Here is a 144179-nt window from a genome sequence, read left to right on the forward strand (position 1 = left end):
GGGCACCAGGTTCCAACTCAAAACGACCACAAGCCCCTCGTAAAGGTGTTGACGTCCAGCGGACATGCGAGTGCCACCCCCAGTATAGCCAAGATGACACTGAAATTGCTCGAATACAGATACGATGTGGAGTACATCCCAGGGAATAAGAACAAGGTGGCAGATTACCTTAGTAGGGCGGCCACCATGGAAGGAGCACCTGACAGTACAGGAGAGAATGAAGAAATGGTGGCCCTGATGGAGGACCCGGAGAAGGTGATCAGCAACCAAGAGTGGACCGAGGCATATGAGGAAGATCTAGACATCCGAGAAATAAAGGAGTTCATCGTCAGAGGATGGCTAGAGAAGAGACATTTGCAGGCGTCGTTAAAAAGGTTTTACGAGGTTCGAGAAGAGTTGTCTCTAGATGACAAAGGCACCTTCATGTATCGAGTAGACAAAGTGGTCCCCGCGGCCCTGTTGATCCCACGCCTGCTAGCAATATTGCACGAGGGACACCTAGGGATAGTGAAGACCAAATTGAGGACCAAACAGATGTACTGGTGGCCGGGCATGGATAATCAAATAGAGCGACATGTGAGGGAGTGTGGCCAATGCCAACAAGCAGACAAGCCCACGACTCCCCTGAGACCAGCCCTAGGGAAGTTTACCATTCAAGCTAATCCTTGGGAAGAAATATCCATAGACATCCTGGGGCCCATCCTAGACACCCTGGGCACCCCGAAATATATGTGTGTCATAGTGGACAGGTACTCGAAATGGCCACAAGTGCACATTCAAGAAGAAATGGACACGGACACGGTTCTCCGATTTCACACCTCCGTTTTCCTCAGAGAAGGCATACCGTGATCGGTCTTGAGTGACAATGGCCCCCAGGTCACCTCAGAGAAGTGGTATAAATACATGGAGAGGAATGGGATCAAAACCAAACACACCTCCATATATCACCCAGCTGGTAATAGCCAAGTGGAACATTTCAACAGGGTCCTAATGGGCTCGATCCAGGCGGCCATCATGATGGGTAAGGACTGGGAAAAAGAAGTTCAGAATATGATATGGGCCTACCGCATCACCCCCACGAGCACGGGGTACAGCCCCTTCCAGATCTTGAGAGGCAGGGACCCGTTCACCAAAGACAATGTAGCCTGGAAGGAAAAGACAGTAATGTGCAAATGGTCCCCTGCGGTAGTTCAGCGTAACCTGGAGAAAGCCCAATTGATTTACACCGAACATTACAACAAGAGAAGGAATGTGAAGACAACATCCCTGGAAAAAGGGGAATGGGTCAGAGTAAAGTTGGCCATACTTCGGAAAAAGGGCGACAGCAAATACAGTCAACCCCTACAAGTGAAGGAAGTGTATGATAGGGCAGCATTGATCAGCGACGGGAATGTGTGGTCCCAAGATCGCATGTCCCGATGCAGTAAGATCCTACAATGGATCCCGGAGGATAGAGAGAGAATGATGATGGACCCGAGGTCACCAGAGAACGGAGGCATCAGCACGGAGGAAGGAAGAAGCGGGGCAGAAGGAGGACAAAAGGAGGAGCTGGAACTTGGTGAAGTCCCCATGGCGGGGGAACAGAGTGAGACCCCGCGAAGAGAAAGACCAGTTAACCAGGTGGAAACGGCGGTGAGCCCTGCAGAGAGCAGTACCAGACCAGAGACCTCGACCCCGGTAAGGCGTACCAGAGGGGGAAGAGTGATTGTAAGACCTGCAAGATTTCGGGACTTTGACTTGGGTGATGGAATGTAGGGGCATATTACCAAGCAATGGCGATAATTATCGCTATTGCTTGGTTAGAGACAAAAATTTACCGCTGAGCTGCGGCGATTTTTACCGCAAATAAACCTTGGTATTGCCAAGGTTTATCGCAAATGTGATAAAAATCGCCGCAATGCATGAATATCGCTGAAAAGTCCACGATATTCATGCATTACCGAGCTAATGCTCTTAGTCATGTTATCCACCTCCCATTGGATAGCATGGCTAAGAACTGCTCAGGGCAGGTGTTAGCTTTTGGAGATATTCGCGCTTAGCGCGAATATCTCCAAAAGTTGGTAATAGGAGATAGCGATGTTAGCAACTGTTTTCAGTCGCTAACATCTTGGCACGCCCACTTTGCATGTAATTAGTGATAAATATCACTGACATGCAAAGTGGGGCCCAAGATGGTTGCTATCTCCTACTAGCTGTCGCTAACTGGTGTTAGCGACAGCTAGGTAATAGGGAGATAATTTTATCTCCGCTTTCTTGGCTTTTCAAGCCAAAAAAGCGGAGATAAACCCCCTTGATAATATGCCCCGTAGTTCCTTATTGTCATGGACATTGTGAATTGTGTTTTGGTACAAAAAGGGGAGATATGTAGAGTTGCGCTCTAGTGTTTGCGCGCTACGTGATTACGTAGCGCGCAAGACGGCCATCTTCCGACCGCGCTGAACAGCGTGAGTCGGCAGATATCCCCTGAGGGCACCGGACTGCCCAGCGCCCTCCTGCAGAGTTACTATTATAAATATATTATAATAAACCCAGCCCCCACCACAAGTAAGTCTCCTGCCTCATATTCAGCGTATGGGTGCATCATTACAGACTGCACCTTAGCCTGCCAAATTATGACATAACTTCCTAGCCTGCGTTCATTTCTTAAAGCTTCGCCAGTACCTGCTGTCACGGCGGTTCCTGTCAATGCGTTTTGCAGTTTGATGCACAGCTCCATCAAGCATGATGGAGCCCTACGGCAAAACTGTTTCTTTTTTTTATTTCCAAAAAGAAAATGCTGACATGGTACTTCATTTTTTTAAATAAAAAAAGACACTGCTCCTCTCGCCATTGGAGGGTTCTCTGAGGGGAGCATTTTAAAGTTTTCACTGCTCCTTACTGCTAAGGTTTTCATGGTGGTGGAGGGTCGTGAAAAGTGACCTTTAATTCTGTACCTCTAGATTAGGTGGGTGGAATTAGAAGTCAATCTCTGACGCCCCTTACTCCATCGTGGGAGGGGGGTTAATCACGGCAGAGATGGAGTAGTCTCTGTCCTGATTGAACCAAGAGTTCTCCAGAATTTAAGTCGGGAAGGCGTACCACACTCTTGGTAGTATTGCGACAGAGTATCCTCACCACCAAGATAAAAATCAGGCCCTCAGTGTGGAAAAATCGAAATCTGATCTTACTTTAGGCTTTGGTTAGAATGAGGGGAACTCCCTACATTAAAACGACAGGGGAAGAGTGTGAACGTGGGAAGTGTATCTATATTATTTGATAAGGTACAGTCACAGACATCAGGTTACATGCGCCCGGTACTATGGTATGTAAAACCTCCTGGGCGTGGGTAATACAATCAAATGCTCTCTCCTTTGGCCAAATGGCATAAGTGTGACTTTCGGCCAGCTTCATACTTTCAGCCAACAGGATTTACGATGCTGAAGCTTGTAAGTTGTCTTTTCACATTCTAAGTATGTACACAATAATATTTATAATACTGAGAGTTGTAAAGCACATGTCTACTTCAAACGAAGTGTCCTGGTGCTGAAGTCCAACTCCCGAAGGTCCAGAATACTTCCAGTGTATTGTAAACTCAGACCAAGCTAAATTGCCAGGTTTATAATTTTGGGGGAACAGGAGATTCTGATGGGGCCTACCGAAGCTGGAGGGGCAAGGAGTTGCACTGTTCTGGCGCTAGGTGACCTAATGAGGCAACCACCAATAGGCACTTTATTGACTGTGGTAATGCTGGCCATCAGTGCCCCGGGAGATCTGAGATTCCTGGCAGGGATATAAAGTTTGATGAAACAGTGCAGATAGCGAGGACCCTTACTTGCAAAAGCCCTGTAGCAAATACACATGGCTTTAAAGGAAACTCTTTGTTTCAGGGGCAACCAGAACAGCTTGCAGAGTGCGGCCCCATAAAGCCCCCCCAGGGAAGATCTAACACAAGATAGGCCACTGAATTCTGCATACCCTGTAGTCTTTTTAGCTTATTTTTAGACACCCCTAATACAAGAGATAACCAGTGCCTAGACTACAGTTTTTTCTGCACACTCTGCCAGAAAACTGAATTTTTTTCAAGCGTCTTTAAGATCCCAAAACATTTCCCATCCAGAGCTGTGATTTGGCCATTAAAATTTACCTTCTCATCAAATCAAATGCCTGGGTTTTTAACCCTTGGCTTGGGCGAGGGTAAGGGGCCAAGAGAGTTTGGCCACCATGCTGTGGTCCAGATGGACAGTTTTTTTCCCAGGATAAACACTTCCATTTTCCCTGCATTCAACTTAAGACAGTTGAGATTCATCTACTAAGTAACCTCCGGAAGGCAAGATCTCAACGCGACAGCCATGTTGACAGTTTTGTGACAGTGTGGTGATAAGCTGAGTATCATCTGCGTAGATAATGATGTAGAACCTTGCCATTCGATGTCCACTGCCAGGGGACACATGTATATGTTAAATATTGTTGGGCTCAAAGATGAGAAGATCTGCAACAGCAAAGGTTTCTGAAACACAAGAAAGGTGCGATTCTGTAGAAAGGATGCAACCCATTGCAGGGATTTATAACCAACACTGCAACTCCACAAACGCTCGATCAAGAGATTGTGGGATACGATGTTGAAAGCCGTACTAAGTTCTAGCACTAACAGTGCAGAAATTGAAAGGAAGTCAAACACTTCTGAGAGGCATGGCAAAATATTTCCCCCACCGTAGTCAGCGCCTTGCCACAAAACTCTCTCCACTCACGCACCAGGCACACCTCCGCACAACCACTATCACCCAGCAAAACCCACTTGCCCTGTCCGACCTGGTCCGTTTTGAAATGGCCCAACTAAATACCCAGATGAGACCCATCCAGACACGCGTCCTCAAACATTCTACCAGGTGTGCCCTTTGTCCCACCAACTCGGACACCCGAAAAGCCCTAAAAAACATCCAAATCATGCACAACCGGAACAAAGCCACTTTGTGGCCATCATAACAGCAATGTGGCAACTCGGCCAACAAGCACCACAACAACTCATACGTAATCGCCTCTCGAGGTGCCTTTCCCCCCACCATCCCCCCTCTCACGCCCCCAACCTTTCAACATTCTGATCAGAAAATCATTCCTAGCCAGATCAAAACCCAAATACAACATGCTATATAAAGAAATCCCTGCCAGTTTTCCAGAAATCGTCGTCTGCGGCAGTCTCCTGTCCATGCAATCCAGCACAAATCGAATAACTCCCTGCTCAGTCACGCCTGGGCATATGCCATGCATTCCTGTTCCAACCCAAAAAGGCACCAAATTCAGACCAGGCTAACCTGTAAGAGCGCCTCGGGGAGTCCGCTATAGATTTTTCCACCAAACCCACTACTCTCACTCCCCCCAGGCCCAGATACCCTCCGGCACCTTGGACTTGCAAACTTCCGCTCCCGGCGCCAGCCTCCTGAAACGCTGCCACTGCGAATGAGACAATGCATCTGCAATGTCATTGCTTGCACCCGGGACATGTTGCACACGAAACAGCACATTAAATCGCAAACATAGCAGCATAAAACTTCGCAGTAAGCGCAACACTCGCAGATCCGTCACCTTCTGATTGTTTACCAAGTCCACCACTTTCCTGTTGTCGGCATGAAACAAAACCGACCTGTACTGAGACTCCGGACCCCACACCTTCAGTGTCACCAATAAGGGGACTAATTCGAGAAAAGAAATGCTCCTGCCCTGCCTCAGCCAATGGGCTGGCCACTGCTCCGCCCACCATCTCCCGTCCAAGAAAATTCCAAAACCGGCCGCACTTGCAGCGTCCGAATAGAGTTGCACCTGCCACACCATCTCATTGTGTGCAAAATCCATGGACATGCCATTGAAATCATCCAAGAAACTTAGCCACACCCGCAGATCCAAACAGACCCCCAGAGTGACCCTGACCCTGTGATGAGGGAGCACTGCCCCTGACATGGCCATGCCAAGGCGCCTGCAAAATGTCCTTTCTGCCCTCACCACCCGGCACGCAAAGTTCAGCAACCCCAGGAGACGCTGCACTGTCCTCAGATCAATCTTCCTTTCTCCGATCACGTGTAACAGAAAAACCTGCATCTCAATTACCTTCTGCTCTGGCAGCCATGCCAGCCATGCCACAGAATCCAGCTCGATACCCAAAAAAGTCAAACAGCAACTGGGCCCGGCCGTCTTCTCAGGCGCCAAAGGAACTCCAAAATCCTGAGCCAAACTCTGGAACTGTCCCAGCGCCGCCCCACACTCCCCCGTCTGTCCCCTCCCGACAAACAAAAAATCATCGAGGAGTGCAACACCAGCCGATGCCCACTCCTGTCCACGAAGGACCACTGCAGAAATGAACTGAATGTCTTGAACAAAGCACAGGAAATCGCACAACCCATCGGCAAGGCCCTGTCCACAAAAATGGCCCCTTCAAACTGCATCCCCAGCAGGGAGAAATCAGCCGGATGAATGGGAAGGAGGTGAAACACCGACTTGATGTCACATTTCGGCATTTCTGCCCCTTACCACACACCCGCACCAGACCAATGGCATCATCGACCGAAGCGTACAACACCCTGGAATCCTCCTCCGCAATGAAATCATTCACTGAACTCCCCTCCGGCCAGGACCGATGGTGAATTAGCCTGAACTCCACCTGCTCTTTCTTAGGTACCACTCCCAAAGGAGAGATAATGAGATCCGGAACAGGCCAAGTGTCGAACGGGCCCACGATCCTGCCTTCCAAAACCTCCTTCTGCAATTTCCCTGCCACCACCCCCGGTAATTCCTTTGCAGTCCGCAAGTTCTCCGCCCATCTCCGCTCCCGAGGACCCTGATAACCTACCCGAAACCCTTCCATAAACCCCCAATGGATCTTTAACGCCGCCTCTCTATCAGGGTACTGAGAGAGCCATGGACTCATGGCCTCCACATCAACCGGTGTAGGGGCCCTTTGGCCCAGCTTGCCCCGTCCTTTAGTAATCCTGCACTGCTCGGAGGGTGTGGCCAGGGTGAAACACTGCGTGACAGGGTGGCGTCCACCACACTTGGAACACTGATGCTTAAATTTGCACGGGTGTCTTGTGCAGAAACCTTTATTAACGTTCCAACAGGCCCCCAGTTGTAGCCCCCCCCAAGCTTGGGCGACTGACCAGTCGCCCCGGTGTAGGTGGACTGACTTTCCCGCTCCAGCCGAAGCTCCCTGTCCCCCCACCCCAGACTGGGCGGGACACGAATGAAACGACCGGTACGCAACCGGGAGGCCACTGGCTGTATGCATAGAGGCTGCCAACTGCGCCAAGGGCATCCACTGTACCCAGAGTTCCTGGTCCACCTCCCCCCATGACTTGTCCGGGTTGACGCTAATCCTGGCCCTAAACTCCTCATCATAACTGAGCCAGGCAAACCCGCCGAAATGCATCTGGGCTTTCCTGATTATATCCATATACTTAAACCGAGCTATCGCCCTATCCAGATGCTTCTCGCAATAAATGCTGGCGTAAATCAAAGACGCTGACGTCCAATTCTCCATACTTAACGGCACCCTCGGCCGCCTCGTAAACTCCCATTCCTCCTCCTTCGAACCCTCCTTGGCCTGAATCTCCCTATGTAACAGTTTGAACACGTCCACATACTCATGCTTCCATATCCTAGACATCGTCTTATCCGACAAGTGAGGCCCGAGAGGCATCGAAAGAACCCATGTACGGCAACTTCTTCTGGTGTTTGTCCCCCGCGTCCTCCTTCCCAACCAGGTCCTCAGTCTTGTCAGTCTTCACACTGAACACCACCACCTGCGTCTTCCCCCCGCTTGTAGCTCCCACCAAATCCCCCTGCGCCCCGCGTCGCTGACAGAACCATCCCCCACACCCACTGACCGGCAGGCCTTCTTACGCCCCCCTTTGGGGCCGTCCTCCCAAGCATCCCACCAGGCACCCTCACCTGAAAGTTTCGTGGGCACCTCCCGGACCTTCCCCCTGGCGTCCGCCGTCTTGTGACACACCTTTGTGGTCCCACCGGTGCTGGCCTGAGTCGCCCGTAAAACACCAAGCTTCCCTGTTGCCACCTCACTCTTCCCCAACACACTTCCTCTTACACTTCACCCTCTTCCAGCTCCTCACCATCCTCATCATAGTCCAGTTGTTCATCATCCACTACCTCCATAGCTGCTCTCTGCACTCCACTCACCACTCTCTTCGCTCCTTTCCCTTTCACACCAGGCACAAATTCGCAATTCAGAACTGCTGTTCCCTTCTCCCTCGGTGGAAGGGCAGGCTGCCGAGGACCCCCCTGCTGCTTCGCCCCGGCGTTTGGAGGCTGTCTTGTGCCCCGCCGGCCCACCCTTGCCTCTGCCAGCCTCCACCGCCGGCTTGCGCCCCCCCAGACGTCTGCGCCTGAGGAGGCCCCAGCGCCATCATTTCTCTGCACCGCCAAAGCAGTCCCTGCCCCCTCTATCCAGACCCACTCACCATGAGACCCCGAGGTCCCTGTGACCTGTCCCCTGCCCACTCCTGCATCATGCCAGGGTGCCGGGGACACTGCGCCCCCGGGCACATACCCCCAACCTGTCTCCCTAGCTACACACAGAACCTGCCATCTCCTCTCCGTCTCCTCAATGACCCAATGCTCGTCGCGGATCCTTTCCTCAAGTGACATGCTGTCCCACCTATAAGCCCAGGATTCAAGGTCCGTCAAAACCAGGGCCTGCCCCCCTCCCTGGGAAGGGGCAGGGAGACCCCCCTGTGTGCAGCCAGGTAGTCTGTGCCCTGGGGACCTTCAAGGGCCCCTTCCCTTTGGTACTGTGAGGCCTGCACACCCCCTTCCTCCGGCAGGATAAATCAACTGGCTGCTCACCCCTGGCCCCCTCCCTCTCCTCTTCAGACTCCCCTGCTGACAGTAGCAACACAAAGTCCTCCCATGTAGGTTCCTCAGTGGCGCTTTCCCCCTCCCCCCCACTGGCCTCTCTGGCGTCCTCCGAGGTGCCCCCCAGCCCTTCTCCCTTCAGCATACAGGCCTGCAGGTCCCCGGGTGCAGCGCCATCCCCCACGCCCGCAGGCGCTCTCAACTCAGTGTGGGCCACCCCTCCCCCCTCCGAACTCTCCGGCCTCTGAAGCAAGGTCGAGACATTAGGGAGACGTGCGGGGAGGTTCTGATGCCTGCCCCCGCGCCTGCTGCTCTCCGGCTGCTTTCTGCCCTGCCCTCTCCCCGACGTACCTGTCCTGGGTGGGGGCGGCCCCTCCTGACATGCCGCCACCACCATGGCCAAACCCACGGACACGGACCTCGGCGTACGGGTCATACCGACCCACGCCTGGTCCTGCACGCCAGGCCGCAGGAGATCCATTCTCCCGGCCCGGCCCAGTACAAGTAGCGCGGCGCGAACCGCTGCCGCATCGGGGTCCGCCATGCTCCCGCCTTCAGGTGCCCTGAAAGGCCCGTATCATGCCAGCGAGACCCTTCCCTCCAGCTGGCAACTGCCCTCTGCAGAAAAGCACACCGGGGCCCCAGTGGCTCACTTCCTCACCCAGCCGACCGACTGGGGACTACCGCAGTTGCTCCTGACTCTACTTCCCTACACACTCCTAAAACTTCAAAGAACTATCCCTCAAAACTTCCTTAACCTATTCCCTGAGGCGCTGGGGACAGGAAGAGCAAGAACTTCCTCCCCTGTCCCTTTTAAACACTAGCCTAAAACCCCACCCCCTAACCTCACCCCCTACACTACCTAACACCCTGTCCCTCTCGCGCAAACTCACCAGGGGATCACTGGTATGCCAACCTCACTTCCCCTGGGGGCTGCATTGGCGGAAAAGTATGTAGCAGTAAGGGGGCAGCACCGGAGGCTGGAGACCCGATCAGCGCTTTTGGACGGTCCGACGGGCCTGAGCAGCGGCGCAAGAAAATGGCGCCTTCCCCGGACGGCATCTAATGTCTCCTCCAGGGAAGCAGTAAGGAGGCCCTGACAGCGGCATATACGGCTGGCGATTGCCAGGTGCGGGTCAGAGCCCAGCGCAGACGTGGTGGCCAGGCGGGGGGCTCAGGCCCCGGCTGGTGGCGGAGCAGATAAGGCTGTATCGGTAGCTGGGAGCTCCGCAGTGGAACAGCAGGAAGCGGGCCGGAGCGCAGTGCGGCCCAGGATGCGACCAGGGTCATCGCCTGACGGGGGCCCAGTGGAGCCTACCAGAGGTGCATAGTAGGCGGCCCCCTTTGTCCTCGGCCAGGCCCTCTACTAAGGTTGTTTACCGCCAGAGTACGCCGGGCCTGGAGTGACGGCCTACCGCTTCGCAGTGATCTGAGAACCGGGGGGGGCTTGAGCTTGGTGGCCTACAGAGCTGGGTGAGCTGCACCGGCAGCGACGAGAGGCGAGGTGAGGAGAAGTGGAATAGAACCGCTGCACGGTGTGCAAGGGAGGCTAATATTTGGCCAGTGATATCACCTGGCGGAGGCGCGTGAGCACAAGCAAACGACCGGTGGAGGAGCTGGGTGCAGGTGGGAGCAACAAGCGGATGAAGTGACACCACTACAGAGTGGCTTTGAGATTTATTGGTCCCACCATCACGGGGTAGCACGTAGTGGCCTCCCAGAGAGGGACCTTGTCACCTGCCTTGGCATCACACACAACAGAGAGCTTGACAAGCAACAGGCAAGCGTGACGAGTGCCACACACAAACCTCTGCTGGTTTGCGGCCCAGCTATGTCCTCTGTGAGGAGGAAGGGGGAGAGGTCCATGAAGGAGATCCTCACCAAAGGCTCCCTGTCAAGTGAGAAGGGGGGTCGAACGTCCCCGGCACTGAAATCAAAAGCGGATACGGAGGAGGGGGCGGTCACAATTACCTGCTCCTTCCTGGAATTGCTCTTTAACACTCTGAGAGAGGATTTCCAGACGCTCAAAAGCGAGGTTGCGGGGGAAGTGAAGGAGATCCGCCGCAACGTCAACGCAATCGTTGAAAAGAGTAGCTGCCATTGAAGATCGCGAGCAGACTAAGGACGAGGAAATTGAGCAGCTTCAACAAGAGGTGATACGCTTACGGGACCACCAAATTGACCTGCAAGCCCATGCGGAGGACCTCGAAAACCGCTCGAGGAGGATGTTAACATCCGCATTAGGGGTGTTCCTTCGAATTCTGAGGGGTCCGACATGGCTCAATATCTGCTTGGACTGTTCAGAGACGTTCTGGAAGAGCTGCAGGACTTTTCTAATCCGCATTGACCGCGTACACCATGTGGGCTTGGGGATATGAGCTCCTACCCATCCACCGGACATACTAGCCTTCCTTCCAGATTTTCCCCTCAAAAAGCGCATCTTGCGAGAGGCCAGGGCGAAGCAACCAATCAAATACCAAGGGCACTCTTTAGCACTCTATCAGGATCTAGCCTCCATTACACTGCAGAAGAGGAAGGAGTTTAAAGGGGTACTGCACATTTGAGATTACAGGGAGTGGCTTACTCTTTGGGCCAACCTTTTCGCCTGATTTTCAAATGGAATGGCAAGCTATACCAACTCCAAACCCTCAAAGAAGCTTGCAAGATCCTCTGTTTGGAGCACCAGGGATCGGAGGAGGTGCCCGGCCGCACACAGAGGTCATCAGGGGAAAAGTGGCAGAGAGTGATACTGGAGTTCTGGACTTTTTGGTTCAGTCCAGAGGTGTCAGGGATAACACTCGAAGACCCCGGAGTTCTACCTGTCTCGGTGCACAAATAAACAGAAACACGGGCTTCTCGATGGTGGCGTCAAAGACCAAAGGTTTATTACTGCAGGGACACAGAAGTCACAGAAACTACACACGGGCAGAATCTAGGAGCCTGTTCGATTTGTAAAAAGAGGGTTGCTCCTTATATACTAAATATTAGGCTTCAGGCAAATTCTTTACATGATAGTACATTCCTAAACCTTTGCGTCCTAAACAATAAATATTTGGCGTTTGCATAGGAATCGTCAACAATATCTGATGTCAAAACATTACGAACGAGGGGTTCCCACTGTTCCATCATAATCCCATGTCAACTTTTCATTCAAGAGCCGGACCGCCTCATCGTAAATTTCGTTACCTCCCCCTAATAAAGGCCCAGAAGGAAAGGAGCAGAGCCAGGTGTAGAAGATAGAAAAGCAGAATAAGAGATGTTTGTGGGTCGTAAATGGGCAAGGCTACCAGCTTCGGCCGCCTAATCATGATCAGGCCAACGAACACGAGAACCAGTATAGCAGGACTGGCCTTGGGCAGAGGAAGCAGCTTTTGCCGAGTCATGCGGCCACAGCGTTTCTGTCCGAAAGTGCACGTGTCATTTAGCAAGGTGAATCGCCGGTTAGAGCCCACGTGTCTTAATGTGAAATGAAGTAATCAGAGGTCACTGCGTGTCCATTGACTATGTGAGGGCAAGGAAACAAGATGGATGCCATGATCTAAAATGGATGCCATCGGTGTATCGGAAATGTGGTTATAACAGGAGTGCTCTTGCTCGTAGCATAGCGAAAACACCAGGATATACTACATGGATCATTTGCGGTTCACTGATACCAAAATTATGTATTTACGACAATGTTTGAAAACACGGGTTCAAATCGTCACGGAACCTCAGACCCTCCTTTTGCCCTTACATAGGCAATTACTTAGTCTATGTCAGAGTCTAACTCTATGCTCATCAGGTCAATGACATGTTGCTGTATCATCATCCTTTCTCGCGCCTTTTCTCCAAACGCAGGTGGTTTTCTGAAACAGGTTGCAGCACAGAGACTACACAAAGCGGGACCACACTGGATAATCAGGCAGCACGAGAACAGGAATACTAAGATGACACCAATGACCATCAGAACCTTCCATCCCCACGCTGATAGCAGAGTCCAAAACCACTCCATGAAGGACCAGTTTCCCTTGTCTACATGTATAGAGTCGGAAATCTTGTGTAGCTTAGAGATCGCCTCATAAACAGTTGGAGCATTATTGGAAATAAAAACACAGCAGCTCGACTGGATCATTCTGCATACCCCACCTCGATCTGCAAGTATTACGTCTAGAACCATACGGTTCTGCAACGTCATGAGACGATCCGCCTGAAACTCAGCTGTCAAGTTGCTAAGGGCACCAGCAGTTTCGGTAATAGTAGATTCAACTACCCGTGTTAGCTGACGTATATTTCTACTATTGGCCATAGGCCCCCAGAATGGAAGGAAACCTTTGAAGAAGTCTCCAGCTTCCTGACCAGCGGTATCTTCCTTGCTGAAGACACCTCTTGCTACTCTGGTCTTGTGATAATCTGAAGAAGCAGTGTACGTTGGAGGCAACAGTCGAGCAATATAACACGAACCTGAAAAGTCAGCAGGCAACCATGTATACGCTCTGTCTTGACAGATGAAGTAGGTACCCCTAGCAGTAAGGAAGGCAGGGGAAGAGTTATACGGAAACACGTAGGTCTCAACGCACTCACTCTTCCCTAGCTGAGCTCTCGGATTCCTCCCATTTCCCTGCAAACAGACTTGACCTCGGTGAGGTACGACCCAGACTGGAGTGGAGCTTTTACGCTTGCTTTCTCCCAAACTAAGGCGATACTCTGTAGAATTCCAACTCAAATATACCCGTAATTCATCTCTAGGGTAAGATGGAGTATTATTGACGTCTCTAATCATGTCAATAATTCCCTGGACTAAAGCTTTGTTGACAGAGTTGTATTTAGTGGAACGTGGTGGACGTGGAGGATAGGTCTCAAGGGCATAGGCAAAAATGGTCTGAAAGGCCTGAAATGATCCATTATAGCTAAAAGGCAAGACTAGATAGGGAATGCCTTTATCCATAGTGTGGGGTATCAAGCCACACACCCAGCAGTCTGTAGTGTTAACTACCAGTTGGTGTTGGTGCAAGAGCTGTACAAATGTGTTATTGATGAATTCTGAGCGTCGAGCTTGCTCATGTTCAGGAAATGAGTGAAAAGAATGCATAGAAGAAACGGTAGAAGTAGCAGGATCAAGGGGAGGTACTGTAGTTACTGGCATAAAAATTAAATGCACACCAAAGACGATTCCACCCACCAACGTTATCAAAACAATCAAAAATGTAATGGCACATTGCATTAGAAAACATTTGCTGTGAAGAATTTTGTAAAGTCTGTTTCTGCGAACATAAATTACATTCTCTCGTTGCAGCTCAGGAAGCTCCATCTTCTACAATCCGCTCGCGACCACTGATGATGTGTACGTAGATGAAAATGCCTCTATCAGCCCTGGGAGTTCCCAGAACTGACAGAAAGATCGACCTAGTGTCTGACCCCCGCAGATTCAACTAGGCACACAGCCACGACCCTACGGCTACCCAGACGGCAAGGCAATTTTAAAACAACAAAACAATGCAAAGTGTTAGCAAACTTCCTGGCTGGAGGCAATGTATCAAAATTCAAATGTATAACATAGGCAGTTTCCTGCTTTATTTGTCCATATTACGAGATCGTAAATTGTATCTCAGTTTTCCAGGAGCTGTTTGATCTGGAAACAGTGTATTTTCAGCAGGGGTTGCAATGTTCAAGTTTGCAGATGGCAAATGTTCTTTTGTTGCAGGTGTCAAATGTTCAGAGTTCAAAAGAGCAGTTTCAGGAGGAGAGCCAGAGTTCGATGTGTCAGTGATTAGTTCTGCATCGCTGAAAGGGATAAACTTGGGTATTTGTTCAAACTCAGAGGCACCGATTCCCTTCTTCACCCAGTTATTGTAAGGAAGTGGCAAGGGCACACGTTTGACGTGTGTCGTGTGTATCCAATTCTTTCGTCCGGCCACACGAATAGCAGTTCTCGTTGCTAACAGCACCTGGTATGGGCCGACGAATCTGGGTTGAAGATTTTTCGTCCTTGCAAAATTACGAATGACGACTTGATCTCCAGGTTTCAGCTGATGACCTGGACTCTCCGGTGGCTTTGGCAATGCATCGAAAACCTGTTGGTGAATAAGACTCAATTTAGCAGTCAAGTCGTAAAGGTAATCAATCAACATTGGATATTCCAGAGAACAGAATTCTTTTGGCCTTGGCACTCCCCAAACATTAGCGGGACGACCAAAAACTATTTCGTATGGACTAAGCCCTACTCTAGAATGTACAGTCGCTCTCGTAGATAACAAAGCCAAGGGTAGTGCATCTGGCCAGGACAAACCCGTGGATGCTTGTATTTTAGCAAGTTTTAGTTTGAGGGTGCCATTGTAACCCTCAACTAAACCAGCAGACTGGGGATGGTTCGCACTGTGAAACTTCTGCTTGATCCCTAAACCGGCACACACGCTCTGCATAATTTTCCCTACGAACTCACTTCCGTTATCTGACCATACAATCCGTGGCATGCCATACCTGGGGAAGTATTCTTTGAGAAGAATTTTGGCAGTGGACAGGGCAGTGTTGTCCTTCAGTGGATATGCTTCGATCCATCTGGAGAAAGCACAAACTACCACTAGGACGTACTTTAGATTGTTGCAACGATCCATGTGAATGAAGTCTAACTGAATCACTTCAAAGGGGCAAGAAGGTGGAGCGAAGTGACCAGCGGGTGTGGGGATTCCCTTGCCAGGATTATGCATCAGGCATACCATACAATTTCTCACCACTCTCTCTGCACACTTACTAATCCCATCATTCTTCCAGACTGGAGCCAACATCTTACAAATTCCTTTAGAACTGATGTGCGCTGCTCCATGCGCCATCATTACTACTGCAAGCACGTACGCATCAGGCAACATCCAACGCTGTTGTTCCGACAAATCAATCCAACATCCACTCGAGTCCAATTTACCCGTATTCTCTTTCCATGCAAGCTTTTCCTCCTCAGTCGCCTCTTTCTGAATTTCTCTCACACTTTCCACTGTGTCCTCACACATTCCAGACTCAGAAATCCATCTCGCAGACGTAGCAACATACATTCTACTCATCATATTTCTAGCTGTCTGTTTAGCGGTTTCATCAGCAAAAGCATTTCCACGACCAACGTCATCCGTGATTGCTTTATGAGCACTGCATTTCACAATCGCAACTTCAGTCGGCAAGGTTAGAGATTCCAACAAGTTGTTAACTAGCTGACCATGTTGAATCTTAGTCCCATGGGACGTAATGAAACCTCTTTCTTTCCACAAACGGCCAAAACTATGGGCCACGCCGAACGCGTACTGACTATCTGTGAACACATTCACTCTCTTTCCCTTAGCTAAAACACACGCTCTCGTTAGTGCTATCAATTCCGCAGCTTGGGCAGAATTCTGACTCACTCTTGCAGTCTCCACAATCGTACTCAAAGTCGTTACTGCGTAAGCGGCAGTCACATCACCATTCTCCAATTTAAAGCACGACCCATCAACATACAACGTGCCATCTGGATCTGACAACGGAGTGTCTTTTAAATCAATTCGTCCTTTAGTCTCTTCCTCGGTTCTGAAACAACAATCATGGGGTTCAGAATCACTCGACTCCTGATTAGTCGGCAACAATGTTGCTGGATTCAATACATTGCATCTTTTGATCTGAATATGACTCGCTAACAGTGTCAGCTCATAGCCTGATAATCTAGCACTGGTAAGGTGTTGCGTCTTGGTTCGGTTCATGAGTGTGTCCACAGCATGAGGAACCATGACCACTAGCATGTTGTTCATCACCAAACCAGCAGATTGTCGAATGGAAGCTGCAGCTGCCGCTGTAGCTCTCAAACAACTAGGCAACGCTCTAGCTACCGGATCTAATGTTGATGAAAAATACGCACAAGGGCGTTGTTTGTCACCAAATCTCTGTGTCAGAACACTCAACGCGCAACCTTCTCTCTCGTGAACATAGAGCGTGAATGGTTTACTGTAATCGGGTGTACCCAATACAGGAGCTGAACATAGTGCATTTCGTAATTCAGAAAAACTCTCCTGACATTCAGCAGGCCATGGCACCGGACTCGGAACATTTTTCCCAGTCAAAGCTACCAATGGTTTTGCCTAAAAGGGAAAAATTTGGGATCCACTGCCTACAGTATGAGGTAATACCTAAAAAGGCACGTACTTCTCTCTGTGTGCTGGGAACATTCATCTGCGTAATTGCTTTTATTCTCTCTGGGGTCAACTTCCTTCCCTCCTTTGACAAGAGATGACCTAGGTAGGTCACTTCTTGGCAGCAGTATTGCATTTTCGAAGGTGACACCTTATGGTTCAAACTAGATAAATGATGCAATAGGGAAATTGTAGCTGCTTTGCAGGTTTCTTTGTCATCGGCAGCCACTAGAAGATCATCGACATACTGCACTAGAGCAGAACCAGGAGGAAGTACAAAGTAATCTAACTGACTTTTTAATGCCTGACTGTAAATGGACGGACTCTCACAATAGCCTTGTGGAGCACGTTTAAACCTGAAGCTTCGACCTCCTAGAGAGAAGCCGAAAATATCTCTGCTTTCTTCGGCTATCGGAATGCTGAAAAAGGCATTCTTCAAGTCGATGACTGAAAACCATGTGGCTGTAGCAGGAATCAACGTTAACAATGCAGTTATGTCTGGAACCACAGGAAACTGCGGAACCACAATTTTATTAACCTCTCTAAGATCGATAACAAACCTATACACTGGAGGCTTGGAAGGATCAGTACGTTTCAAAATTGGTAATACAGGACTGTTACAGACATTTCCTCTAGTTTCCTCAACCACGCCTTTCTTAATCAAATCTTGCACAATCAATAAAAGTGCACGTTCACCTTCACTAGAAATCTTGTATTGAGGAATTCGTGGAAATTTGACATTTGCTTTCAAAGTGACTACATATGGTGGAATTTCTAAAAGGCCTACATCATTAGGACCAGTCGCCCAAACAGTATCAGGGAGTGAACGCAGCTCTGGCGGGAGTGCATCCATTGACAAGTACATCGGAGAGGTGATTCTTTTACCCAATGTAAGCTGTACTCCTGAAGGAGAACAGTACAATGTCGCATATAGGCGTTTTAACAAGTCTAAACCAAGCAGATTTTCATTACAACCGGTCGTTAAAATCAAAGGTGCTCTCAATTGACGCGGTCCAACAGAAATAGACAAAGGACCAGATACAGGGTTGTAAACAGGGGCGCCTGAAAAACCTACTGAAACATTTGTTAAGCCGGACAAAGGTGCGCCAGGGAGTTTAGCATGAATGATAGAACTTTTTGCTGCACCAGTATCCAACAGAAACGGTTCGACTACACCTGATGTTGCTACTGCGACATAAGGCCCACTCTGATCCGCTGGAACTGATACTACTCCCTCTCTTTGTCCATGGCTGTCCTAGTACTCAGTTTGCTGAAATCCCTCATCAATCTCACAATAGTCTTCAACATGATACTGTTGAGATCTATTTTGTTGGGCAGACTGTCCATTCCGCTGATCAAAATGATTAGAAGGGCGATCATTTGTTTGTGGAGGCATAGCACCGCGTCCTCGACCTCTAGAATTCTGCATGAAACCACCACGACCTCTCTGAGCTGCTGCAGCATTATTTTGCGCTAAGACTGGACAGTCATTCTTATAATGACCTTCTTTCTTACAGTACGCACATTGGTTCCACTGGTATTGTGGCCTCGATGAACTATAATCTGTCCTTTGATATGATCATTGCTGTGTATTAGTCTGATTCGTGCGAGGCGGATATGCTTGCTGTAAAAGAACTTTAGTTTTTAAATCTTTCGTTTTCTTATCTGACTTCTCCTTCTCCTCTTTATCCCTATTTTCATAATACTGTGCAGTTGCAAGTATTTGCGCAGTTGTAGAGACAGCCCACGCACTCTCGGAATCTTTCAATTTATTACTGAGCTCTGGCAGCAGATTGTGTACAAATTTATCGACAAACAATCTCTGTCCTCCTTCTGTGCTCATATCCTGACCACTGTGATCTACGAAAGTCTCTTCGAACCTTGTGAAAAAGTCGGAGACACTTTCGTCTTTCTTCTGCCTGCATGCGGACAACTTGTCCCAGTTAACGCGCAATGCTGGCATCAGAGTCTTCATTAAGTCAATTATTCTGCCTGGTAGATTAGCAATTAGAGGTTCGGGTTTGGAACCACCTATTTGCTGACCATCTGCCGCAATTATAGCTGCCCAATCACCACCTAGGGCAACGGGATGATTCTCTTTACGAATTTTAGCCCAAATTGGTTGCGGAACTACATTCCCAAATAACATGTCAATGTCCGCTAAATTCATCACGCAAGCTTCAACTGTCTGTGCTAACTCTTTATAGTATCCGGCGGGATTCTTACGCGGATCAGGCAAGGCCTGTTTCACTGCTAATACTTCAGCTCGCTTCCATGGAATGTGTATCCACACTCTCTGGAATTGTGCCGGAGCAGCAGCGATACCAAGATTCGCATTAGCTTGCACAGCTTCGCGCCAAATTGGAGGAACCTCCCTCATTGGATATTGGCGATTCTGCTTCGTACTACGTTTCTCTAAGTCTCTCGGTGAACGAAGGGATGGGTCATTCCTATAGCTTAAAATTAGTTCCATCGCTTCCTTTATATCCTGACCAACTATCATACCCGCAGCAAACTCTTTCTGAACATTAATTAATTCTTCTAGATTTGATTCAGAGTCATCTTCTTCTAATTCGTCACGCAAAAGGGAGCACATCTCGTCGAACACATATCGTTGTGTCGGTTCTTTCCATTGCATAAATGTATCTAATACATCTCTAGTACTATATCTTCTACTTTTTGAAATCCATCTAAGAGCGGTGGAATCTAATATTCCCCGTTCTTCAGTACTGGGAAGCTGACTACGTCTCTGAACAGAGTCAGAGGCCGGAGTCTTAATTAAAGTTTTATAGAAGGGAGACAGAATATTAGAGACAGAATCAGTGATTCTCCGACGAACAGAAAGTGGAGTCATAATACTAGCAGAAGCAGAAAATACAGTAGCAGTTGGAATAGATAGAACAGGAACAGTAGGAGTATCAGGCAAAGTAGCTTGTGAGACAACAGGTGTAAGTGATGCAGGTATAGGTAAAGAGGTCGGCAACCCTGGAAGAGGGGGTGCCGAAGGAACATTTATATTGACCACAGGAGGTACAGGAGCTTGATTCAGGGGAGCGGGAGCAGGAATACCAGGTTGTCCAGCAACCGGTAATTGAACATTCGGTAAAGGTGGAGCCGTAGCACCCTGTGCATACGGTGGGGGTGACCTTAACAAATAAGACAACAGAGGATCATTTTCGGAGTCCTCTACCGTCTTAGTTGTACTCGATGGCAAGGCAGGGTAGCACTTGTCTATCGCTAAATTACGCTCTCTAACAGCCACCTCCATTGCTTTCTCAGACTCATTGAGTTGCAGCTGCTTAGCAGCCTGTTCTAAAGTCAACTCTTGCTCTTTCTGTTCTTTCCTTAACCTTTTAATTTCTCTCTGTTTGGATTCTTTTCGCCAATAACGGAAAGAATCAAACATTGCCGGCCGGGCTTTCTTCTTAAACAATTTCACTTCCAAATTATCAAGGACTTCGGGTTCAAAACTACCATGCAGTGGCCAACTAAGGACACCGTCTTTTTCGGTATATCGGATCCATACCTCATTATAAGATATTGGACCCACACCAAACTTACAATACAGATCATAAAGAGGAGTTCCGATCGGAGGAACCAGACATGAGTCCTCCAACCGGGAATCACTGTTGCAACCAAAAAACGACAACATACAATTTTTCCGACTTACCATTTTATAATCCGGAACACAGAACAGACAAAACACAAACAAAAATGTGCACTCGAACCAAGAACTTAGGCCTACCAAAAGCGAACGAATGTATCGATACCCAAACTAAACCAAAAGATTATCGTAACCAGAACAACCAGTGATAATCTTACGAAACCAAACCAAACCAAGAACTAAAAAGGATTATCCAAACAGGAGCAACCCTTACGAAGTAACCAACTAGCAACCACTTAATACTTAACTGAGGCACTGAAGACGTCACCAAGGAGAAACCCGTCTACGTCTCGCCGTACTAAGGACTGCACCTCGGGTCCAAGACAGGGCGACGGTCAAGGCAACGGACCACTGCAGCCGTCCTGAACGGGAACCCTCGTGGAAGAGAACGTCGGGCCACTTTTGCGATATGCCGGGATCGATGAAGTGGGGCGCCTCCCTCAGGAATCTTCACACGAAGCTTCTCGAACTCTTCAGGCTTTTGGACCGGTACCGAATGACGTCGCCCTACGTTGGGCGCCAATTGGAGTTCTGGACTTTTTGGTTCCGTCCAGAGGTGTCAGGGATAACACCCGAAGACCCCGGAGTTCTACCTGTCTCGGTGCACAAATAAACAGAAACATGGGCTTCTCGATGGTGGCGTCAAAGACCAAAGGTTTATTACTGTAGGGACACAGAAGTCACAGAAACTACACACGGGCAGAATCTAGGAGCCTGTTCGATTTGTACAAAGAGGGTTGCTCCTTATATACTAAATATTAGGCTTCAGGCAAATTCTTTACATGATAGTACATTCCTAAACCTTTGCGTCCTAAACAATAAATGTTTGGCGTTTGCACAGGAATCGTCAACAATATCTGATGTCAAAACATTACGAACGAGGGGTTCCCACTGTTCCATCATAATCCCATGTCAACTTTTCATTCAAGAGCCGGACCGCCTCATCGTAAATTTCGTTACCTCCCCCTAATAAAGGCCAAGAAGGAAAGGAGCAGAGCCAGGTGTAGAAGATAGAAAAGCAGGATAAGAGATGTTTGTGGGTCGTAAATGGGCAAGGCTACCAGCTTCGGCCGCCTAATCATGATCAGGCCAACGAACACGAGAACCAGTATAGCAGGACTGGCCTTGGGCAGAGGAAGCAGCTTTTGCCGAGTCATGCGGCCACAGCGTTTCTGTCCGAAAGTGCACGTGTCATTTAGCAAGGTGAATCACCGGTTAGAGCCCACGTGTCTTTATGTGAAATGAAGTAATCAGAGGTCACTGCGTGTCCATTGACTATGTGAGGGCAAGGAAACAAGATGGATGCCATGATCTAAAATGGATGCCATTGGTGTATCAGAAATGTGGTTATAACAGGAGTGCTCTTGCTTGTAGCATAGCGAAAACACCAGGATATACTACATGGATCATTTGCGGTTCACTGATACCAAAATTATGTATTTACGACAATGTTTGAAAACACGGGTTCAAATCGTCACGGAACCTCAATACGGAGACGATCGCCTACCCTCGGACCAGGACCGGACCCTACCACTATAGTGCAAGAGAGACAGGCAGTCCTCAAGGACACAGCTCCGCCGGATGACCTGTGACTTTACCAAGGACAATGGTTAGCATTGCAATTGGGCTGACCGCGGTGAGACTACCGGGAGCGGGGAGCTCGGGACACTTGGACCACAACTACTCCCTATCCTTCTACTTCCCACATGCCTGTGTCTCTGGGAGGCAGGCAATGGACAATGGTAGGACCCAGGGGGTACTCAGTTGGGGTTAGGAAGGGAGAGGGAGTGATCTGGGATGCCACAGAAACAGGGGGGGCACATGGGACTAAGGGTGGAGGGTGGGAGCGAATGGGACAGTTTTGGGGTGGGTGCCTGGGGGATTGGGGACAGTGTTTCATACTTGTTTGTTGGGCTTTGTTTGTTGGGTTTCAGCAAGGGGGGGGAGTCTAATAGACGTAATGTCTCTCTTAAAGGGAGCCCACGGGCACAACACGCAATGTATCCTGTACATATCCATGGGCAACCGCCATGCCACTTGACAAAGGGAGTGGGATGCCCTACGGGAGAGGGGTGCCTACCCTGAAAATCGAGCAAGCTCATGTTGTTGCCCCCAGTCATGGCTGCTAAGGAGGTGAAAATATTCACCCTTAATGTTAAAGGTCTTAACATCCTTGTTAAATAATGCGGAATTCTCTCCTATCTGGAAAATGCTGAGGCTGATATATGTCTTTTAAAGGAGACACACCTCCTCACCAGGGACTACCACTGCATGCGCTCGAGAGCGTTCCCACAGCAATATTTCTCCACTACGGGAGAAAAGAAAGCAGGGGTGGCTATACTCATCTCCAACCGTTGGAAAGGGGTGGTGAAAGAGAAAGTAGCTGAGATGAAAGGGAAACTCCTGACCTACACTATACAATTTGGTTCCCAGAAAATGGGGATAGCTTCTGTATATGCCCCTAACACAGGACAAGAGTGCTTCATCAAGGCATCTGTAGCAGACTCATTGGCTCCTCAGATCCCAATCACATTAGTAGGGGGGGGACTTGAACATGGAGATGGACTCGAGTAATGATAGGTCACAAAATGCCGAATACCACAGGGGTGAAATGATGGGGGAAGGGAAGCAATGGCTACAGGAGGTGGGACTGGTGGACATCTGGAGGGCGGCCCATCCAACTTCTACACAATACATCTTCTTTTCCCATGCACATAGATCCTATGCGCGAATAGATTATCTCTTAGGTACAGGAGAGGTTAACAAGGCAGTCACGTCAGTGAGCATCAAACCGGCTGCCCTTTCTGATCATGACGCGCTGATTGCAAATATTCTGTTGCCACAGTGTCCCCATCAGTCTGGGTGTTGGAGGCTTAAAGAAAACTTGCTACACCGGGAGACTGTGAAGCAACAGCTCACTAAGCGCATTCAGGACTACCTCGCTATCATCAACACCCCAGACATAGCCATCACAACCCTGTGGGAAGCCATGAAAACAGTGGTAAGGGAGGAGCTCATCGCTATAGCGGCAGCTACCAATAAGGAGTGCAGGGAACTACGGGCATCCCTATCTGCTTAAGTTCAGGAACAAGAGAGGGTCACGCGCCAGGATACTCCCAAGTAACGGAGCGCGCTACAAAATAGTTTATACATACATACATACATACATAGCTGGACTGGGGCACCAAGGGTTTGGAGGCAGTTAAAGGCTTTCAAGGGCACAGCTGGCGGGGTTAGATTTAGACAGGGCAGAACACACTGCGGTACGACTGAAGCACTCTTACTACATGGGACGCCTTCTTGCTAATAGGCTGAGGGCCCAAAGGCAACAGACTCAAGTCACCTCACTACGAGAGGGGGAACAGAATGAAGAGATAACTGGGGATCAAGAGATAGCGCATGCTTTCTGGGAGTTTTATGGAAAATTATATTCAGCAGATGACTCGTCCGACAAGGACATCTCAGAATACCTCCAATCGCTCAATATGTCCACACTAACTACAGACCAGGCAGCGGCTTTGGATGCTCCCATCCGCATAGAGGAAGTAGTTTCGCAGATCTCGCACCTTAACCCCTTGTGTGTGCGGCGACTTTTCGCGCTGTACGTGACTTTTATTGAGTGGGCGGAGTTCGGACAGCCCCCGGCCGTCCTCCGCACCCGCCCACCATGGTGCATGACGGCAGGGGGCCGTCATGAGCACCAAGGGGTTAAGGTGCTCGAATCCCTGGGCCCTGATGGGTTCCCTGCCCTATTTTATAAAACATTCTGTCACATCTTAGCCCCGATTGTGACAAGGCTGTTCAAATCCTTCGGGGGGCACATTCTATCCCGGGGACAATTTTGGAGGCGGCGATAGTGGTCCTGCCCAAGCCAGGCAAAGACAGGCAGCAATGTAGCTCATATTGCTCCATTTCTCTACTTAACGTTGATTTTAAACTCTTCATGGGCATACCCGCCACAAGGTTAGGTCCCAACATGTTGAATTTGATCAAGCCAGACCAGGCAGGGTTCATTCAAACACGCCAAAGTGGGGACAACACCAAGAGAATCCTCCATCCCATTGACAAGGCCCATCAAACACAAATGGACGCCCTCCTGCTGAAGGTAGACGCTGAAAAAGCGTTTGTTCGAGTGAAATGGCGCATTCTTGATCACACAATGGATACGTTTGGATTAGGGGAGAAATGTGGGGATTGGGACGGCTACTGCTATAACCAACCTACTACATCAATTAGTGTGAACGGCATCTCATCACGCCTCTTCACCATACAACGGGGAACTCGTCAGGGATGCTCTTACCCTTGCTGTTCACCCTCTACATCGAACCCCTAGTGCAGATAATTCGAGATAATCCCCACATACATGGTATCCCGTTCGGGGAGGAAACACATCCAATCAGCCTCTATGCTGACAACGTGATTGCAGCATTAGGCGAGCCGAGGGACTCCATCCCAGCCTTCTTGGAGGAATTTAAAGTGTTCTGTAGAGTGTCCGGCTTCCGGGTTAATGTGGGCAAATCACTCATTCTAAACCTTAATCCAGCGGCCTGCACGATCAGCCCGAGGGAGGAATGGTTATCTGGTATCCACATAGTGGACTCCATTCCATATTTGGGGCTAGACATGGCAGCAACGGTGCGCCGGACCGCCCAGTTGAATCATGCCAAGCTGGTACGACGAGTGAAAGCAGTCTTAGGAGCCTGGAGCAAGCACCACCTCTACTGCTTGAAAGAATAACAGCAGTCAAAATGTTTATCCTCTCTAAAATGCTCTATCTCTTCCTAACGCTTCCGGCGGTGCCCCCTCCTGAGGCGATCACCTCGATGCAGCGGGACCTTAACCACTTTATCTGGGCAGGGACGCGCCCGCGGATGGGCGAAGCTCTGGGATACGGTTGACCTGAGCAGGGGGGATGGGTATACCAGACCTACTCAGTTACACTAAGGCAGCCGAACTGCGCTACTTGGTGAAATGGGCAGGGCTAGATTCTGAAAAACGATGGCTGTTCCAGGATCGAGTCTTAGCGGGAATCCCTCTATGGAAAGTGCCCTTTCTGATAAAGTCCCAACGCCCCCTTGGTTTGCTGGCATCCCCAATTACAAGGTTGGTGATGTCGGTCTGGGATGGAGATGCCATAGCGAAGAAATCTACAAATTATCCATCTCCATTGACCCCACTGTTCGGTAACAGCGAGTTCACACCTGGCGTATCAGACAAATCCTACCAAGCGTGATGGGACACACCCTGCCGATCGGTGGGGCACCTATTTGATCTCTCTCTTCGCCCAAATGAAACTGGAATAGGGAATTCCCGAGTCTGAGCGCTTGAGGTATTGGCAACTTAGGCATTGGGTTCTTCAACCGGGTATGAAGGAACATGGGGGCCGCCGCCTGACTAAGTACGAGAAATGGCTCATTACTAAACTTAATGAGAAGAGATTAATTTCTAAAATATACGATATGGTTAGGCCCAACCCCCCGTCGCAAGCTACACAGAGTCAAAGGAGGTGGGGTAAAGAACAAGGGGGGATCTCACACAGAAAGACTGGGAAGGGATTTATTATAGGGCAAAACACACAGCCCGGAATGTAGCCAGTATAGAACCGGCTATGAAAATAGCCACATATTGGTACTTCACGCCTATGTGATTGAATAGAGCTAACCCACACCGTAGCCCCACTTGTTGGCATGGCTGTGATAATGAGGGTACACTGTTACATATCTTATGGGACAGCCCAGTGCTGTCTAACTATTGGCCCAAGATCTTAGACCAATAGATGAGCTATTTGACACACAGATACTGTGTCTTCCAGTATATTTGGCGTTAGGCCTCGCTAACCCAATTACCTACCCACTTAAGAGCATGAGGGGACGCCAAATGGGTTTGGCCCGAGGGGCAGCACTACAAAATATCCTATCTCATTGGGGATCCCCCACTACTCCTACACATACTGGCTGGCTCCATAGGCTTTGGTACATTCTGGGGATGGAGCGCATCTCAGCTACTCTAAACAGTTCCACTGCCTCCTTTCAGAAAAATGGGGGCCCATTCCTCGCCCTACTATCGTCAGAATTCAACGAAATTCCCCAGCCCAAGTACCTTCGAATGCTACATCTATCAGACCTATGGAAGGACTCTCCTGTTGCACCCACTGTTTAGCTGGCGCAGTTATGGATGCAGACAGGGGACTTGATCAGGGTGTGGCAATGGCTACCAGACGGGGAGTGGGGGGGGGGTAGTTTGTGTTTTTGGTTTCCAACAGGGGCAGAGTTAAGCACACCACTCTCCACTTTTGGCATTCACTTCTATTATCTCGTCTTATACAATGTCACCAAGTCAGACCCAATTAAGATCGATGCTGTAGAATGTATCTCGCTTTCTCTTGTGTTTTTAAATCTGCCTCTATATGGTATGTTGTTTGTGGAAAACTCAATAGACACATTTAAACTGAAAAATAGTTGCGAAGTTGTCAGAAAAGAACTGAAGTAAATCATTAAACCCATCCTCAGAAGGCGCGGTAGAAGCTAAAACTCAAGCTACTCCCAATACAAGTCACAATATCCTCAAGGTAGTGATGAAAAGTGAAGACAGGCTCAATGTCACTCTGTAGGCATATGGCCAGTTGACAGCTATTCTTGAGGTATAGTTATATGCATCTTGGGGGCATATTACCAAGGGCATTATCGCTGCTTTAGCGGGAATTTTTACCGCTAAAGCGGCGATAATTGTATCGCCCTATTACCTAGCTGTCGCTAACACCAGTTAGCGACAGCTAGTAGGAGATAGCGGGCATTTAAGTGCCCACTTTGCATGTCAGCGATAATTATCGCTAATGACATGCAAAGTGGGCGTGCCAAGATGTTAGCAACTGGAAACGGTCACTAACATCTCTATCTCCTATTACCAACTTTTGGAAATAATCGCGCTAAGCGGGATTATCTCGAAAAGTTAACGCCTGCCCAGAGCTGTTCTTAGCCATGTTATCCAGTGGTAGGTGGATATTAGGCTAAGAGCATTTGCTCGGTAATGCATGAATATCGCTGACTTTACAGCGATATTCATGCATTTCGGCCGATTTTTATGGCTTAGGAGATAAACCTTGATAATAGCAAGGCTCCTAAGCGATAAAAATCAGCGGAGCTCGGCGATATTAATATTGCCGCTAAACAAACATAGCGATAATCATCGCTAGTTGTTAGTAATATGCCCCTTGGTTTTCAGGTGCAAATGAGTGATGTGCTAATAACATTGAAAAGGTAAGTTTGCCTTCAAGGAAATTTATTCAAACTATATTTTGTTTAGTTGAAGTTGTTTTTGAGAAGGACCAGTCACTTGTCCTTGGAGTGAATATATCAACAATTTTCTAGTTTAACAAGAGCATTGCATCAACATATAACATGTAAACATATAAACAAAGACACAAGGTGTATACGAAAAAATATATCTTTATCAAATAGCTCAGTCAAAGAAATCAGCTACATATACAGATCAATAAGCAAATAAAAATTAGGACTGTAGGTACACATATAAGTAGATTACAAAGTGACACAACAGAACCTAAAAAGACACCTATCCCAAATCACATTGAGTAAAACAAAAGAGAGGGATAAGGTGTAAAGTCGACGTTTCGGTTTCTCAGGCGTTAGTTTGCTGAAACCATCCTCAGGACTGTTATTAAATTGTGGTCTGTATAGAGATATTGTTATCTGTAAATCAAAGAATAATTCACAGTTACAATATTGAACTAAATATTAACGTTACACCCTGGTGAAGAAGACATTTGAGACAATTGACTACAAGAAAGACACACTAGGTACCATAAAGGCATTATACAAATACACAATATATTTACATGAGATCACTGTCAATTTAAAGTACTTTTGCTTAAATGCAAGAAACTTTACGGTTGTTCCATGTAGGTTAATCTGGAATAAACAAAATTCTTCACAGTGTTTTCTATTAGAAACATATCAAATTATATTAAAGACCTTCTGTATAAAGTCAACACAAATGTACAATTGCTTAAAATTCAACAAACAAGCTTCTATATCATGACAATCTGTTGTTTCATATCAGATAGCTATCATGTGAATCTATTGTTTCATTTCAGATAGCCAGGATCCTGTTAGTTAGATCATTGCAACATCAATGATTATAGCCGTCAATTAATTACATGGCATAAACCGTTTGTAATGGTTCAAACCCAAAGATGGGATGACCTATTGCCTTAGCATGTTTTTTGACACGGATGTTATATGAGACCACATAGGACAAATCTGTTTGTTCGAATTTAGAGCTATCTTTTTTATAAAAGGGGGGAATGAGTACCTGTTTATAAAATATAGTGATTGCATCCCATAGATGACTGTGAGTCAAGCTGTCTTTTCGAATCTGATTGAAACATAAAGGTCCAGAATTAAGGGTCTGTGTCTATAAGGTCGACATAGGTAAAAAATATTTTTGAATAAACACATACCTATTAGTTATTTGATGGGAAGCTGCACGTAATAATTCAGGCTGTCGTTGAGATATTCCTCATAGAAATTCCTCATAAAATTCAAATATATATGACGGAAATAGAAAATCTGCAAAATGTAATAATCAATATTTACTGGGTTTTATCTATATCTTGGTCTACTAGCCATGTGCTATTTAAAGGTAAGTCTTACCCCGTATGTGTACAGTTGAATCTTGTCAATCAAAGATATCAAACTCAAGCCAATACGAACTGAAGTCGGTAATATGTAGAGCAGTTATTAATCCTGCGCCACCTATCCCAGGTAAAAAAAGAGATACATATGTATCACGAACACGAGTTTCTCATAGACTGGCGACACAGCGTTAATCAATGTAACATGTCTATATGGCCGGGATACATCCGAAATTCCGAGCGCCACCGCGCACGCTGTCGTGCGGGCTTGCCATAAGCTAAACATTTGTACATTTGTATCACGAACACGAGTTTCTCATAGACTGGCAACACAGCGTTAATCAATGTAACATGTCTATATGGCCGGGATACATCCGAAATTCCGAGCGCCACCGCGCACGCTGTCGTGCGGCCATGCCATAAGCTAAACATTTAAATCAGAACACCGCTTTGAATGTTAAACGCGGCCAAGACGGGGTCGTTCTAAGCGCATTATTAATGTGCAGGAATGTGTACACCGGCAATTTAGGTGCTTGTGGAAGGTCATTAAGTGTTTTTAAAAATAAAAGACGCTACAGGAGACGTTAAGCAATATATGCCAGAGTAGTCGAGGGGAATCAAAAGTGTCATTATCAAACGCAATGCTATTGACAGGATGGTACATTTAGGATTAAATACGCATTATGCGCAATGATGAGACGTCAGGATTACATGGGGAGGCTAAGTCCTGAGCTAAATGAAATGTGGCCTCAATTCCACGATTCTTACCTAGTACTCGGACAGAGTAGAGTAGAAGCACGTCTCATCTGTACGGACCCACGAGTGGTAACTGACCGCTCTCGTGTTTATGAACGAGTTGTTTGGAAACAAAGATAGGACTATACTTGGCGGCCATCTTGGACTAGTCAAAGGATGTCGTTTAGAATGGAACAGGAGGTTTCATGGGTTTATTCACAGAACATCCGTTTTTGTACAAGACATTTCAAGTGATATAGGAAAGTAACAAAAAATGAACAGGCAATATGTAATATTGACATTTCCTATTTTTAAAAAAGTATATTGAGCAAACATGAGTTCATGTAAACAGTTGTTATTTCATAGTAATCGAACTCCTTGCTACTACAATATTGGTCTTTTGAACGGATGGATTAAACATATTCAGGTCAGGCATGCCAGGGCATGCCATTCTGTTGCTGAATTCAGACCACGTTTAACAGTGTCAGTAAGGCATATAAGTTTGCCTTCACGTATAGTTAGTATTTTGTCACTGTTGTTTTGCCTTTTGTTTGGTTTTATTACTTCCAAAACCCACCATATCATTTCAGTCTCCTTGTGGCCCAACCGTAAAAAATGTTCCACTAGGGGGGCTGTCTCCTTTTTGCAACGGATGCGCGACTGATGTTGCAAAATGTGCTTCTTTATGGGTTGGATTGTTTTACCCACATAGTGTAAAAGGCAAGGACATTGAATGCAATAAACCACATTGGTGGTATTGCAGTTTGAAAAACTTTTGTTCGTGAACTGAATGTTGTTAATTGTACAGGCTTTTACTGTTCTAGTGGTTGCACAAGCAGCACAATTATTGCATTTAAAGTGGCCTACCACAGGGCTCAGTTGCCTCATGTTGTTTACAATGTTCCCTGTAGGCGGATTTTCATACGCATGAATCAGTCTGTCTTGTAGATTCGTGCCTCTCTTAAAGGCAAATAGCGGCTTCTGCTTTAGTTCAGGGAAAGAGTGGAGTAAATTCCACTGTTTTGATATGATTTTTTTAATTGCATTAGAATGCGTTCCAAAGGTGGTTATACAGACTATGTTTGTCTCATTTGGGCGTTCTTTTACTGTTAACAAAGCATCACGGTCTTGGTACCATGCTCTTTTCATTGATCTCCTTAGTAGTCTACCAGGATAACCACGAGAAAACAATTTATCTTTCAATTTTTTTGCTTCTAGAAAGTAGTCTTCTTTATATGTACAGTTTCGCCGAAGGCGAAGAAACTGCCCAAAAGGTAGACCATCTTTCAGCGCCTGTGGATGATGGCTGGTATACTTCAGTAATGTATTTCTTGCAGTTTTCTTGGTGAATAAGGTGGTGAAAAGTTGTTTATTGATGTCCACCTTGATGTTAATGTCCAAGAAAGGCATTTCAGTGTCATTATACTCAAGTGTAAACTGAAGATTAGTATTTCTGGAATTCAACCATATGTGGAATTCCTTCAATTGGTCAACTGTACCCTCCCATATTAAAAACACGTCATCAATATAACGTAGCCATTTTAGGATCCTTGATGAAAATGGATTGGAGGAGTGCCAGATGTGATCATCCTCAAATTGAGCAACATAAATGTTGGCAATATCTGGGGCAAAAACAGCGCCCATGGCTACGCCTTTTTGTTGCTGGTAAAATGTGTTTTGATATAGAAAAAAGTTTTCACATAGAGGTACTCTTGTGCATTCTATAATGAAGTCAGTGGGGACAGAATGGGGTCTTGGTCTGGTTTCCAAAAGTTTGTAAAGTAAGTCCAGAACCTCACTTTGTGGAATGTTTGTATATAAACTCTCTATGTCCATAGAGGCTAATATACTTGTTGTCGGGTCAAAATGAAATCCTTCGACTTCATTTATTACAGCTGTGGTATCCCTAATGTATGTGGAGCGTTCAATGGCAAATGGTGTTACAAAAAAATCCGCATATTGTGCCAAAGGTTTGAGCACTGAGTTGCATCCCGAAACTATCGGGCGTTATCTGAAATGAAACAATAGATTCACATGATAGCTATCTGATATGAAACAACAGATTGTCATGATATAGAAGCTTGTTTGTTGAATTTTAAGCAATTGTACATTTGTGTTGACTTTATACAGAAGGTCTTTAATATAATTTGATATGTTTCTAATAGAAAACACTGTGAAGAATTTTGTTTATTCCAGATTAACCTACATGGAACAACCGTAAAGTTTCTTGCATTTAAGCAAAAGTACTTTAAATTGACAGTGATCTCATGTAAATATATTGTGTATTTGTATAATGCCTTTATGGTACATAGTGTGTCTTTCTTGTAGTCAATTGTCTCAAATGTCTTCTTCACCAGGGTGTAACGTTAATATTTAGTTCAATATTGTAACTGTGAATTATTCTTTGATTTACAGATAACAATATCTCTATACAGACCACAATTTAATAACAGTCCTGAGGATGGTTTCAGCAAACTAACGCCTGAGAAACCGAAACGTCGACTTTACACCTTATCCCTCTCTTTTGTTTTACTCAATGTGATTTGGGATAGGTGTCTTTTTAGGTTCTGTTGTGTCACTTTGTAATCTACTTATATGTGTACCTACAGTCCTAATTTTTATTTGCTTATTGATCTGTATATGTAGCTGATTTCTTTGACTGAGCTATTTGATAAAGATATATTTTTTCGTATACACCTTGTGTCTTTGTTTATATGTTTACATGTTATATGTTGATGCAATGCTCTTGTTAAACTAGAAAATTGTTGATATATTCACTCCAAGGACAAGTGACTGGTCCTTCTCAAAAACAACTTCAACTAAACAAAATATAGTTTGAATAAATTCCCTTGAAGGCAAACTTACCGTTTCAACTTTATTACCCAAGCCCTCAAGGGTATTTCGGGTCGCTCACTCCTTCTAAAATTCATAGTGCTAATAACATGACATGTGTATTTGTAAGGCGCACAATTACCCATAGGTGTCCTGACGCTGAATAACAGATGTTTATTGTTACCTAACTCAATGTACTCCTTTTATCGACTTCAGATGGATAAAAGGCTGAGCCGACATGCTGGGATTTGAACCTGTAACCATGAGGTTAAACACAGTCCACTGCAGTGGCTGCTTTAGTCCACTGAGCCACCAGACCCAGCTTCCAATGAGAGGCTTGCAGCCCAGCTAACTGTTGCAGGATATGTCTGTGTGGTAGAGAACCTACCTATGCCAGAGATGCTTGCTCTGCTGCTGCCTGTGCAGACTCTGTACTCTGTGTGTAAATGGGGCATGCACTGCCGGTTCCTGAGTTGTTGCTGTTCCCTGTGTGTTATTCTTCTCTGTGGGTAAGGGGTATTGGTGCTACAGCAGACTTTGCTATACCAGTCCAGTGTGTAAGAGAAGCTTTCACTGCATGTTCCTATGCTGTGCCTGGTATGTGTGTAATGGAAGTCTGCCCTGCAGCTGCCAATGATGTGCCTGTTACCTGTGTGTAATGGAATCCTGCATGCCAGCTGCCTATGCTGCGCCTGTTACCTACGTGTAATGGAAGTCTGCCCAGCAGCTGCCTATGCTGTGCCTGTTACCAGGTGTAATCAAAGCCTGCTCTGCAGCTGCCTATGGTGTGCCTGTTACATGTGAGTAATGGAAGTATGCCCTGCATCTTCCTATCCTGTGCCTGTTACTGCATGTAATGGAGGCCTGCTCTGAATATTCCTATGCTGTGCCTGTTACCTGTGTGTAAGGGAAGCTTGCATGCTAGCTGCCTATGCTGTGGCCGTTACCTGTGTGTAATCAAAGTTTGCCCTGCAGCTGCCTATGCTGTATCTGTTACCTGTGTGTAATGGAAGTATGCCCTGCAGCTGCATATGCTATTCCTGTTACTTGTGTGTAATGGAACCTGCCATGCAGCAGCCTATGCTGTGCCTGTGTGTAATGGAAGTCTGCACTGCAGCTGCCTATGCTGTGCCTGTGTGTAATGGAAGTCTGCACTGCAGCTGCCTATGCTGTGTCTGTTACCTGCGTGTAATGGAAGTCTGTCCTGCAGCTGCCTATGCTGTGCCTGTGTGTAATGGAAGTCTGCACTGCAGCTGCCTATGCTGTGTCTGTTACCTGTGTGTAATGGAAGTCTGTCCTGCAGCTGCCTATGCTGTGCCTGTGTGTAATGGAAGTCTGCACTGCAGCTGCCTATGCTGTGCCTGTGTGTAATGGAAGTCTGCACTGCAGCTGCCTATGCTGTGTCTGTTACCTGTGTGTAATGGAAGTCTGCTCTGTAGCTGCCTATGCTGTGCCTGTGTGTAATGGAAGTCTGCACTGCAGCTGCCTATGCTGTGTCTGTTACCTGTGTGTAATGGAAGTCTGCACTGCAGCTGCCTATGCTGTGCCTGTGTGTAATGGAAGTCTGCACTGCAGCTGCCTATGCTGTGTCTGTTACCTGTGTGTAATGGAAGTCTGCTCTGTAGCTGCCTATGCTGTGCATGTTACCTGTGTGTAATTAAAGTCTGCACTGCAGCTGCCTATGCTGCGCCTGTTACCTGCGTGTAATGAAACTTTGCTCTATATGTGCCTGTTTTTTGTGTGTAGGAGACTCTGCAGCTGCATATCAGAGGCCTGATCTCTATGTGTAAAAGCTGCTTGCATTGCAGTTGTAGGAGTTGTTGCTGTTCGTGGTGTGAACAAGAGAGGAACGCAAGGAATGCATTTATAGCAGACTAGGAACCTGCCCTGCAAGGTGGGGTCATTGTGCCTGGAGCAAAAGCTTCTCGGTGCAATCTGTTTTCTACGTAGTAAGTGACGTCTACTGTATCCAAAAGCAATCACTGCGAGGGTATATAAGACCCAGGGCCGGGCAGGCAGCACATCAGCTCCCAGGATCCTCTCAGCATGAAGGTGCTTCTCGTCTCCCTGCTGGCTGCAGCCCTCTGCGCGGGGATAGGTATGAGGTGTGTGTGAGAAGGGGTGAGAGGCCTGGTATGAGATGGTGGGATGAGGTGTGTGTGAGAAGGGGTGAGAGGTGTGGTATGAGATGGTGGTGTGGGGTGTGTGTGACTGGAAGGGTGAGAGGTGGTATGAGGTGTATGAGAGGAAGGGTGAGAGGTGGTATGAGGTGTATGAGAGGAAGGGTGAGAGGTGGTATGAGGTGTATGAGAGGAAGGGTGAGAGGTGGTATGAGGTGTATGAGAGGAAGGGTGAGAGGTGGTATGAGGTGTGTGCGAGGAAGGGTGAGAGGTGGTATGAGGTGTATGAGAGGAAGGGTGAGCGGTGGTATGAGGTGTATGAGAGGAAGGGTGAGAGGTGGTATGAGGTGTGTGCGAGGAAGGGTGAGAGGTGGTATGAGGTGTATGAGAGGAAGGGTGAGAGGTGGTATGAGGTGTATGAGAGGAAGGGTGAGAGGTGGTATGAGGTGTGTGCGAGGAAGGGTGAGAGGTGGCATGGGGTGTATTAGAGGAAGGCTGAGAGGTGGCATGGGGTGTATTAGAGGAAGGGTGGGAAGTGGTATGAGGTGTGTGTGAGATAAAGGGTGAGAGGTGTGATAGGAGAATGGTTGTATGGGGTGTTTGTGAGAGAGAGAGAGAGAGAGAGAGAGAGAGGTGTAGTAGGAGATGTGTATGGGGTGTTTGCGACAGGAGGGGTGAGAGGTGTGGTGTGGGGTGTATATGAGAAGAGGGGTTAATGGTGTGCTTGGAGATGTGAGACATGGTAGGAGATGTGTTAGATGTGAGAGAAGGGGTAAGTGAATCATGGTGGGAGACGGGGTAGGAAGACAAGGGTAAGAGTGGGGTGGTGGGATATGGAGGTAGGATAAATATGTGAACAAGCATTGGTAAATTCATTAGGTTTCGCCTATGTAATTAAGAAGCTCTTTTTTGTGGTAAGTTGTAGCTTGCTGAGTAGTTGTACAGTATAAGTTACAGAAAGTCTGTTAAAGCGTTATGACCTGTTTTTGTACAAAAAGGCAATATATTGTGCTGTTACTAGTGGCATAGTGCGGGTAAGTACTAGCAAATTTTTGAAAAATGACAGAGGGAAATAATAGAAATAATTGACGAGGAGTTCTGACAAGTTTTGGCCCCGGTGCCACTGCACCCGATGCACCATTCAAACCATGACCCTAGTGCCGGCAGGATAACTACATTTGTGACTGCCTGTATTAGGTGTTTAGAGTAGGTAAGACAACTTTTGGCTCTAGTGCCAATTCACCTACTGCACCATTTAAATCAAGACCCCTTTAACTGCAAGGTAGCTGCACCTGTGACTGCCTATGTAGTAGTAAAATATAGCAATTGTAGGTGTTTAGTGGGGTGACTAGAGCTTTTGGTCCTGATGTCACTGCACCTGCTGCACCATTGAAATCATGACCCTGTTGTCTGCAAGGTAACTGCACTTGTGACTGCCTGTTTAGTTTTCATTTTAGCAATAATCTGGGTTTAGTGGGGTCCCCAGAGCTTTTGGCCCCGGTACCACTGCACCTGCTGCACCATTCAAGTCAAGTCTCTTTTAACCGCAAGGTAACTGCAACGTGACTCTCGGTATAATAGTCAGATATAGCAATATTATGTGATTACAGGAATCTAAAAAGGGGTGAGAGGTAACGTACTAGGGAATGTTTATGGAAGGCGGGTGAGAGACGTGTTGGGGTATGAGGGCAATGGTGAGAGGAAGGCTAAGGAAGATTTGGTGAGAGAAGAGATGAGAGATTAGTTGTATGGTACTGAGGTATGGTGAATGGAGGGGTAGAGAAAAACATGAGGGAAGTGTGGAGGTATTGCGAGAGAGGAGATGAAAGAACCAAAGCTTGGTTTAGGGGTGCAGTGAGAGGAGGGCTGAGGAGGTATGGTGAGGAGGGCTGAGAAAGTACATTGAGGGGGGCTGAGGGAGGAATACTGAAAAGAGGGCTGTGGACATTTGGTGAGAAGAGGGCTGAGGGAGGTATGGTAAAGAGGGCTGAAGAGGTATAGTGAGAAGACGTCTAAGGGAGGTATAGGGAGAGGAGAGCTTCTGGAAGTATAGTGAGAGGAGGGCGGGGGAAGGCATAGTGAGAGGAGGGTTGGGGAGGTTTGGCGCTAGGAGGGATGAGGTAGGTGTATTGGGATGAGGGAGGTGTACTGAGAGGAGGGATGAGGGAAGTATAATTATAGGAGAGCTGCGGGAGGTATTTTGAGAGGAGGGCTGGGGATGTGTAATGAGAGGTGGGCTAAAGGAGGTATAGTGGGAGGAGGGCTGGGGAGGTATAGTGAGAGGAGTCTGGGAGAGATAATTGGAGGGGGGCTTAGGGAGGTATAGTGAATGGATGGCTGAGGGAGGCATAGTGAGAGAAGGGCTGAGGGAGGTATAATGAGAGGAGGGCTGGGTGAGGTATAATGAGAGGAAGCATTAGAGGATGTAGATTGGAAAGTGGTGGTAGGGAAGTATGGCAAGAGGAGGCTGTGGAAAATATAGTGAGGGCTGGGGGTATAGTGAGAGGAGACATGGGGAGGTATAGTGAGAGGAGGGTGTGATAGAGGTATGGTGATGGGGTGGGGAAGGTATAGTTGTAGGAGGGCTGGGGGAGGTATAGTGATAGGAGAGCTGGGAGAAGTATAGTGAGAGGGGGACTGAAAGATGTATAGTGAGAGGGTGGCTGGGGAGGTGTAGGGAGAGGGGGCTGGGGAGGTGTATGGAGTCGGGAGGTACAGTGAGAGTGGGGCTGGCAGAGGTATAGTAAATGGAGGGCTGAGGTAGGTATAGTGAGAAGATGACTGTGGGAGATTTAGTGAGAGGACGGCTATGGGAGGTATGGTGAGAAGAGGGATGAGGGAAGTATAGGGAGAGGAGGGCTGAGGGAGGTATAGTGAGAGGAGGGATGGAAGAAGTATAGTGATAGTAGCGCTTGGGGAGGTTTAGTGAGAGGCGGGCTGGGGAGGTATAGTGACAGGAAAACTGAGGGAGGTATAGTGAGAGGAGGGCTGGGGGAGGTATAGTGAGAGGAAGGCTGCAGGAGGTACTGTGAGAGGAGGGCTGAGGGAGGTATAATGAGAGGAGGGATGTGAGCGGGATAGTAAATGGAGGGCTGAGTGAGGTATAGTGAGAGGAGGGCTGGGGAGGTATAGTAAGAGGATGGCTGAGGGCGGTATAGTAAATGGAGGGCTGAGGGAGGTATAATGAGAGGAGGGGCAGGGGAGGTAGTGTGATAGGAGGGCTGGGGAGGGATAGTGAAAGGATGGCTAGGAGAGGTATAGTGATGGAGGAGTGAGGGAGGTATAGTGAGAGAGGACTTGGGGGAGGTAAAGTGAGAGGAGGGCTGGGGGAGTATAGTGAGAGGAGGGCTGAGGGAGGTATAGTGAGAGGAGGGCTGGGGTATAGTGAGCGGGGGCCTGGGGGTATAGTAAATGGAGTGCTGGGGGATGTATAGTGAGAGCAGGGCTGGGGAGTTATAGTAAGAGGAGGGATGAGGGAGGTTTAGTGAATGGAGGGCTGAGGGAGGTATTGTGAGAGGATGTCTAGTGAGAGGAGGGCTGGGAGAGGTATAGTGAGAGGAGGGATGGGAGAGGTATAGTGATAGTATTTATTTGTAAAGTTTTATAAAGCGCAAACATGATCCCAAAGGATATCAGAGCGCTTGACAATATGAGGGAAAGGAAGGTAACAGTTGCAGTATAGGCATCACAAGCAATACCAACCCAAACAAATCAAATAGATATACCAAACAAAAGGGTTACAATCGAAAGGGACAACCAAGAATGAGATAATAACTGGTACGTAGCGAACTGGGAGGGGAGCAGATGATTAGTAAAGAAGAATAACACCCAGCGCAGGGCTTAGGGTGTGAGTCCAATGTATTAGAGCAGAGGATCCGAGACCTGTTTAAGGTAAGAACTTGTTCATAAGGAATCTTTTTACTTCCAATTTGAAGGCAATCTTGGAGGAGATTCTGCGTATTTCCAGTGGGAAAGAGTCCAGGGTGATTCCGAGAGATCTGGCTAGTAGGGCTTGGGGAGGTATAGTGAGAGGAAAACTGAAGAAGGTATAGTGAGAGGAGGGTTAGGGGAGGTATAGTGGAAGGAGGGCTGAGGGAGGTATGGTGCGAGTAGGGCTGAGGGTGGTATGGTATCAGGAGGGCTGAGGGAGGTATTGTGAGAGGAGGGCTGGGGTAAGTATGGTGAGAGGAGGGCTGAGGTAGGAACGGTGAGAGGAGGGCTGAGGGAGGTGTAGTAAATGGAGGCTGACAGGTATAGTGAGAGGAGGGCTGGGGTATAGTAAGAGGAAGACTGAGGGAGGTATAGTAAATGGAGGGCTGACAGAGGTATAGTGAGAGGAGGGCTGAGGGAGGTATGTAGAGAAGTGTGGCTCAATGGTTAGAGCGGCAGACCCTGATGCAGAGGTCTGGCCCGGGACCAGGGTTCAATTCCCTGCCTCGGCGGGTCTTGGGCTCAAAATTCCACGGACCTGATAATTCTCACCTCGGTGCCTATTCCAATCATGGAGTCCCACTCTGCAACTCTGGGCAATAGCTTGCTTAATCTCCACAACGGCCCCCACAACGCTACGGATGACTGGCCTCCACCTTGGGAGTGCCCAGGAGTGGACGCCTCACAGGGAAAGGTTCCACAGCGGTATTCGTACAAGCGCCTTGAGACCCTTGCGGGTGAGTAGTGCGCTATACAAGTATCAATTTACATATGGTGGGAGGAGGCTGAGGGAGGTATAGTAAATGGAGGGCTGAGGGAGGTAAGGTGTGAGGAGGTATAATGCGAGGATTGCTGGGGAAGGTATGGTGAGAGATGGGCTGGGGAGTATAGTGGGAGGAAAGCTTAGGGAGGTATAGTGAGAGGAGGCCTGGGGGTATAGTGAAATGAGGACTGAGCGAGGTATTGTAAGAGAAGGGCTGACCGAGGTATAATGAGAGGAGGGCTGGGTAGGTATAGTAAATGGAGGCTGCGGAGGTATAGTGAGAGGAAGGCTGGGGGGTATAGTGAAAGGAGGGCTGGGAGAGGTATAATGAATGGGCCACTGGGGGAGGTATAGTGAGAGGAGGGCTGGGGGGGTATAGTAAGAGGAGGTCTGGGTAGGTATAGTGAGAGGAGCCTGGGGGTACAGTGAGAGGTAGGCTTAGGGAGGTATAGCAAGAGGAGGGATGGGGGTTTAGCGAGAGGAGGGCTGGGGGTATAGTGAGAGGAGGGCTGGGTAGGTATAATGAGAGAAAGGCTTAGGGAGGTATAGTGAGAGGAGGGATGGGGGGTTTGGGGAGGGCTGGGATATAGTGCGAGGAGGGCTGGGTAGGTATAGTGAGAGAAAGGCTTAGGGAGGTATAATGAGAGGAGGGCTGAGATTGGGATAGTGAATGGAGGGATGGGACATATGGTATGAAGAGGGCTTAGGGGAGAAGTGAATGGAGGGATGGAGGCGTATGGTGAGAAGAGGGCTGAGGGAGGGATAGTGAATGACTCGGGATGGGGGAGTTTGTTGAAAAGAGGGATAAGGGAGGGATAGTGAATGGAGGTATGGAGAAGTATGGTGAGAAGAGGGCTGAGGGATAGTGAATGGAGGTATGGAGGCGTAGGGTGAGAAGAGGGCAGAGGGAGCGACAGTTAATGGAGGGATGGTGGCGTATGGTGAGAAGAGGGCAGAGGGAGCAATAATGGAGGGGTGGTGTATGGTGAGAAGAAGGCAGAGGGAGCGACAGAGAATGGAGGGATGGTGGCGTATGGTGAGAAGAGGGCAGAGGAAGCGATAGTGAATGGAGGGATGGTGGCGTATGGTGAGAAGAGGGCAGAGGGAGCGACAGTGAATGGAGGGATGGTGGCGTATGGTGAGAAGATGGCAGAGGGAGCGATAGTGAATGGAGGGATGGAGACGTATGCTGAAAAGAGGGCTGAGGGAAGGATAGTGAATGGAGGGACGAGAAAAGTATAGGATAGGGTGAGAGAAGACCTGGAGAGGGTAGGTGTTGTGTATTGAGATTTACTGAGAGGGGGGAAGAGAAGATGGAGAGTTGTGGTAGGGGAGTTTGGCGGGAGGAGGGCTGTGATATGCCTAAAGGCCCGGCGAGTGGATGGAACATTGCACCTTGTGCATGGTTGCTCTAGTTTAGTGCCTTAGGTTCCATCACCACATTGAGTGACATTTATTAAAAGTGAAGGTTTCTAAACATAAACTTAGCGACATTCCAGACAGTGTCATGAGCGAACCCAGGGAAATCAATGTGCCATGCGCATTGTATGAGGGGCGGCAGAGCCACGATATAGTCTATTAACCCGTGTACAAGAGGGTGTTTGTGGTGAGCCCCCCCGGCTGAATCACCTACTGGCCTGACTACCAATGGCTCCCAATGGCGCGTGCAGCCCGGGACTCCACACTCATCTTCACAAGGGGGCGCTCTCCAGTGATACTGTTACACTGAGGGGAGCATGCTAGCATCTAAACGGAGAGGGGGGTGGGGCGAGGGGCACTGAACTGATGAGAGCGGCTTTATTGCCCAAGCCCAAGTAGAGAAAACCTTTGTTTCAAGATCTCTTCACACAGGCGCGAGCCAGGACTGCGCAGCTGTCGAGATCTCCAGGTCTCGGCGTATTGCCGGTGTTTTTTTTTTGCTGGGTTGATTAAGGTGACCAGACGTCCCGGATTTGCCCGGACAGTCACCAGCTGTCCCTGCAGATTTCGGTAATTGTGGCTCATGTCCCGGTTTTTAGAGGGGGTTGACTGAAAACAGTGAGAGACACTTTTTGGGTGTTCTAAAGCTGTGGTAGTTAGCACCTGTTATAAGTAAGCAATGTAATTAATAGGTATTATGTTGGTTGTAGAACGTACATTTTATTAATTTTGTTAATGCCTCTTCTGTGATCCTATGTTGATGAGAGCTGTCATTCTGCACCATGCTGTTGACGAAAAATTGTAGTCTTCTATTTTTCCAAAATGTCCCTGTTTTTGGTTCTCAAAATCTGGTCACCCTAGGTTAAGTAAGACTACAGGTGGCAGAATCCTATAAAAAGACTAGTACTAGCCTTACTAGCTACACATGTACCTGGGAATCCTGGCCTCTGAGGCTGAGACAGATAAGGATATCTTGGGGCCCAGGTCAGGGTGCCCACTAATTTCATACCAATGGCTTTGTGTGGATCCAGATAAGCTTGAGACCAGGCTGGCCCCTCGTTTACCAACTCCCCCTATCCCACCATAGCTGTTAAATTGTCCCATTTCATGTGAGCCAGCTTCAGCTACTACTAGCTTTGTAGACAGAAACATTATGCTTGCTCGCATTTTTGGGCCAATACTCGCTTTGCTATAACAAACAAATATATATATATATATATATATATATATATATATATATATATATATATATATATATATATATATATATTGTATTATATATATATATATATATATAATACAAATCAAACAAGACGTCCACACCACAAATGGGTCCACTTGGAACTTATGCACCTCTCTGAATCAATGGATTACTACTCTAATAGGTTGCACTGACCAGTCGCTGAAATGGAACTATAGAAGTGCATGTACTCCTCTTCCCAGAGCACCTGTGTGCTACTGAGAAGTGCAAGTTCACTCCTATTAAATGCACTGTAGCAGTGCTGAGAAGTGCCGGTACTGTCTCTTTTAAAATTAAAGGTGGTCAGGTACTGAGTACCTGCCCATTTAAAACTCAGGCACTGTCTGCAGACACACTACAGTGTGCACGGAATCACTGAAACCTCAACACCTGTAAGCCTCCTGCGTCATCCGCCACGAGATATGTTATAAGCAACGAGTGTCCACTCACTCCTAGTAGTCCATGCCAGGTTTTCAAGTTGACCCCTGGATATGTGATTTTTTTCAGTGTTTATAGCCTGAAAATTGGGTGGGCATCTGAACCTCTGTAACCACCCTTGGACACCCTGCTATATTGTAACAAGCATTGGAAATGCAATCAGTCTCGCATTTGTTTGAGTTAGAGCTATTGACCTTGTAAATGACAATGTCTTTTATCTATGTCAATGGAGTGTGAGTATGAGATGTTTAGCGGATTTATGTGGGTTGGATTGGATTAATTAGTTGTGTAATCGTGTGGGGTGGAATTGCGTGGTGGGGAGTTGATTTGTGCAGTGGTTTTATGTGGCATGGTGTGATATGGAAAGATATGGTTAGCAATTACTTGGTATTCAGTGTGGTGGAATTATGTGGAGTGGAACTGTGTTATGGAGTGTAATTATGTGGAATGGTATTTTGTGTTGTGGAGTGGTATGTAGTGCAGTTTAATTATGTGTTGGCCGTTGAATTTTGCAGGATGATGTGGAATTATGTGGTGTGGATTGGAAATGTGTGGAGTCGAATTGTGTGTCATGGAACTGTGTGGAAAAAGAACATATAGGTAGGAGCTAAGCTCCAGATCTCTGTGTTTAGGTGTTTAAAAAAGGGAAAGAGTTATAGCTATTGGCATTGTAAATGTCTCTTACCTATGTCTTATGGATTGGAGTGGATGTATGTGGTGTGTAGTGGAATTATGTGGGTGTGATTGGAATTGTTAGTTGTGGTATCTTGTAGTGTGACACTGTGTGGTGTGGAGTGGGTTTGTGTAGTGGAATTATGTGTTATGGTGTGCAGTTGCATTATGTGGATAGTTCATTATGTGTATTTGTGTTTAGTGGAATTATGTGGAGAGGGTCTGTGTATAATAGAGTGTGTGTGATTATGTGGAATTATATGTTGTGCTGTGGAATGTTATGTAGTGGAGTTCTATAGCTTTTTTGTTATTTAGGAGGATATAAACAACGGGAGAGTGGAGGTTGAGGAATTGTACCTAAATTACAACACACATGGACACTAGGGCAGAATCAACAGATACCAGATTCTGAAGGCAGACTGGGTTTTTGCTAAGTAATGCTGAATTGGTGCTGAGGTGTAGGTGTGCTGGTGCACAGGTGATGCTCAAGTCGTGCTGAATGATACTCAGGTGGTGCTGAGTAATGGTGAGGTAGTGGTGTGCTGGTGTAGAGGTCATACTGAGTGTTACTAAGGTGGTAGTGAGTGATGCTGAGGTGGTGCTGAGTGATGCTGAAGTGTTTCTGAGTAATTCTGAGGTGATGGTGCTGGCTACGTGCTCCAGTGAGGCGAGTGATGTTGAGTTGGTGCTGTGTTGAGGTGATGCTGCGCTGATGCTGAGGTGGGGCTGCACTGGTGGTGGTGCACTGATGCGGAGATGGTGCTGTGCCTATGCTGAGATGGTGCTGTGCTGATGTTTATGTGGTGCTGCACTGGTGCTGAAGTGGTGCTGTACTGATGCAGAGTTGGTGGTGAACTAATGAGGAGATGGTGATGTGAGGATGCTGAGGTGGTTCTTAGTGAGCCTGTGGTGCTGATTCATGCTAAGGTGGTGGTGCTGCACTGGTCCACAGGTGGATCGTTGCTGGTGCTCAGATGGTGCTGAGTGATGCTGAGTTGGTGCTCTGCTGAGGTGATGCTGCACTGATGCTGAGGTGTGCTGCGTTGATTTTGAAGTGGTGCTGCATTTTGATGCTGAGTTGCTACTGAGGTGTGGCTGCACTGGTGCTGAGGTGGAGGTACCAAGGTAGTGGTGTCCTGAGGCAAAGATGGTGCTGTGCTAATGCAGAGATGCTGTGCTGCAGCTGAGGTGGTGCTGGACTGATACTGAGCAGGTGGTCCACTGATAAGGAGGTGATGCTGTGCTAATGCTGAGGTAGTGCAGAGTCATGCTGAGGTGTGGCTGAGTCATGCTGAGGTAGCAGTGCTGCAGTTTTGCTCAGGTGGCGCTGAGCTTGTGCTCAGGTAGTGCTTAGTGATGCTAATTTGGTGCTGTACTGAGGTGGGGGTGCACTGAAGCGGAGATGGTGCTGTTCTAATGCAGAGGTGGTGCAGTGCTGGTACTGAGGTGGTGCTGCACTAATGCTGAGTTGGTGGTGTACTGATAAGGAGGTGGTGTTGTGCTGTTACAGAGGTGGTGCAGAGTGATGCTAAGGGGGTGCTGATTCATGCTGAGGTGGTGGTGCTGCACCATGCTGAAGTGGAGCTGCATGGATGCTGAGTTCTTCTGAAGTGAGGCTGTGCTGTTGGTGGTGCACTGATGCAGAGACTGTGCTGTGCTCATGCTGAGATTGTGCTATGCTGATGTTGAGCGGGTGCTGAGGTGACGCTGTGCTGATGCTGAGTTGGGTGTCCACTGACGAGCAGATAGTGCTGTGCTAATGTTGAGATGGTGCTGTGCTGATGCTGAGGTGGTACTCAGGTGGTGCTGAGTGCTAATTTTTGCTGAGGTGGTGATGCACTGATGTGGAGATGTTGCTGTGCTAATGTGGGGGGTGCTGTGCTGATACTGAGGTGGTGCTGTGATGGTGTTCAGGTGTCCCTGTCTTAATACAGAGATGGTGCTGCACTGATTCTGAGTTGGAACTGCACTGGTGAGGAGGTAGTGCTGTGTTGATGCTGAGATGATGCTGAGTGATGCTGTGATGGTGCTGAGCTGCGGCTTAGGTGGGGCTACACTGGTGCTGAGGTGATGCTGCGGATCACTGACTAAATATCGAGGGACAAAATATAGACTACCCAAAATATAGATTCCAAAATATCGACGGACAAAATATCGAATTCCTATCTACAAACAGGTAAGTACCAAAATATCGACCACAAAATATCGTTTATATATATATATACATTATAAAAATATCGAATTTCTTAAAATTAATGTAAAATTAAAAAAATATTAAAAATAAATAGCTAAAATATACTTAAAAATACTTAAATTACCTTAGAATTATTAAATAACTAATTTAACTTATAAAAAAAAATACTATCATATCTGGTAAAACATATATATATTAACATAATATTAATAAAAAATAGACAATATTATTACCGTAGGATAGCGGAGGGGTAAAAATTACTATTCCCACTCCTGGATGTGCAACAGTAGGGAAAGGGTTGGATAGCGTAGGGGTAGAAATTACTATTCCCACTCCAAAGAGTGCAACAGTAGGGAAAGCGTTGGATAGCGTAGGGGTAAAAAGTTACTATTCCTACTCCAGAGAGTGCAACAGTAGGGAAAGCGTTGGATAGCGTAGGGGTAAAAATTACTATTCCCACTCCAGAGAGTGCAACAGTAGAGAAAGCGTTGGATAGCGTAGGAGTAAAAATTACTATTCCCACTCCAGAGAGTGCAACAGTAGGGAAAGCGTTAGATAGCGTAGGGGTAAAAATTACTATTCCCACTCCAGAGAGTGCAACAGTAGAGAAAGCGTTGGATAGCATAGGAGTAAAAATTATTATTCCCACTCCAGAGAGTGCAACAGTAGGGAAAGCGTTGAATAGCGTAGGGGTAAAAATTACTATTCCCACTCCAGAGAGTGCAACAGTAGGGAAAGCGTTGGATAGCGCAGGTTTAAAAATTACTATTCCCACTGCAGAGAGTGCAACAATAGGGAAAGCGTTGGATAGCGTAGGGGTAAAAATTACTATTCCCACTCCAGAGTGCAACAGTAGGGAAAGCGTTGGATAGCGCAGGGGTAAAAATTACTATTCCCATTGCAGAGAGTGCAACAATAGGGAAAGTGTTGGATAGCGTAGGGTACAAATTACTATTCCCACTCCAGAAAGTGCAACAGTAGGGAAAGCGTTGGATAGCGTAGGGGTAAAATTTACTATTCCCACTCCAGAGAGTACAACAGTAGGTAAAGCGTTGGATAGCGTAGGGGTAAAAATTACTATTCCCACTCCAGAGAGTGCAACATTAGGGAAAGCGTTGGATAGCGTAGGGGGAAAAATTACTATTCCCACTCCAGAGAGTGCAACAGTAGGAAAAGCGTTGGATAGCGTAGGGGTAGAAATTACTATTCCCACTCCAGAGAGTGCAACAGTAGGGAAAGCTTTGGATAGCGTAGGGGTAAAAATTACTATTCCCACTCCAGAGAGTGCAACGTTAGGGAAAGCGTTGGATAGCGTAGGGGTAAAAATTACTATTCCCACTCCAGAGAGTGCAACAGTAGGGAAAGAGTTGGATAGCGTAGGGGTAAAAATTACTATTCCCACTCCAGCGAGTGCAACAGTAGAGAAAGCGTTGGATAGCGTAGTAGTAAAAATTACTATTCCCACTCCAGAGAGTGCAACAGTAGGGAAAGCATTGGATAGCGTAGGGGTAAAAATTACTATTCCCATTCCAGAGAGTGCAACAGTAGAGAAAGTGTTGGATAGCATAGGAGTAAAAATTACTATTCCCACTCCAGAGAGTGCAACAGTAGGAAAAGCGTTGAATAGCGTAGGGGTAAAAATTACTATTCCCACTCCAGAGAGTGCAACAGTAGGGAAAGCGTTGGATAGCGCAGGTTTAAAAATTACTATTCCCACTCCAGAGAGTGCAACAATAGGGAAAGTGTTGGATAGCGTAGGGGTAAAAATTACTATTCCCACTCCAGAGTGCAACAGTAGGGAAAGCGTTGGATAGCACAGGGGTAAAAATTACTATTCCCACTCCAGAGAGTGCAACAGTAGGGAAAGCGTTGGATAGCGTAGGGGTAAAAATTACTATTACCACTCCAGAGAGTGCAACAGTAGGGAAAGCGTTGGATAGCACAGGGGTAAAAATTACTATTCCCACTCCAAAGAGTGCAACAGTAGGGAAAGCGATGGATAGCGTAGGGGTACAAATTACTATTCCCACTCCAGAAAGTGCAACAGTAGGGAAAGCGTTGGATAGCGCAGGGGTAAAATTTACTATTCCCACTCCAGAGAGTGCAACAGTAGGGAAAGCGTTGGATAGCATAGGGGTAAAAATTACTATTCCCACTCCAGAGAGTGCAACATTAGGGAAAGCGTTGGATAGCGTAGGGGTAAAAATTACTATTCCCACTCCAGAGAGTGCAACAGTAGGGAAAGCGTTGGATAAGGTAGGGGTAAAAATTACTATTCCCACTCCAGAGAGTGCAACAGTAAGGAAAGCGTTGGATAGCGTAGGGGTAAAATTTACTATTCCCACTCCAGAGAGTGCAACAGTAGGGAAAGCGTGGGATAGAGTAGAGGTAAAAATTACTATTCCTACTCCAGAGAGTGCAACAGTAGGGAAAGCGTTGGATAGCATAGGGGTAAATGTTACTATTCCCACTCTAGTGAAAATAAAATAATATAATTCACATCATTTTCAATTAATCAATTATTAAAATTTAATTATCAATTAAGATTTAATTATTTATCAATTAAAAAGTAATTAACAGTTTGTTCTAAATAAATACCAATAAATTAATTAACATATTTAATTAATTATAATTAAATTTCTTCCCACCCTATTCCCCTATAAACCTACAACCCGTTACAGAAAATAAATTAATATTATTCACATAATTATCATTTAATCAATTAATTAAAAATAATCATTTAAGAATTAATTAATTACCAATTAAAAATAAATTAACAATTTAATCAAAATAAATACCAATTAATTAACATATTTAATTAATTATAATTAAATTACTTCCCACCCTATTCCCCTATAAACCCACAACCCGCTACAGAAAATAAATTCATATTATTCACATTATTATCAATTAATCAATTAATAAAAAATAATCATTTAAGAATTAATTAATTACCAAATAAAAATGAATTAACAATTTAATCAAAATAAATACCAATTAATTAATTAACATATTTAAGTAATTATAATTAAATTACTTCCCACCCTATTCCCCTATAAACCCACAACCTGCTCCAGAAAAAAAATTAATTTAATTCACATAATTATCAATTAATCAATTAATAATTTTTTTTATCAATTATGAATTAATTAATTCCCAATTAAAAATTAATTAACAATTTATTCTAAAGAAATACCAATTAATTAATTAACATATTTAATTAATTATAATAAAATTTCTTCCCACCCTATTCCCCTATAAACCCACAACCCGCTACAGAATTAAATTACACAATAATTAAATAACATAAAATGAATTACTTAAAATAAATTACAAATATATATACACTTTTCACACATATACTAGCATAATGAACACTTAAAAAAATTCAATATTATTAAAAATTCGATATTTTTAATAAACTATATTATGTACTTCGATATTTTTACTGTCTATATTTTTAAAATCGATATTACATTACTTACCTTCAAAACGATATTTTTGATGTCTATATTCTGTCCATTCGATATTTTGTCCATTCTATATTTTGGACTCGATATTTTGGTTTGTCTATATTTTGGAATCGATATTTAGCCCATTTACCGATGCTGCACAGTGGCTGAGGTGGGGCTGAACTGGTGGGGGTACATTGATGCTGAGATAGTGCTGTGTTGATGCAGAGATGGTTCGGTGTTGATGTTAAGGTAGTGCTGCGCTGGTGCTGAGGTGGTGCTGTGCTAATGCTGAGTTGGTGGTGTACTGATGAGGTAGTGCTGTGATAATGCTGAGGTGATGATGAGTGGTGCTGTGGTGCTGAGTCATGCTGAGGTGGTTCTGCTCTGATGCTGAGTTTGTGCTTCACTGGTGGTGGTGCAATGATGAGGTAGTGTTGTGCTGATGCTAAGGTGGTGTGCGGATGCTAAGGTGGTGTGCTGATGCTAAGGTGGTGTGCTGATGCTAAGGTGGTGCTGTGCTGATGCTGAGGTGGTGCTGTGCTGATCTTTGCTGGTGCTGAGGTGGTGCTGCACGGGTGCTGAGGTGGTGCTGAGTGATACTGAGATGGTGCATAGGTGATGCTGTGCAAATCTGTATTTATTAGAGGAATTCGAGTAATTGCAAAGGACAGGTTGGAACAGGGATGCTACAGTGTTCCATCTTGCATTTAACAATAGTGAAAAACGTGTTTTTAGCAAATACCGAGCATACATGAATGTGTTCTTTACTTCGACTAATCTATTTACAATGCAGTAATCCAACTTTGGAAAAACAAACATAATTTTCTTTCCAAAACAATACAGTACATTTTACCGAACGATTACTCAGGCTGCAGCTACCTCAGCTGGCATATGTGGTCCAATGGGGGAAGCAGAACAAGGATGTGTGCACAACAGGTCAAAAATGGTCAAATTGACAGAATAACATCTCTCAAAGATTAACTGATAAATATGATTGAGTATCGAATGCAAATGTATGCAAACTTTGTGTAAAGCTGGGGTGAACCTTTTTAACCAGTACTGAAAAGTTTGGGCCTGATTCCCTCCGCCTCCCAGACAGAAGCCGAACCAGAACATCTGTACTCCGCTTTACAACACCGTTTATTATAGCACGATGCATCAGGCAAACATTGCCACGGATGCATTGAATAGATCAACAGGGTATACATGATATTTTATTTAGTAGACTGATTTGTCAAATTTCAGTTTGTTTCCTGGTCTGAGCACTGGTAAGGGGGACGGGAGAGGCAGTCACACTCCTAAAGAGGTGCTTGCCGGGCTGCTAGCAGGAGGGGCCATGACATGAGAGCACTCAGAAATGGGGACATGGGAGTAACATTAAGCCCCCTTCCTTCACAGAAGGATGAGAAATGCAGCGATCAGCCTTCAAGGAGAAGCAATGCAGAGGCGAGCAGTAAAAGAGTACAAAAGGACATGGGAATAGCAGAACAGACCGCTGGTCTTTTCGCACACTGCTTAGACACAGCACTCTGAACCCCAGTGTGATGAAGTTGGTTGGCACTATGTGAATAAATAAATAAATCGGTCATTTAGCTGCATGTACAGGAAACAGCTGTTCTCCTCCGTTCTCACGTCTTCAGAATACCTCCAGCGAGGCTGGGCACTTATATCCTCTTTTCTACCCACGTATTAAAGATTGTGCACCGTGAAGCTGCAGACTGTCTGCTTCTTGTGTATGGTCATGCTGATGTAGCACCAGACCATGCAAACAACTCTCGGACAGGTCATGGCTACAGACTTTCTGTATACGGGCAGAGATGCTTGAGTGACCTCCTTTCGCATGTCATGCTTGCTCCTTATTGGAGGGAATTCAAAGCACCCTCCTTCCAAATATTCCTGCCATCTTCGACTGTATCTTTTCCCACTTCCCTTCAAGCTGCTATGAGTCTGTGTTTCCCATCTTATTTGCATTTGTAAGCATTGCCTTCAGTTCATATTGCAAACATACTTACATGTCTCTCTAAGGCCAATGCACTCATTGTAATCCCACCCAGTCCACCCCATCCCCAAAAATAATACTATGGGGAACGTTCAAGAAAGGATCATTTAATTAGAGAACGTTGTATAGGACACGGAGCCGCTGCAAAGTTCCCTTCACATGGGCAGTCCTGTATAAAAAATTTCAAAGGTGTACTTTACTGATCACAGGAACAGCTCCTCGTGTGAAGCGCCACTGCGGGGGACAGCTTCCTATAGTGCCTTTTACTGGAATAGCTTGTTAGAGCGCCATTGTTCATAACAGTCAACTATAGTGTCAGACAGGACGGTAGCACGCAGACTGAGGTCCTAAAGCAGGTCTGGGTGCTGCATGCAGGTTTAGGGGTCGACTCAGCATGTCATCCTTCAATGTGAGATTAAATGAGTATGAGTAATGATGCCACCTATTATTAAATCAGCAAATCAAAACGGAGAGAGAGGACTAGATAAGCCAGTCCGGATCCCCAAATTAATATATAACTATCAAAAAAGGACTAGCTTGGTTGTGTTCATAGGGAGACTCAGTACGTATGATGGCAAACCATTTGGATTGGTTGTTAAGCCCTCACCCACCGACCTAGTCGGTGGCATGCTTCATCATCGGGCCCACCACAGTGACACCGAATGTGTCCCGGGTGTGCTTCGACTCCAGAATACTGAGGAGCTGGTATACTTCTCTGAGTGTGCTGTGAGGGGGTGTATAAGAAAGTGAATTAAAAGCTATGCAGTGGGTCCCAGTGCCCGAGGGTATAAAGAACTTTAATAGCTGGGCCCACGCTAGCAAATAAAAAGGCAAGCGGACGCGGTGGAGCGAATTATGAACTCCCGCGTCCTATGTGGTCGACATGTTTCAGCCAGGCCTTTTATGTTTTAAAACTGGCTTTCCTCAGGACCAATGAGAGTGTTGGTGAAAAATATAATTAATATTAAGTGAAGTGAGTTTAGAATGTGTCGCACACGCTAAGGTGCTATACGTGTGTGGAGGGGGATTCCCTCCGCTTCACTGTACACAAAACAAAAAGGACGAAGACAGACGTACATGGTAAAGTCGGATGAGTATATTATACTGGAAACACAACGCATTGCCGGCAAGTTTAAGGTGTGTGAACGACCTCTACCGGCGAGATTTAAATCGTGGCCATGAGAGTTGCATGGCAAAGGCGTTTTATACAGCGTTTAAAAACGGGGTGGAAGTGGTGGACTAAACAGCGGAAAATAGTCAATGAGTGAGAATCAAATAAGAACAATTCTATTTCCTCACACTTGCTATTAGCTGTTAAAGCCTCATGGGTCACCAGGCAGGGAGAACGACCCTAGATGTTTAGGGAGGCAGAGGTTAGAATCAAACCTGTCAGGAGAGAAGGTTGCTTACCTATGTAGTCTAGTAGGGTTTATCTCTGTACTTACGAGATTACCGGTCTGAGAGCTCCGTGAACCTGTAGTCCTGCTGCGGTGTCCCGAGTGAATGAGGGTCAGGAACATACGGGTATTTATACTCAATCGTATGGGGCGTTACCTGCAGAAGGGTGGAGCAATGGGCGCGACTGCGCGTGTTAAGTGTTAAGTGGCGCATATGCGCATGATCAGTGTCGAGTGTTCATAGACTACGCATGCGCACAAGTATGCGGTTACTTCATGTGGAAACAATAGCACAGAAAACCATACAGAAAGGGACAGAACCACGAGTCCAAATGGAAACAGGGCTCAACAATTCAATGAATTCCATGGTATGGAATCGTTAAGTCCGGTCAAGTGGGTGGAAAGGCGGTAAATCCACCGTTGTTCTCTTGTATGCAGAGTTTTTTCATCACAGTTATCAAACTTCTCAATGACTGTCCATGTAAAATCATTGGGAGTGTGATTATGGGACAGGAAGTGTTCAGTCAGTTTACTGATATTCTTACCACATCTCATGGTGCTCCTATGCTCAGTCATCCTGGTCCTTACTTTTCTAGTGGTCATGCCGACGTATTTCAGGCCACAGTGACATATGATTAAATACACCAAGTTGGTAGAATTACAATTAGTAAACTGGCGTTGCGTCCAAACTTTGCCATCTTCCAGATTGAGTGTTTTTGATGGGGAGGTCTGATGGCAGACACTACAATTGTTGCAAGGTTGGTGTCCAGTTAGTTTAGGCAGCCCCCAAGCATTGAGAATAGTGTTGCTTGTGGGTCGTGGGTTTACTCTGGGTCTTGTCGATACTAATTGATCTCTTAAGTTCTTAGCTCTCTTGTAGGCAAAGCGAGGGAGGTCCCACTTTCTAGTTCCAGAATTGATTATTTTCCAATTCTTTTTGATTATGCTGGACACCTGGTTAGAGGCCGTGTTGTACGTAGTCACACAGGTCATAATGGGGGATTCCGGTGGTTTCGGTACAGTTTCAAGGAGTGCCTCCCTGTTTTGATTACGTGCCCTTTTACAGGTTTTGGAGATGATTCTCGTTGGGTAGCCACGATCTTCCAGTTTGTGGACCAGAGCTCTAGACTGTGATTTGTAGTCTTGGATTTTGCTGCAGTTGCGCCTTATTCGTAAAAATTGGCCAAACGGGAGGTTTTCCCTGAGAGGCCTAGGGTGGAAGCTGTCAAAGCGCAATAAGGAATTGCGTGCGGTAGGCTTGTAGTGGGTGGTGGTAATTAAGCCATTTTGTTCTGCTTTGATATTGAGGTCCAGGAATGCCAGTTCAGTCGGGCTGCTAGTGCATGTAAACCGGAGATAAGTATCCCGATCATTGATCCACGCCAGGAATTGGTTCAGGGTGTCCTCGTTACCCTCCCAGATGATGAAGATGTCGTCAATATAACGACGCCAGGTAATAATGTTGGCTGAGTAAGGGTTAGTGGGGGCCTCGATGTGGCTGCGTTCGAAATGATGGACGTACAGTCCGGCCACGCTCGGGGCAAAGACACTCCCCATAGAGGTTCCATTAGTCTGGAGGTAGAATTTTCCTTCATATTCGAAGTAGTTGTCTTTTAGAGCCAGGGCCGCACACTCAAGAATGAATTTTCGCGGGGTACGGTGTTGCCAAGTGGTTTCCATTAGAATATTATGTAAGACTTGTAGAGTAGCATCCTGAGGTAAGCTTGTGTACAAGCTCTCTACATCTAGTCCGACAAGGAGTTGTGTTTCGGGATTAAATGCCATATCTTTGATGACATTCAGCAGATGTTTAGTATCCTGGATATAGGATGATGTTTTCTGTACAAGTGGATTGAGGAAAAAATCGCAGAAGCGCGAGAGTGGTTCGAGCAGGGATTGGACACCTGACACGATTGGTCTTCCAGGTGGTGGATTTTTGCCCTTGTGTACTTTCGGCAAGGTGTAAAAGTATGGTACCCTTGCATTCTTAGTGCAAAGATAGTCACCCTCCTGTTTGGAAATATGTTCCGCCTCAACAGCCTCTTTGACAATTCGGTTTATTTTCAATTGGAGTTCCTCAGTAGGGTCTCTGTTCAGAAGTTTGTAGTTCCGAGTATCACTCAATAAGCGGCAGCATTCCTTGTCGTAGTCACATTTATTCATGACCACGATGCCTCCTCCTTTATCCGCGGGTTTTATAATGCGGGTTGGGTCATTCTGTAGATGTTTAATAATTTCCCGTTCATGATAGGAGAGGTTGTTGAATGTGTTCCTTGGTTGCAGTTTTTCAATTTCAGCATAAACAGCATTTTCAAAAGTGGTGATTTCCACTGGTATACTTGCTGGTGGAGGAGTGAAGGTGGATTTCACTTTTAGTCCAGTTTCATTTGTGTTTTCCCGGTTATCATCCTGTTTATCTTGTTTTTCAAAAAATGCTTTTAATTTTAATTTCCGGAAAAACTCAGCGAGCTCCACATGGAGTTTGAACATGTCGAGTCTGGTGGTTGGAACAAAGGAGAGGCCCTTATTGAGGACAGCAGTTTCCTCGTTAGTTAGCGGTATATCTGAAATATTGAACACCAAAGGGTTGTCCACTTGGAGTGTAGCTATTTGCTGGGCCCCGCTTAGTCCCGGGTTTTGTTCCGGGTGTTCGAACTCACCGGATCTTCTTCTGTTTCCCAGTGTACCCGTTGTGTGGGATTTCTTCTCTTGCCGCGTGATCTGCGACCCTGACCTAAAAAAGGATATCGTTGATTTTGATTGTTCTGAAAGTATGGCATCTGTCCTGGGGCGTATAGTGGAGGGTATCCAAAATATGGAGGTGGAATGGGGCCAAACGGTGGAGGCCCAAAATTGTGATGTTGTGGAGGCCCTTGCCAGGGTTGTTGCCAATTTTGGCCTCTGCGTCCTCTTCCTCTTGTGTTGGTCGAGCCTGTGCTGGACCCGCTGGAGACAGAACTGTTGTCATCAGAATTGTCTTGGCCTTTTGTCGGTGCAGTGTAATCGTCATCGGCATAGGGGTATGTTTTAGAGTAACTGAATCTTTTCAGGTCCTTTTCAAACTTTTTCATCTTGGTTTGTGTGACGTATTCATTATACTCGGACATTTCACGGTTCTGGTCCTCAAGTTTTTTCTTATAGCCTGTGAGTGTGGTTTTAAAATGAGTCTCTGATGCCTGGATTTCAATGACTATGGCATCAGACAGGCGTTTAGCAGTCTTGATAATAAGTACCAACCAGTCTCTGGTACAATGCCAGGCTATTTGGGCCGAGTCCTTTCTGAAGGTGACATCATCCAGGAAAATCCTGGGGGCGTTGGTGACCAGTAGTCCCCTTGGTGCTGTATTAGTACGCAGGTATTGTGCGAGAACGATGCCATGCAGGATCGTGCGGATCCTGTTCCGTTTTTTCTCAGTGAGAGCGTCCCAATCTGAAGTCTGTGCTACGGTTGAAGCTGTGGTGAAATCTGCCTGGAGAGAAGGGTCTGAGAGGATTTCACTGATATCATCCTCTGTGTAGGTTAGGCCAAAGTTTTGCGCCATAATTTCAAGGTGTTTATGTATCTCTCGCAGCTGTGCGCTGCCAAGTATCAGCAAATCAAAACGGAGAGAGAGGACTAGATAAGCCAGTCCGGATCCCCAAATTAATATATAACTATCAAAAAAGGACTAGCTTGGTTGTGTTCATAGGGAGACTCAGTACGTATGATGGCAAACCCATTGTTGAGCCCTGTTTCCGTTTGGACTCGTGGTTCTGTCCCTTTCTGTATGGTTTTCTGTGCTATTGTTTCCACATGAAGTAACCGCATACTTGTGCGCATGCGTAGTCTATGAACACTCGACACTGATCATGCGCGTATGCGCCACTTAACACTTAACACGCGCAGTCGCGCCCATTGCTCCACCCTTCTGCAGGTAACGCCCCATACGATTGAGTATAAATACCCGTATGTTCCTGACCCTCATTCACTCGGGACACCGCAGCAGGACTAAAGGTTCACGGAGCTCTCAGACCGGTAATCTCGTAAGTACAGAGATAAACCCTACACGACTACATAGGTAAGCAACCTTCTCTCCTGACAGGTTTGATTCTAACCTCTGCCTCCCTAAACATCTAGGGTCGTTCTCCCTGCCTGGTGACCCATGAGGCTTTAACAGCTAATAGCAAGTGTGAGGAAATAGAATTGTTCTTATTTGATTCTCACTCATTGACTATTTTCCGCTGTTTAGTCCACCACTTCCACCCCGTTTTTAAACGCTGTATAAAACACCTTTGCCATGCAACTCTCATGGCCACGATTTAAATCTCGCCGGTAGAGGTCGTTCACACACCTTAAACTTGCCGGCAATGCGTTGTGTTTCCAGTATAATATACTCATCCGACTTTACCGTGTACGTCTGTCTTCGTCCTTTTTGTTTTGTGTACAGTGAAGCGGAGGGAATCCCCCTCCACACACGTATAGCACCTTAGCGTGTGCGACACATTCTAAACTCACTTCACTTAATATTAATTATATTTTTCACCAACACTCTCATTGGTCCTGAGGAAAGCCAGTTTTAAAACATAAAAGGCCTGGCTGAAACATGTCGACCACATAGGACGCGGGAGTTCATAATTCGCTCCACCGCGTCCGCTTGCCTTTTTATTTGCTAGCGTGGGCCCAGCTATTAAAGTTCTTTATACCCTCGGGCACTGGGACCCACTGCATAGCTTTTAATTCACTTTCTTATACACCCCCTCACAGCACACTCAGAGAAGTATACCAGCTCCTCAGTATTCTGGAGTCGAAGCACACCCGGGACACATTCGGTGTCACTGTGGTGGGCCCGATGATGAAGCATGCCACCGACTAGGTCGGTGGGTGAGGGCTTAACAACCAAACCAAATGGTTTGCCATCATACGTACTGAGTCTCCCTATGAACACAACCAAGCTAGTCCTTTTTTGATAGTTACCTATTATTAAATGACACTTCAGTTTGTGCTGTGCGCTGCTTAAGGAGTTAATATTATTGCACACATGCTGTAATCTGCACAGATCTTCATTTAGCCCTTTTAAACCTCCTTCGAGAATTTGTGTTGTGCTGCATAGCTCGTCGGTGCCTTAATACATTGACGCACCTTTAAACCACCAGAAGTTCTTTCTTTACCACAGTGAGTAAGAAAAGGGGGGGCCAATCGGCCCCCACGCGCACATGGCTGGGCCCGGCCCCCCCCTCTTTCCGCCGATCCTGGTTGGCTTGCGCGTCACGCCCGTGCCCCGGAAGCAGTTTTGCGCTTCCGGGGCAGAGGGGTGGGACCGCGGCATAGGGGGGGGTTAAGAGCCTGGGGCGCGCGGGAAGCATCCTCTTTGCGCCCGCGCTTCCCAGGCTCGCTCCTCGCCCCACTGAAGGGGCCGTTAATTTTCCCCACCCTCCATCCCCTGGTAGCAGAATTCTGGTATGGACACTGGTAGGTATACGGTGTAATGCTATGCAATGTCGTAAGCATAAAGCTTTTCCTCCTTAGGCCTTTTTTCCCACGTTTACAGGCGATGTTAATATGTATATGTTTGCCGGATGTATATTGCTGTTGCATTAACTCCTTTTCTCCTTAGGCCTTTTTTCCCTATTTAGTCTAGTAACTGTCGTATTTATTATGTGGGTCTGGCGGTAAGGTCATAATCGGTGAGCAGCAATTTAAGGTCCTTAGGGGGGGGCGGTTCCATTCACGAAAGGGGCCGCCCAGGGGGAGGGGCCACTGGTCTCTCCCAGAACTTCAGGGGCAGGATATCCATCGCTTACAAGGGTGCGGGGGAGGGAGTCTACGCTTTCCTCAGGCTGGTAGCCACCCCTCACATACACTATGACGTCATCAAGGTGCGAGAGTGTAAGGGCCCTCCTGTTATGGTTAAATGGAGTTCAGGGAGCGCACGCGGGTAAACGGGCCCTGGTTGCGCATGCGCATCTCGGACGTGAGAGCGTAGCTGTTAAAAGGATCTAACACCGGTTAGCGACCTTGCCGTACGACCAGAAATTATTAGAAATGCAAATTTAATATCAGGATGTTAGATTCGGTTAGGAACCACGCTGTATTAGATACTTGTTAAGGTTAGCCCATCATACCCTGTCAAAATGGATGTAAATCTAATGTTCTGATGTTTGCATTTAATAATTCGCTAAATGTTAATTTTATTAAAATTTTTAATTTTGTTTCATATTTTAATAAATACGGCCGGGGGGTCTCGGGCTCGAGACCCCCTGCCTTCCAAAGAATTCTGTTGTTGGTCTATAGAATGTGTAACTTTGGTCTGCATGCTAAGGCGGGGGGTGGCCGGCAGTCCCAGACCATGAAGTTTTCACGCATTTCTGCCTGTGTTAACCAGTGAGCATCTTGTTTGTGTCTGTGTAGCGCTAAAAAGTCCATACCAGGTCTGCGTTTGGCGCTTTAATGTAAGAAACAGTCCCATAAACGTACTTAGTAAAAGTTATCTACCTCGGAACTTCGGAGGACGCAGAGGGGAATCTGTTAGTGCCTGTTTGGGAGTCACGTTGGCAAGGCGTCTGTCAGAGTTACCCCCTGGTGTGTGCCTGCTCCAGTGCCCACTAGTAGAGCTATGTTACCACTGTGCACCAAAAGGCAGCCTCATGCGAATAAATAACAAACAAACATGACACCCGTCCCCCTTACGATGGCCCGACAGAGAAGTCCAACGTGATGAAAGACAGATTTGCCATTTAAGCAGTAAACGGAAAGTTAAATTCAACCCCTTTGTCATGGGCTTCTAAGTATAAATTGCTCCCATTTTTCAAATGCTCCTTCAAGTGATTCTGAAGTGTAAAAAAAGCATCATGAATATTGTTTCCCACATGCCAGAGCAAGCGTTCATTATTGATATTAACGGTGCACTGAATTCACTTCCCTCACGTTTTCACAAGTGGATATCTATTTTTAGACAAGGATTCATTAACTCCGCTGTGCACTTGCAAATCAATAAAGATTTGTCTGCTGCTAAATCACAGAACCCTTAGTGCCCACACCGCCATACGCTCCCGCCCGTTAGTACAATACACAATTACAATTCCCACCCAAAAGAAACTCAAGAGACTTATTGTGGGAAAGAACTGCTCCAGGTTTATTTCATACAACACAGGTATGACGTTTATAGTGGGTCATCTTACGGGCGATCCAAAGCAGGCAGCCCTTCGCTGTCCCGCATGCCTAAGGAGCCATCTTGCACGGCGAGTCGATGCTCTGACGGTGCAGCACATTACCATCTTCATTATACTCCCGCCCCCCCTGTCAGGGCGGAGCGGTGTGGCACACCCCCGATCCGTTCAGGCCCCCCGACCGCCCGAAGGACTAACGGGGCGCCGTCGCGGTTTCCCGGAACCTCCTTTGGCTCCTGGTCCTTGGCTCAGGAACCCTTACTGTGCCAGGCAGAGGTACCCTTACTGTACCCTTCTGCCGCAGAGGTACCCTTACTGTACCCCTCTGCTTCCAGATCGCCCTGTAACTCCGCCACAGCTCTGGAGGAGGCCCCCGTCGATGACTGAGCCCCCCCACCCCTTACGCTACTTACAACTTGCCACTGTCAGAGCCTCGTGTATGTCTGGAGGAAAACATCCATACCCAACCCAGACAAGTGCACCCCATCCTGCTCATAATACCCTTTGGTTCTTTCCTGTATGAGTGCATGCCTAATGAACCCCAGGCCTCTCTTTTCCATAATTTTTTGCATGGATCAGTTGACCCTCCTGCGGGACTGCTCTATCGCCACCGGTGATCTAGCTCCCCTCCAAGTCTTGCGGGGGACCATTTCTGACCGAAGCAGTTCAGTGGCTCCCAACTTGCTACTCACTGCTATCAAATCCCTCTGCATGGCCTGAATCAGGGCCCTCCTCCCTATTGTGCCTAAGTCGATCCACCCCAGGTGGATGATGAGGATATTGGATGGGGCCACCCGGAAAGCAAGGTGGTGAACTGGCCTGAGCCTCAAGTTGCCCTATTTCATTCCTGGGTGGCCCAACCAGTCTCACAACCAGGTATTCAGGATCCTACCTTTTGTTTGTCAGATTAGACAGGATCAAAATACAGGAATGAGGAGGAAACGTTAATGGGATAGTTACGCGCATGTGTCTCACCGTTTGGGAATCTCCCTTAACTGAATCATTCCATACTCTATGTCTAATGTTACTTCTTCCCGATATATTCATATAAAATTCAAGTGAGCCTAAATACAGTCCACTTGTGTTACTTTGTTGGCCTTTAATGTGCCTACTCTGCAATGTGAGCAGAATACCAAACCCACTGGCTTCCCCAATACTTTCTCAAATCTAAAAAGGTGTCATAGTGGTTCATTACATAATGGATACAACAGACTATCGCATAGTACTGACCCCTTATGAACAACTGCTTGCACTGATCTTGAGCTACAAGAGCAGGCCTCAATTCAGTCGAGACTAGGTCAACGTTCACTAAGCAATCAGAAAGGCTAGCTCGCTGACAGTGCATAGGAAATTAATTATATCCTTTTTGGTGGAGTCTTAAATTGTAGGCTCACAACCAGGTGATCAGAATCTTACATTATGTTTGTCAGATTAGTCAGGATCAAAATATATGAAAGGAGAGCATGGGATAACTTCTACGCACGAGTCTTACCTTTTGAGAGTCCCCCCACTAAATTAAATCATTCCTTACTCTATGTCTCCAACGTTTCTTCATTCCAGATATTTTATCCAAAATTACTACGCAATAGCTTAAACCTGCAAGCCAGGGTTATTTCCCAGACACCTCTTTGGTTATTCTAAAAAGCTGACCGGGTCTAACTTCAAGCGGCCTGGCGGACAAAAAGCCTATGGCTTGCAATACCACCCTGAGCTACTGCCAGTGGTTAGACAAATTTCTAGCATTCCTCCTATCACCTTTTGCGTGTTTGAGTCGCTTTTAACCTGTTATTCCCTTCACCTACCTCCAAAACCATTGGGGTACTGTTGACTCCAGGGGTTATAGTTATTCACGGTTACACAAGTTAGGAAAATAACACTCAGATATCGCTGTTCTTGCTCTTCTCCAGAAGTTATTTCTTTGTTTGCCTGAAGTGTAATTACTTGACTTTCTTCACTCTGTATACCGAATGAAGGTTATTTCAAATATCATATTTGTTCACCTTTCTTGTTTTTGCTTACATTTATTTTTGCAATACGTTAGCTGTTGTCATTCGGTAATAGGTTACAGGGGATCGGCGAGTGACTATTTGCATTAGTTTAGTTGATGCTAATGGGAAACCAGTGATATTTGAAAGTTGTCCTGTAGTCAAAATTATTTTCTTGCTGTGTGAGCGCAGTAGCTCTAGTAATTAGGGCAGTGAATGTCATGGCAAATTAATGCAAGATTATTACTTATCATCATGATAGAAATATGACATCATTGCTAGAGGCATTTTTAAGAAGTTTGAAGCAAAATCCTGATGTTCTACGACATTTCTGTTTAATCTAGAAGGTGCACACCTAATAATTATTCTTGGGAATGGAGCTACATTTCTAATTAGCCAGGAAGATGTTGTTGTTAATCCTTAGGGTTGTGCGAACTTTCCCGACAATTGGGCATACTTTTACAGAAACAGCTGCACACCTAAGAATTATTCCAGGGAATGGAGCTACATTTCTAATTAGCCAGGAAGATGTTGTTGTTAATCCTTAGGGTTGTGCGAACTTTCCCGACAATTGGGCATACTTTTACAGAAACAGTTGCACACCTAAGAATTATTCCAGGGAATGGAGCTACATTTCTAATTTGGCCTAGAAGATGTCGTTGGTACTCCTTAGGGTTAGCGGGGTCGCCCCTCCCACAGGTAAGCCCTCCCCCTGGCCGGTGAGAGGTGGACGCGGGGAGGGGGGCCCCATAGGTTGGCTCTGCTAGCCGGGTGGGACTAAAGCGCTGCCCCGCCCATGTTCCCCTGTGGGTTACGCGGTCAGCGGCAAGACAACATATTTCCGTGATTAAAAGGGATACAAATTGATGAAGGAAGAATTATTTTTTTGGCTTGAATGTTTGCACTTAAGCACTGTGACAAAAGGCTCCCATGAATAGCTTGAGCCCAGGCGATGCAAATCTGGCTTTAAGTGACCATATTGCTTAAAGTACCTTCCTCTCGATGCAGATGCCAGCTGTGTTGTCGCACCATGGTGAAACATGAAAACAGCGCCATGACAAGATTTACAGGCCTGTTTTCAATCACACAGAAATAAAAGTACTAAAGTATACAGGAGGTCTCCAATGCTCGAACTAGCAAGCGCGGTCCCGAAAGTGAAAGGAGGACCGCGCTGCAGCCAATCTCTTGTCTTTATGGGGCCATGTGTTAGAAACACATGGCCCCTTAAAGATAAGAAAGTGCTTTGCGACAGATGCAAAGCAGGCAAGCCAGTCCGGGTGGTCCGGCATAGAAAGTCAAAGGGAGGCAACCCAAACACCTAATTTCCAATGACAGGCCACCGTTTAACATAAACGGTGACGTTGGCCAATGGGACTGAGGGGTGGGGCTTGAAGCCCTCTTCTGAAAATCCTCTTCAACAAAATCGCTCATGGAAGCGGAGCAGGGCTCTGCCCTGCAACGCACGCGAGACCTAAAAATATGTGAAGGTAGCTATCAAATTATTATTTTGGCAAAGTTATGGGTTGCGTGTGTGTAAAAAGTAAAGTTTTGTGTCTGTTTTCATGGATGTTTTTTTTTATTCTTTTCAGTGCATTCCTTGCAGTGCTACACATGCACAAGCGCGGGTAAGAACAGCGACTGTCAGACTGTAAGCAACTGCACCTCAGGCAACACCTTCTGTCAAACAGATGTTATTAAATATGTGGGTAAGTTCCGGCTCCTACTGAGATGTTATTATTCGGGCTCCCGCGTGAATCGCTGCATGTCAGGTGCTCTGCCGCTTTGGTCCTGCACTCTGCGGGTGCTATTTTAAATGTTTACGTAACAGCGCCTATCCAGTTTCCAAGCACTCCTATTTGGAAAGACATTGGGATTGATGCTCCTGAAACGTGGTGCCCAGGATCACAACATTTGGTCAAAGTAGAAAGATGCGATTACAACGAATGTATCTGTTAATGTTTTACGCCATGTCACTGCCCTGTAACTTTCTACTGTCTAAATGTTAACGTTCAATATGTCTTTATTGCATTTTAAAAGGAAGAAGGATCAACTTCAAGCGGGCATATCGGCTCTCCTGCCCCCTTTGCACCCCGTACCAGTGGGAGGGATTCAGCCAGTTCTCAAGGGTCTGGTCTGACAAATTAGTGCGTGGATCAGTTTTATAGCTGTTTGTGGGCCGGTTTTATGGCAAGTTGGTCCAGTTTTTACTGTTGATTACACTGATACTGCCACAAACGGTGCCCGCCAGAAAAAAAATGTATGCAGTATGATACTCCACCTCGCAGAATAACAGTACAACATGTCATTAAAAGTTCAAAACTGTCCTGATTTCCACACGTGGGCCTTAGTTTTTCATTATCTGGTTTGCTAACGGGGGCTGTTTTTATTTTGGAGCCCGGGCCTATTTTTTGCCCCAGTCCGACGCTATCCCTGTCTTATCCCCTCTCCTAGTATCAACTACCTCTAGTAATCCAAATCCTGCATCTTGGTTCCCACCCTCTCTACCAGGCGCGCCGCCCAAAAAACAGAGAAAGCATCACTCCAAAAGATCTCACACCAGTTTAGAAAGACAGCTTTATTTAATAATATTAAATAATCTGTATTCGGGAGCAAGTGCATCCATAAAAGATACAATCAAACAATAGAAAATCATCATTACATATCCAGTTAAAAGTTAAGATAAAACACAGTTTATGGTCTCAAGTGAATAAAAGGAAGTAAAAAAAAATAGCGCAAAGACACAAAAAGCCATTCGACAGTCAGTTGGGTCTAGATAGTCTTGATCTATAGGCGGCCTGCAAGAAATTTGTCATTGCACCAAGTGTGAGTTCATTAGGCAACAACTGTAAATACATAAGTGCTACTCTGGCTTGCCTAAAATTAAAAGACTTTAGAAGGTGGCGAAGAAACTGCCTTCTTGGGAGGCTAAAATATTTACACAAAAGGACAAAATGTAACATGTCCTGTGGACACCTAGAGTCACAGCCACAGGGTCTTCGCACATTTAGGTCAGCAGATCCTGACGGGGATGCCAAAAGATGGTGGAGCAGGTTGAACCTAAAACTAGTAATTTGAAACCTGTTGGTTGCACTTGTAAGAGTAGAGAGAGAGTTTTCCCTTCCGTGCACAGGCTTTAACAAAGCATGCACCAGCACTGTTGGTTTCAAGAGCTCTCTCGAACATACTTTACCCAACACAATAAAGGCCTTACTGCCACCTTGTCAGCTACCATAACCATGGGATTTTAAAAGCATGCTCAAGAGACAAGCAGTCTGATATGATTAGGTGTTTTAGATCCTTATCCTCTCTCGACCATATCTTTACCCAACACAATAAAGGTCTTACTGCCACGTATTCAGCTAAAAAGTTGACATCTAGCTCTTCGTGTACAGCACAGGAAGGCGTGCTTTGAGAGACCTTCGATATTTGTCGCAAGAACTTGTTTTGAGACACCTGTAGCTTATGTGCTGAAGTATACCCCCACACTTCACTACTATATAAAGCCTTTGAGGTGAATATAGACTGATACAATTTTAAAATCACATCTGGCATCCAAGAACCCAGTCTAGGAGAATAGCTGCCAATTGCCCTGTATATTTATTCAGGTCACTCAACTTTCCCTCCATCAATGTTTTCCAATTTTGTTTTTTGTCAAATAGAAGTCCCAGACAGGGGAAGGCTGAGACCTTTGCAAGAGTCTGGGATCCCGCTTTAAAAGTTTTAGACCAGAGAGCCCGAGGGCCAACTTCCAAAACATACAACTTTGTAAAGTTGACTAACAGGTCCAGTCTGTCCATAAAATCAACAAACCCATCAATTAAAAATTGCAAGCCCAGAGCCGTGCATGCCATTAGTACAGCATTGTCTGCACATAATAACACTGGCAAAAATTTTCCTGCAGACTATGGGGCAATCAGACTGTAATTGAAAGAGGGCCGCTTCTAGGGGCTAAAATGCAGCCTTGGCGAATCCCCCTGGAGCAGTTAGAATGTTCAGTAAGAACTCCCCCTCGAGAGAATTTTACTGCCGTTGTGGTATGGGCATAAAGATTCATTACTAAGAGATACAATGGTGGATTTGACATCCAAAGAGGCCAATAAGTCCCCCAGTTTCTTCCTGCTCACACGATCAAATGCAGACATAAGGTCAATAAAAGCTAAGAACAGGGCTCCCGGTTGAGCAATAATAAATAAAACGAGAACAAAATGACAAAAATCCAATAAGTAGAACCAGAGATACTGATTTTAGAAGTTTTAAGTGCAAATAGTGCCAAAAGGCACTGAACTCCAACAAGGGTCATCTGGTCGCAATGGTCTTGTAAAAAGTAAAACGTTCAGACTGACTGAGATGAAGTGCGGGCCGGCCACAGGGACCAGGTTGCGCCAGCTGAGCGAAAGTACTGTGGTCCAGGTTGCACTGACGTCGAAGATCCTGTCGACATTGTGGTTGCAGAGTGCAAGGGCAATGCGCCGATGTTGATCAACACTTCGGCAGCGATGCACTGGTCTTTGTCACACAAAAGCCGCGATGCGTCGACTCCGATGAGTGGGTTGCTGCGATATGGAGGTTAAGCTCAACATCGGTGCTGTCGTCGACGGAGATGCAAGGACTTGACTTGAAGAGCATTGCGCAGCGGTGGTTCTGAAGATGGAGCGGAATCTCCAAGCCATGTAAAGGCAGCGATGCACCAGTTCTGGTCCATGCAACAGGGTAGATGCATTGGTGCTGATCTTGCAATGACTGCAATATGCCAGTTCTGTCTCCTCAGCAGCGAAGGTGCATTGGTTCAGTTGAGCAAGCACCGTAAGCCCACTTTCAAGGGTCCAGGCCTGGGGTGCCAGCACTTGGCTGGGTAGAGTCACAGATGGCAGAGTCAAGGTGCAGAAGCAGGATAGTTAGAAGTCTGCTATGTCCCAGAGACTTCAGATCAGAAGGCTAGCCAACTAGCCCTTGGAGTCACTCTGGGATCTAGGGGTCTAGTGATGCAGGTCCAGTCCTTCTCACCTAGACCAGAAGGGCAGGAGGCAGAAGGTCAGCACAGCAAGAAAGCAGTTCTTCCAGAGCAGCAGTCCAGCAGAGTGGCAGTCCTTCAGTAGCACTTCAGTCCTTCTTCTTGGCAGAGTATCCACAGGTCCAGAAGTGTACTGAGGTTCTTAAACATAGGCGTGCCTTTGCTGTGAGGGAGACTTCAAAGAAATGTCTTTGAAGTGCACAGAGGTCCTTCATTCCTGCCCTGACCCCAGACTCCCTACAGGAGGGTATGCAGTCCTTTGTGTGGGGACAACTGTAAGAGTAAGGCTGAGCCCAGCTCCTCCCTCACATCATCCTTGGATGGACTATCAAGTCACAACTAAGCTCCCATTGTGTGTGGCTGTCTAGGGGGGATATACAAAGACCAGCTTTCACTCTCCCCTTAAGTGTATCAGAGACAGGCTGTAGGCACACGGGGCTAAGATCAGGAAAATCCCACCTTTCTAACAGTGCCATTTTCAAAATTGTAATAATAAATCTACAGGCCCTGGGTATATGGTATCCCACTCTACAAGGTACTTAAAAGTAAAATAAATATGCCAAACAGGTGTAAACCAATTATACCAATTTGAAAGCGGAGAGCACCGGCACTTTAGCCCTGTTTAGAAGTGGTAAAGTGCACAGAGTCTTAAGGCCAACAAAAATTAATTCAGTAAAAAGTAGGAGGAGGAAGGCAAAACGTTTCGGAGTGACTCAGCAGAGAGGGTCGATTTTCAACAGAGTTGTTATGTAGTAACTGCAGGGTAATCACTAGAGAGAGCGGGGGACAAGGGGATATTTTTCATCCTGGGCAGAGTTGGACTGCCCTTTGGACAGGGTCACTTGAATTCTAAGGCAGAGGAGGACCAAATTATGCAGCAGGGTTGACTAAAGTATGCATCAAAAAAAGGAAAATTTTTCAGAATAATGCGACACATTTTGTCAGTTTTACCTCATTATTTTGACATTTTTACACCTGGTAACCGTGTATGAGAAAAGAGTTCAGCTCAATTAGTTCCAATTTAACACCCAAACACAGCAATTACCAACTGAAAGATGACCAGTCAACCTTTGCAAAAAACCTTCTGGTGCGCAAAAACCATAGTGCCCACACCGCCATTCACTCCCGCCCGCTTGTACATATACACAATTCCTCCCAAATGAAACTCTGGTAACATATTTATGGGAAAGAACTGCTGCAGGTTTATTTCATACAACACACGTATGACGTTTTATGGTGGGTCATCTTACGGGCGATCCAAAGCAGGCAGCCCCTCGCTGTCCTGCATGCAAAGGAGCCATCTTGCACGGCGAGTCGATGCTCTGACGGTGCAGCACATTACCAACTTCATTATACTCCCGCCCCCCCATGTCAGGGCGGAGCGGTGGGGCACACCCCCGGTCGGTTCAGGCCCCCCGACCGCCCAAAGGACTAACGGGGCGCCGTCGTGGTTTCCCGGAACCTCCTTCGGCTCCTGGTCCTTGGCTCAGGCACCCTTACTGTGCCAGGCAGAGGTACCCTTACTGTACCCTTCTGCCGCAGAGGTACCCTTACTGTACCCGTCTGCTTCCAGATCGCCCTGTAACTCCGCCTGCAACACAAAGAAGAACATTAGAACAATCTATTACTTCGCGCCGCCGCTCAAGCTGCTGGGTTAGGGTTCAGGGTGGGAACAGCGCTTGAGCCGCGGGTGGACAGGGATGGAGAGAGGCCGAACCTTGTCCACTGCGGTATAAATAGGGGGTTCGCCCCTCCCACAGGTAAGCCCTCCCCTGGCCGGTGAATGGTGGACGCGGGGAGGGGCGCCCCATCGCTGTTAGCTGGAGCTTGCCGGGTGGGACTAAAGCGCTGGCCCGCCCATGTTCCCCTGCGGGTCACGCGGTCAGCGGCATAGTGCCCACACCGCCATTCACTCCCGCCCGCTTGTACATATACACGATTCCTCCCAAATGAAACTCTGGAGACATATTTATGGGAAAGAACTGCTGCAGGTTTATTTCATACAACACACGTATGACGTTTTATGGTGGGTCATCTTACGGGCGATCCAAAGCAGGCAGCCCCTCGCTGTCCTGCATGCAAAGGAGCCATCTTGCACGGCGAGTCGATGCTCTCACGGTGCAGCACATTACGAACTTCGTTATACTCCCGCCCCCCCTGTCAGGGCGGAGCGGTGTGGCACACCCCCGGTCGGTTCAGGCCCCCCGACTGCCCGAAGGACTAACGGGGCACCGTCGCGGTTTCCCGGAACCTCCTTCGGCTCCTGGTCCTTGGCTCAGTGCGCAAAAACCAGAGTCATCATATTTTGGTAACTTTTGATCCGTTCGAGTTATAAAAAAAATTTAGGTTGCTAAAAATCTTCAGATTATGCGGCGGATCATGGATTTTGTGGCAAATGTAGCAGGACCATAATTATGAAGAAATCATTGCAGAATCACTATATTCTACTAGTCCTGTCTGTAGGGCATTCAGGCAGTGCCGAATGGACTGGTCTGAAGGTCAATGTGTTGGACGGTTTATTGGCTGCTTGTAGGCCTGTTTAATGGTCTGTTGGGCCCGTTTTCAGTGCTGAATTCCCAAATGATAAAGCAAACATTGGCTGCAGCAAGCTCAAATTCATGCAGCATTACATACCTTCCGGGCTGAACAGGGGAACCAAAGCAGCCTCGGTAAAAATGCTCAAACCAGCCCGGCTTCCGTCGTCTTTTCGCACAATCTCTCTTTCCATTCATTCTGTCTCCTTCTTTCTTGTTTCTCTAATCGCTTTCTCTCTACCTTTCTGCTCCCTCAACTCTCTGTCTTGAATCCTTCCTGTGCCTGAGCCAATTAACCTTGGGTAATGTGGAAAGAGACAGAGGCAGCATGAGCAGCCCCTGCCCTAAAAACTGGCATCCTCAGAGGAAATGCCTTGTGGAATAAAAGGCCTGTCCGGTCCTGCATACTGTAGAAAACACACATACAGCGTATCTTTACTAGGCCAAGGCGAAATGTTAAATATGCCAGAGTCATTTTGGTAATTTTGCGTTACTCTTGTGACACACAATTAACAATAATTACGCAATAAGACCTATTTGCGTAATTTAGAGTGATTTAGGGCAAAATGCCTTCTATAAAAGCACAACAACAGAATGTGAATGGCTGTTCTTCTCATGGACTTTTGCATGAACTCTATTTTCTTAGCTAAAAATGCTTCCTTGGATTCCTTTTACTGCGTTTCATTTTCCTGGATTACACACCTCAACTAATTCCACATAATTTTGCTATAATTTTGCATAAACATGCCACAGCAAACTATGCAAGTTATGCCAATGACTTTGTACCGCTTCATCAACTCTTCTCTCCCTCTGGAAAAAGCTAATCCGAGGACCCACAAAGCATGAGTTATTATTGCCTCTTGCTCATATTTCCTCTAGAAAGTATCTCTGACCTTGTTGCATCTGTCATGTGCAGACAAGTAAGTATCCAATGCCATTGAAGTCGAGTTTTAGTTGCCATCTGCCTGCCCCTCACATGCCCTCGTATGTGTGAAGCTCAATTGTGTGTCATTGTGAGACTTCACACTCCATTCAAGCTGGTGGCGTTTCTTGCTCTGAATAGCGTTGCATAGCATCAGCATGTAAATTCTGAAAATGGCATGGGCCTCAGGAGTTTCTAGAACTGAGTAAGAGGTGCTTTCCAGATTTGTGCCCCAGGCTTTATTTCTATTTTGTTTAAGAGATCCCTCTGCACACCAGGGCTCCCTTCTCTGTTCTTGAATTCTGCAAGAAACTGAAGACATGGCTCTTTACCTAGAATTCAGACTATGCCAACTCAGTCCCCTTCTCATCTTGCACTTGACTACACTGCAGGGTGAGATGTGCACTCTGCAAATAGTCATAACACAACAACAAAATAAAAGGTACAAAAACAAATTGCCCGCTTTGTTACTTAAATCCTTCTACCATTTCTGGAATACCTTGCTTCTATAATCCTGGTCCAAATTCAGGGTTTCCCAGGATAAGCATATAAGGAGAGGGAAACTAGACAGACCCACTCAATCCCAGTCTTGTCCCAAACTTTGAGGGTGGCCAAATTATTGCAGACTTGGACATATTGGGGAGTATCTCCCTGGAAGGCAGCCAAGGGATTTCTCAAAGAGTTTGCCCTGCTAAAGTATGGTCCAGGAAGCACCAATGACTTTCTGTTTCCACAATGGACAATTTCAGTATGTAATGGAGATATGCCTCCTAGAAGTATAATTCCAATGTTGACATGCCTAGGCCTATTCTGGCTCGTGTAGCACTTCACACTTTTCTAGATTTCTCGTCTTCTTACCTTCCTTGATAAAGGTGCTGCATATGTGCTGTAGTTGGGTTATATACTTCAGCGCAATCTATATGGGTATTGTTTGGACTCGGTAAAGGATTCGGGGTAGAATCCTAATCTTGACCATGGCTATATTTCCTAAGCAGGAAATATTTTGTGATGTTTTTGTAGGTCATTTTTGTTTGATTCGGCTGGCTTTGAAAGAACTTTTCAGTGTGCCTTACATTCCAGGATGGTAAGGTTTACAAGTTATAAAAAATGCTCCTTTGGAAATATCAGGCCACAAGGGTACAGAGACCACCTCATGATGTACAGGAGAACGAGCCGGTGGCAGGGTGGTAGTCTGGCACAATACAAGCTCTAAAATAATTTCCCCATACAGTGTTGTAAAATTGAGATTAAGTATTGTTTGAGGGACGTGCTTATAACTGTACCATTAAGGAGAGCTTTAAGATGTAAGTTAGTCTTGTTTATCTACAGCGTATATTGAACCCCAGTTCTCATTGCTGTAACCCTCCCCCATACCCCCAGCAAGCAGTGGTATCTGATAATTGGAGCATGTACATATAACATAACGTAATAGACCTCATGATATAACTCCCAGTTTCTCATGGTACTCTAATGCTCCACTCCCATTTAAATACATCACCTCTTCCCTCTCAATAAAGACCCTCTTTTGTCTTGTACTCTGTCTATATCTACACATCTAAAAGCACTTTCCTAATCACTAACCCCCACCTCCACTTATTTCTTCTCCCAAAACACACCAGCCATCATACAAGATAGCTATCATAAGCAGAGAAGTATTCAAGCCATAACTTTCTCAAATACCTTAACCGTACATCAAACTTTACTCCTTCCCCTCCATCACTCTGTTCCTCAGACATTTTCCTGTTTACGCTAGACTCCATCCAGCCATACATTTTCTTCACTCCTACACCCAATACTCTTGGAGCATTCCTAATACATGTATCTCTTCCATCTGACAATATCAACCCAAGTCACTGCTCTGCAAGCTGGATCAAGTTGACATTCCTACCACTAGAACTTGCTCTCCACATCTGCTGCATTACCAGCTGAAGCTGCATCCTGAGCAATGGCCAGCCAGTCACCAGAATTATCAACCTCATCTTGCACATACAAGCAAAAGAAAAGCAAAACTCACCTACCCTCTCTGTCCAATATATCATGCCTATATCCAGTAAGCACCAATGACTTTGTGTTTCCACGATGGGCCATTTCAGTATGTAATGGAGAGGCCTAATATCACTCTCCTTGGTGATTTTAATTTCCATTTGGAAAATACGGGATGTAGAGATACCCAAGTTCTCCTGGAAACCCTGGGCTGCTGTGGTCTGGACCAGTTGGTGGAAGGCCCTACCCATCTAGCAGGACACACTCTCAATGGGGCTTTTTCTAATGACCCTAGGTTGAGGGTGGGACCCCCAGTCCCATTAGCATGGTCTGACCGCTTTGCTGTACCGCTAGACCTGTCTTCTCAGGAAGCGGCACTTCCCTCGCCGGGCTTTAGGAAGCAGGAACTTAGAAGGAATTTTAAATCTGTCAATAATGAAGTACTCTCCCCCTTTCTGAATAAGCTGGAGTCTACTGATTCTCTGGATGTTAATTCAGCTGGTCTGGAATTCTCGCATACTCTTGCAGGAGCAATGGATATTCTGGCCCCTCCCAAAAAGCATTATTCAACGAGGAAGAGTCCTTCGGCCCCATGGTACTCAGATAGACTCAGACAGCTAAGACAAGGCTGTCGAAAACAGGAGTGGCTATGGCGGGCTCATCCTGATCTCTCGGAGAAAGAACGACACAAACTATGCCTAAAGGAATATAAACTAGCTATTGGGGAGGAAAAAAGAGCCTATTTTTCTAAAGTCACTGCATCCCTTAATTGTCCAAGAGATCTTTTTAAGGTCATAGATTCCCAAACTTCTCCTCATGTAGTAGATTCAATAGTGGAATCTCAGGATCTGTGCGATAAAATATCTGCCTTTTTTCATACAAAGATCCTGGATATCTATGTTATGCTTGAATCTTTAAACTCCTGCATTGGTCAATCTAGTCTTTCAGCCTCCTCTGGGGTCGAGAGTTTGCCTGGTGGGCAATTTCTGAGTCTTCTGTCTTTCCCCCTCTTGTCACGTGAGATTATGGCTCAGCTTCTAGATAATACTAAGTCGGGCTCTCCCTTAGACTCCTGCCCGCTTAAAGTACTGAAAGCCTGCTGGGAAGTTGTTAGTCCACCTCTCATGAAGGTTATGAATCGTGCCATCTTGGAGGGAGTCTTTCCCTCCTTATGGAAGACGGCGGTTGTAAAACCACTCCTGAAGAAACCTGCCCTGGACTCAGGCGTCTTGAAAAATTTCTGCCCCATTTCCTTACTTCCTGCTCCCTCAAAAATGTTGGAGTCCTATCTTAATCTCCACCTTAGTACCTATCTCAGGGACTTTGCTCTCTTGGATAGCTCCCAACATGGTTTCAGGAGACATCATAGTACGGAAACTGCTCTCACTGCAGTCGTTAATAATATCCATTCTCAGGTTGACATGAGCCATACCACTCTCCTGGTCCTACTGGATCTGACAGCGGCCTTCGACACTTTGTCTCCATCTATACTGGTGTCTCGTCTTAGGGAGATAGGTGTCGGGGGCCCTGCCCTGAGTCTTCTTGCCTCCTTTCTCAACGAAAGGGAACAGAGAGTGAAACTGGGTGAGTTTCTTTCTGCCCCTAAACCCTTCACTGTGGGGTCCCTTAGGGCTCTACATTGAGCCCTACACTTTTCAACATCTATGTGGCTCCCCTTGCGAGGGTTGTGAGATCATTTGGGTTGGAGGTGTTGTCCTACGCAGAAAACACCCAAATAATGGTCTCTCTCACTCACTCAGTGAAGGACTCTGCCCAAAATTTCATGAGCTGCATGGAGGCTGTCTCTGAGTGGATGGTTCAGAACTTCCTGAAATTGAACGGGGAGAAAACTAAGGTATTAATCTTTGGGGGTAATCAGGAAATCTGGTCGAGGGATTGGTGGCCGCCCTCCCTTGGGGAATGTCCCCGCCCAGGCCAGTATGGTAAGAACTTAGGGGTGTTAATGGACACTGCCCTTTCCTTTGACCGTCAGGTAAACAAGACTGTTTCCACCTGCTGTGGGATCATCAGAATCCTTAGAAAGATCTCTCATTATCTTTCTCCAGATGCTCGGAAACAGGCTACACTAGCATTAGTCTCCTCCAGACTGGACTATTGTAATGCCCTTTATTTGGGCATTAACAAGAGTCTCATTCATCGTCTTCAAATGGTCCAGAATGCTGCAGCGAGGATGGAATTGAACCTCCCTAGATTTGCCTCAGCCTCGGCGGCACGTAAGAACTTACACTGGCTTCCGATGCACTGTAGGATCACCTTTAAAATGTTATGTTTGTCCCATGAAGCCTTTTATGGCACTGGCCTGGAGGGTATCAAGTCACTTGTTCATCTTTACACCCCCACTAGATCTCTTCGCTCTTCCAACAAAAACTTTCTTGCGGTCCCCAGGTTTGCCAAGGCAAAATGGGGCGGTAGAGCGTTTTCCACTGCAGCGCCCAGACTGTGGAATTCTCTCCCTCCAGAGCTAGCAGGGCAGCCCTCTCTCTCTCTGTTCCGTAAGGCCTAAAAAACCTGGCTTTTCTCTGAGGCATATTTGTAAAGCTGTCCCCTCTGTTTTGTGTGTTGGATGACCCGCGCTAGCGCCTTGATGCCCTTGGGCTAAGTTGCGCTTTACAAGACCTATTCATTCATTCATATGCCTCCTAGTAGTATAATTCCATGAGATCTTGCATGAATTTATCGCTAAGCTCCAGGCATCCCTTGAAGTGTGAGGTGATTCTGATGCGCTTTTCTACATCTGGCAGTGCACATCTAGCCATGGATCTCCTGATGCTAATGTTGGAGAAGAGGATCAAGATAAGAAATCTTAGTGGGAGGTGTCTGAATCCCTCCCATGAGCGTGTCCTAGCTGTACGAAGAAATAAAGGCAACGTTCCATCCATGGACACTTGGCCGAGTAAAGTACCTGTAGCAAATGTTGTAGGACACCATCTCAATGTATGCACCAGCCAAGCGTCTGTCCATAGAGACCTGTAAAGCAATGATTGACTATCAGGAGTTTGATAACACAGATCTTAATTGCCCTCAGAGACTCTTTGCACTGTGCCCATGAGCACATCAAGACTCTAAGCACGTACTGCACACTTGGGCATGTAGTCATGTAACACATTTGGATTCAATTATTCCACCCTGTAGTTTAGTTATTTAATAATTTGGTTTATGCTATGGATGTTCTGGGATGGGTAAGATGTGAACATCAACAGGTTGCAATGCTATGTATTGATTTAACAAGACAATTTGCTTGTAATTGATTCCACTAAAAAATTAAACAACTTTAATTCGAAAAAAAACTCAACAACCAGCTAAAATGATAGAACGCATGGTAAGCTTTGAATCCTAATCTTAATAGAGTGCAACAAAGCAGTTTATTGGAGAGTGCTCAGCGGCAAACGCAAACCTGGGAACAGAGACATTTGTACACTGTACATTTGAGACGTTTCAAATGCTGTTCATAGGCCCTGATCCTGAGTTGGTTGGAGGAGTGAGTCTTATTTATCACACTCAATAATATCAGACTCCCTGAGGTTGGGAACATATTGCGTTTTAGGGGGATAATATGCAGATTTTGGTGCTTATTGCAACAAAACCGGTACAAAAGGGGGTGGTGATGGACGGAGCATCTGAATCAATCAAACACTCACACCCAGTCAAAAGATCTGGGTTTAATCCATCACCGTTCTCTAGCCCACTCTGCCACCCCAGTTCAGACATGGCCATATGCAAATCAGTCTGACCCTGTGCCTCATGGGAACAGTCCAGCCCGAACCACCAAGCCATGTCTTCCCTGGACCACAAACAAGCTTCCGAGGACCGTTTTCTGGCATTCCAGCCGTCTTCAGCCCGGCTTGCTTGAATCCAGTGGCAAAGTGAGCAAGGGACTCACATCTGAGCATACCCTGCCACACTTATGGCGGCCAAAAGTGGTACAAAAGGGGGTGGTGATGGACGGAGCATCTGAATCAATCAAACACTCACACCCAGTCAAAAGATCTGGGTTTAATCCATCACCGTTCTTTAGCCCACTCTGCCACCCCAGTTCAGACATGGCCATATGCAAATCAGTCTGACCCTGTCCCTCATGGGAACAGTCCAGCCCGACCCGCCAAGCCATGTCTTACCTGGACTGGAAACAAGCTTCCGAGGACCGGTTTCTGGCATTCCAGCCATCTTCAGCCCGGCTTGCTTGAATCCAGTGGCAAAGTGAGCAAGGGACTCACGTCTGAGCATACCCTGCCACACTTATGGCGGCCAAAAGCGGTACAAAAGGGGGTGGTGATGGACGGAGCATCTGAATCAATCAAACACTCACACCCAGTCAAAAGAACTGGGTTTAATCCATCACCGTTCTTTAGCCCACTCTGCAACCCCAGTTCAGACATGGCCATATGCAAATCAGTCTGACCCTGTGCCTCATGCAACAAAACCTGCATGTCACCGTAAATATTGCATTGTATTCCCATGTTAAATTCTGGCAGGCGCAGGTGAGACCAGCTGAAATGTAATGAAAGGTGCGATATTTAATGCATCCAGCAATTACCGGGTACCGAAAATATCCAACCCTGAACTTTGACCTCGGCTCGAACAGGGGTTTGCAAAGTGTTAGAAAACTCTTACTAACTCAGAAACAGGGCTTTATCCTTTTATATTGAAGAAATACAAGCAAGGTTTTCAGATATCTATCACACATGTTTACTAAGGCAAAAGTGTGACCAATCTAGCAACACTGTGACTTCAAACGTGCTTAAATCAATATTAGCGGCATAGTCTAATTCACTAAGTCATTTGTGCATCTAAAGTCAACTTCATTGTGCAAATACATGCATTTGTGAGGACAAAGTCTTGCCCCTGCGGTTCAAGGCATAGCTGTCGCCTAACCCAATGCAGCCACGGGTTGGGGGCACCCTAGGGGTCCCCAGTGGACCTTATACATATGTATTGCGATGGGAGGCTTACATCTCAAGGGGCCCTACGTTCATTTAGCGAGAGGGTGGGGGGGCATGTTGAATTTAGAAGATGAGTCCAAATTGTAAAAAAAAAGTGTACGTTTAATGGATAACAGCACAGTACTCCTCAGATCTTACATTTCTAAAACAGAACTTATATGAACACAAACCTGGCATGAGACCAGAATTGAATACAAACAAAGAAATTACAAATTACACAGAATTTAACACACCTACTTTCTTTACAAACAAAGGATAATGTACAACCAAAGAAATGGAAGGGGAAAAACAGGCAAAAACACAAAAGGAAAAGAAAAAGATTAAAAATGAACAAAATATGAAAGAGCATTATTCATTATCAACAAGTTTCCAGGAAACCCGCCTGTAACAAGCTCCATGTTTGGGTCTTGATGCCCCAATCCTATCCTGATCTTCTTTGCGATGATGGACATGTGAGTCTGCCCAATTACAACATTCACATTTTGCCACTCTACTGCCATTCCATACGTTGCCATCTTGAGTGACAACACTGTTATTGTTTACCTTGACCACCGATACAGCTCTACCAAACCTGGAATAATTCTTGGCCAAAGCCCCAGGTTTGCGAATTCTGACCAAATCACCTACTTCAAATTCAGGCTCTTTGACTTTCCTCTTTGCATCATAAGCCCCGTTAGCCCTCTCCTGTTTCTCTTCCACTCTCGTTTCATCTTCTTCACCTCTCCTCTCCTCTTTCTCATTCTTTCCCCCTTGCCTCCTTTTAAACCATCATGGGCATAATTTTGAAACAGGATCACTTCCATTAAGCAGTCTTAATTGGCTAACGTCTGTGGTGATATGCAGAGTAATATGATACAACCATAATTTCTCCCGTAGTTTGTTTTTCTACTCTGCTCCAAAACCTCGGGCCCACAAGATATTTTCTTTCAATGCTCGGTTAAATCTTTCCACTTGACCATTACGTTGAGGCTTGTGCAAAGCAGTGGTGACATGACAAATATTACGGTAGCTAAGAAAACTCTCCATCTCAATGGACTTCAACTGTACTCCATTATCCGTGATAAGAAACCCAGGCTACTCTTCTCTAGCAAACAGCTCTTTGAAAAATTCAATCACCATAGCAATGGTGACATGAAGCATGTTGGAAATGGCCCTTTCTGCAGTCACCCCCAAACATTTTGCCTTCCTCCTTCACATTTTGCTGAGTTCATTTTTGTTGCTTTTAGGACTCTGGGCACTTAATCACTACTAATCAGTGCTAAAGTTCATGTCCTCTCACCCTAAAACATGGTAATTTTGGTGTATCCACAGTTGGCATATTTAGTTTATTTGTAAGCCCCTAGTAAAGTGAACAATTTTCGCCCAGGGCCTGTAAATTAGATGCTACTAGTTGGCCTGCAGCACTGATTGTGCCACCCACTTAAGTAGGCCTTTAAACATGTCTCAGTCCTGCCACTGGCATTTAAAACCTCATGCCAAGTCTTAAACTTCCCTTTTATTACATATAAGTCACCTCTAAGGTATGCCCTATGTAGCCCATAGGGCAGGGTGCTGTGTAAGTCGGCGGCAGGACATGTAATTTTTTGTTTTACATGTCAAAGTAGTGTAAAATTCCAAATTTGTTTTCACTAATGTGAGGCCTGCCCCACTCATAGGTTAACATTGGGGGTTACTTAAAACAGCTATTAAGTATAATTCCGGATTGGTTATAGAATAGTAGTGTTTAGTGCATATGGACTTGACATAATAAATCGTCATTAATGGTAAAGTTGGATTTATGATTACAACTTTAGAAATGCGGGCTCCCACTCGATCTTACCCCCAAAACGCTGGCTTTTTAATGACGAAATCCTATCTGATCCCGCACACAAACATTTAATAGAAAACGTCATAAATGAATACATCTCACTGAATGACTCCCCTGAGATACTCACCTCCACAGTCTGGGACGCACTAAAAGCCACAATTAGAGGGATAATAATTGGCATCAGAGCAAGAACCAATAAAAAAATAAATCTGGATCTTGATAGACTCGAAAAAGACATCAAATCCCTAGAAATCACCCATTCTACTGACTTAGACGACAAACTTGTTTTAGAGCAATTGATCAGAAAGAAATACGAATATAACACCATTGTAAGCAGACGTGCAGGTGTCTGGGTCAATAAGTGCAAAGCCCTGAAACTTTGCAATGGGAATAGAGCTGGGAAACTCCTCGCATCCTACCTCAAGCACAAACAGAAATTGCTTACCATAACCTCAATCAAGGACTCAGCTAATATCACACATACCAAGCAGGGAAAAATTGTTGACACTTTCAAGTCCTTTTACGAAGACTTCTACAGGAATAAGATGTCATTTGACCCGGCAGCTTGCACTAAATACCTAGATGCCTTGAATCTACCCAAACTCTCTGAGGAAGAGAAGACTGCATTAGGTTCCCCCATTAAAGACACTGTCAAAGTCAAAAGTAACTTTATTTCGATTGAATTTACAATCATAAAAGTACATTTAAAAACACATATTTGCAACAATTTATAAAAATTTTCATTTACTCAATAAATACTGAAGGAAACATAGCACTATAGAACGGAACATTGAGAGATCATTCAAATTCAACTAAACACTGACACTCTATACAGAGATATAATAGCCTAGTAGTCGTTTGAACAAAAATAGAGTCTTAGGGTGTAGTAGCCAGTATTTGAGAATGGATTTTCAAACAGGCTTTGAGGTAGCAGGCTACAGATTTAGCGGTAAACGGAGTATCTAAGTGCTGAAGTGCCAAAAGCGCCGGTCTGCATCTTCTCAGTCCTAGCTGTCGGAGAAGTGGGACCAACCAGCGCTTACGCGGGGTCTCATAAAAGCTGCAGAAGAAGGTTACATGCAAAGTAGACTGGCGAGTATGTCCATCACACGGACAGCAGGGTAGTTCACGTGACCAATCAGAGGGCACAGGCAGTGAAACAAGACGATAAAATAAATCAAACCGAAATCTGGTTAAAACATATCTCTCGTAGTTAGACAGAAAAAAAGACAAATAAGGTTGAATGCCAAAGGAGGATTGAATCATCGTTAAATGAACATTTGACTTTTTACCAAGTTCGGAGCACAAACGTAAATCGCTTAAATGGGCGACACATAGTTTCTTCAAAGTTTTTCTTGGTATAGCCAATAGTGATACATGGTCAGTGAAAAATGCGGGGCAGTTCAAATCATTCAAAAATTTAAAAACATATAACAGCCAGGGAATCTTTTTCCAATAGGTCAGTGTGAGACAATCAGATATTAGTGATCTAGTGAGATGACATTGCTCCTGGGTCCATATGCGATGCCAAAGGAGAATCGGCTGGTATCTAATGATGTCAGTTAGATACTCCCAGCCGAGCTCCATATGGGTGCCGTAAGTAGAAGCACTTCGGGGAAGGGCTAGTATGTATTTCAAAAAATCGTTTTCGGTAGTTTGAAGCTCATTAGCGGGCGTATAGCCCCATACACCAGCTCCATAAGTGGCCACGCTCATACATTTGGCTTGGTAAATCTTCAAAATTACAGCAGGGGCGGGCTTGCCCAGTTTCCTTGAAAATGAAGTCAACGCCGATGTTGTGCGTTGAAACTGCAGTTTCTTGCTGGAAGTGGCAGGTTTCCAGGACAGATGTTTATCAATAAGAATCCCTAGATATGGATAGGTGTTAGCAGTTTCTAACCTGGTCTTCCCGATAAAAAGAGATTTACATTTTTGGGCTTTCTTGCCGATGTTCATAACAAAAGTCTTGGACTTATTTACTTTAAGTCCAAGAGAAAGCATGAATTGGCAGTATTTGTCTAGTTGAATCTGGAGTTGATTGGGTGTCCTTGCTAAAATGACAGAATCGTCTGCATATAATAATGCAGGGATTGGGCGGGTGTTTATGCAGGGGAGATCTTTGCTGTCAACTAGCATCGCTTGCTCCAGCCCATTTGTGTAGATGTTAAATAGGAATGGAGCAAGGACGCACCCCTGTCTAACGCCTTTTACAATGTCAAATGGTTCCGAAAGCTCCCCTTTGAGCTTTTGCGTCCGAGTATAGCTCTCGGAGAAAATTCAGAAGTGCAGGATCTATGCCCAGATTGCTCAGAATCTCCCACAGCTTGGAATGAATTACGCAGTCAAATGCGGAACTCAAGTCCACATAGACTAGGTAAAGATTACCGCCTTTGGCCCAGGCATATTTGCCCATAAGCAGAGTCAGGTTTAAGGCCTGTTCAACAGTGCCCAATCCCTCCTGGAATCCAAACTGTAAGTCGGTTAAGATCTTATTCTCTGAGGCCCAGTCCCGGAGTCGCTCCAAAATTAGTCTACCGGCGACCTTGCCCAGAGAATCCAGGAGGGAAATGGGCCTGTAGCAGGCTGGATTGTCGCGTTCTCCCTTTTTAAATATGGGTAGAAGCACAGAAGTGGACCAAGAATCAATAAGGCCGATCTGAGTCACTGCGGACATGACCTGCGTAACGATTGGGGACCATAGGTCTATATTGCTCACAAAGATGTCTAGTGGGACCCCATCTGGGCCGGGCGCTTTACCGGTCTTTGAGGAGGTCAGCGCAGCAGTCACCTCCACTAGATCGAAGTGGAGGTCAATAGGATAGATATTGTTGCTTGTGAAAGCTGCCCCCTCTAATCTTGAGGCCTCGGTTGTTAAGGTGGGGTCCCCAAAGATCTGTGAGTAGTGCGCTACCCATTTATCAGCGGGTACTGCCACATCTAGATGCCGTACAGCAGTCGCATCAGCTAAAAAGGGGGCCTTAACTGTTCTCCAGAACAGGGTACAGTCCTTGCTTAATGTGCTCTGATGTAGTTGGGCCCAAAGGTTGTTTTTTATTTCCCGTTTGCGGGATTTTTGTGCCATCTTATAGTTTTTTCTTAGGGAGGCAATTAGGGGCATGTCCCTGACTTGATTGTGTAGAGCGCTTTTTAGTGCACGCAGGGCTTTACGGCAGTGGGGTGCACGCAGGGCTTTACGGCAGTGAAATCCTGGCCTCTATCAAATCACTTAAAAGCAACAAAGCCCCGGGCCCAGATGGGTTCTCCGTGAATTTCTATAAAACATATGATAAGTCATTAACCCCCATGCTCCAAAAGCTCTTCGATTCGATAGCCTCTTCTAGTAGTGTTTCGGAATCCATGGGCGAAGCCACCATAATTGTTATCCCGAAGGAGGGTAAAGATCCCCTCCTAACTAAAAACTACCGCCCCATCTCACTCATAAATCTGGACTGCAAAGTCTACACAAAAATCCTAGCGAGCAGACTAAATGCCATTCTTCCCAAATTAATCAGTGATTCCCAGGTGGGGTTTTTAAAACACTGTATGTCCAACGATAACACACGGCTCCATATCCTAGAGAAAGCCAAAATAACACCCTCCCCAAAGGTAGCCATAACCCTTGATGCTGAAAAAGCGTTTGATAGGGTCTCTTGGTACTTGTTACATCATTGCATGACAGCCTTTAACCTAGGGAACTCCTTCATCAACATGGTAATGGCCCTTTACTCTTCGCCGTCTGCCAGAATCGACATCAACGGTACCCTTTCAGACTCATTCCGCCTACAACAGAGCACCAGACAAGGGTGCCCTCTTTCTCCGGCCCTGTTTCTCCTAGCCCTCGAACCTCTTCTATCAGATATAAAACAGACTAAAGCTATAGCGGGCGTGAGCTTTGGAGACACACAGGTGAAACTAGCTGCTTATGCTGACGATATTCTAATTGCCACAGAGAAGCCAGAGACCTCTATAGAAGCTCTCAGGAATACCATTGAAAGATACTCACTACACTCGCAATAAGTCAGAAGTAAAGCCCCTAAACGTTCATGGTACCAGGGATATGCTAGGCACCTCAGGCCTTACATGGCAAACTGGCTTTATTAAATACCTGGGAAACGAATTTGGCAGCTCCCTTCTTGAAACTCTACACCACAATGAATCTATCACTCTAAACAAAATTAAATCACAATTGGATGGCTGGTCCCCCCGCTTTATAACTTGTTGGGGAAGGGCCGAGACCATTAAAATGATGATCTCCCCCTTAGTCAATTATCTCATTATGATGCTCCCTCTCACCTTATCCCAAGACTTCGACCATAAATTAGACAATCTTCTCTCTAAATTCCTGTGGAAAGAGAAAAAGGCTAGGATTAGCCTAAAAAAACTACGCCTGGATAAATCCATTGGTGGAATCAAACTAGTGAACTTCAAATTATACCAGACGGCCTTCCTTGCCAAGCAAGGTTCCTACTGGCTGACACCACCAGCTGATTACATTCCTGTATGGCTTACTGTTGAGAAAGCCCTTATTAAAAATCTCACCCCAGCATCCATCCTCACGGCTAAAACTAGCACGCCCAGTTACTCACTTCCCATTTATAAAAATACAAGACTTGCTCTCCTAAAAATTGACAAACGTCTGCCTAACCATATAAGATGCTCCGAATAGGAGTCACTATGGCACAACCACTCAATAAAATACGAGGGGATACCTCTTCACAATGAGATTTGGATCAATAAAGGATTATTCTTCCCCTACCAACTGTTCTGTAATAGCTACCCGCTCTTTTTTAAAGAACTCCAAACCAAATATGGTCTAGAAGCCACAGAGTTTTATAACTTTATGAATATTAAAACGGCAATCACTAAAGCAAAACTGTCCAAAAAACCTCCATCCCTCCCAAGCTATTTAGTCTCCCTTAATAAGTCGGGGCACCAGGTCTCCAGACTCTACAAAATGCTTCGCCCGCAGCACTCTAACCTCAATAAAGAGCTCTGACAGTTTTGGGAAGCTTATTCATTGTTACCAATTTCAGAAGGGGAATGGTCCAAAACATGGGAATCAGCCACAAGACACAAGATAAGCCATACACTTTCCCAGACGAAATTTTGGCTTCTCCACAAAGCCTTCTCGACGCTGGCGCGTCTCTTCTCACATAACATTAGGGACAACGCCACATGCTGGAACTGCAACGAGAAGGTTGGCGACCTTGAACATCTAATACTAAGCTGTACATGTGTTAAGACATTCTGGGACAAAATATTTGCTTTCACCACAAAGGTTTTCTCCTTCTCCCCTACAGGAGAATTCTCTACTTTAGTGACTGGCTTTACCAGAGCTGCTCCGCTGTCGGAGGATGACAGGGCCTTACTTGACCTCATGTTCACTGCTGGAGTGAAAATAATCCTAAATAACTGGAAAGACACCAGTAAGGCCTCCTTTAAATGCTGGCTAAACTGGATCACATACCTGAGAGGTGCTGACAATATCTCACTCCAGAACACCCCATGGCGACCCCCTCGCCGACAAATGTGGACGTCCACATTGAATTAATTCAGCTTGCATAAACCCCCATGATTCCCCGACATACACTTTCTGCCCGCTATGCTCATGGGTTTGTGTCTGCCCACTCCCAAACTTATTCAGTAGCCTCGCGTCAGCTTTGGTTAACCTTGCCCGGGGAGGGTTGCTATCTGTGTACCAACGCCCAACACTCCTGTGTAGATGCTATTTACGAAACTAATGTCTGCTATCATGTTGCCTTCTCTTATTACTGCATATTTTTCTGTTTTCTGTATTATTTTTAATTTCCCTCATTTATTCAATCTACCCAGATCTAAGATGATGTAATATTTCCTTTTTCATTGTCTTCACTGCCATATCATCTGAATTTAGGTTTGTCGCCCATGCTTTCTTAATGTATGTTTTTGTATATTTTTGTTTTGTTTTGGAAACTACCAATAAAAATTTGTGAAATCAGAAATGCAACTTTTAGAAAGTTGACATTTCTCTGCTCTTAAGCCCTTTGTGCCTCTCCCTGCCTCCAATACACATCTGGGTTGAGTGATAGGTAGGCCTTGTGCATTCCCTCTAGACCAGTGGTATTCAAACATTTTAATGCTGTACCCCCGTGAACTTAATCATTGAACCCACCCGCAGAATTTTTCACAATTATTATATTACATTTGCAATGTTTAAATATTTCTAGACTTATTTAAGCATTGAAGGTAAGTTCTGTTACCGTTTTAAAAATGCAGTTGAATACATGATTGCCAAACATACTATTCTAGTCAGGCAGGCCTTACTAATGTGTAAAAGTATCCACAGTGTAATTATTAGAAATGTGGGTGGGGGTTCAGAAGAATATTTGGAGTCCGTTCCCTTTTGACACCTTCTCCCAGCCAGGATGTAAATAACAAAAGCTGTTAGTGATGGCCCATTACAGAGCAGATTCCTGCTGCTCATTTTTTCCACTTAAAACAAAGCATTGTTATTAGCATAATACTTCTTTTGGCTAGAGCCTGACGTCCCCTACCGATCACTAGAAGCCCACTAAGGGGACCCGCCCACCAGTTTGATGACCCCCACTCTAGACAGTGTCACACAAAGGGAGCTGAGGTGTGCCGTTTTGCATCCTGCTGGGCCATCACCACCTGCTGGGCCTTCCTGAGATAAGATGGGTGGGAGGAGTTGACACCTACACCTGAATAGACTGTGCCCAGTCTCCTCACAATAGGCCTAATGACCCTGTATTGTTAGTGTAGCCAACATGGAACCAGGGCTGCGGGAAGCAGGAAACCCTAGAACTTCAAAGCACCTTACCTTACTTCAGGCCATTTAGAGTGATAGTCAACCAAAACCATGGCAAACCTACAATCTTGAGGTTAAGAATTGAAAGGTCCTGAAATATCAAACCCAACCTTCTGCCACGGAAACTCCGGCCAATCACCCAGATTTAACGGTGCAGGAGCCAATTTTTACATTATGTCACTATTGGCACACACCGTACACTCCCAAACAACTCTGTCTACTAACCTATCAAACCTAGCCTGAGACAAGGATTGAATACAAAAGTAATTAAAGAGAGCGACACAGAATATAACAGTCCCCTATCGTCTTGTATTACATTGACCAGGGAGAAGTGTTGTTCCTCGTTACAAGCATTGCTTTGTTGCACCAGAGCTCCCTCAAACTTGGAGTACAGACTTGGCAGCTTGCTTGTCAGATGTTCCAAATACGGATGTGCATTTTACCTGAGGCATTACCGATCTGACTTAGTGGTAAACAAGAATAGCTGTCTTAGGTGTGCTTTAGGTGTAATGATAGAAGGTAACTATGATGCCACAGAACTCATCGTTTACAGCTACTGCTCCTGAACATCCTGTTTTTCTTTGCTTGCAGTGGGGATCTCAATTTCCAAGAGCTGTAGCTCATCATGTTCTGCAAGTGATATTAGTGCACTTGGGATCGGTTATACCACCACCTGCTGCAAAGACAGCTTGTGCAACATCAGCGGAGCGACCAGCGTGAAGATGAGCTACCTGCTCCTGTCCGCCTGTCTGGGCTTCCTTGGTCTTCTATTGAGAGACAAGCTGTAGGCCAAGGAAAGAAAGGTGAGATCTGCTTGTATGTCGGAATAGAGGCAGTATACATGTGGAGTTAAGAATAGTACATCTATATTTGCCTGGATATTCTTGCTGTCACAGCATTGTGTCAGTGGATATTCTGGTTACAATATTCAGCTGGACTACATTTATACACACAAGTGTGTGTGTGTGTGTGTGTGTGTGTGTGTGCGGGTGTGTGTGTGTGTGTGTGTGTGTATATATATATATATATATATATATATATATATATATATATATATATATATATATATATATATATATATATATAGTAACTTTACACTTATGTATACTTATTTTCACAATATTCTTGTCTACGATATTTCCCAGTTATGTGTTTATGTGTATATTGTCAAGGTGCATATATGTGAAGTAAAATATAGTGAATTTCTACTTAACCATTATATACCTACGTTCATTATAATGTGGCACTCTATATTCTGATTACAGTATTTTAGAGGATGCTATGTTTAGCATCAAAGGATATATAAGTATAAAAGCGAAGTTAAGAATGTAAATCCATGATTCAATTATCACCTGTGTATACTTATTTTAGTGATATTGTGATAGCTGATATTCTGGTAACAATAGTCAGCTGGAATATTTATATATATGTATATATATTCCAAAACCAGATTTCCTTCTTACAGAAAATACCAGGACTCACTGGGATGCTTGATTGATTTATTCGCAAACAAATGCCCCTACCAACGCCTTTCGCCTTTCGGCTTTATCACAGTATGGCTTGAGTGACAATCCATCCGGTGATATAAACATGCAGCAGTTAACAGTGAGAAAGGACCAACATGGCATAAAAGGTCAAGGCAAACAGCTTCAATTTGCGCCATGTTGAAATGTCTTACTCGTATGATATCGATTCTGTTCACTCCTGAACATACAATAAATAATAAATGTTATTGCTTGTTGTTAATTAAGTTAAGATGAATCATCATTTTCAGTATTTTGGCTACAAAGCGGGAATGACAAACAATTATCAGCAATAAATTCTATATTCAATTAAGTCAATATTAGCCCATATTTCTCGCCCAACTCTTAAATCAACGTCTTGACCTATTTGACAAAACAATCTAGCCCGAGTGGGATTATGGTCTAAAATCAATATCATTTGTGGAAAATGCATTTATACATATATCTCCTAATTCATTGACAGTCAACATCCTGTACATGATGTTCATACTGTGGCCTCACCACCATGCTTGCCTACTTTGCTCGTCTAATAATTCAATTTATTTCAGCCAATGTTAGCCCATATTTTTTGCCTACCTCTTAAATCAGCATCTTGACATATTGACAAAAGAATCCAGCCCCAGTGGGCATTGTGTTCTAAAAACAACATCATTTATGAAAAATGCATCTATATATATATATATATATATATATATATATATTACAATTCATTAACAGTCGATGTCCTATACATGCTGCTCATACAAAAAGCCTAGCCTCCACGTGTGCATACTTTACTCGCCTAAATAATATCCTGATGAAACTTTTCTTGGCTTGGCTGAGCTCGCGATCTCACTTCTATAGTTGCGATATTCAGCTCACTATTCCTTATACCTCAATTGTGCTGTCTACCTATGTACATACACAGAACAAACAAAGACAAAAAGAAAGAAAAATGTACATGAAACTGTATATATGAATGTTCTAAAAAAAGCCACATTGCAAATTGCATACGAAAAAAGGATTTATACAAAAAGGTAAAACTTATTTGACAGATTTCATTCAATTTAAAAACTGGAGAAAACTTTTACAGAATTACCCTATCATTCACAGACGGTAGTAACTATTGACTTAACTGTAATTGTTCACCTTATGTGTACAATTTACATATATTACCACTATTTAAGATAAGTTCTTTCTACCCTAAATATATAGCCAAATCATCACTGGAATTCAGACCTATGGGCGTCAGAGTTTCAAAATCAATTACATATTAAGACTCAAGGATTTTCATTTGGCGTTCGCTATCACCTCCCCTTTCATGCGGTTTGACTGTATCTAGAACCACAAAGTTCAGTAGTTTCTCATTCTGTCCATGTAATTCCTTGAAGTGACGTGCCACAGGGTAGTGTTCGTCATTTCACCTTATAGCTCGTTGATGCTACCCTCTTTTTCGCTCTGTTTATGGTGCTCCCTATATAGTGTTGTCCTGGTATTTTGTGTGAAAATGAAATTAGGTTTTGGAATATTGTGGAGCACCAGAGTCCATCCAGGACGAGTACAAGCACCGAACTTCAGGACTGTGTGTGGATATATATATATAAATATTGGTCATGTGATCAAAACTGGTAGCGGTCAAAACGCGTAATGGCAGATGGAGTTCATTAATTGAATAAAAATATTATTGCACGGAACTGTGATCCACACTCGCTTTTCCTTGGGGTTGAAGGACTGTTTTGGGGCAATAAGTTTGGCGCCAGGTAGTTATAGTTGGGACCATGTTTCCATAGGAAAAGCGTTTTTTGACTTGCCTATATCTTTGGCACCAGTTAACGAATGTTCATGAAATGTAAAACAAAAAAGTGCCCCATTGAAACTTGCTGTGCATGAAAAGTTTCGTTGAGCGGGGGGTGAGGAAAAGGGGGAGGGGAAAAAAAGTGTTCTTTGAACGAGACCACAGCTCAAACCGCTGGTTGGAATTACACTGAATTTGGCAGAAAGGTAGCTTTTGGTTCAGAAACAGAAAGCACTCAGATACTTACATACCCACTCACATACCCACTCAAAGACCTGATAAGACACTCATATACCCCCTCATAAATGCACTCAGACTTACGCATCAACTCACAGATCCATTTAGACACTCACAAACCTACTCACAGACCCATGCACCCACTCACAGACCTACCCAGGCTTATGCACCCACTCACAGACCCACTCAGACTCATGCCCCACTTACAGACCCACTCAAAAACTTGTAATCTCACTCACAGACCCCTACAGACTCATGCACCCACTCACAGACCCATTCAGACACTCACACATCCACTCACAGACCCAATTATTCACTCACTCACTCACTGATCATCTAAGAGACTCACACACCCACTCACAGACCCACTCAGAGACTCACGCACTCATTCACAGACCCACTCAAATACTCATGCACTCACTCACAGACCCACTCAGAGACTCATATACTTACTCACAGACCCAACCAGACATGCATGTACCCATTCACAGACTCACGTACCCACTGACAGACCTACTCAGACACTCACACACCCACTGACAGACCCACTCTGACACTCTTGCACCCACTCAGACCTGCTGAGACACTCATGCGCTCACTCACACTCACTGTCAAAGGTTAGTGGTAACAGTTAGGAAATAACATTTTTTTTAAACGTAGAAATTCACTTAAAATTTTGGATTACAGGAACATTATAATTAGGAAACAACATTAAAAAAACGTAGACATTCACTAAAAAAACAAAGGTTACACGGAAGTTTTAGTTAGGCTCACATTTCACTCGTACAAAACCAGTGAAATTTAGCAGTTATAGTTAGCTGAGCTAACTATAAGTTACTTCCCCATAATGCACAGCTTATGACCTCACATATTACATCACTCATGACATCATCCAGTGAGTTTGAGTGTTTTCTAAAAGCTTACGAGTGAGTGCTAACAATATATACCAATGTTCTACAAAAGCTAAAATAGTATACTTTCTGTACTACTAATGAGTGATACTATTTCTGAAATATATTATGTGAGTGGCTGTATTACTGTGTGTATGTGTGTGAGAGTGGGTGTGTGAGTGGCTGTATGGGTATATAAGTAGGTGCGTGAATAGAAGGGTGGGTGAGTCAGTGGCTCTATGAGTGACTATTGCTGAGTGAGTGGGTGTGTCAGTGGATGTATGGGTGAGTGACTTTGTGAGTGGCTGTATGGGTGGGGGAATGGGTGTTTAGCTGTATGGGTGAGTGAGTAGCTGTTTGAGTGGGTGTTTGCTTAAGGGAGCTGTTGCATAAGTGGCTGTATTATAAAGTAAGTGTCTGTGTGAATGGATGCATGGGTGACTGAGCGGATGTGTGAGTGCTTGTATGGATGTGTGAATGGGTTGGGAAATGGTTGTTGGGTATATGAGTGAGTGTGTGAGTGCTTGTATGGGTGAGTGAATTGCTGTTTTAAGAGGCTGCATGGGTGAGTGAGTGGGAGTGTGAGTGGCTGTATAGGTGAACAAGTGGATGTGTGATTATCTGCATGGGTGAGTGTGTGGCTGTGTGAGTGGTTGTATGGGTAAGTGACTGGTTTTATGCGTAGTTGTATAGGTGAGTGAGTAGTTGTGTGAGTAGCTGTGTGAGTGGGTGTGTGTGGTTATGGATGAGTAAAGGTTTGTGTGAGTACTTGTATGGGTCTGTGAATGTGTATGTGAGTGGGTGTGTGTGAGTGTGAATGGTTGTATGAGAGGTTGTTTAGGGAGGTGGATGTGTGAGTGGATCTGTGGATGATGTTATCATTGATGTCATTTGAGATGTCATCAGTGATGTCACTGACCATGTCATGAGTGATGCAATATGTAAGGTCATAAGCAGTGTATTAGGGGGCGTAAGTTATGCTTAGGTCAGATAACTATAACTGCTGAATTTCACTGGTTTTGTATGAGTGAAATAGGTGCCTAACTACAATGCCACTGTAAGCTTTAGATTTCAATGAATATATATATATGTATATATAGATATAGATATCAGATAGAGATAGATAGATAGATAGATAAATGTGTGTGTGTGTATATATATATATATATAGATATATCGACAACATTTCCCATTTAGGAGAGCCACAGGCAGGTAGGTATTCAAACGTTTAATTTGCAAAAGTTGCAGCGCAGTAGATGGAAAATCCACCAAACAGTTCAAATAGCCTGACGCGTTTCATGCACTCTCGCATTTCATCAGAGGCTTCCGTTCAAAAACATTGCATGTTTGCAAAAGGCATCACTTTTTAAAGTCTCACTACCTGGCACAGTGGGCATTAGCTCTCCCAGAGCCTGCTGGTCTTCATTGTGTCTTAGTGTTGCTTCTGTGAGCTGCTAACATGCAGGGCACAATATCGAACATTAAAACCCAAGTGGGTCTGGAGAAATTCTTCTCATTACCGGGCTGCAAATTCATCTTTCACAAAAACGACCTCTTTGCCCTTCACGCTGCTTGCCGATTGACACCAGCTTGTCCACTTCTCTCTGGCAGGGCTCCCCCACGACCGGGACGGGCGGTCTAACATCCACATCTCAAGTTTCTCATTTAGGAGAGCCACAGGCAGGTAGGTATTCATACGTTTAATTTGCAAAAGTTGCAGGCAGTAGATGGAAAAACCACAGCTCAAATCGCCTGATGCGTTTCTTGCGCTCTCGCATTTCATCAGAGGCTTCAGTTAAAAAACAGCGCACGTTTGCAAAAGGTATCACTTTTTACATGTCAAAACAGGAAAGCGCTACTTGCAACTCAGTGTGAAGCTAACAAACGTGCAGCAGATAGTTAGAGAGAAGAGAAACGCGGTAGCGATGCATACCATGCCAGTTAGCCTCTAACTCTATGTCTGCTGCATGTAGGCGCTATTGGATCTTAATGTAGGCAGGCTAGACGAGGGGCTCGGGAGACTAGAACGTCACCCAGCAAAGATACAACCAAAAGTGGAACCACAGAAAGTGAGGGGAACGTGAGAACTCTCTCTGACCAGCCGGACCCCTTCCACACAATCAGCACAACAGCTGCGGTGGACCGAGGGGCAGGTGGCGAAAGTGCAATTCAAATGGAGGTAGGTCAAATACAAATATTAAAAACAATTTAGATTAAAACATGTAAACACAGGCAAGCGCTACTTGCAACTCAGCGTGAAGCTAATGAACGTGCAGCAGTTAGTTGGAGAGAAGAGAAACGCATCAGCGATGCATACCACACAAGTTAGCCTCTAACATGCAGTGCACAATATAGAACATTACGCTTCAGGTGATTTGAAATGTTTGGTGATTTTTCCATCTACTGCGCTGCAACTTTTGCAAATTAAACGTGTGAATACCTACCTGCCTGTGGCTCTCCTAAATGGGAAACTTGAGATGTGGATGTTAGATGGCCCGTCCCGGTCGTGGGGGAGCCCTGCCAGAGAGAAGTGGACAAGCTGGTGTCAATCGGCAAGCAGCGTGAAGGGCAAAGAGGTAATTTGTGTGAAAGATGAATTTGCAGCCCGGTAATGAGAAGAATTCCTCCAGACCCACTTGGGTTTTAATGTTCGATATTATGCACCGCATGTTAGCAGCTCACAGAAGCAACACTAAGGCATACGAAGACCGACAGGCTCTGGGAGAGCCAACGCCCACTGGGGCAGTCGGTGAGACTTTAAAAAGTGATGCCTTTTGCAAACATGCGCTGTTTTTTAACTGAAGCCTCGGATGAAATGCGAGAGTGCATGAAACACGTCAGGCAATTTGAACTCTTTGATGGTTTTTCCATCTACTGCGCTGCAACTTTTGCAAATTTAACGTATGAATACCTACTTGCCTGTGGCTTTCCTAGATGGGAAACTTGAGATGTGGAGATATATATATATATATATATATATATATATATATATATATATATATCAACGTTCCTGCTCCATAGAAGAAACAAGCTGCACTCACGAGACCCCTTTAGAGATGCTTTATTAACAAGGACGCGTTTCGGTGTTCTGCCTTCCTCGCTTTGTTTTCTTTTATGGAACAGGAGTGTTGATTTTGTGTATGGACCCACCACCATACTAGCTGCACCAATCCATAAGAGTGCGAAAATTGCCCTAAGGTGGAATTTTGGAAACATTGGAGCTGTGATATATATATATATATATATATATATATATATATATATATCACTCCACGTCGGTTCAGGACACCGGTGATTGCAGCGCTCAGCACGGGTGCGGTTTCCCTGCGGCAGAACCACGCCACTTAATTATCTCATCACACTTCCCCAGGTAGAGGAAAAACGGGACACACTCATGTAGTCGTTCTCAGCATACATTATTTATTGCCATATTTGCATTTTCTCATAGGCAAAAAGCAAGCAGATCTACGCGTTTCGGTATCGCTGATACCTTGCTCACGATCAACATAACGCTCATTACCATGATGTTTAAAAGCATTTAAAAAAACACAATTACATCATTTCCTGTCATGCGGTTAGAACATTAAGGTGCATTATGGATGCTGTAGCTTTTGGTTATATATCAAAAACAAACTGAGGCTTAAAGTCAGCTAATAGTGTGTCAAATAATAAAGAAAAAATTGGAAAATTTTACACCTGGATGAAACTGTGAGTAAAATAGTAGGAACGCATCCGACAGTAACCTATCGAAGAGCCAAGAATTTGAAAGATCATTTAGTTCACAGCCATTTTCGAACAACGAAAAAGGATGAAACATGGCTAAAAACAAAAGGTTTCCTGAAATGTCATGGATGTAAAGTCTGTCAAGTGGCAAAACAGACAAAGGAAGTCAAAATGGCTAATGGTAAAACTTGTGAGATACGCCAATTGATAACTTGCAAAACATCATATACTGTATATGTGGTGGAAGGTCCGTGCCCGCTACTGTATGTAGGTAGCACTATTTGTGAACTGAAAAAACGAAAAATGGAGCAGGTGAGATCTACAGTACGTAAGGACAGATCAAACGCAATCGGCAAGCATATGGAACAACATCATGGCTGATGAGATTGGAAATTGCTAAAATTCTATGGGATTGAGACAGTGCCTAAAAAAGAACGAGGCAGGGACAGGGAGAAACTTCTACGTCAGAAGGAATCCTGCCACATTTTAAAATTGCGAACATTGAGTCCCCATGGCCTTAATCAGTCATAGGAGTTAAACATTCATTTATAATCACAAACAAAACAAAAAATGTCACCGAAAACGAAAACACAAATAAAGATAACTAAGAAAGATGAAGCGATATGAAAGATCATAAAAGGAGTGAAGATATTGAGAAACAGTCACAACTTAAAAATGAAGCCCCACTGGAGGGGGAAATGAGAAAAGATGAACACCGGAAAGTGGTGGGAATACGAAGCCCCACTGGAGAGGGTGACCGGTTATTGAAATAACGAACTATGAAATCAAAATGGGACCCTTTTATCATCATTATACTTTATGATCATCAATGAACTGCTTCCCGTATGATTATTAGGAATCACTTTATTATTTGACACATTATTAGATGACTTTAAGCCTCAGTTTGTGTTTTTATATATAACCAAAAACTACAGCATCCATAATGCACCTTAATGTTCTAACCACATGACAGGAAATGATGCAATTGTGTTTTTTGAAATGCTTTTAAACATCGTGGTAATGAGCGTTATGTTGATCGTGAGCAAGGTATCAGCGATACCGAAACGCGTAGATATGCTCGCTTTTTGCCTTTGAGAAGATGCAAATATGGCAATAAATAACATATGCTGAGAACGACTACAGGAGTGCGTCCCGTTTTTCCTCCACCTGGGGAAGTGTGATGAGACATATATATATATATATATATATATATATATATATATATACATATATATTGTTGCACGTTTCTGTATCCCAATGTAGGTTTAAGAAAAAAGATTGGCTGGCACGCTGGTATCCGGTTTACAAATTTATTGACACCAAACCCCCCTCACCCCTTACAGACGCGTTTCGCCTTTGCAGGCTTCGTCAGTGTAACGTTAGTGCATGGTTAATGTCGCCATTTAAAGCCATTGGCCAGTTGTACATTTCATAAACATGAAAGAAGGACATCTGTTATACAAAAATTCGGCGGCCATCTTATAGTGTGTGAATTACATTAAAATCGCAGGCTAAAGAATGGCGACTGACATGAAAGTGCATAGTGCTCATTAAAAACATGTAACGTAATTATTATTCATGTATACATTAAACATATTTGTTAAACACAGCAAAGATTATTTGATCAGCCATTGGATTGTTTACACAAAATTATTTCTCAATATGCATGATGTTAAAAAATATATATATATATATATATATATATATATATATATATATATATATATATATATATATATATATATATATATATTAACTTAAAAAACCATAGGTTTCAGGCCTTATATAGTTAGGAATTAGCATTAAAAAAAAACATTGAAATTGCTCCTATATAGTTAGTTGTACTAACTATATTTCGCGCACCCGCAATCCACTGCTGATGATGTCACATATTGCATTATTCATGACATGGTCGGTGACATCACTGATGACATCACTGATGACACCTCAAATGACATCTCAAATGAAAAAATATAAATTTGGAAAAACAAAAGTATTCATAGAAAAAAAAGTTCCAAAGTTAGAACGTTGTTTTGAAAAAATGAAGGTCTAATTCAGAGTCTCTCAGAGCACAGCGTGCCAATTTCAAAAGTCAGTGTTATTGGAGAAAACTTTAAATATTCTAAGTCTGTAAAGAATTCGTCTATCATTGTCTATATGAGGGCATGATTCGGGAAACGCCACACAACATAGCCACTCATAGAACCAGTCACTCATCCATCCAGCCAGTCACATAACAAAACACCCATACAGCTATTCAGACACCCACGTATTTACCTGCAAAGTCACTCATACACCCACTCACTCATCCAATCAACCTTTCAACACATCCACTCACTCACCCATACAAGCCCTCACACTCTCACTCATACAACCACTTACATGCCCATTCACACATCCATACAAGCACTCACACATCCACATACTAACCCATACAGCCATTCACACAGACACTCACTTTATAATACAGCTACTCACACACCAACTAACTTATCCAAACACTCACTCAAACAGCCACTAACTCACCCATACAACCCCTTAAACACCAAGTCCCTCTCTCGTATACCCATTGAGACACCCACTCACTCACTATACAGTCACTACAAACCCACTTACCCACCCATAGAGCAACTATCACTGCCACTAACCCACCCATACAGCCTCTGACACACCCACTCACTCACCAGTACAGTAACTCACACAGCATCCCACTCGCCCAGCTACTCACACACCCACTTATACACCTATACATCCACTCGCATGCCCATATGATCAAGGATACATAGAGTCACACAGCCTCTCATACAATATGTATTAGAAGTAGAGCCACTCATTAGTAGTACACCTAGTATACTACTTTAACTTTTGTAGTACCTTAGGATATATGTTTAACAATCATAAACTCTTACAACATACTTACAGTAACTGGATGATGTCATCAGTGATATAATCAGTGATTTCATTTGAGATGTCATCAGTGATGTCACTGACCAATCCATGATCCATTTATCACTTGTATATACTTACCTTGGTGATATTGTTATAGTTGATATTCTAGGCACAATAGTTTTGCGGATTATATGAAATATAGAATATTCTGGTAGAATACAGTGAAATAGGAGTGCTATCCAATGGGCCTTGCTCACAACAGGTTTTTTCACATTGTTCACTGCAAACTTGGTTATGCCGATGCCCGATTATCAGACATGCTGGGAATGGGCTGGCAGTTTTAGGGTGTGAGTAGTTAGTCTGTAGTCCTATTCAGGGATGTTGAGCCAATATTGCAGGTGTGTATCATGTTGGAACAAATGTCTGAATGATTTACTGGCCCCTTGGGACAAGTTCTGGTGCTGATGATGTGCAATGAAGGGAGGGCATGTAAGAGGATTTCAGCTCTCTATAGAAAAGGTGAAATACTATATCTTCAAGAAACACATCGTCAAAGAGTAATACCTGGATGCTGTTCCACTCCTTTAAGTCCCATCTGCAGCCCTCCCGTGTAAGCCTCAACCCTCACAAATATCCTGTACACAGTAAACCCCTTGATGTATCCACTCTCATCCCTAGTCTCCCTTTTCTTTACACTACTCTCTATAATCCACTTATAGTGTGCATCACTCCATTGCTTTTTAGCCTGGTTCACGCAATGTGATACACATTCATCCATGCAAGCTGGAAATTAGTTTGGTTAACTTTTCAGTGGGGGTTGTGTGGTCCACCATGCAAACTTTGTTTTCCTTTACGTGGATTCATTTAAGAATTTGAACACAGAGGTTTATGTAACAGAAGACTAGAGTGTTTATTAGAAATGAATACATTTTTGCTATCTAAATTGTCTTATTCTATTCTCTCTACAGTGGACGGAGAACACTTTTCAAGAAGGTCACATTAGTACAAGTAGTATTGAAAATGGAGAGCACCTGAATTAAAATTGTATAGCTGTGATTTGTGCATTATTAAATAAAAGATTCACTGACCTCAGTGCCTAATACTTTATTGTCTCAATCAATCAATTACCATTACATCTAAGTTTTTACATCGTGGGATGTTATACTGTAGAACCGTATTTGGAGGATAGAGTTTCATAATCTTTACATTGTGGCACTTTAGTTCGCAGGTAAAAGTGTTTTTTATGGTTTTAAATGACTTAACCATAAGTCTGTGTGTGTGTGTGTGTACATGATTGAGATGAAGTTACAGTTACGTAAGGTAATAATATTTTATGTAATGATGTCCGGCCGTTGCTACCGGGGACAGAGGGGTCGGGCCTGGGGCACTTTCCATTGTTTAGATGCTTTGCTGGTGTGAGAGCCGTGGGTCCAGGAGGTCAGCCCTCTCATACTTCATGACTATGGCAGCTGTCAGGAGAACCTGGTATGACCATCTCCACCAAAGCTCAACCTAGACCCAGTCTCATAGCTAGAGCCCGTGGGCTGGTGGTGTGTATGCTTCAGGGAGAGCCTGCAGCACCTGGAGATGAAGATAAAGCAATCTGTTAGTCTTTTACAGTATTGCAAGAGCAAATTATCTGATACTGACAGAGGACCAATAGACATGTGGCCTGGAAAGATAATTGGATGGCCAAACATGATCTTATGTGGGCTCAATTATGTGCCTCTGTCCGGAGTATTCATAGACAACAACACTAATTGCAGTGCATCAATCCAGGATAGTTCAGTGGATGCACAGATCTTCCCTATTTTGTTTTTCAAAATGCCATTTCTTCTCTCAATTGCTACTGTTGCTGGTGGGTGATATGCACAATGTAGTTTCTGTGTGGCCCTAGCCCTTTGTATGTCCCCCTAATCACACGGGAGAGGAACACTGGTTCGTTGTCAGAACTATGGAGCACCGGGACCCTAAAGCGTGAAATAAGTTCTTTCAAAAAGCATTTGGCAACATTAAGTGCATCACAGTTCTTTTCTGGATATGCCTCAGTCTTTTTGCTAAACATGCATATGATGACCAACACATACTTTTATTTGTAAACAGGGGGCTTGTTGATGAAATCAACCTGTAAAAGGTCTGTGTGGAAGTGGAAAATGGCCAAGTGCAGTTGGTGTACCCTTCCTTCTATTGTATTGTGCACAAACAGTACATTGTCTGCATAAGAGTTCTGCGGTTTGACAGAACTTGGTGTTGTACTAACATTGGGAAAAGGCTGGGGTTGCATTGTGAAGCGGGAAAATGTTCCCGGTGGTAGCTTCAGGTCACGGAGTTGGCAACGGCGTCGACCACAACGTCATAGTTGTTTTTCTTCTGTTGCAGCACAAAACACACAGTTTCCAGTGCTGTTGGCAGATGTACTTAAAGTCTTTGATGTTCCTGAGACTTCCAACTTGAGAAAAGCTCAACATCAAGCCCTTGGACAAACTCTGGAAATAAATAGCTGAAAGTTCAGTCCTTTTACTGCCACAACAGAAGCATTACGCCAGCACAGCAAAGCACACAGCAAAGTGGTAGTCTCTCCTCATAGCTTCTCCAGCTCATCTTCTTGGCAGGTTCCTATATCCAAATGAGTTCTACAGCTTTTGGGTCTAAGCCCCAATATTTATACCACATTTCCCTTTGAAGTTCAGTGGTGTTGGCACAACCAAAGTTCTCCTGGCACACATAATCCAAATCGGTCCTGCTCAGGCCGGTTCACTACAGGAGGTGGAGACAGCATTGTGGAAGGCAGACTCAGTCCGGTCAGGTGCATGTGGCAACTACCCCCACCACTCTAGATGCAGGACAGACCCATCAGCCAGGCTATGAGTCACCCAGGAAAGGGAGGACACACCTCAGCCCCCTTTTTAACCCTGTCTAGTGTGAATTCACAAACCAACCCTGTCAGTCTAAAACTCAGACAGCGAATACACAAACAGGCAGAGGCACATGGATGTTAGACAAGGAAATATCCACTTTCTAAAAGTGGTATTTCCAAACATACAATATGAAATCATCTTTACTAAAATATGTATTTTTAAATCCTGTGTTCAGGCATACTAAACTCCACTTTTCTATCAGCTTCCCCTGGCCAGCTGCGTTTTAAAAAGTGTTACAAAGTAGCTCCCATGTTAACCAATGGGAGAGATAGCCTCTCAACAGTTAAACAAAGTACACAGTATTTCACTAAAAGGACATGTAACAAACACCAGGACATGCCACACAGCAAAGTGATAGTCCCTCCTGACAGCTTCTTCAGCTCTTCTTCTTGGCAGGTTCCTTAGTCCAAAAGAGTTCTAAAGTTCTGGGGACTATGTCTCACTGTTTATACCACTTTCAACCTTTGACGTGTGCATGTTTCAAAGAAAGTCTCTCTTGCTTACTAGAACCAATTCTGTCCTCCCTGGTCCAGCCACACTACAAAAGGCAGACACAGCCCTATACAGGTGCAGGTGACAGCTACTTCCACCACTCGGGCACACCACAACTCCCTTTGTGTGACTATCTAGAGTGAATGCACAAAATAGCCCCTGTCAGTCCAAAACCAGACGTTGATTCTACAGGCAGGCATAAGCATACAGAATGGTAAAGCAAGAAAATGCCCACTTTCTAAAAGTGAGATTTTTAAACACAAAATTTAAAAACCACCTTAATTAAAAGATATGTTTTTAAATTCTGAGCTCAGGTAGCTCAAACTCCAAATCTCTCTCTTCCCTAATAAAAGTTACACTTGTAAAATTTTACAATGCAGCTCCTATGATAACCTATGGGAGAGATATGCCTTTCAATAGTAAAAAAACAAAATTATCGGTAGTTCACTATCAGGACATGTAAAACACACCATTACATGTCCTACCTTTCACATAGACTGCACATTGCTCATGGGGATACCTTGGGCCTACCTTAGGGGTGCCTTACATGTAGTAAAAGGGAAGCTCTGGGCCTGGCAAGTTGGTGCACTTGCCAGGTCCACATGGCAGTTTAAAATGGTGTGCATAGACTACATTGGCAGGTCTAAGACACATTTGGAAATGTAACTTGAATCAGTGGCATAATCAGTGTTGTAGGCCCACTAGTAGCATTTGATGTACAGGCCCTGGGCACACCTGGGCACAATACTAGAGACTTACTCATAAATCAAATAAGCCAATCATGAAAATACCAATAAATAACACAATTTACAGAGCGAGCACTTGCACCTTAGCACTGATCAGCAGTGGTAAAGTACACAGAGACAACAACCCAGCATACCTTCAAAAACCAGAGGTCAGAAAGCAAAAAGATAGGGTAAACATGCCAAAAGATGCCAGGTCTAACAGGGTACTTATTGTAGGGGCATAATCAGTACAGGTTTTGTAACCACTGGGTATGCAGATGCTAATGTTTGTGCTACATCAAGTCCTCAGGGAGCTCACCAGTTCTTGCCACTGGTGCAGCCTGTCTATGCTGTATTTTAATGTGTCTGTCATAGATATCCCATTCGTATGTCTGTGATAGGGGAGGGGGTGTTGGGATTCCATCCGTGGTCACTGCCTTGGCATGTTGCGTATTGGAGCAACATGCCTGGGGACCTTTTTTCATTAAGCTAGCTCGCGCCAAACAGAACACTGCATCCTGGTGTGGTCTGTAATACTTTTCAGCAAGTGCATTTACTTGTAACTTTCCCTCTACTGGGTCATTTGGTAGTGCAGTACACTTTGAGCTGTCGCCTTTTAAAAACATTCTTTTCTGTGTTGCAGGGGAGTGCAGCGGGTTGTTGGGCCGGGAGCTGGTCTGTGTCATGTTACACCTCCGATCCTCCAGTTGTTTTGTGTGTTTGTTATATGTATCTTCTATAGTTGCTAAATTGTGTTTTGCATGTTTTGCATATGTACAAATTTCCTGAATCAGTGTGCGCAGAATCTCGCAGCCCAGTGTATGGTCCAAAGACCCATCATCAAATGCATGTTGTCATTTACAAGTCGCCGTTCCAAGGCACGGCTCTCGGTCTCGTCTTCTGTAGTTAGCGGTGTGGGTTTAGTGCCTGAAGAAAAATCTCCCTGTGCATGTTCTTTATTTGGAAGGGTGGCCATGGGGGTGCTCCTCATCTGACCCATTAATATGTCTTCTAGCACTGGGTCTGCTTCTAACCCTTCATCCTCAAGCTGTGCTCTTGACGGAAGAATGCTGGGGAATGCTGGGGAAGGCCCCAATAACATTCAAATGTCGTTCTCTCCAGTTTTCTCTAACCTTCTGATCTGCTGACTGTTCCATGATCCTTTTTTCAACTCCTACAACTCCTTATGCACCTTTTCTTTCACATCTTTTCTTTCACATCACTAGTTTTTCACAAATCCCGTAAGCTCAAGTCCAACATCCAAAAGAAGTAACACTCCGTTGGTCTGATTTTCTTCCCTTTCAATATCAACATCTGCTTTAAATATGACAACCTAGCCATGTCATAGGTGCCATGAAACAGGAACTGCACGTCCTTCCTTTTTGTTGTGTGATACCAGACATCTTTTGGCATGTTTCCCCTATCTTTTTGCTTCTGACCTGCTGGTTTTGATGGTACTCTGGATATTGTTTTTGCTGGTTTAGTGTTTCTGCGCACTTTAATACCACTGATCAGTACTAAAGTGTGAGTGCTCCTACTATACATAGTGTTTACGGATTGTTGTTTCCATGTTTGGCTTATTTGATTTACTCCTAAGTCCCTGGTACAGTGCACTGTGTGTGCCCAGGTCCGGTAAACCAAATGCTGCAATTGGGCCTGCAGTACTGATTGTGCCACCCACACAAGCAGCTTTACAAACGGTTCTCAGACCTGCCACTGCAATGTCTGTACGCAATTTCCACTGCCATGTCAACCTGGCAAGTGTACCCACATACATGTATAAACTAAGAACTGATTTGGTGTGTATCCCTATAATGATGATGTATAATATGAAAATTGCCCTATTATGGGTTTGCAACCAGCAACAAAAGCAGACTAAATTGAGAAATCTTGTGTATTTTGCTATATTTCACATGCATGGCAAAACATCTTGTTCATCAAGCCAGTTTATTTGGATGTTGAACTTAAATGAACATTAAGGCATCCACATTTGATGTTTAAAATACTTTGAAAAAATATGTTTAAAAAATATATCTATACTACTATTATAAAGAGAGAACACAAACCTTTTGGCAAGGTAAACTCGGGAACCACAGCGCCAATCCACACACCCAATACATTGTTGTAATCCTCAGGGTGTGCAGATGGACATAGGCTATAGAAAATTAAAAAAAAACGTAAATTTAAAAATATAACTAAAAAAAAAAAGTAGTGCCCTGAAAGTAGTGCCAGCCGCGACGCTGACGGCCACCACGTAGCGCTGGCCGCAACGTACGTGATGACGAGGAGGAGCAGCGGTGAAATGAGGAGCTCGGGGAGGAGCGGCGGCTCAGGTAAGGCTCAGGGACACGGGACGGGAGGGAGCCGGTGCGGGAGGTTGGCCCGGAACAACTGCGGTAAGGCTCGGGGTCAGGGGGCAGCATTTCAGGCTTGCGAGGAGGAGCGGCGGTGAAGTGAGGAGCTCGGGGAGGAGCGAGGGCTCAGGTACGGTTCTGGGACACAAGACGGGAGGGAGCCAGTGCGGGAGGCTGGGCCGGAACAACTGCGGTAAGGCTCAGGGTCTGGGGGCAGCATTTCAGGCTTGCGTGCACTCCCGCCCCGGCCCCCGCCCGCCACGACATTGTCCGGGACACAGACAATGTCGTGGCGGGCGGGGGCCGGGGCGGGAGTGCACGCAAGCCTGAAATGCTGCCCCCTGCCCCCTTCTGCCCCAGGCATCGCTGGGGCGGGCTGCTAGTATATATATATTTTTTAGGAGTAGGCAAGTCTTTATTACATTTAACCGGCACAATTGATGTTTTCTCAGTTATGTCTTTTGAGTGGCCAATATGTTTTTGGTTATTTATCGATTTTGTTGTTTTCATAGGCTGTCATTATTTTTTAATACAGTTCACAAACACTAGAGTGTGGCCTCTTAGGACCAAGATTATTGTCCTAGAGGTTTGTCTTGCCATTAGTCTATCTGCTGCCCAGAGCAGATCTTTTTTTGTGAATTTATTTTTATTGTATACAGCCAACAACTAAGTGGTCATACAGTACAAGATTGGGCAAATATGCTGCACAAGAATGGCCAGATTGGTGGAATAAGCAATAGTTGCAAATCAATAACAAAACATTAACAACAGAGAAGCATAACAAATTAAGCAATCGGTTCAATTCAATTCAATATAACTTTATTTCGGTCTTTTCGACCATAAAAGTACATAAAAAGATAAACATTTCCATCCTACACTTAATCGATAGCTGTTTTTGTCACATAGGTTGGGTATTAGAAATCACAATTTTCAGGATCCGTCCTAGGTGTACAATTAAAATCAATTAATTTATAAATAAATAAATACAATAAAAATACTTCACAATAAAAATAGTCACACTAAAAACTATCTAAAATCTTTCAATCGCACTCCTCATAATTACAATTTGTCAAAATATATGGTGTCTGATGGATCTACCCTTTTAAAGAGGTTGAAAAATGAATCACTGGGATCCTTACAAAAGTAAAATATAGATACAGAATATGTCAATTATTTACTAAAGTTACATATAGCAATGTTACAGTTTCAAACCATGTTTTGCTATAATGAACATCACATTACACAGGAATCTAGATACACAAAAAACCACCAATTGTGTGGTGTCTGTCCTTAATAGGCGCTCTGCCTCTTTACAATGCCTTAAGTTCAAAGTGTTGCAGAGGGATTTAATCCATCTTTTTCTTGGAGTGTCATATAGAGGACAAAAGAAAAATATATGTGCATCATCTTCCTTCGCCTCAGCCAAATTTTTACAAAACGTACACTTGTCATAATCTTTATCATCGCTATTACTGCCCCATTTGGATTTGTTATTATGTGTTTGTAACACCCCATATCTAAATTTCAGGTACAAAGATTTAGCAATTTGCGGGCGCACCACATCTAGAAACGGTTCAAACTGGGCTATGTCTTTAAACAAGAGAAACGATGTAGTTCGGGATCCAAGACTGGAATCATGTAGTAATTTACTGCTAATATAGGTCCAAAAGAATAACTTAACAACCTTACTACATGCCATAGTCAGATCTGAAGGCTCCTCCCAGTAGTGTGGTAATCCTATTTTTTTCAACCAGGTTGACACATGTTGGAACCATGGAATGGCCTTTAAAAAGCCAATTCTCATTATCTCCTGCAAGCCTTTTTTATAATGTACAAGCTCCACTGTTGACCAGATTCTTACCCAAAATAAAAAAGGGGCGTATTACAGCAAGATTATCAGTACGTTTTACATTCAAATCCAGTGTTACCAGAATCAACGGGGTCCTATTGGGTAGAGGCAATAATTTACGAATTAAATTGTTTTCTCCAATTTCAAAATTACGTTTATAGTAGGGACCCCATATTTCTGCTCCATACAAGGCGGCTGACTGGGCCTTGAATTTAAAAACCTCTATAGCAAAAGATACAGCCTTCGAGGTACTCCCCCTGTGCCTTTTCAAAATGGGAGTACAATTTTGGAGCAATACAATTCTTTTTTTCCCAGTTGTGACTTCCAGGTCAGTTTTGTGTCTAATGTGATGCCTAAATAGTTAAATCTGTGTACATATTCTAATCTATGGCCATTTAACTCTATGTTTTAAAAAAAAGATTTTTGAGGGTTGATGGACATATACTTTGTCTTGCTGGAATTTATTTCAAGTCCCTTATTGGTACAGTATGAATGGAAGGAATTCAGGAAATTTTGAAGGCCGCGGGGAGTTTGCGAGATTAAAATAGTATCATCTGCAAAAAGTAATGCAGGAATTACTTCAACCGCCAACTTCAGGGAATCACTTTTACAACCTTCCAGGAAGGGGGGGATGTCATGTACATACAAGGTAAACAAGGTGGGCGCCAAAACACAACCTTGACGTACTCCCCGTCTCACTGGTATTTCTCGGCCCCATCTCACTTTAGCATAGTTTCCCTCATGTTGCCTAATTATCTGGACAAGCAGTTCGATTGGCACCCCTAGATCTTTTAAACAGCCCCAAAGGTGACTCCTGGGTACCAAATCGAAAGCAGCCTTCAAATCTACGAAGGCAATGTATAGACTACCTTTCCTTAAGGTTATATATTTCCAGGCAAGACACAAAAATCTGAAGACTTGATCAATAGTACTAGTCTTCTTTCTGAACCCAGCTTGATATTTTGAAAGCAGGCCAATCTCTTCGATCCATGCAGTTAACCTAGATAATATATGTCTGGCAAACATTTTCTGTGGAATGTCGATCAGACTAATGGGGGCGATAATTCGCTGGATCATGTCTATTTCCCTTTTTAAAAATTGTGACTATTTCCGCCCCCTTCCACATGTTTGGTATAGGTTCGAAATCAGCTATCGCGTTGCAAAGATGGTTAATATAGGGTCCCCAAATACTCATATCATGCTTTAACCCCTTGCGCGCTAGCGGTTTTCCCGCTGTGTGCTGGATTTTTAAAAAACCCGCGTTACATGACGAGCTCAGCTCGTCATCAGCATCGAAGGGGTTAAAAGATCACCTGGAATTTTGTCTGGACCTGGTGCTTTACCTGATTTAACTGACTCCTATATTAGTACAGTTTCATTTAATGTAAAGTGCAGGTTTGCTGCCTTTGCAGTATTCTTCATATCATTTGTTATCATAAAGGCATTACCATTAGATTCAGAGTAAAGGCCAGAGAAGTGTTCCATCCATGTTTTCTCATCGAAGAATAGGTCTCTTTGTGTTCTTCCCGACCGATTATCTTTAGCTATCAGGTTCTAAAATGCAGCCTGGTCCTTCGCTTTGGCCGCACAGATTAGGTCTGACCAAATCGCCTCATCCCATGAACTTGTTGCATCTTCTAGGGTCTGTTTGTAGTTGTGCCTTTTTGCCCTTATTCCGTCTATATTTTCGCTCCTTATTGCCTGGATTAGCTCTATCTTGGCCACTCGGCAATTCCCATTATACCAGGCATTACCAAGGCTAGTCTTATCTGATGCTCCTGCATTCCCTTCTTTGGGTATTTTACTTAGTACTTGTCCTAAGGCACTTACCAACGTACCAAGCAGGTCTGTCATCTTAATTTGGCCTGTGGGATGTTCTGTAAAAGGTGCAATGGTATCTGCAAAAATAGAATAAATACTAGCCATGGCTTTGGTGTTCCCTTAAATATGTGGCCACTTTATGACTCAATTATTTTTCCTTAATATAATTTCGTCATCCTTGGTATCAGTCTCATTGGAACCAGTTTGAAATGGGAGGAAAAATCCCGGTAATACCATCAAACTCAAGGGTCGATGGTCACTCTCAGTTCTTACATCTACTTCAAAGTCGATTAGATGGCTCCAAAATCCCAGTGTCACTAAAATGTAATCTATATTGCTGCGCGATTTACCTCTGCGAAATGTAAAGACATTTGGTCTATCAGAGGGAAGGCGCCCATTACATGCTCTCAGGCTTGTAAGCCTTAGTAGCCTTAGTAGTTGAGTCGCCGTACATTTTACCTCTTTGTTACTTTCTATACCTGGGATATTATACGCGAGGTCTTCAGCCTCCAGCAGATGACCAAATTCCGATACAGGTTCAAAATTACAGTTAAAGTCTCTTCCAACTATAATATTTGGTCTGTATCCTAATGTATCAAAGAGGAGGTCCAGCTGGCTTATTACTGCCGACTCACGATGTGCAGGGCCAGGTCTATTATAGATATTAAATAAGAATAAGACCCCACCATCCTTTGTGACTAATTTTAGGCCCAATATATCTTGTGACAGTACATTTAGTGGAGCAATATTAATCTGATTCTGCCTTAATGATAAAAGCATCTAGAGTAGCTGCAGGCCCCTTGCATTTACTCATGATACTCCCCTTTGTGAACGAAAAATAAGCAAGAATATACAAAACACTTTAGAAAATACAGGAAGCCCAACCACACTAATAGTTGAAGCTTACCACGCAGCTACAGGGCTACCAATGTCCAAATATCAGAGGGGTGGCCCAGTCCAGTCTCTGTCAGGCTATGACGGGCGCGGACGGGCCCACCCTTGGCCCATGCGCATCCCGCGCTGCGGGAGACTTGACGTGCTTATAAGCGCCTCCTGGCGCTTACAGATGATGCGGGACAGCTGTGGGCCAGGAAAGCGCCAGGAATGCTGGGAGTTGTGGGCAAGACCGTCTGCGTTGCCACCAGCGGAACGGTCTCCGCAGGCGAAGCTCCGACTGTACTTCGGCACCTTTCCAACTCGAATGCCAGGTGAGTCATTCTGAGCGATTTTAGCAAAGTGTCACCAAGAAATAGCAAAGGAACACGCGCTGCGGGAGACTCGGCGTGCTTATAAGCACTTCCTGGTGCTTACAGATGATGCGGGACAGCTGTGGGCCAAGAAAGTGCCGGGAATACTGGGAGTTGTAGGCGAGACCGTCCGCGTTGCCACCAGCGGAACGGTCTCCCCAGGCGATGCTCCGACGGTACTTCAGCACCTTCCCAACTCGAATGCCAGGTGAGTCAGTCTGGGCGATTTTAGCAAAGTGTCACCAAGAAATAGCAAAAGAACCCGCACTGCGGGAGACTCGGCGTGCTTTAAGTGCCTCCTGGCACGTACAGATGATGCGGGACAGCTGTGGGCCGGAAGAGCACCGGGAATGCTGGGAGTTGTAGGCGAGACTGTCTGCGTTGCCACCAGCGGAACGGTCTCCCCAGGCGAAGCCCCGACGGTACTTCGGCATCTTCCCAACTCGAATGCCAGGTGAGTCAGTCTGGGCGATTTTAGCAAAGTGTCACCACGAAATAGCAAAGGAATTAAGCAATCAGTGAGGGAGGAGAAAAGAGAATTCACTGTGCATATATGATCAAGTAACGTATGAAATGGCAGCAATTGGGCCATAGGCGTTCATTACATAGTGAACATCAGCCGGGAGCTATCTAATAATAGCATTTATCCAAGACCGAAAGCGCAGCAGGGTTGGCATCACCTTTAGTGTTCATGCGGGTCACTCCGGTGTCTCAACTAATGGGTGAAGCTGCCCTGACCCTGAATGAGCCGAGTCGCCAGCTAAAAAGCACTCATTGCTTGCAAGGCCTTTGATTTTAGCATTGTCTGCCACATTACTTTAGATATGCCTTCAGAATTAAAGTGCAGTGGCAGGCAACGTTAAAATTAAAAGTCCTTTCAGGCACTGGGCCGATATCGTGGTGGGAGTCGATGTTAAAGTTTAACGGCCACATGCATCAACCTATTTAGGAAGTGCAAACGGTGCGAATCGGTAAATTGGGCCGTTTGCGATTCCTAAATAAGTTTTTGGGATGCATCATACATTTTCGTGAAATTCGTTGAACCTCGTGGTAATTTGCGAAAAGTTATGAAAATGCTCAAAAATGCAATTTTTAAACTTTCATGTTACAGACACACATGTCCTTAGGACATGTGTGTGTGAAACATGCACTTTAAAATACATTTCAGGGGTGCAAGGGGGGGTCCTTTGGACCCCCCTCTGCACCCTTGGAATGCATTAACAAATTGTGAATCGCATTTTCAAATTCGCAATTTGTAAATGTCTTCCCATTGACTCCTATGGGCCTTTTGGCCCATAGGAATCAATGGGATTTGCGAAATCGCAATTAGGAATTCGCATAATATTTGCGATTCGGTAAAAATTGCGATTTTTACCGAATCGCAAATATTATGCGAATAAAATCATGCATTCCATTTTGCAATTCCTTATTTGTGATTCCCTAAAAATCGCAAATAAGGAATCGCAAAACCTTATAATGATGCATGTGGCCGCAAGATTCTTGTCTGCACTAATCCGCTTTCACTGACTTTACCACGATTTAATTTGCCTTTGCGTAGTAGTCAGTGAAAGCGAATTAACCATGAAAGTGCATGCAAGTACCTTTGATTTTAACATCGGCTGCCACCGTGCTTTACATATGCATTAGGAATTGAGGGCCTCATTAGGATGGAGGATTTTCCGCATTCCTCCGGGCCGGCGGAAGCCACCGCCGGCCCGGAGGATGGGGAAAATCCTCTGCGGACCCACCAAAGGCCCACCGCCACATTAGGATGGCTGGTGGGTCCTGGTTTCCGTCCGCAGCTTTTCCGCCGCGGTTGGCTTACAGCCGCGGCGGAAAAGCACTAATACGGTGACGGTGTCTCTCAGACACCGTCAGCCAGGTTAGGATGGGCTCTGAAACATGCTTTTCCGCGGCGGCTTTTCCGCCGTGGAAAAGCATGTGTAACTTCACTTCGGGGGCCCGTTGCGGGCCCCCCTAGGTGAAGGGGGGGGTGGGGGGTGCACATGGGGGGTACCTATGGTACCGCGCGGTGCCTGCCACTTTCTACAAACAAATGCAATGCGTGCATTTTTAACATTGCTGCGGGTGCAGCTTGAAGCCGCACCCGCTGCAATGTTAAAAATAGAGGATGTGACCTCCAGGCACGGACTCATGTCCGTCCGCCATCATAATGTGCCCCAAAGTGCGGTGGCAGCCAACGTTAACATCAAAGGTCCTTGCAGGCACTCTACCACGGTGGCAACCAACGTTAAGTGCTTGCCTGCACTGGACACCTTCAAATTCATGTAAAGGCAAATATATAGCGCGTTGTAGTAATCAGTGAAAGCCTTTCACTGATTACTACACTGCGCTATATATATATTCATTTTTATGACTGTGACATCTGTTAGCAGGCCTGGTTTAGAGACTAGCATGCAGGGACCATTGAGTTATCATCAGCTGCCACCATGCTTACATTTGCCTTAACCGACAGTAATAAAGTACAGTGGAACGCGGCGTTCAAATTAAAAGTCCTTGCATGCACTGTGCTGCTACTGCGCTTTAAATCTTCGGTGGCAGCCAACACAAAAAATCCACGGTGCTTGCCTGCACTGAACTGCTTTCACAGTCATGAGAAGGCAAACATATAGCGCAGTGTAGTAATAAGTGAATGGATTTCACTGATTACTACACTGCTCTATATATTTGTCTTTGCATGACTGTGAAAGCAGTTCAGACTCAGAGCATGCAAGGACCTTTGATTTTAACATCTGCTGCCACTGTGCTTTAACATTTGCCTTAACAGTAATAAAGCACAGCAGCAGCTGACATTCAAATTAAAAGTCCTTGCATGTACTGTGCTGCAGCTAGGGTGGCGCGCCCTATGCCACCAGGTGCTAAGGCTGCCTTCATGTGGGGGCGCCAATATAAATATAGAAAACACCTGAAACTGCGTTCCTGTCCTCCAACAAATTTCTGTCAACAATAAAAATGTTAAACTGGGCGATGAATGTACTTCCTGGAAACAGAGAAAGAGATCGTTTGTATAATAATTTGTAAACTTACAAAGGAAGTTTTTACTCATCGTAGGGTAGCACAGAGGGTTAATATGCCTGCTGCAAAGAAGGTGCAGATTGTTGCTAGCTATCTCCTGCCTCCTGGACCCAGAATCACCGTCGGAAGGGGCAGCGTGATCCGGCGAGAAGGACCGCACAGAAGGACGCAAGAGTCCTTCATGATCTCCCGGTCCCTGCTCGGAGCGCAGACCCGCACCCCCGCCCCACACGCAGTGTGTGCCCCCACCCCTCGCTTACCTGGGGGTCAATACAACATCGAAGAGCCACACGGAGACGGCTCCACCGGGACACTCAGGAGCGGTTCCGAGCCCCGAGCGTAAGTGCCCGTAGGCAACGACAACGAAGGGACGCCTCCTCATCTCTCCACACAAGCTCCACTGCTTAATTTCGGCGAGAGGCGGCAGAGCTCGAACCAGAAGGCGGACCTCGCCCCGGTCCCGAAGATCCTCACCGTCATGGCTGTCTTGCCCCAAGATGGCCGACCGCCCACAACTGGAAGTCCTACCACAGCCACAGGTGAGCTCTAAATGAGAAAAAAAGGCCCCCGCTCCGCAAGATCGTTGCCACAGCTAGTGGACCTAAGCAACATCCCACTGGGGCGGCGCCCCCGCCCTCCACGCCAGCACCTAACACTCGCCCTCAATAAGAACTGCCTGACCTTAAGATAGCCGCCACCCGGGACATCACTGTAACAGGAAAATCTTGACTTATTTCAACCTTTCGCTACCTTATTATTTCAGCAGGGCTCTTGGACCGACTCTGCCTATTTCATACGCCTAGACCACCCTCTTCACTAGCCCCAAGACTTTAACGCTGGTGAGCTAGATCATTCCGCTCACCTAATTGGGCAGGGAAACCGATCGGATAAATACACTTACCCCGGTGTTTCAACTTCTCACAGCCAAGGGACTTCAGAGACCCTAATTGACAGCGCGCCTCCACCAGTACCCGCAGCAGACCACTCTCCTTCAACCCTCACCTGTATCTCTCTACTAGGAACACCTGTACCCCTCCTCACCCAACACCCTGTCCGACTTTCGATGCCAGAGCTCGCCCCTTAACTCGCTGACCACCGTTCTCTCCAGAGCAGATTGCACCTGACTCCCAATCTCCCCCGGACCCCGGCGCTTACCCCTTACACCTCTAGAAAGCCCTCCCCTACCCCCCTCGTGAACACCGACCCACCCCTCGCAACCTTCCCCGATCCACTTTCCCCCTAGCACTCACCTGCTACCTCCTCACCTTTTCTACCTCTACAGCGATTCTTAAACCCTTCTCCCCTCCGTCCTACTCTACCCCCTACCTGCCTCAGAGGTCTCGCCTCCCCCAGCCCAGCTAAGATGCCCCCGTACACACAATTGGACACGCATCTTTGCCCCTCCTCCAACCACCTATCTCCCCAAGGGCAGAACACCTTCGCCATAACATTCCCACACAGCCTCTCCTTCAAAGCAAAAAAATGCTTCAAACAGAATATAATTAGGCTACACCCTGAAACGCTAGTTGTTGACACCTACCACTGCACAACTAGAGGTCAGAGGAAAATGGACTTCATTTTCCACTCCAACAGACCTGACGTTTGGACAACGATCTTTTACTCATCCCTCCCTGTCTCCAAAACCACCTTCACAGAACATAATCGCAAACTAACTATCGCCCCTTTGACCCAACAGTCTCTGACTGGAGACATCTCCATCACCATCTTTGAGATTGGCACCATTCTAATTCAGGCGAAAGACGAGAATCTAGAGTTCTTCGACTCCCTCTTCCCCCACACTTAAGAGGGCCACTATCCATTACCCCCACGACCACCCCCCCACACATATTAGCTCATTACAAATTCCCAGTCCTCAGATATCCCCGCCACCCCAACGTCCCCTTTCTACTCTACTTAGTCACTCCGCCAATCAGACTACACCTTTAGCCCTAGCTCCCCCTATTACTCAACTCCCATCCCCCACCCCCCACCCCCAACCTTCTACTACTCAGCCACCCTCCCATCCCCAGAGGACCTCCAACTCCTCTCTCCCCACCCCCGGAAGCACCCCTAGCTACCTATCCTCCACTATTAGAGTCCCACCCCAATATTCCCACCCTTCATTGCTCTCCCACTCTGTGAGTCCGACGTCCTCTGCCGCCCCAGCTCAGCCTCTCCCTCCACCCCCGCCCTCCTCACATCACTCCCAAACTCGCAGTAGTCAGCCCCCCACTCATCCCCAAAGGACCCCCACCCACCCTCTCCCCAGTTCCCGATACTCCACTAGCCCTCAACCTCCCCCCCTGAGAGATCCTCCCCCCCACAGAGATCCTCCCCTCCTCTCCCCCTCACCCGAGCTCTCACTTCTCCTCGACCTTATTGATACTCAGATCGCGACCCTGATCTTTGGCCTGAAGGAAACCCTATCTGCTCCAGGGAATCTCCAGTTGCCCTTCCCTACATCCCCTCCACCCCACATCCCTCCCCCCCCTAGGAATGACTTTCCCACTACCAACTGGGCTCATCCGCACCCAGGCCCGCTGCCTCATCGCGCTAAAAGCCAGATGGAACCGCAAACAGTCAATCCCAGAAGAACTATAACCTTCCTCTCCCCCAGGAAGTGAGCGCTCCTGTCGCCTCGCCCGAACTCCCCTCGAACCAGTCAGCCCAGGATCCGCTCACAAACTCGAATCTCACCTCCTCGATACAAGTCATCACCGGAGTGGGTAGAGACCTCCCCCCCGTAGAGCCACTAGACCTCCACTGTTTCTATCATCCATACCCAGAGCCAAGCCTGACAAGTTAAAAGTGAAAGAAGACCCCCCCCATGAACTGTATGCTTATTAACAGCCGGTCTGCAGTCAAACACGCTACGGAAATAGCAGAAGCCATCCTCTCTCATGACCTTGATGTAGCCTTCATCACGGAAACATGGCTAAACACCCTATCCCTCCCCACTCTGGACATGCTGGTGCCACCCGGCTTCTCAATTATCCGCAAAGACAGGCCCTTACACAAAGGTGGGGGCATAGTAAGCATGGGCGGAAAATCCGTTTCGCTCGCGGATTTTGCGGATTTTCGGTAAATTCGCAATCTGCGAGATTCGCGAATCTCCCGCAAAATCCGCAAATCCGCGAGCAGCGGATTTTGCTCGCACTGTTCGCACTGTTCGCGTGAGTTCGCGGCTTCCCAGTACAACTTCGCGCCCCGCGAATAAGAGCAAAATTGCAGAAATACGATCTTAGCAAAACTGAAACTACTTACCAGGTTCAAAAGTTCAGGCTCATCATTAGTAGCCATTTCCTGTAGTGCTTCCTGAGGGGCCCCTCCAGAGTTCAGTTGCCAGTTGCAACTATTATGTGACCCTGCTCTGAACCTCAGAATAGTTACACATATGCCACAAAGGTCCTGAATTACAGCTAAGGGAGACAAGCAGGAGCCAGGCTGGAAGTTCAAATCCATTAATCAGCCCCTAATTCATTATTGTCAGTTGGGGCAGGGCAGGTGTTGTAACTAATTTTGCAACAATGAAAGCACTTAGCAAGTGCAAAAGATCACTAATCAGGAAGCACTAAGGAAGCAGGTGCCAGCTAAAAAAATATTCTGTGACACATTAATCAGCCCCAAATTAATTCAGGTCACTTGAGGCAGGGAAGGTGTGCTTGCGTTGCCACAATAATGTACACTGACTGGACAACCAGAGGGTGCTGTGATGAAACAGAGGGTGGCATGGGTGGGCCAGAGGGTGGCATGAGTAGTCAGAGAGTGGCAGTGGTGACAGAGAGTGGCAGTGATGAAGAAGAGTGTCCCAAACAGGCTGGACACGTAGAAACAACAAGTTCGAGAAACTTGCGACCCGACAGGTAAGTTCGCAATTTGCGACATTGTACAAAACCCTCGCGAACTGGCAGAAACCCGCGCAAACACAAAAAAAAAAATTCGCGAGAATTCGCGGATTTTGCGGCTTGCGAGTTCGCAAATCCGCAAAATTCGCGAACGCGAGATTCGCAAAATTCGCCCATGCTTAGGGCATAGCAATTATCCACAAAAATGACCTCTCCATCTCCGAAGCTCCCTCCTGCCTATACAGTTCCTTTGAATGCCTGTCGGTCAACATCCAATCTCACTGTCAGAGCTCACGGCAATGCCATCTCCTTTACCATCCCCCAGGCAATTCCAAAGAATTTAGAGCTCAGCTCTCAGACTTCATCACCCAATCAGCACTTAACAGCGACAACAGTTTAATTCTAGGCGACCTCAACCTAAGATGGAATGAATCCAATAACCCACTGATTCAATCTCTCAACACCCTCCTACAAGACAATGATTTGATCCAACACTGCTCAGAGGAAACGCATTACAGAGGAGCGACCCTGGATGCCATCATTGCAAACAAAAATGCAATCTCGATTGATCACATCATCCCGGTGGACTGGTCAGATCACCACATCATTCTCTTTCATATCCTTCAGCCGGCCCTATCCCTCCCTCCCACCCAAGCCCCCCCTAAGTGGGTTAGGAACACTTGCAGAATCCCCCAAGACAAGCTAGAAGAAGGTCTCAGCACACTCCTCCCGAACACGACGGAGTCCCTCTCCACCTCGGAACTCACCTCGCTCTACCACTCCAACCTGGAGCTCGCCCTGGATCAGCTGGAACCTCTAAAACTAAAAAAATCCAGAAGCATTCCCTCTAGGTCTTGGTTCTCTACTGACATCAATGAGGAAAGAAGAATCTAAGAGCCGTGGAAAGAACGTGGAGGACCAACCCCACCGCCCTTCATCGAGACCAACTCAAGACAGCACGCAAAAACTATTATACCCACATCAAGATCAAAAAGTCATCCTTCTTCTGCTTCGCACTAGACAATGCCAAAAACCGCCCCAATGAACTCTTCAACATTATTAGGAACCAAACTTCCATCCCTAAGGCAGCCAACCTAGTAGCATCCAAGACCCAATGCGAAAACTTTGCAAGCATTTTCAATGAAAAAATTGCCAAAATTGATCGCTCATTCAGCACGAGCCCTGCACCCAACCACAACCCTCCAGTAACCCCATCTTTCCTCTGGGCATCCTTCCAGCCGATTAAGGAAGAAATGATAAGCAATCTTATCGCCGCCGCTAAACCCTCATCTCACTCCCTCGATCAACTTCCCTCGAGACTGACAAAGGATTTGAAGAGCACTCTAGCCCCTATCTGGGCCAAGATCATCAACAGCTCCTTGAACGAGGGCTTCATCCCTGACTGCCTTAAACTAGGTCAATTCACACCACTTCTGAAAAAACCTGGCCTGGATCTCACAGACTTAAACAACTTCAGACCGGTCTCGAACCTTCCGATCCTAGCCAAAATTCTTGAAAGATGCGTGCTTTCACAATTAACCCAACATCTTGAGGATTCTAATCTACTGGACCCACACCAATAAGGGGTCAGGAAAGGCTGCAGTACTGAAACCGCAATCCTAAATGTCCTAGATGATCTGCACATGTCACTCGACTCCAACCAATGTAGCCTTCTCATCCTCCTTGACCTCTCGGCTGCGTTCGACACAGTGGATCATACCCTCCAACTCAACGCCCTCCGAGAGAGAGCGGGCATCGAAAAGACAGTCTTAAAATGGTTCTCCTCTTTTCTGAACAACCACACTCAAAAAATAAACATCAATAACTTCGAATCTGACCCCCTCCCCATCAGTAGAGGAGTCCCTCAAGGGTCAGTACTCTCGCCACAACTCTTCAACATCTACATGGAACCCCTCACCTCACTTCTAAGGAACTCCAAAATCCCCTTCCACCTTTACGCGGACGACACACAACTCTATTTGAAAACCACTTCGATCGCAGACATTCACAGACTTAATGCGACACTCGTGGAGGTCCAACAGTGGCTCGCAGCCAATCACCTCAAACTGAATGAAGAAAAAACAGAGGTTCTCCTAATTTCGAACAAAGATGAAAACCCACAAATACTGGAATGGCTCAAAGCCTTAAATGCCTTCAAGGTCTCTCTAACGCCAACGGATTCCGCTAAATCCCTAGGAATCACTCTCGATCCCAAACTGGACATGAACAAACACATCTCTAAAACCGCCAAAAGCACGTTCCTGAACCTGAAACTCCTATACAAAATCAAACACTTCCTCCCCCCCAAAGACCTGAAACAGGCCACGCAGGCACTTGTGCTCTCCAGAATTGACTATGGCATTGCAGTGCTGAATGGAACTGCCAAGGCGCACCTAGGACCTCTCACCTCCACCCTCAACGCAGCAGCAAGAATGGTCACAGGAACTAAGAAATTTGACCACATCTCTCCAGCACTCAAAGAACTGAAATGGCTCCCGATTGACCAACGAGCCAACTTCCGCACAGCTTGCCTCACACATAAAGCCCTGCATACAGGCAAACCGGAATACCTGGCCTCCAAACTCAAAAGGGCGGGGCAGTCCAGGAACCTCAGAAGCTCCAACACACTACTACTCATCCCTCTGAAATCACAGAAACGCAAAGAGCTCAAATAAATCCTTTGCGGGGAATGCCCCTAGGATCTGGAACGCCATCCCCCCCCACATCAGAATGACCGTCTCCTTCCCGCAATTCAAATCGCTACTCAAAGCCCTCTTCCTTGAACACTCTGGTGCCTAAGGAGACCCCCACACCTGACGGTCGAAGTCCGTATGACTGTCGTACAGACTCTATTTCCCGCTTGCTGTTCTTGATTCCTGTCTTGCTTATTCTCATTTGCTGCATATCTGTATTTGATGTGAAGCGCTCTGATACCCTCGGGTCCAGCTAGCGCTATACAAAACTTCAATAAATAAATAAATAAATATATGAGTTAAAATCCTAATGTAGAACAGTGAGCAAGTAACTGGTCAAAGAGCTGCAAGAAAACTGAAAGGTATAGGCTTGCTGGCCTGGGCTGGACCATTATGATTTCCCCCAGTTTTTGCAAAATAGGTTAATTTGGGTAGAAATCAATTCCCATTAGAATCCCCCAACCATGTTGTTAGGAGTTAGAGGGTTTAAAAAATTCTATGTTTCTGCCACTCCTGACCAAGCACTCTTAAACTATCCTACTTACCAGTATGGATGACTTGTGACTCCTATACCTTCTTGTCCTCTGTCTTCTATAACATTTCACTGATTGTCTCTGTGTAAATCTGCGTCATGTAAAGTGTTCGGACACCTTACACTGGTTGGTAGGAGTGGCGCTATAAAACTAATTAAAATAAATGTATTTGAGAGAGAGTCCTTATGAAGGCTTGAGAGGCATGTGAAAGGATGTTTATGGAGGAATCCGTAGCGGAGGTGGTCACTTGTGGGGTCAACAAGCATTGCCGCAATGGGCACCACCAGCGCTAAAGCCGGCCCAGGATACCGTGTTTTACATCTTCCTGCCTTCAATAAAGCACAGTGGCAGCCAGCACAAAAATCCAAGGTGCTTGCCTGCACTGAACTGCTTTCACAGTCATGCAAAGGCAAATATATAGCGCAGTGTAGTAATCAGTGAAAGCCTTTCACTGATTTCTACACTGCACTATATATTTGCCTTTGCATGACTGTGAAAGCAGTTCAGAGCATGCAAGGATCTTGGATTCTAATCAGTGGCAGCTGGTGCATAGAGGAGAAAGGGGCGTTGCCCCACTAGACTCGGGACGAGGGAGCAGCCTCAAATGAAGTGCTCACTGCCCCTTGTCGGACTCAAGTCTCGAATTCGAACACAAATGAAAAACGATTCTATTTTCGCTTTTCTTGTGGGTTCTTTTTTCCTAGGAAGGGAGTCGGAACGAGGTCACAGCCGGTCAGAGACACCTCCTTCCCATGTGCTGGCCGGGGCGAGGACTATTGCTCGCCCTCGCAGCACATGCGAGAGGAGTGGTGTCATCCTTAAGGGAGTGGCCAGAGAAAGCGCAGAATGACTGGTTTCGAATGGGGCGCCTAAGCTGCGCCCGGGCTACTTCAGTAGCGCGCCACTGAAATCAATGGCAAGGGGTAGGGCAGTGGGTGGCAACAACCGGGGCACTCCCTTCGCCTTTGCGCTAGTCCCAGACTTCCGGATTGGACATAGGAGAGGTGAGGGAGTGGGCATCGGATTGCGGAGGAGCCCGCTGACCCCTGAGTGCCCGAGGCAGTGGGAAGGAGAGAGCCGGGCTGCAAGCGGAGATCGCGCAAGAAATCATTGTCCACACCTTCTTTTAGGAGCAAGAAAGGCCACTTTTATTTTAGGACAGGTGCATCATAAATTTCATAAACACATTCATTATTTATTTATTTACATAATTCAACTCTACAGTGAGCCTACGAAAACTAAATCCCAAAACCCCGAACAAACTCCTGCCTACTACCCCTAGCCTACCCAACGCTACCCTTCAGGATGGCCAACCCGCTCCAGGCTGCCCACCCCCACTAACAAAAACCCGCCTCCAAAAGAACAAAGGCACCCATCCTAACAGTGGCAAACCTACCTAAACTAAACAGCGCCTAGAGCACCGCAAAATAAAAACCCATAAATAAATAAAAAGAAAAAGAAAAAAGAGGGAGGGTGGGTGGGGCAAAACAACCTCCCTTCACGCCTCCCGCCACGCAGTTCCTAACCGCCCGCCTGACTTCCCCTTTTAACCCCTCTGCTAATCAGCCCCACCTGGTAATGATCCTCGCGCGAACCTGCCCAGGAAGAGACCGGCTCGCGCCTGGCTCTCCCTGGGTCCCCCCTCGCGCAAGAAATCATTGTCCACACCTTCTTTTAGGAGCAAGAAAGGCCACTTTTATTTTAGGACAGGTGCATCATAAATTTCATAAACACATTCATTATTTATTTATTTACATAATTCAACTCTACAGTGAGCCTACGAAAACTAAATCCCAAAACCCCGAACAAACTCCTGCCTACTACCCCTAGCCTACCCAACGCTACCCTTCAGGATGGCCAACCCGCTCCAGGCTGCCCACCCCCACTAACAAAAACCCGCCACCCAGGAAAACCTTTAGCGTTTTCCTGCCCCACCTAAAGGAAAGGAAGGAGCACACCACAACTGTACCTGAAGAACCTTGCTAATCAAGTCCCTAAGTTCAAGGAGGTAAAAAGAGAGGCCCAAAGCTGAGAGATGCACACCGTCCTTACAAAATAAATGATGTTCAGAGACTTTTAAATGATAATGGTCCAAACTGTAGATACCCCAATGTTGACAAAAAAGGCGCATTGTCCTGTTCACTTTCCTTCTAGCCTTTTCCAGGGCAGAATGGTTCCTCGCCCCACGCCATTGCAAACGAGGCACAAACTCAGTCCATATAAGCATGGTGCTCACCCATGTGGTTCTGATGATTTCCAGGTCCTGCTGCATTAATTTTAACAAGGTCAACCCAGAGAGAGAAACCAAGTCATTCTCACCCAAGTGTAGCACCAGGAGATCCGGAGGGCCCCCCAAACACTGTGAAACCAAAGCAGCCAAGGCGGGAAAAAGCCCACCCCAGCGCATTCCCCCTGTTCCATTCCAGGAGACTTCGTGTGTCATACTGTTCAGACCAAGTGATCTCCCACAGAGCTGACTGGCAGCGGCTAAAGCTGCTCTTTTAATAAAAGAGTGCCCCAGTATCCACACCCTTCGTTTGCATCCGGCGACTGATGGCCAGGGACCTAGGAGAGAAAGAAATGTTAGACAAGCCAAAATGCACTATTTCCTCACATACTTTTCACAGCACTTGGAACGCCAACGACCAATGCGTCGGATCTGGGACCAGTCCCACCCCAACCGAGCGGCCTCCGTCGCCGCACCAATTCGGAAAGAATGAGTACCAAATTGAACAGGATCCTTCCCCAAGCGCAACAAAACCTTGCGTAATACAGCCAACAATTGAGATGCAACTATGGGACTACCATCCGCATGACAAAATATGGACCCCTGGAGAAAATGCGGAGAGGACACAAACACTTCCCATTCCCCAACCGGGCAACATGCAGAGACACCACTCCTACCAAGGAACACCCACTTACCCCTCCCCATCTGGTCGGTTTTAGATGCCTGCAGCCACAGCCGCACTCTGTCACTTTCCAACACCACCTCATTGCTGGTCATACCTACCCTGCCCCGCAACCCCAGCAACTCTGATGCCCGAAATGCCCCAAAGAACAACCAAAGAAAACACAAACGAAATTTGGCACACTCCAAAGCATCATAACAACACACCTCCAATTCCGGCAACAGCAACTGGAGCAACTCAAAAGTCACTGGCTGCCGGAGCTGCTGACCACCAGCCCGGAGCCTGGCCAAACCTTTCAACACTTTACGAACCAACACCCCCCCAACCGGATCCCTCCCCCACCAAAGCTGCCCATAAAAAGAAACCCCAGCCAATTTGCCAGAAATGGTAGTGGGCGATAAGCCTTTGTCCGCCAGATGTAAAACAAACTGCAAGACGCATTGTTCATCAGACCAACCCGCCCCAATCGGCCCCATCGAATCCTTACCAAACTGCAGAAACTCATTCCAGGCTTTCACATAACCCCGCCTGGTGGATTCAGCCACTGAATTTTCTACCAAGTGGTGAACCCTCAATCCCCCAGGTCCCATACGTACTGTGGGATCGCTGTTGGTTCCAGGTCCGCCCCAGGAGCTAACTTGCGGAACTCGGACCACTGAAAGCGAGACAAAGAATCAGCGATGCAATTAGAAGTACCAGGAACATGCCGTGCTTTAAATACAATATTTAATTGCAGACACCGCAGCATGAATGCGCGCAGGAGCCGCAAAACCCGCAAATCACGAGCCTTTTGGTGATTGACAAGGTGCACGACCGCCAGATTGTCCACGTGAAACAAGACTGAGCGATTCTGAAACTCCTCCCCCCATAGGTGCAGAGCAACCAGCAACGGGAAGAGCTCCAGAAACGCTATGCTGCGACCCTGATCCTTCCAGTGCGCCGGCCAGCCGGCCGCGCACCATCGACCTTCCCAAAATATTCCGAAGCCGTGAGCCCCTGACGCATCAGTGAACAACTGTACTTGCCATACCATGTCCTCATCCGCAAAAAACAAGGACACGCCATTAAACTCTTGTAGGAAACGAAGCCAGACGGTCAAATCGGCACGCACAGCGGTGGTAATGCGCACCCTATGATGGGGAAGGCGTGCTCCGGACATGGACAAGCCCAGACGTCTGCAGAATGTCCTGCCCGCCCGAACAACCCGGCAAGCAAAATTGAGGTAACCCAACAACTTCTGAACAGTTTTCAAAACAACTTTCCGCTCCCCCAACACCAGATGTATGAAAGCAGACATTTCCTTCACTTTAGCCACAGGCAATCTCGCCACCATAGACAGAGTATCAATTTCAATCCCCAAGAAAGTCAGGGACGTACAGGGACCCTCAGTCTTGTCCGGCGCCAATGGAACCCCCAATTCCTCCGCTAGAGCCTGAAAGATGTTCAAAGCCGACTGACACTGCCCAGAACGACCTTCCCCAATGAAAAGAAAATCATCAAGGTAATGACAGACCAATACGTGGCCACTAACAAAAGTGAATCGCCACTGCAGGAAGGTACTGAAAGTTTCAAAAAGGGAGCATGACACTGAACAGCCCATGGGCAACACCCTATCCACGTAGAAACTACCATCAAAATGCATTCCCAACAGACTGAAATCCCAAGGGTGAATGGGCAATAGCCGGAAAGCCGACTGAATGTCGCTCTTCGCCAGCAAAGCCCCAACACCAGCCGTGCGCACGAGCCGTAAGGCATCGTCCACCGAAGCATAATTGACAGTTGAGTCAGCTGGATCAATAAAGTCATTAATTGATGAACCCTCTGGCCAGGACAGGTGATGGATAAGACGAAACTCCCCTTCCGCCTTCTTAGGCACCACACCCAGGGGTGATACAATCAAGTCAGGCAGAGGACAATTCACAAAAGGACCAGCAATCCTACCAGCCGCAAGCTCAGCATCCAGCTTCTTCCGCACAACATGGGGACTCTCCTTCGCAGACTTCAAATTGTCCGACCACCTGCCCACCCTGGGTCCCTGATACCCAATCCTGAACCCAATTTTGAAACCCCAAGACAAAATCTTAGCGGCCTCAAAATCTGGATAATCCACCAGCCAGAGATCGAGAACCTCCTGCCTAATAGGAGTAGGGGCCCTTGTAAACAGACTGTTGTTGCTGCCCCCTACCCCCTGAACCTCGTCCCTGCTCACCCAATCGCTGGCCGGGAAAACACTGGGTGAGGGCATGCTTCCCTCCACACTGCGAACACTCGTGTTTGTACCTGCAAGCAGGTCTGTTACAGGAACCCCTGTTAAAATGCCAGCATGTGCCAGAGGCGGCTGATTGACCTCTGCCCCAAACCCCCGCCCCAGACTGAGCGGGGCGAGCTGAAAAGGGCCGATAATACACGGGCTGCCTGCTAGCTGTGTGGGTCGTAGCAGGGGGGTTTGCCGATGCCATCCATTGCAACCATAACTCGGAATCAACCTCACCCCACGAACGCTCAGGGAAAGCGCTCATGCGCGCCCTGAATTCGTCATCATAGGACAACCAAGCAAAGCCGCCAAAATAACTGTGAGCCTTGCGGATAACATCAGCATATTTAAACATGTCTATTGCTTTCTCAGGATGACGTTGACAATAAACGCTGGCATAAATAAGAAAGGCCGAAGTCCAGTTCTCTATGGACTTCGGAACACTAGGCCTCCGAGCCAATTCTAATTCCTCCTCCTTTGACCCTTCTTTTGCCTGAACATCCCTATGGAGAAGCCGAAAAACATCCACAAATGCCCCAGACCATATCAGATTCTTCGTTTTTTCAGATAAATGAGACCCCAAAGGCATTCCCACCCCAGAATAAGGCAACTTTTTCGGTAGGATACTATCCTCCGTGACACGTGTGGCATCCACCCCGCCCACCCCCGCTGTAGAAACTTCATGTGCAACTTGCACATTAGAAACATTCGAAAGTACAGGCCGCTCAAGCCTCGGTGCCAGAGCGACTCGCTCAACCACAACCCCATCCCCCGTACCAATAGATCTTGTACTCTTAACAGGGAGACTCTCCCTAGGTTGCCACACAGACCACCACCCATCCTTACCTCTCGGTAACTGCTCCGACTGCTGTGCGACAGCCCCACGATCCCTCTGAGAAGGTCCAGACCACACTGCCCCTCGTACACCTGCATGGTCCGCTCGAGACTCCTGCAAAACACGAGAAACAGTGGGTTGCCCCAACCCCCCCCCCTGGGCCCGTGCTGCCAAAAGCCCAACATCTTTGTCTCTCAATTCCCCCTCTTCCAACTCATCATCATGAAAACTCCCACCGAAAGCTTCATCAGAAAATTCAACTTGATCACTACCACTGGGCATAGCCCCATCACCAATACCCCCATCATAAAATTGCCAGTCGATGTTTTGAAAGCTATGTGCACTGAAAGCTGTAGAAGAGCCGTCCGCTCCAGACAGCCCCCTTGTAAGCCCACCACTGGAAACAGCCGTGTGGACAGTTCCCGGGCCCGTAGAAACAGCCAACAGCCGCCCAGCCGATGGCGCAGATTGAAAACTGCGGCCGCTCGAGCCAGACAAAGAAACAGCCCCAAAAACATTGCCCCCCACAGCGGAACCGCAATCACCCCCCGACGCCAGACCAGTGACACCCACCGACCCAGCCTCAGGGCCACCCAGAAGCCCACCTGGACGACCCCTGGGGACCGGGAACAGTGATTGACCAGTAGCCGGGGGCGCCCCCTTGCGCAGCAAACCCTTACCACCCAGGGTCAGGGACGTGTGGGGGGGGGGCCGGGAGCCAGGAGCACCAGTTGGAGCAGCCTTGGCCGGGGGGGGCAGCAGGGTATGTGTAGCACCCACCGAAACCACAGCAGGGGCCGGGGGCAGGGCCTCAGGGAGGGGGGGCGACGTCAGCGCGGCACGGGGGTGCCTGGCATCGGCGTCAACCGTGTGAGGAGTGCCAACATTAGGGAGGGGGGCAGGAACAGGCCCCGGCAAAGCAGGGGAGAGCAGATAACACTGCCCGTTGAGCCATAAGTATGGGGAGACCCCATCTGCCAAAGGCGGTACCGAGGGGGAAGAGGCAAGGGGCACCGCAGCAGGTAGAGGGGCGTGCAAGCGCCCATGCTGCTCCAAGCTTCTCCCACGCTTGGGCTTGGGGCCCGCCTGCAACTTCCCCGACTTCCCAGGTGCCATTCCGCCTGTGCGCGGAGCCAGCCGGCCCAAGGAACGCCCCCGCCTCCCCCCGGGCACCCCTCGTGCACCAGCATCGAAAAACGGTAACGCACATACCTGCTGGAGGGCGCCCGGGTCACACGGCGGGGGTTCTGCTTCCACGGCGGGCAAAGCAAGCCCAGGCCCGTCTGCCGGCATGGCCGCCTCGCCGTCTTCCTCGTCCTCTGGGCCCGGCGATAGACACGCCTCCACAGCCCTGGCGACGCCCTCCGAAGCCTTGCGAGGGGGGCGGGCCATGCCGACCCAAGCTTCCGCCGGGACACCCGGCATCAACAAGTCCTCACGCCCTGCCGCACAAAGGATTTGGACAGCCCTCCTGACCTCCACAGCTTCCTCCATAACCCAGGACAAAGGTGGGAACACGAGCGCAAAACAACCTCCCTTCACGCCTCCCGCCACGCAGTTCCTAACCGCCCGCCTGACTTCCCCTTTTAACCCCTCTGCTAATCAGCCCCACCTGGTAATGATCCTCGCGCGAACCTGCCCAGGAAGAGACCGGCTCGCGCCTGGCTCTCCCTGGGTCCCCCCGTTGAGCATGGAAGATACCACATCTGCGGTGTTCCAGTGGAACTTGTAAATCCGATTTTAATGGCAACTCGGATACAGCTTGCAAAATGTATCGAAGCCCTTAATCAGTCCCACCTGATCCACCCCGCTGACTCGCTAGCAGTGAACAAGTCTTCCGTGATGCAGCGGCCGTCTCCACAGGGAAGGCTGCAATGACTGCTGGAAGTGACGAGGCGTACTCATTGAGATGTTAGGCTCACACCCCTGGACTCTTAGCCAGCCGCGCCGGGAGCAGAGGCGCTAATAACCCTGTATTGTGCACTCGCCGCTCCCTCCCGATTGGCGGCATCAAGGATACACTTAACTTTTCACTCCTCTCTTATCTGCAAATGATTGGGCGACTCAGCAGGCAGGGAGCAAGCCACCCAAAAGCATATAAAACTGCTCACTGAGCTGAGGCAGCAGAGGACACGAGCCGTTGCCGGCAGTGAGGTCGCAGCTCGGGAGTGGAGGAGGCTTTGGGTTTCTAACAGCGACGGCCCGTGGAGGGAGTTACGGTGGGGTAGGAGGGCGGGGAGGGGGAGGGGCAGGGCGGAGGTTGCTAAAAACCGGCATATGGATAATTGCAGGTAAGTAAACAATTTAATTAATAAAACGAATTTCGTAGCTCGCACTGCATTGCATTTTGCGATGCAAGGCGCACTACGAAATTCGTTTTATTAATTAAATTGTTTACTTACCTGCAATTATCCATATGCCGGTTTTTAGCAACCTCCGCCCTGCCCCTCCCCCTCCCCGCCCTCCTGCCCCACCGTAACTCCCTCCACGGGCCGTCGCTGGTTTCTAATGGCACTTTGGGAACAAGCATGTTTCAAAGTAAGGAGAGGGAGAGGGTGAGCGACAGAGTGATGTGCGAGAGAGAGAGTGAGGAAAAGGGAGAGATAAAGGGTGGAGGGAGACAGAGAGAGTTGAAGAGGGAGCGAGAAAAAGAAGAGATACACATAGATTTATCAAAGTGCCATTCTGCGAATTTCTAATTGCGAAAAATAGCAAATAGCAATTTGAAAATCACAGAATGGCATTCATGAAGAAATGCGATTAAAAAATGTGAATCGCAATTGGCCGCAGTTTCTGATTGCGATAATGCCACAATCGCTGAAATTTCACAGAATCGCCCGTTTTCCATGTTGAAATTGCGATCGCGCAATTTGCGATCTCGCTAACTGCGAGATCGCAAAAACGGGAAGTCGCATTTCGAGCCCATTGATGACATCACAACCAGGAAGTAGGCTTTTCCCTCCCAAACAGATCACTGAGCCAGACAGTGGAAGCAGCATTGTGAAGAGCTCCACAACAGTGATTTTGCAGCACCCCAGCAGGACACATACCACCAACATGTCCCAGGAAGCAGCAGGGAGCAGTGGCCAAGAAAGGAAGAGAAAAATAAAGTTCTCTGAACAAGAACTTGAGTACCTCATAGAGGGGGTCTGTAAGGACCATGGACGCCTCTTCAGGCAAGGGCTCCAGGAGGGTGCCAGAGGCAGACAAGCGCCGGATCTGGCTGCGCATCCGCGCAAAAGTAAATTCTGTCGGGGTGAGCCAGCGGTCAATCGACGACTTGAAGAAGCGTTAGTACGACCTGAGAGGTCGCGCAAAGGAGCGCATTGCGGTGAGGCTTGGGGAGCAACTTGCCACCGGTGGAGGGGATCCAATTGCCACACCCAACACTCCATTGGAGGACCTTGTTGAGGACACCCTCACACCAGAAGCCTTCGTGGGTGTTATTCAGCTGGACTCGTCCCGACCCAGCCAACAATCACAAGGTAAGTGCCATGCGACTGCGACCCCGTCCCCTAACAATGCCCATGACTCCTGAGCTAGCAATATGACATTCCCAGTAATGCAGGCCATGAACCCCTGAAATGTCCCAATGCATTGTGGTAGTTGTAGTGTAATCATAATTCCCCAGACAGCCCAACACAGCCAGACCTGTCAAATCATAGTAATTCCAAAAGCCAGTCAGGGAAAGCAAGCCTGCATGCATGTAGCAACATCTCATGTGCAAGATACACATCATTAATCATGCACCCTTGTACATCACAGGTGCTGCCGACCAACCCAGCACTGACAGCGAGGCCCTACATGTCGAGGAGGTACCGGAGGACACTGAGGGAGAGGGCCAATCTGACCAACAACTAGGTCCATCCCAGCCACATGCAGTCATTCCACCACCACCCTGTGTGGCCAGGGCCACCCCTGCTGCCACAGGTGTCCAGCCACCACCCCAACAGACACCCACGGCAGTTGTACAGGCAACACCACCAGCGGCGAGGAGGCAGACGAGGCGCACAGCCGGAGCAAGATTCCAGTCCAGCGGACTGAGGCGCCAGCAGCGTCAAGCCTCAACAGGCTCGGGCAGGGCACTCCATCTACCTGATCCTGGCCTGGCCATTGAATGTCGCATGCTGGCGGTACACCAAAGACAGGCGAGTCACCTGGCAGCGATACACCTTGAGCTGCAGAAAACTGGCCAAAATGTCGGACAGATGACCGCAGCTGTCCGTGAAAATAGCCAGCTGCTGGTAGCCCAGCAGGACATGACCCGGCGCCGCCACCCCCAACTACTGGCCCGCCTGTCGGCCTACACCAGGTCCAACCATATAGTAGGCAATGCTACATCGCAACTGTCATACAGATCACTTGCCATGCAGGGTCAAATGGTACAGTGTTGCCAAGATGTGGCCAGGTCACTCGAACTGCTGACAGCAGCAGTGCTCAGCATGCGGCCCACTGCCCATGGTGAACCGGGGGGGGGGGGTGACGATGTCAGCGAGGTTGCGTCGACCAACAGCAGCATGTCCTTGCCGCCGGTGCCTGTACGCCGCCGCAGCAGCAGGCCCACAGCAGGATCACGGGCCAACACCGTCCCTCAGGACACTGAGAGACGACTCGGTGCGTCTGGACGTAGGCGCCAGTAACAACTTTGACACTGTCTGTAGGGTCATGCTGGACACCTAAGCAAGCCCTCTACCCCTGCATGGGGAGGTATGAAGCAATACTGTCCTAATGTGACACAAAGGAAATCAAAGGCCACAATATTGTGAATTAACAATAAAAGTTTATGGTCTCACTTAACTCCAACTCATGTCATTATTACATTTGTCATGCATGAGTGCAGTGTTGTGTGAGGGGAATGGGTGCAATAGAAACAGTTAATAGTGATGTGGTTGCGCCGCCTGTGTCCTTCTGCAGGATTTTCCCCGCATGCATGACGCACATGTGGAGGTGGGCGGTTGTCCCCTTCCGACTCACTGCCAGATATCTCCACTGGTATCCTGCGCTTGGTAGCAATGTTGTGGAGTATTACACACACGGCCACGATGCGGCAGCAGACCTCAGGCGTGTATTTGATGGACCTACCAGTCTTGTGAAGTATGCGGAAACGGCTCTTCAAAAGCCCAAATGTCCTCTCAATGCAATTTCTTGTGCGTATGTGTGCAGCATTGTAACACTGTTGCTGTGGTGTGGCAGGGGTGAGGTATGGGGTGAGGAGGTACTCACGGAGACCGTAGGCGCTGTCACCTGAAGGGAAGAAGCACAGGGTGAGTGCCTGTTCTGCGCAGATACATGATCACAGTGTACTATTTGGGGGCATGTGTACTTACCTAGTAGGTGTCCTTCGCCAAAGTCTCCCCTGGCCAGTCGTGTGTGCATGCTGCTGTGCCGGAATATGAAGGAGTCATGTGTGCTCCCCGGATATTTTGCCACTATGTCCGTGATGATAGTCTTGGTGTTGCACACCATCTGGATATTGAGGGAGTGGTAGGACTTGCGGTTGCGGTACATGTATTCCGTTTGTGCTGGTGGGCAGATGTGGATGTGGGTACAGTCAATGCATCCTATTACATGTGGGAATTGCGCGATGTTTTAGAAATGCAGCTTGGTGTCATTCAAGTCCTGTTGGGTGGTTGGTAATGACATGTAGTGGTGTAGCCGGGTCAGCATTGCCTCCAGGAAACTCCTTAGGCAGCGGGACATGGTGGGCTGGGATATCCCCCCCTGCATCAGCGACTATCCCCTGGAATCTTCCGGAGGCCAGTAGGTGCAGGCTGCACAAGACCTGGACATGTGTGGGCACGGCATTGGTCCTCCTTGTTGGGTGCTGCATCAGGGGGTCTAGGTCCCGGATCAGCTTGATGATCATTGCCCCATTCAGGCGGTACTTAGAGTAAATTTGGTAATCAGTTTGGCCCAGAAGGGTGATCCGCTGGCGGAATATTCGCTCCTGGATCCTGCGCCTGTTCCGTGCTGCTCGCTGTAGCCTTCGCCGCCTGACCACCATGTAGAGTCCTGGCATTGTGAGAGTTCTCATGCTCCAGCTGCATGTCCTTAAGTGTGTTTGGTCAGGCCTGCACCTGTTGGTAGTTTGTTAAAGTTTATTTTTATTTTTTTCCTTACTGGTTACCACCAGGTTTGAGTTCTCCTTAAATTGCTCGTCGCAAATAGCGATTTTCGGGGTTTTCGCATTTTGCGATTTTACTTGAATTGCGATTGCGATTATTTAGCGATTTCGCAATTTAATTCACAGAATCCATGGTTTCTCGCAATTTCCGATTCGCTGATGGGCTTCTTCCTGGATTCTGCTAATTACTTTGCGAACTCGCAATTTTTCTTTAGCGATTTCGCAATTTTAGAGTTTTCACTTTCATGAATTCCTTTTCTTCAAATTGCAATCGCAATTGCTAATTCACAGCTATTGCAATCGCAATTTGGCTTCATGAATCTATCTGATAGAGAGAAAAAAGAGGAGAGAGAGGCTTGTATTTGCAGCATCCAGCAAAGGCTGCAGTATTACAGTCCACACTGGTAAGTGATGTGCCCGTGACGGGGTTTTAAATCATATTCTGCAATCTGCATGTCATTGGCGGGCTGTGAGCATCCCAGGATCAGGGACGTGTTGTACCCACTTCGGGGTTCTAACAACCCTGACGTAACTGTAGTGCTGTGTGCTAACATTCCCCTGAATAACCCCCTTGCGCAGCAGCAGCGAGCTGGAGTACACAGAGCATGTATGTTTACATACAGGGCCTATGCGAGAGAGCAGGGCTCCTCGTCCCTCCCCTCAGCAATGTGCTGTGAACGTGAAAGCTAGCAGCTCCTTCTGAGTGAGGCCGGCCCGTCAAAGATCCAGGTTGAAGGCAGGCCTGTCAGGAAATTATTTAGCAGTGGTCTTTCTCCTGAAACGAGAAACGTTTTTTTTATACTACAAGTTACGCACTTCAAGTAAGCTAAAAGCCAGTGGCGTTGAAGTGTACAACTTCAAATATATATTTGCATACTATTTCACTCCATGCTACACTATCACTTTACCCCACATTGTTTTCACCTGAAATAAAATGTTCGGTTGGTTTGCTTGGTTTTTACATCAAAACCAATTATTGTGATAAAGTGAAATAATGTAAGGTAGATTGAAAGTGCGCTGGTGCAGGACTGTATTGTGCATACCATAGCACAGAACAGGATATTGTGCTGGCACTGCTACAGTCATGGGTGAATTCTTCTAGTAAAGGCGTTAACACAAACTTAGAATAATATAATGTTGATTATGTGTGTTGTGTTGTTGTTACAGAATATATATATATATATATATATATATATATATATATATTCCAGGAATAATCCGATGTAACGCAGAGCTTTCGATCAGCTGCAAAAACGGACTCGAACCCAAAATTCAGTGCAAAGATGGTGATTTATTCAGCAAGTGGTGTTCCCATAGTCATCACGACGCGTTTCGCGCTTCACAGAGCGCTTGATCACATGACATATATATATATATGCACTCTGTTTTTTCTAAATTTCCCGGGGGAGCCCCCCAAGTACCCTCCTTGTTACAGTTGGCCTCACTCGCTTGCCACAGGGCCCTCATCCAAAACTTTTACGCTCACCACTTTCAAATGTCACCAGCCGCCACTGCGCTTTACATACTCATTCAATAGTAAAGCGTAGTGGCAGCTGAGGTTGAAATCAAAGGGCCTCACATGCACTGAGCTGCATTATTGTAATTAAAATGAGGTGCACTTTGAAAATGAAGGTCAGACTGGTGCCAACTAGAACAGTACTCGCACCTTCAGCATTACCGAAAGTACATGTTTTTGAAAAAGGTAGGTCTGTGCCTCGTCCTTTGCAAATTTTCCTTCTGCTACACGTCTCAACAGGCAGAAGCAAGGCATTGTCACAATTCAAAGAACGAGCCCCTTTAATGAGTTTTGTCTTGTTCTTCTCTGCGTTTTAAATCCTAGACTGCAAAATTGCAAAATTCATGCCACAGAAAGGGAGAATGTCAGAAGGGAAAATACATTTTAGCTTCCCAATCTCCTACATTTGCAGTAAGGCGCCAGCTCCTGGAATAAGTTTATGTAGGTAGGAGACCCATCAAACATTTTGTTAGAGGTGGGCGAACCAAAAGATTAACAGGTAGAGCAGAAGGGTTTTTGAGATGATGATAACAAGTAAAATACATTCAAATATGCACTGGCGGCCCTGGACATTTTGAGCAGGTGCAGCACCATGTCTAGGATTGTACAGTGTCACAGACAGATTGATGAACGCACATTCCAAAAAAACATTTTTGAAGAGATTGACACCTGTGTGCCTTAGGGGTATGTAGCGATTGAGCACAGTGGGCAGCTGTACTGTTAGTAGTGAATGACTTTTGAGAAAATGGATATGTGCTTAGTGTAGGACAGGACGGTGCAAACTAGACCTCTTCCTATTTACAGAATTCTGCAAGTCCACATAACAGCTCATAGTTTTTGGCTCTTCTTAGGTCATGCTGAATCACATATGGGGCCGGATGTAGGTCGGTCGGTAACGGCCGAAAATCGGTATTTTCGGCCGTTACCGACCGAGATTCACAAAATGGTATGTAGGGCCACATATTTTACAGATTCGGTAAATTTACCGATCGGTAAATTTACCGAATCTGTAAAATACCGAATCGGTATTTTTACCGATTCGGTAACAATGAGATGTAGGTGGGACTCTTCTGAGTCCCACAAGCCTTACAGAATCGGTATTTTACCATGAAGTCCAACTTCATGGTAAAATACCGATTCCGGTGTGCATGCACATGTGTGCATGCACACCTGTGCCATATGACAGGCAGACCTGCCCTTAGGGCAGGTATGCCTGCCACATGGCCCCCGAATCTATTTTGGGGGTGCTAGAGGGTGTCAAAGTGACACCCCCTGCACCCTTGTCAAAATCGGTATTTACCGATTCGGTAAATACCGACCGGTAATGCCCCATTCATTCCTATGGGCTTCAAAGCCCATAGGAATGAATGGGGCATTACCGGTCCGTATTTACCGAATCGGTAAATACAGATATTTACCGATTCGGTAAAAGGAACATCTGGATGTTCCTACATATCCACCCCTTAGATTTACCGATTTTTAATTACCGAATCGGTAGAATTCGGTAATTAAAAATCGGTAAATCTATTTTACCTACATCTGGGCCATAGAGTCATTTGTGAAAAGCAGTCATCCAGTGTTCATAATTAAACATAGCTAATGTGAGTTAGTTATCTTATTTTCTAAATGTGCTGTTTAATTTACCAGCATGGCTGCTAATCACAAATGGCCTGAAATGCTGCTACATAATTAAAGGTGGCCACTTGGTACTCTTACCTGTTGGGATTGGATGTTGTCTTCACCAACATTTCTACTCATGCTTACAGCCTTAACTACTACAATAATGGATGAAGAGCCAGGGCCCGCCAAAAGGCCGAAGAGCAGTAAGACATACTACTTCCATCAAGAGTGGGAGAACGATTTTTTATTTGCACAAATTAAAGATAACTGTGTATGTTTGATCTGTGGAGCCAAATTTGCAGTGGGAAAAAAAGGCAATGTTGAGAGGCATTTTTCAACAAAGCACATGCATATTGAGAGGAAGTTCCCTAAAGGAAGCAGCCTGAGGTCACAAAAAGTAAACAAACTGAGATCTGCATTGCAGACACAGCAATCTTTTTTTACAAAGCCAACAAAGAAAGCCACTGCGGCAACTGAAGCATCCTTCATAGTTACCCATCACTTGATCAAGCACAAAGCAACATTTTCAGATGGAGCCATTGTGAAGGAAGCAATACTTCTAATGGCAGAGTCCTTATTCAAAGACTTTAAAAATAGCCCAGAAATTAAGTCTGTCATTTCAGATGTTCAGTTAGGGTCAAACACTATGGCAAGAAGGGTATCTGCATTATTGGCCAAAATGATAGAGCAGTTAGAGCGGGATTTAAAGACATGCAAATATTTTTCTCTTCAATGTGATGAATCCGTTGATGCAAGCGATATTGCACAGTTGGCAATGTTCATTAGAATGTTTTTTCAAGATTTCACTGATAAAGAGGAATTGTTAACTCTGTTGCCTCTGAAAACCACAACCAGAGGATCTGACATCCAAAATGAGGTGAAAAATGATTTTGTGAAACAAAATGTCCCATTGAAAAAGTTAGTGGCGATAACAAATTATGGCGCGCCCTCATTGATAGGGTGTCATTCCGGTTTCATTGCCAATTGTAAAGCAGATCCAGATTTCCCTCCGTTATTGAACTACCATTCCATTATACATCAACAGGCAATATGTGCCAAGGTAATGGGGTTTGAACATGTGATGACTCCTGTTGTTAAAATTATTAATTCAATTCGTGCCAAGGCCAAGCAGCACCAAACCTTTAAATTGTTCCTTGAGGAACTATCAGCCGAGTATGGTGACCTTTTAGTGCACACTTCCAATACAATGGCTTAGCAGGGGAAAAATAGTGCGAAGATTCCGTTCGTTATTGCCAGAAGTCAAAACTTCCATGGAGTCCAGAAATGAAGATGCCACACAGCTATTAAACATTGAATGGTTACTCGATTTAACTTTTTTGACAGATGTGACAGAAGCATTTAATTTATTGAAGTACGAGTTGCAAAGCAAAAACAAGACAATAACCAACATGATTAGTTCTGTGAATACATTCAAATCAAAACTTAACCTTTTCATACAGCATGTACAGAAAAGAAAGATGCAGTACTTTCCATCTGTGCTTCCAATCCGTTCAGAAAACAAAGCTGAGACTGAGCTCCTGGACATAGAAAAATACAGTAGCCTCATCATGAGGCTTAATCAAGAGTTCAGTGACAGATTTAGTGACTTTGAGCAACTAGAGCCCTGTGTGACTTTCACTTCCAACCCCTTCATGGAAGTGGATGTTAGTGACATTTCCGAGACAATTAGTGTGCTTCTGAACCTTGACTCAGCCACCATGGAAATGGAGATTGTCATACTTCAAAATGACATTGAATTGAAATCAAGGCAATCTGACATTAATTTCTGGAGTCTTGAGGATGCTGAAAAGTTTAGGAACATCCACACAGCTGCATTGAAACTTTTTTCCCTGTTTGTCTCTACCTATCTTTGTGAATCCGCCTTTTCCGATATGAACTTCATAAAATCTAAGTTTCGCACACGTCCGACTGACGAACATTTAAACGACTCCATAAGAGTTGCCATCTCAAGCTACACCCCAGATTACAAGGGATTAGTGGACACCATGCGGTGTCAAGTCTCTCACTGAAATTATTTGTATGCATTCATAATCCATACATGTTCAGTGACAGTTCCTGGTGAAATCCCAAACCTAGGTATCTGTTTCATTACTAACACCAAGATTAAAGTTGCTGCAGAGAAGAATCTTCAGCCCCCTACGAAGTTTTTTTATTAGTTGAACAAAAACAAAGGAATGTGTATTGCAGGCCTGTTTTACAAACACAAGAAAAAGTAGCTGGAGAGGAGAATCTTCAGCACCTTTCCAATTTTTTATTTGATGCACAAGCACAAATCAGTGTTTGCTGGAGGCCTGGTTTATTGAGATCAAGGAAAAAAGATAGCTAACGAGAAGAATCTTGAGCAATTTTCAAAAGTCCTTTGGTTAGTTGAACAAAGCAATGTATACTGCAGGCCTGGGTTTCACACATAAAGAAAAAAGTAGTTTCGGGAGAAGAATCTTCAGCACCTTTCCAAATGTTTATTTGCAGCACAAGATAAGAACAAAGCAGTCTTTACTGGAGACCTGGAGTATTGACATCAAGAAAAAAAGATAGCTGTTGAGAGGAATCTTCAGCATCTTTCAAAGTTCTTTTAGCAATGTGTACTGCAGTCCTGGTTTACTGACACTCCTACAAAGTAAAGGAGCAATGAGAATACAACTGCGAACATGACTGGTGCCATAAAAACCTTAAAGTCAAAATGTATATTATTATTATTTAGGAGTTTTATATAGCGCTAGCTGGACCCGAGGGTATCAGAGCGCTTTACAGCAAGTAAATTATGAGCAAGTATGCAGTACAGGGTATAGACAAACATGTGGATCAAGCCGAGAATAGGGCGAACAAAGGCGCAGTTGCGGGGGCAGGCAAGGAGGATGCAGTTCAAACAGAGCGCGCCCCAAAGGTTGCTTTGTACACACCAGACGCGAGTACAGAAACATTTTCTTGATCTGAGTCAGTGTCACTGGTCAAAATATAAGGATAGAAGGAGTGCAGGCTGGAGTGCATCCTTGGCTTTTATCGGTTCGTTCAAGAGCGGTCGAGGAAGAGTATTTTGAGCAGATTTCTGAATTTGGGAAATGAGGGTATCGTTCTGATGTGGGGGATGGAATTCCAGATGTTGGGGGCGTTTCCGGCAAACAATTTTGTCGCTGTTTTCTGCTTGCGAGATTTCAGTGGGATGAGTAGCAGAGTGTTGGAGCTCCTGAGGTTTCTGGACTGTCCGGCCTTTTTGAGTTTGGCAGCCAGGTATTCCGGTTTGCTTGTGTGCAGGGCTTTGTGGGGTGTACAGACAAAATATCGACTCCAAAATATCGACTGGACATAATATCGAGTTTTAAATATAGACTGGACATAATATCGACTGGACATAATATCGACTACAAAAATATCGTTTTTCAGGTAAGTGAAGTAATATCGACTGTATAAAATATAGATAGCAAAAATATCGAATTTTTAATAATATATAATATTTCATAGTGTATTTTTATGTAATAATATGTGTGAATAGTGTGTATTAATGTTATAAAATATTTTATTAAATGAATTTTGTTTTTATAATAATTGCGTAATGTAATTCTGTAGCGGGTTGTGGGTTTATAGGGGAATAGGGTGGGAAGTAATTTAATAATAATTAATTAATTAATATATGTTTGTTAATATTTTTAATTAATAATTAATTGATAATTAATTAATATTAATTAGTTAATTAATTAATATAATTTTGAACATATTTTGTATTAGTAATTAATTGTTAATTAATTATTTGTAATTAGTTAATTACATTAATTAGAGTAAATTTTTAATATATTTAATTTTGTGTTATTTTTAAGTAATTAATTTGGAAAAAATAATATTAATTATTAAAATAATTACAGCTAATGTTCTAATATATTTACTTTATTGTTATTGTTAATTAATAATTAATTGGTAATTAAATAATATTGATACATTTTGGGTAAAGGAGCATTTTTAGGGTTCAGGGTCAGTTTTCAGTTTTAGGGTAAAGGGGTATTTTTGGGGTTCAGGGTCAGTTTTCAGTTTTAGGGTAAAGGGGTATTTTTGGGGTTCAGGGTCAGTTTTCAGTTTTTGGGTAAAGGGGCATTTTTAGGGTTCAGGGTCAGTTTTCAGTTCATGGGTAAAGGGGTATTTTTAGGGTTCAGGGTCAGTTTTCAGTTCATGGGTAAAGGGGTATTTTTAGGGTTCAGGGTCAGTTTTCAGTTCATGGGTAAAGGGGTATTTTTAGGGTTCAGGGTCAGTTTTCAGTTCTTGGGTAAAGGGGTATTTTTAGGGTTCAGGGTCAGTTTTCAGTTTTTGGGTAAAGGGGCATTTTTAGGGTTCAGGGTCAGTTTTGGGTTTTTGGGTAAAGGGTTATTTTTAGGGTTCAGGGTCAGTTTGGGGTTTTTGGGTAAAGGGGTATTTTTAGGGTTCAGGGTCAACTAATAAGATTGTAAAAAATTATTTTTATTATTTTCATTTATTATTTAATTATTATAATTTAATTTAAGTAGTTTTAAGTATATTTTAGTAATTTAAATTTAATATTAATTTAATTTAACACTGTTTTTAATAAAGTCGATATTTTTTACATCTATATTATTGTTAACGATATTTTGTACTCGATATTTTTGTACTTACCTGTTTGTAGATACAAACTCGATATTTTGACTGTCGATATTTTGTCCACGATATTCTGGCAAGTCGATATTGTGTCCGTCGATATTATTTCAGTGATCCCTTTGTGGGTGAGGCAGGCTGTTCTGAAGCTGGCTCTCACTTCAATTGGGAGCCATTTGAGTTATTTGAGTGCAGGGGAGATGTGATCAAATTTCTTAATACCAGTGACCATTTTGGCTGCTGCATTTAACGTTGTTTACAGGGGGGCGAGGGGAAATTTAGAAGTCCCAGTCAGGAGAGCACTAGTGCTTGGGTGGCTTGTTGCAGCTCTTTGGGTGGGAGGAAGGGTTTGATTTTGTACAGTAATTTCAGATTAAGGAAGGCACTTTTTGCGGATTTTGAGATAAGTTTTTTCATGTTGCCTTTCGGGTCTAAGGTGATACCTAGAGATTTTACAGACTCCGTCAGAATGAGGTTGCCATTGAGGGCATCAATAGCTTTGAGCCATTCCGCGATTTGTGGGTTTTCGACTTTATTGGAGATGAGTATTTCCGTTTTCTCTTGGTTGAGTTTTAGGTGATTATTTGAGAGCCAGTCTTGTACCTCCCTGAGCGTGGCGTTGAGTCTCTGGATGTCAGTAATGGAGGAGGTTTCCAGGTAGAGTTGTGCGTGATCCACATATAGGTGGAAAGGGATGTTAGATTTCCTGAGTAGGGAGGTTAGGGGTTCGATGTAGATGTTGAAAAGCTGAGGGGAGAGCACTGATCCTTGTGGAACACCCCTGTTAACAGGGTGGAGGTCGGACTCGAAGTTTTTAATTTTTATTCTTTGTGAGCAGTTGTGGAGAAAGGAAGAGAACCAGTGGAGTACTGTCTTTTCTAAACCTGCCCTTTCTTGTAGAGTCTTGATGAGCAGTTTGTGATCGACTGTATCGAATGCAGCTGATAGGTCTAGGAGGATGAGAAGGCAGCATTGGTCCGAGTCCAGTGATTTGTGAAGATCGTCTATGACATTAAGGATTGCAGTTTCAGTGCTGCAGCCCTTTCTGAAGCCAGATTGGTGGGGGTCTAGGAGACTGATGTTGTCCAGGTGTTGGGTTAGCTGAGGGAGTACACATCTTTCCAGGATTTTGGACAGAAGGGGTAAGTTTGATACCGGTCTAAAGTTGTTAAGATCATAAGTATCTAGCCCAGTCTTTTTCAGCAGTGGCGGGACTTGGCCAACTTTGAGGCAATCCGGAACGACTCCTGAGCTCAGTGAGCTGTTGATGATCTTGCACCATAGCGGAGCTAGGACGAGCTTCATGTCCTTAGTCACTTGAGGGGGAAGTTGATCCAGGGCGTGGGATGAGGGTTTAGCATTGGAGATTAGGTTGATAATCTCTGCTTCCTGAATGGGAGTGAAGGAGGACCATTGTTTTGGGGGGTTTAAGGAGGCACCGTTGTGTGATTCAGACATTTGGGAGTCGATGTCCCGCGTGCAGGAGAGATTAACATCCCGGTCCTCCTGTACGCGGACGACGCGTTCCTACTGGCCCGAACGGGCGTGGCCCTAAATAAGTTACTGACCTCGTTTGGGGACTTTATGACATCATTAGATCTCAAAATAAACACACACAAATCCCAGGTCATGATTGTAGGACTTAAGGGCAGGAAAAAGAAACACATAACTTTTAGCTGCACAGGAAAGGAAGTACTTAGGGTCCCCTCCTTTACCTATTTGGGCGTAATTTTTGACGATAAAGGAACATGGGGCGTCCAACAGAAGTCTAAATCAAATGCAGTTACTAGATCAGCCGCAGCTCTTTTGAACTTTGCTAAAAGAATGGGGTCACGCCCAATGGAGGCCATTCTCAAGGTCTATAAAGCCAAATGTTTAGCAATTGCTACCTATGGTGCGTCAATATGGGGATATACAAACTCTGATAATATTCAGAAGGCGGAAAATAGATTTATTAGAGCACTACTTTCCGTCCCCCAGTCCACTCCCATATTTACCATTCACTCAGAGTTGGGCATTGGGTATGTCACAGATCAAATAAAATCTGCCCCTGTCATTTCTTGGTTAAAAACCTGGTTAAATGATGAAATCTCCTTAAATCACCAGATTCTCAAAGATTGCCTGGCCATGGATGGTGCCCTAAAAATCCCATGGCTGGCATATGTAAAATCTATGCTATCACTTGTGGGACGTGTAGACCTTTTCCACTCCCCTGATACCATTCATACAGAGGATGTCATGAGGATAAAAACATCATTGTTAAACTCTTTTATTGCAGAGCGGGAGGAAAGAGAGCTTAAAAAACCTACCGTTAGAAGCAATTATGCCCTCATTACTGCCCCAGGTTTAGAACCCTACCTGGTCTTTGTTAACAAACCATTCCACCGTTTTCTTTTAACTAGATTCCGTCTAAATCCGATACACTTTTTGTTGGGCACTTATGCCAGATGGGAAACTCCTGATAATGCAAGTCCATGTGATTGTGATCATTTTTCATCTCAGGACACCCTACATTTTATCCTGTTTTGCGATCATTATGCACAAATTAGGAAAAAATATCTCCTACCGATTCTTCGAGAGGCTGGCTTTTTACAGGTCAGACCAGCACTCTTATTTTTGCAATTGTTGCACAATGTTCGAATAACTTTTCATGTGGCAAATTTTTTTGTAGCAGGAGTTTGCATAAACAAAAGGCGTAACAAAGGAAGACAAGGACAAATCTTAAATGAAATATTTTAGTAAATTTTGCTGTTTTATAAAATCAAGATTAGGTGAATTAATTACTCCGTATGATTAGTTTACATCGTTATATTATTTTGTGTACATATATTATCCCTTTAGAACTCATGAAATATGTTGATTGGATATATGATATAATTTGTACAGATTTTACTATTGTCACATTTTATTGTCTCTTTTATATATATTTGTATCCTGTGTCTTTTTGTGATTTTTAAAAAAATCGAATAAAAGTGATTGACTGACTGACTGACTGACTGATTCAGACACCTGGGTCGCGGCAGAGGGGATGAGGAATGGGCCAAACGTGAGGTCGATCTTGGCAATTTTGTCGTTGAAAAAGATGGCGAAGTTTTCACAACGTTCATCAGATGCCTTAATTGAGGATGTCACTGGCTTAGAGGTTTGAGTCCTGATGATATTGAAGAGTTCTTTGGGTTGGTTTTTTGCAGTGTCTAATGCGGAGCAGAAGAAAGATGTCTTTTTGTTCTTAATGTGCCTTTTGTAGTTCCTGCGGGCTGCTTGGAGTTGGTCGTGATGAAGGGGGGTGGGATTATTCCTCCAGATTCTTTCTGAGGCTCTTAGATGTCTTCATTCTTCATTGATGTCGGTGGAGAACCATGATCTGGATGGAATGCTCCTGGATTTTTTTAGTTTCAGAGGCACAAGGCTGTCTAGGGTGAGTGGCATATTGGAGTGGTAAAGAGAGGTAAGTTTAATAGTTGAGAGGTGATCAGTGCTGTTAGGGAGGAGCAAGCTTATTTTTTCTTCTAGTGTCGCTCGGGGGATCTGAGCTGTGTTCCTAATCCATTTGTAGGGGTCCTGTAAGGGGGGTTGAGCTGGGATCGTTTGGTTAATGCCGAAAAGGATGAGGTGATGGTCGGACCAGTCGACAGGAAGGACATGGTCAATGGTGATTGCTTTGCTTTTGGCAATGATTGCGTCTAGGGTTGCTCCTCAGTGGTGAGTTTCTTCTGAGCAATGTTGGGTCAGATTGTTTTCTAGTAGGAGGTTGTTCAGGGATTGAATGAGTGGGTTTTTAGATTTGTTCAATCTTAGAATGAGGTCACCTAGAATTATATTATTTGAGTTACCGAGAGCACAATGTGCAATTAAGTCAGAGAGGTGTTCCCCAAATTTAGAGGAATTGCCAGGGGGGTGGTAAAGGAGATGGAAGATTGCTGGCCTGTTTTCACATGTCTTGATATTGACTGAGAGACATTCAAAAGTACTAAATAGGCAGGATGGAATTTCCGAGATGGAGATGGTTTTCTTGTGAATGATTGCTATACACCCTCCCCTTTGCTCTATTCGGTCTTTGTTGATCATAGTGAATCCCGTAGGTACCAGCCTGTCCATGATGTGGCAAGAAAGATTGTTGAGCCAGGTCTCTGTGATGAATGCAATGTCTATATCATGGGAGAGGATGGCTTCTGCTAGTTCGGTTGCTTGTTTGGAGGCCCATCTGCAGTTTAGGAGCATGCAGTTAATGGGGGATCCTTCTATGTTCGGATTCTTATTAGACAGGGCTCTGGGAAGAGAGGTTAGGTGGGCTGGAAGTCTAGGAATTTTTGGAGGAAGGTGATCTCTTCCGACTCCCGGGATTACTTGGATCGAGGATTTGGAGGAGGAGTTAGGTGGAGAGTCATAGGTTGAGGCAAGGTGTGCCGCTTCTTGAAAGGAAAGTGCGGTTTTTGCTCTTCTGGGTCTATCAGAGCGAATTTCCGTGACCGAACTGTTGGTCGGAGGCTAGGGCGGGCGAGGGGCCCCATTAGAGGATAGGGCCTTGGAGTGCTTAGGATGGGTGGGAGTAGGGGGTGCTATGGGCGGCTGGGTGGGCTTTTGACTCGCGGCCAGGTTGGATACGGTTTCGTTCAGGCCTTGGATGAGGGTTTCGAGCTGAGTTTCCAGGACATTTAGGCGCTGATTCGTGATAACTACGGAGGGAGGAGGGGAGACTGAGGCAGCGTTGCTGGGGTGCGAGGGGGGAGGGTTGTAAACATGCTGGCCATTAGGGGGGAAGGTGTCTGGGATGAATCTGGAAGGAGTCCTGAGCTGGGGTAGTACTGGCTCATGACGGGGATTAGGCCTCCATTGGCCTGGGGGTATGGGGGAGCTGGAGGGAGATTGGGCTTGGAAGTGCGTCTCGCTCCTGGTTGGCAGGTTGGGATGTGCGGAGGGGCAGAGGTGGGGGTGTCGTCTTCCCGTGGGAAGGGGATTTAGGTTCAGAGGTGTAGCATTGTGTCCCGGGATGGCGGGATGGGGATCTCAGGGGGGGTGTGGGATGGTTCTGGTTTCTCCTCTGCCGTGGAGGACTCGCTGGAAGGGAGGGGGGGCAGGTCCGATCGCATGTTGTGCATGGGAACCTTTTTTAACAATAGGAAGAGGGCGTCAAAAACCTTGAGGTTGTCATTGTTCAGGACTGTGCCATTTGAGTAAATGGTTAAGGAGATATTGCTATTCAGCATCTGGTGATTCGGGAGAGAGGATGTCAGTTTGCGGCTATGGGATGTGATGGTGGTTTTGGTGGTGTGAAGATGTGTATTGGGGATGCTGAACCAGGTGTCAGGTCTTTCAGTGTGGAAGATGAGGTCCGTTTTGATCTGCCCTCTAGATGAGCAGTGGAAGGAGTCTACAAAAAGTGTTTCAGGGTGCTGTCTGATCAGTCTATGTTTGAAGTGTCTCTTTGCTTTGCCAAAGAGGTAAGGGGGGAAGGAGATCGCAGATGAGTTTGGACCGTGGGGTGTAAGATGCTTCGATGATCGAGGGGCGATAGCCATATGTGAGGCCGGTGGCATTATGTCAAGGTTAAGAGGGGGGTGGAACTTTCAAAGGTGTGAAGGAGAGACTGTCGAGTGAAGGGGAGGGTGAAGGGGAGAGTGCTAACTAGTCTGGGGGAGTTGAGGAGCTCAAGGGTAGGCTTCTAATGTGTGAAGAGACCAGGTGGGAGGAGGGGGTTGTGGAGATCGAAGAGATACCCTCCGAAGGGGGGAGGCCAGAGGGGGAGGGAGGATCAGGTGGAGTAACCTTCTGAAGAATTAAGAATTCACCTTCCGAAGAATTGAGAGTGGAGGACAAAATCTGTACTTTCTCAAACAAAGCTGAAGTTCAGCTTATCTGGCAATTAAAAAGCACAGCGAGCTTGTTAAAGCTACAGTAGAAGAATCCATCTGCAATTGTGATTCAGCAAAGCTTTACACCAGCTGACTGCCTCACACTGTGACTACTTCTCTACTATAATGACTTCTTCAGGCTACCAGATTACACAGTACTAGAGGACATCAGACTTCCACATTGAAGGTAAGATTGCTTTTCCTGTATGTTTGGTAATTGAGCTGCATTACAATGATTATTTCAGTGACAGCTATTAATTGAAAGGCATTGATTTTGAAG

The 144179-nt window shown here is 45.8% G+C and overlaps 1 protein-coding gene across 1 annotated transcript; it reads left to right on the plus strand.

Annotated features, from left to right (window-relative positions):
- The first annotated feature begins 34804 nt into the window (after positions 1-34804).
- LOC147724783 (lymphocyte antigen 6E-like) lies at positions 34805-97761 on the plus strand. The gene is made up of 4 exons (XM_086967066.1): positions 34805-34937; positions 63187-63303; positions 86215-86426; positions 97628-97761. The coding sequence occupies exons 1-3, from the start codon at positions 34886-34888 to the stop codon at positions 86409-86411; spliced, it is 366 nt and encodes a 121-aa protein (XP_086823192.1). The 5' UTR covers positions 34805-34885; the 3' UTR covers positions 86412-86426; positions 97628-97761.
- The last annotated feature ends 46418 nt before the right edge of the window (positions 97762-144179 follow it).

The sequence above is a fragment of the Lissotriton vulgaris genome, chromosome 4_1, assembly GCF_964263255.1.
Source record: "Lissotriton vulgaris chromosome 4_1, aLisVul1.2, whole genome shotgun sequence".
NCBI classification, from domain to species: domain Eukaryota; kingdom Metazoa; phylum Chordata; class Amphibia; order Caudata; family Salamandridae; genus Lissotriton; species Lissotriton vulgaris.

Excerpts from the sequence above, each read along its gene's own strand:
- LOC147724783 (XM_086967066.1), top strand. The coding sequence starts at position 34,886 with ATGAAGGTGCTTCTCGTCTCCCTGCTGGCTGCAGCCCTCTGCGCGGGG. Across the intron at positions 34,938-63,186 it reads AGCCCTCTGCGCGGGGATAG|TGCATTCCTTGCAGTGCTAC; the intron begins GTATGAGGTGTG and ends TATTCTTTTCAG. Across the intron at positions 63,304-86,214 it reads AGATGTTATTAAATATGTGG|TGGGGATCTCAATTTCCAAG; the intron begins GTAAGTTCCGGC and ends CTTTGCTTGCAG.